Source organism: Ceratotherium simum, chromosome 6, assembly GCF_057802395.1.
Source record: "Ceratotherium simum simum isolate JZ-2026a chromosome 6, ASM5780239v1, whole genome shotgun sequence".
Classification (NCBI taxonomy): Eukaryota; Metazoa; Chordata; class Mammalia; order Perissodactyla; family Rhinocerotidae; genus Ceratotherium; species Ceratotherium simum.
Window position 1 is genome coordinate 30,649,578 of NC_141905.1, and position 142,457 is coordinate 30,792,034.

The 142,457-nt window shown below is 51.6% G+C and overlaps 2 protein-coding genes and 1 pseudogene across 7 annotated transcripts in view; 2 read left to right on the top strand and 1 right to left on the bottom strand.

Annotated features, from left to right (window-relative positions):
- Nucleotides 1–23,946: 23,946 nt before the first annotated feature.
- Nucleotides 23,947–104,070, bottom strand: ADAMTS14 (ADAM metallopeptidase with thrombospondin type 1 motif 14). Of its 4 annotated transcripts, none has more exons than XM_087432065.1 (22): nt 103,789–104,070; nt 101,705–102,147; nt 77,342–77,498; nt 71,702–71,892; nt 55,942–56,025; nt 55,048–55,204; nt 52,788–52,893; nt 50,905–51,048; nt 50,130–50,262; nt 48,569–48,682; nt 46,436–46,584; nt 44,265–44,440; nt 41,662–41,795; nt 41,158–41,281; nt 40,084–40,164; nt 35,994–36,157; nt 34,376–34,544; nt 33,802–33,934; nt 31,795–32,002; nt 28,660–28,789; nt 28,429–28,539; nt 23,947–26,074 (listed from the first exon to the last, which is right to left on the bottom strand). In XM_087432065.1, exons 1-22 carry the CDS (start codon nt 103,868–103,870, stop codon nt 25,581–25,583), a joined length of 3,684 nt encoding a protein of 1,227 aa, XP_087288191.1. In that variant the 5' UTR covers nt 103,871–104,070; the 3' UTR covers nt 23,947–25,580. The 4 variants fall into 4 exon arrangements, with proteins under 4 accessions (XP_087288191.1, XP_004427077.2, XP_087288190.1 ...); XM_004427020.3 differs by having other exon boundaries at nt 55,057–55,204; nt 103,789–103,913; XM_087432064.1 differs by lacking the exon at nt 50,905–51,048 and having other exon boundaries at nt 103,789–103,913.
- Nucleotides 103,869–120,360, top strand: LOC147916821 (perforin-1-like; annotated as a pseudogene).
- Nucleotides 120,361–139,983: 19,623 nt separating this feature from the next.
- Nucleotides 139,984–142,457, top strand: part of LOC101402008 (perforin-1) — a 4,759-nt gene continuing 2,285 nt past the window's right edge. The window contains exons 1-3 of one of the 3 annotated variants that reach the window (XM_087432068.1): nt 139,984–140,113; nt 140,694–140,776; nt 141,601–142,143. In XM_087432068.1, the coding sequence (XP_087288194.1) occupies nt 141,605–142,143 (539 nt within the window). In that variant the 5' untranslated portion in view covers nt 139,984–140,113; nt 140,694–140,776; nt 141,601–141,604. The remainder of the gene's footprint in view (nt 140,114–140,693; nt 140,777–141,600; nt 142,144–142,457) is intronic. The other 2 variants (XM_087432067.1, XM_014784895.2) reach the window with 2 other exon arrangements.

Here is a 142,457-nt window from a genome sequence, read left to right on the forward strand (position 1 = left end):
CACTGCTGAGCATAAGATGACTTTGTTTACATATCAAATATATATATAAACTGAAATATTCACATATTCATAGAGTCATGTCAAGAAATATCCTTCAATTCTTAAATGTTTAATCCATGCTGGAATTTATGAGGTAAATATTGCTATGACAATTTTACAGATAAGGAGCTGCAAAAGAAGTAAATTGCTCAAGGTCATATAAGTAATAAGAAGCAGATTCAGGATTCAAACCTGGCAGCTTGAATGGGCAGAGCCCATCTTCTTGACTCTGTATACCCTACAATAACTCCATGTGGTAGATATTGTTATTAGTACAATTTTATAGATGATAATTCAGAAGAGTTTAAGTGGTTTGTCCAAGGTCAAACAGCTCATAAGTATATCATTCTCTTGGCTTCCTACAGTAATCTTAGAGTTCACCGCTACTGCACACTGAGTTCATTTCTTCTGCATGCTGTGTGATTTTTCTCGAATCTGTCTTCCATTTCACTGCCTTGGTTTTCTGTCATGTCAACTATACCTTTGATGTTACTCTACTATAAGAACTAACTTGCAGTGGTGTTATTTTTGTCATTGGTTTCTTTTCTTAGTCCCCACAACCTCCTTCCCAACTCATTCTATTCCCTCATCTCAACTTTGATCTCTTGTTTCAAAGCGTTCAAGTTGTCTTTAATTTTTTGAGAATGCAAAACATTTCTTATCTAATATTTTCTTCTGTTTCCTGGGGGTGTCTTCTTCCAGAATGTATACTTCGTCTTCCCTTTGCGTGCTAGCCTTCCTCTCTCTCCTTGCTTCCTTCTTTCATTCCTTCCTCCTTTCTTTTTTTCCTATAGAATTTTTGCATGGGTACCAGGTCAGTTTCTCTTGCTTTTGCTTACGTTGCATCTGGAACGCTTCTAGTCAAGCCTCCTATTTGCACAAAGGGTGGCTTCTTGATTCTCCTCTGTTTACCTGGGCCCTGTGTGCGCCCTCCCCGCTGAGTATCGGCTTGAGAACTGATGTGCCACTGGTTTATATTCTCCCTGATTCCCTCTTCAGCTGCCTGGGCCAGAGGGGTTGGGGAAGACTGAGTCCTGGGAAGCCAGTAAATGAATTGAGTCTCTGTTCTCTTCATCTGTAATTTTTTTTTAAATAAATGTTTAATTTTAGAACAATTTTAAGTTTACAGAAAAATTGTGAAACTAGCACAGAGAGTTCCCATATATCCACACCCTGTTTCCCCTATTACTTTTTTTTTTATAACAGCTTTGTTGAGATCTAATTCACACACTATAAAATCCACCCATTTAAATTGTACAATTCAGTGGCTTTTAGTATTTACAGAGTTGTGCAACACAATCAATTCCAGAACATTTTCATCGCTCCAAAAAGAAACTCCTGGACCCATTAGCAGTCACTCTCTATTTCCCTCCAAGCCATCCCACCCCCCACACTATGCAACTACTAAACTATTTTCTGTCTCTGTGAATTTGCCTATTCTGGCCTTTTCGTATAAACGAAATTGTACAATATGTACTTTTGTGACTGGCTTCTTTCACTCAGCATAATGTTTTCAGGGTTCATCCATGTTGTAGCATGTGTCTGAATTTCATTCCTTTTATGGCCAAATAATATTCCATTGTATGGAGATACCACATTTTGTTTATCCATTCATCAGCAGATGGACATTTGGGTTGTCTCCACCTTTTGGCTATTGTGAATAATGCTGCCATGAAGGCTCATGTACAAGTTTTTGCGTGGACAGATTTTCAATTCTTTTGGGGATATACCTAGGAATGGAATTGCTGGATCATATCATAACTCTATGTTTAACTTTGTGAGGGATGGCCAGACTGTTTTCCAAAGCAACTGCACCATTTTACATTCCCACCAGCAGTGTAGGAAGGTTTGAATTTCTCCACATCCTGCCAACATTTGTTATTATCTGTCTTTTTAAAACTGCAGCCACCTCAGCGGGTGTGAAGTGGTATCTCGTTGTGGTTTTAATGTGCCTCTCCCTGATGGCTCATAATGCTGAGCACCTGTTCACGTGCTTATTGGCCATTTGTGTATCTGCTTTGAAAAATGTCTATTCCAATGTAATTTTGTTTTTAAAAACAAAACTCCTGTTTTGTGTATGAGGATTCTCCATCCTTTCTGGACATTTCCTAGTTCTATAGGGGATTCCCCAAAAGGAAAGCCCACCAGCGGTTTTGCTTTGAGAGTCTCATGTTTTTGTTTGGTTAAACAAACCAGTAGTTTGTTAATTCCATCCAGCTAAGCCTTTGTTTGCCATCAGAGATGATGAACGTAGGGTAATTATTGCTTACATACTTTCTTCCCGCCAGCGGGGAGGGGCAAGTGTGTATCAGCAGTTCTTCCATCTCGCTCTGAGATGCTCTTCGTCCCTAATGGGAGACAAGAACCAGGTGTTATGGTGCCCTCTGGGCACTCCCAAACCCACGGTCCCTTGTCCACCAAATTTAGGGGAACCTGTAAGGTGTTTAGACTTCTCCTTGCCCAACTTCTCTCATTGTACCACTTTCAGGGAAGAAGGCACATGTCTATTCCTGGAGCCTTCATTTAGTTTGGCCTAAATTGTTGCATCTCTCGGTGAATCCTCCCAAAGCATGTGGTTTGGGTTGAGACCCTTCCCGAGTTTCTACATTAGTGACCCATTCCTTGCTATTTTTATTTCCTTTGGGCGATTTCAATTTGCAAAAGAAAATTAAAATAGCAACAGAGAATCTGTAATAGTAATTATGTTTTAATTTTTGCTGACTTGGTCATGAAGGAGTAAAAACCTGAAGGGGAATAAAAGCATGAAAATCAACTCAGACTGAAGAGAAACAAAGGCAGCTCTGCCATTCATCAGGCTGGGGGACAGAATCAGACAAAACCAGCTGCAAAGTTAGCAGGAAACACTGTTTTTCCCAAGGTAATTCAGCAGGTGTATAATGCCGTCATACCCCCTCGTTGGTGACTATTGCTTTCTTACCAATGAGACCCCGCAAGCGCCCTGTTGCTATGTTTATTTATTCCTGAGAAAACTCAATTGCTAAGCCGCCCTTGCCTCATGACAGCACCCAGCCCCTAGTTATTCCCCGTTTCTCCTAATCCTGCCTCAGAAACAGTCCCCAATCCAGAACTGACCCTTGCTTTCCTTGGGCCCTTCCAGAACCATTCAGTGGGAACCTAAATCTTAGAAAAGACACTCCCCCCCTCTCTTGTCCAGCAGTGTTCCACAACCCTCGCTGCACCAAGTCAATAAATTTGACAGGCTTGTCCTCTGCGGTCTGTGGCTGCTTAGACTGTAAGAGTCGGTATTAAATTGGTGTCACTCAGCTCTGTTTTTCCATTCAGCTAAACTTTTGTTTGCCATCAGAGATCATTAACCCAGGGTAATGACTGCTTAGGTGCTCTCTTCCTGCCAGCAGGAAGGGAAAAACAATCGTGCCTGTTAGCAGCTCTCCCAGATCCGTTCACCTCTTCTGGGTGGGCCCCAAATATGGCTGCCCACGCGGGAAGGTGGACAACCTCCAGCCCCAACCATGGACAGCGCTCGGGTGAAGGGTCCATGATTAGTTGCCACATCCCAAGGCCACTTCCCAAACTCTGCCGAGGAACAGCCATGTGGACACCTGGCCCTGTCCCCAGTGAGCTGCCTATCCTCGGGTAAGTCCCTCCTCTCTTTGGGCCTCAGTTCATCTCTCAGCTCACTAAGGCCCTTCTTCCTAGTCGGGCAATCTGTGATTCAAATATAGCGTTAAGTGGGGTTCCCAGTAATAAAAATCACTAGCATTTGTTAGAGGCTTTCGATGTCCCGGGCACAATGCTTAGCATTTTATACACATTTCCCATTTAGCTCTCATAACAATGAGATTAAATATTATTATTAGCCCATTTTTTACATGAGGAAACTGAAGCAGAGAGAGGTTAAGTAACTTGGCATAGCTAGTGAGGGGCAACCCATGCATCTAATCAGCATAGCATACTGTTGCCCCAAGTATCTTGGAGAGATCAAAAACAAACTGGGGCAAAGAGAGAGATGTGACTCCCCCCAGTCACACAGCCAGAACCCAGGTCCCTGGCTCGCAGGCCAGTACCCTCTCCCGGCCTCTTTTTCTAGAGCTGCGAGCAGCGCCCCCTCCAAACTGGTCTGGCCAAGGCAAAAGGAGGGCTTTCCATGAAGGGTCCTGACACTTTAAAGTAACCTGACCTGGGGCTGCACACCCTGGACTAGAGAGAAAGGGAAGGAGGAGAGGAGGAGGGGCTCCTAGAAAAGGTGCTGGTGCTGGCAGCTCTGAGAGGGTCCAGCCCAGCCCCCCTCTGCCCAGCTCAGCAGACCAGAGGCAGCATGCGGCCGAGGGACCAAGCCCAGATCTGTGATAGGTTTCATTTGACCTTGGAGTATTTATTTTTTTGCTGACATTTAAAAATCAGGATTTAGGGTTTCTCTTGCAACATCATAAGCTATGGAAACACTGGATCCTTGTTCCGCCTGGCATAAGCTCTCATTCACCACGGTCCCCACCCTCATTTACAAGCTTTGCCTCGAGTCCGAGCGCTGCTCTGGACATACGTGCCGTCCATTTATGGCATGCTCTAGCTTCTCCTCGTCCACTCACTCAGCTCTCCAGATCCTCCATCCCCTAGTGCTCTGCATCCACATAGCAATGGCCTCAAGGTCCTGAGACGATCTGAGGTGCCCCTTGGCTGGAACAATTGCCCAACGAGCGTTTAGTTCAATCACCGAGCCCTAGAGAGGGGAAGGTTTTGCCCACAATCACGGGTCAGGGAAAGTTCTATATGAAGTATGTTTTGTTGTATTCTAAATTACAGAAAATTAGCAGTCAGGAATTCACTCCATTCACTGCAAAAGGTAACGATTGATTCCTCAGTTTTATCGAGTGGCCAGGACTGCTGTGCCCTGACCACGTCTCCCTCACTGTGACCATCTGCAGTTACTTCGTTACTCTGAGCCTCGGCCTCTGCATTCCTCTGAGAACTGTTCCCAGCCAGAGCATTACATTAATCAGCAAGTGGATTATCTGGGCTCTGACTTCAAAACGAGGAGCTTCAAGCCCTTTTCTTTTTGCAAACACCATCACTTACTGGGTAACAGAGGCTGTACTGCATTCAGAACTCCAGGTATGTGTTTTGTCAACTGCGTGGTCTCTCCTCAGCTGCCTATATGAGGATCGTCTCTACCCTTTGCTAGCTATGTGACTTTAGGCAAGTGACTCAACGTCTCTGAGCCTCAGTTTCCTCATCCATGAAATGGGGATAATAATAGCACCAACTTCATAGAGTTTTTGTAAAGATTTAGTGAGATATTAGGTGAAGGGTGTAGCACAGTGCCTGGCACATAGTCTGTGTTCAATAGACCTTAGCAATACATTCCCATACACTCAAGCACTCACTTTCAGAAATTCATCTGGAATGCAAGCCACACTACTATTATCACACCTACTTTCTTGCCAATTCTTTATACCAGGGACAGGCTGACACTTACAAAGGTATCTCATGGTCACTCTCCTGTTCAATGGTCACAACTTCTCCATGAAAGGATCAGGCCAGAGGTGGTTTCCCCATCTGGCAGGTGACAGGTAAAGCAAGGCACTAGTGGTTAGACACGAAGACAGGCAGAGTTGGGCTAGAACCTGGGTCTCCTGCCTCCCAGCCAGGGTTCTGCCTCCTACGTCCTGCTGACCGCCTAGTGAGATGATCCGCTGACATGGATGATTCAGAAGGCCCCTCGAATGTGCTAGGCTCCTGGGGACATCACTATGAATGCCAATTCTTGCCACACACACAGCAAATTTAATAAGTCTGATAACGTCATCTGTTTGGATGTCCAAGACTTCCTCTGTGTTTTGAGAGAAGATGATGAAAACCAACATTTTTAATATTTTAGCTGTAGTACTATTACACCATTGGAGGGACTAAAATCTGAACAACCTTTCTGGAAGGTAATTGGGAAATATATATCAAGTGCCTTTAAAATGTGGTTTGGGTACATTTTTCACTGCAATTCACTTCTGGGAATATCTCCTAAGAAAATCAAGTAAGCATGAAAAGATTTACCTTACATCATTGTTTATGATACGAAAGTTTGGAAACAATCTAAGTTTATAGTACTAGGGGATTAGGTTAAATAAATGATCATCTAGCCATACAACAGGGTACTAAGTGTCATTAAAAATAGAGATGTAGCTTGATATATTTCAGGATGGAAAGAGTTTCTTCTTACAATATTGCAGAGGCAATGGGGGAGGGGAGCAAGTTACCCATGGCAGGATAGCAACATCCTGTGGGGGGGTGTGGGGGGGTGTGTGTATGTGCACGCGTGCGTGCACGCGCACGCACAGATACACTCTCTTACACATGCACATACATGCATATATCTGCATATGTCTGGAAGGCAAACCAAATTGTTAACAGAGGTTACTGCTAAGTAGAAACATGGATTTTTTTCTCATCAGGTTTTTAGATTTTTTTCAATAATGAGCATATATTTCTTGCGTAATTTTTTATGAGAAAAAGATTCGGGGTGTACGCCCTGGGGATTTCCACTCAGTAGAAGCTGGGTCCCTGGTGCTGCCCCAGCCATGATCCCACCCCTTCTCTTTCCTATGCTCTCATCCCCAGCCACACCTCCCTCTTCCCCTAAGCCCTCAGCCACCTGAAGTGAGGCAGGGAGCAGGGTCTCCACAGAATGCTCCCTTCCCCCGAGAGTTCCAGGTCATGTGCCCTTACCTCCTCCCCTGCCTGTGTGGTCATTTCAGATGGAAGGCTTGGAGGTCCACCAGGAGGTAATTTCCAGCAAGATAGGGACGGAAGCCAGGTTGCCCCATGGAGGCCGGCCTGTTTCCTAGGAACACGACCAGGCTCCACTGCCCATCTTTCTCCACTGGGAGATTGGGAAGGTGAGTTTCCTGCTGTCCTTGAGTCGTAGCCACCTCCCTCCACTTCCCCAGGAGCCTACAGGGCTCGCAGCTGAGTCCCAGATGAAGTCAAAGGCTAGAGCCCCAAGGAGGCCATGTGGACATGGAAGACAGTGACGGCAAGGAATTCCCCTGCAACTTGAGCAAGAGAGGGAGGGGGTCAGGAAATGCTGCTCCAAAATACGGCCCCTTGACATATGGAACATTTTAAGCCGAAGGAGTTTGAGAAAACAGCAGAAACAGGAGGGTCACTCTGACCTACCCCCCGCCCTTCTCCCCTGAACCCTGTCGTAGAACCCTCATGTGAGAGGTGCCCTCCCTATACCCAGAGGAAAGGAGCCTCCTCATCTCCGAAGACAAAGCGCTGTGGAGAAGAATCATAACAGCCTTGCTAAGTTCCCCACTTAACTATACTTAACCTCCCACTCCTTAACCCATCATGCTTCTACATGACTGCCCACTCTTCATCAAACCCAGCACCAAAGACTCAGGGTTAACTGTCTCTTCCGGTCTTCCTTTCCCTACAAAGGCTCCCGTGTCACATAAAACTTATATTAAATAAATGCACATTCTTTTCTCCTGTTAATCTGTCTTTGTGAGTTTAATTTTCAGACCCAACCAGGGACCCTAAGCCTATCAAGGAAATCTTTTTTCTTCCCCTACATAGACCTGTCCCTACAGGCTCCAAGGGCAAAGGAGACTCTGGAGCTCCAGGAGGCTTCCTCCAAGGTGACAGCTGTGGTGGCCTCTGGCCATGGCCGGAGGAAGCTTAGCTGACCATGACAAGGGTTCTGGGAGTGGATAGGGGCTGACAGACCCCGGGCATTTGGCTGTCACCACATCAGGGCTGTGCCAAGCACGGGGCAGATGTGGATACAGCCATCAAGTGACAATGGCCGGGAGAATCCCCTCCAGGATAGACACAGGCGGCCTGGCACCTGGACTCCAGCTCTTCATCATTTCTATGCGACCTTTCCTAGTGGGATGCTAAAGGAGGTGAGGGATGTTTCTGAGGTTGCAAGGGAAAGAGGGCCCTTGGTGCTATTCTAAGGCTGCTTGCTGCTGTTAATAATATTCATGATAATGATAATAATGATGAAGCTACCACACATCAAGCACTTGTCATGTGCCAGGCATCGGGCATGGACTCCCTTAATCCTCACCAAACTAGGACACCGGTACGCTTATTGTCTCTGTGAGGTTGGTCACCTGCCCAAGGCCACCTGGCATCCCAGGTCTGTCCTACGTCAGCTCTTAATCATTAAGACTATCACATTCATTTGTTCGTTTTCTCATTCAAAACACAGTGTTTTAGTATCTCCCCTATACCGGGCACCTCCTGTGGCGTTCTGTTCTCAAGGGCCCCTCTGCCCCCCACCCCTGCCAGGGGGACACATTGTATGCAGACAAAGCTGGAGGCTCCCTGAAGCAGGGCCTGGCCATTCTCTCGCAGGTGCAGCTCCAGTCAGGGGCAGCGTTGAGGTGAGAGTCAGGAGTGGCCAGCAGCACCATATGGCCCCCTGCCTGCCTGACAGCCGGGAGAGGTACTGCCGCCCTTGGCGGAGATGGGCGCCCTGGAGGAGGGCGACCTCAGACAAGTCCCTTCCCTCTTGCTGGGCCCCAGAGTCCTCAGATATAAATGGGAGGGCTGGACCAGGTGATTTTGAAGTCCTCTGAGGGCCCCTGACCGAAAGTTCCAGGCTGTTTCACCTCTCCAGGCAAGTTGATGTCTTTCTCCTCCTCCCCTCCAAGGCCAGGTCTGCCCCACCCCACACCCAGAGTCCTCCTGGCACAGCTGGGTCTTGTGAGGTTTGGTTCCAGGAGGACATCTGAGACCTGCCAGGCGTCCTACTCTGTGCAGAAGCACGTAGTGATCGTGACCAAGGATCCTCGCAGCTATGAGGGGCTGAGGAGAGACCTCCACCAGGCAACCAAGTGACCACACAGCAGGGTCCCCTACTCCCTTGGGTTCCAACTGCCAACAACGTGTCATCAGCTGGTCTGAGGGCAAGGGAGGGCTCCAACCCCTTCCCATTTGCTCATCCTCAGTTCTCTCACACCGCCCCTCCACTCCTGCCATCGCTCCAGCCTTCAGACATGAGAAGCCTCAGAAAGGCTGAGAAGGTCACAGGGCCTGGGGACCCATCGCTGAAGCTGGTTTCCGGGAAGGCAGGACAGGGAGACAGCCCAAGCTGCAGTGCGACTGGCTCAGGGAGTAAGGATGGTGACAGTGAGCAGGGGACGAGGAGGCAGGTCAGGTTCCACCTCCTGGACAACTAACGCAGTTCTCAGCCTTCCGAGCCCCCCTGGGAGAGGAGACCTAGGTGACCCGCCCTTCCCCATCCCTCCCAGTCCTGAAGGGCTTCCTGCTTGAAGTCCAGGAATAAGGTATGCCTGAGGTCCTTTCCAAGGCTCTGATTCCAAGAGCCTACATTTCAGGATTCTCAGATTCTAAAGTGTGAGATTTTTATATTTTGGCAACTGATTTTTGTGTGCGTGTGTGTGTGAGAGGAGATCAGCCCTGTGCAAACATCTGCCAATCCTCCTCTTTATTTGCTGAGGAAGACTGGCCCCGGGCTAACATCCATGCCCATCTTCCTCCACTTTATATGGGATGCCGCCCCAGCACGGCTTGCCAAGCAGTGTGTCAGGGCCTGCCGGGATCTGAACCAGCGAACCCCGGGCCACCGCAGCGGAGCACACGCACTTAACCGCTTGCGCCACCAGGCCGGCCACCTTGACAGCTGATTTTAAAATCTTATGTTTCAATGTTATGGCACATGAAAAAGAAAAAAAAAAAAAACTACTGCCCCACCTGAGAGAACATTAGTCTCTACTCAGCTACAGGAGCATACCACAGCACAGGTAATGAGAGGCACAGGGCTATCTTTAAACTTGTTATTTCTCACTATAAAAATAATTCATGCTCATTGTAAATATTTGGAAAAGAGAGAAAATTGGAAAAAGTTAAAAATAGAGTCAAGACTCCAAAGAAAACTACTGGTATTATTTTAAAGTATTTTCTCATTCTCTAAGATACAATGTTAAATAAAGAGCAAGGTATATTAAAATGTGTTTTAAAAAATATTGTGTTTCACTTATTTCTAGTATCCCAATATCAAGTAGTTCTGGGATTCTGTGATTCAAAAATTCTGTAATTTCATTACTCTAAGATTCTATGGCTGTAGGAAGGGATGCAAAAGCCCCCTTTTCATGCCCTTGTGAGCTGCCACTTGGGCAGGAGGGAGAGAAAATGGCCATTCCATCCCCACAGCACCCGAGGGCTGGGGCAGGCCGTGTGAGTCCTCTCACCCATGCCCACACTTGCCTTCCGGGCGCCCTTCACCCTCTGCACACTTCCCTCCAGCTCACTGAGGGAGCCCCAGTGAGGGGTGGGCCCTGGTATTTGCCAGGTGTTGTTGGCACCAGAAGGTGTTGAGTGGGCACTGGCAGCCCTAGAGCCTCAGCCCCTATGGCCTTGGTGGGGCCTGACCCATGAGGTGCTGGCCCAGGAGGACACACCCTCCCACTCTCCCTTCACTCACTTGTCGGGGCCAGAATCACCTCCAGGCGAGTGCTGTCCCTGCCACAGCACTGCCCAAAGGTTCCAGGCCTAGAAGGGGCTGGTGGGAGCAGGGGCTTCTGAGCAGACTTTGAGGATTCACCCAGTAGCCCGGCATTTGGGCTTCCCCCACGGTGGGGCAGAGTGGTGGCAGTGGAGGGGGTTCTGCAGGCTGTGACCCACCTCCCCACGGAAGAACATCAGCCTCTGCTGATGGGCGGGGTGGTAGAGCTGGGGCTGGGGACTGTGCGTGCCCAGTGGGTACCTGCTCTCTGCCCTTGTCCCTCCAGGCAACATCCAGACTGGTCTCCTCCTTCCTGCCCAGCTCCCCAGGCACCTCCAGGCAGAGCCTATGGGAGGCCCTGATCCCACCTCCAGCCAGGCATGGAGAGGCCCTGCCGCCCCACACTCTGTCTCTCCTGCCTCTGCCACTCCAGCCTCTTCTTCACTCTGGGTTTGAGACCCACCTGGACGAAAGGAGCCACCTTGCTCCGCCATAAGCCCGCTGTGTGTCCCTGAGAATGTACCTTCCTTCCTGGGCCTCAGTCTCCCCATCCGTAAAGTTGAGGGTCCAGAAGATGTTCAGGCTCCTTCCAAGTCCACAAATGCTGTAGTTCCATGAGAGAAAAGCGGGGTACCCCTGCAGGTAGGCCCTGCTTCAACTATCCCAATACAAGCACTTGCCATCCCAACAAAGTTGGAGGTGGTTTCTTCACTGAAACCCGGATGGCAGCCGGGGTTTCCCACTCCTTGAGGTCACCAACCGGCTAGAATCCCTGTGCAGAGTTTGATGCCCTCGCCAGTATTTCTGTGACTTCCTGGAATGTGTGGGTGTCAGGGGGCTGGCCTGCTCAGCACCTCGTTCTCTGCCCCCTGCTTTCCCAGGCTGTGCTCACTCCTTTATCCCCAGCCATGCCTCCTTCTATTTTTCTCAATTCCAACCAAAATAAACAAAAATCCTGACTCATGCAAAGTCCTTCATTTTGGGGATGGACATTCCACAGGTTTGAGGAGACAGCAACGCAAAACAAGTTTAACTAAAAATGAGACATATTAGGCAAACTGTATCCTAAAAAGCCCCCTGCCATTTCCACCATCTGTCTAGAAAACCAGTCTCTCCTCCACATTAGGGGACGAGTCAGCTCTCCAAGTTCTCAAAGGCCTTCTCTCCAGCCTCACCTTTTCTCAGTGCCCCCAGGATGAAGGTTTATTTATTCTGTGATACAAATTCTGCCACTTGCTTACAGGGCAAAAGTGGTTGCAATCATTTCGTTTTCAATGGCATTTCTCTAGTCGGTGGTTGCTTTATCAAAGTCTCCTAGATTTCTTTAGTGAGCTCCCCCGTTGCATTTAGGATAGGGTGCAATTTTCATAAACTTGAATCACAAAAGTTTTTTTCTCTCCTGCAGCACCCTGCTGAGATAAAGTCCTGCAGTTTAGGCCTCCTGGAAGCAAGAGATTTGGTAACTGGCAAACTGGTAGAAGCCTTGTGCCAACCTGGCAGTGCCCAGCATGCGTGGGAAGGCCAAGGGACCACGGGAGGGATCATGCTGCCCCGGGACCTGCGTGCCCTGGCACCCTAGCCCTCCTGAAGCTGGGCGTAGGGCTGCCCCCAACATCTCCTTCTCCCCCTTCCTGCTCCAGCGCCACCAGCAGAGGGTGCCCGGCTTCCTGTGGCCCAGGTAGCGCGGTGCTTCAGGCACCTGGTGCAGGCCCTTCCACGGCCGCAGGAGGACATCGTCGGGGAGCTGTGCCTGGTGGCCTTGAGGAGCTGTAGGTGTGGCGAGGGCTCCAGGGCGGGCCTGAGTGGGGTCCTGGGGAGCTGGATGGGCTGCAGGCGGGAGGCACCCCCTCTCCCCTCTGCTTACCTGGCAGTCGCCCCTCGCCTGCCTCCACCTGGCCCAGGAACTTGGCCAAGTCCTTTCAGGCACTGGCCTCCAAGGGGCAGGGCCCAGATGCTCTGGGGCTGAACCCACTCCTGGGTTCACATTCCGACTCTGAATGCCTTACTTTACTTCTCAGTGCATCAGTGTCCACATCTGTAAAGTAGAAGAATAAAACAGAAAACGAATTTATTTAGTGAAAGCAACTTGCAAACTGTCAAGCTGCCGGGGTCAGACCCAGTAGAGCATCAGTACGTGTGGTGGAAAACAGCATCCCAGGCTCCTGGTCCAGGGCTCCTGCCCAGTATTCAGGCCCCTGTGCTCTGTGACCCTCTGTCCTCCCATGGCACTCAGGTGAGATAGCCTTGAACCCTCCCAATTCCAATAGTCTAAAGATTCCTGGGGCTCCTGCAGACATAGGGTCTCGGGGTCCCTCTGCCTCTGATCCCTCTGCCTCTCATGTCAACCCAGATGCAGAATTTGGCTCCTGCACAAATTGCTATGAAGAATCCAATCACGAGCATTTGGGTTTTCCGGAGATTTTGCAGGTGTGCGGGTCCCAGGGAAAGGCTGTGCTGTTAGCCCCTGGCATTCTACTATGGGGGGGCTCCCCTCCTCTCCTCCTCTCTCCCCATTGTCGCCTGCCCCTCAGCAGAAGTCCCCAGATACTACCCCTTGCTCATGAGCTGTAGCTCCCAGCCTTCGGCAGTCAGAGTACCAGGGGACCCTTGCCTTGTATCAGCATCCCCCCAAGGGGCATGACCAAGGTCCCTCCCTAAGAGGCCCCTCCCTCCATCCAACTGCTCAGAGACAGACTAGACAACTCCCTCAGCTCCTTTTTCCCAGAATTTGCTACTGGGCTGGGGGCCACAACACCCCCAGAGGGCAGCCCACCCAGAATTCTTACAGGGCTGAAAACCTCTCTCACCGACCTGTGCCGTCCTTCTGCCCTCTCAGCCCCCACAGTGTGACCTTGCCCACTCCCACCCCTACCCCCAGTCCCTTCTTGGTGGACACGGCTACCTCCACTCAGTCACAGGTCTCCCTGGCCGCACTCGGAGTTCCTGGACTTCAACAGCACGGAGCAGGGCACCCTGCTGGAGATGGTCCTGTGCACAGCCACCCTGGCCCCTCAGCCATCCCCGGACCTGCTGAGTCTGCTGCACAGCGCCCACGCCACCACTGTCCCCTTAGGAGGCTGTGAGAACAGCTGGGGCGAGGGAAGAATGAAGAGGATAACAGCAGTGAACATTTCTGTAGTGCTTACCATGTGCCACACACTGCTCTAAGGGCTTTGTATGTATTGCAAATATATAGGCAAATTCATGCAAAAATATACAATTCAATCCTCACAATAACCCTGTGAAATACATATTGTTGTTATTATCCCAATTTTATAGATGGAAAACTAAGGCTCAGAGAGGCTAAATAACTTACCAAAGATTACCCAGTAAGTGATGGAGTCAGAATTGGAACCCAGGCACTCTGGCTCCAAGGTCCCTGCTATTCACCACATGATGCTCTTGAGGCCACCCCGCCATTATCTCTCTCAACCCACAACCCCCACCCCTCTTCTCCTCGCACGGGTGTGGAGTAAAGCATAATGTATGGAGCTCAGATAGGACAGAGGATGGGAAACCACTGGCCTGAGAGGAAGAGATTTGAGGTCTGTCAGGAACACACTGCATGACCGTAGGCAAATGTCTGTAGGAATCTGGACTTCAGTTTCCCCGTGGGGCTGGGCTGGGTCCTCTCTAATGTCTACTCTAGCTCTGACATTCTGTGGTCTGTGAGAGAGCAGAGGCCAGTGGGGAGGGAAAGAGGCCAAAAATTTACCTTTCCCTGCCCAGGTGCTGGGCTCCCCCCACTGCCCACCCTCATCATTCCCAGGGAGGGAGAAGGAGCACAGACCCCCGCACTGTGGGTGCTGGTGGTGAGTCGTCAGAACTTAGGAGGGGCCCAAGGAGCTCACAGGGTGTGCTGGGGCCACACAGCCCTGTGAGGTTTCCTCTCTCTCCAGGATGTCCTGTCCAGAAGGCCCTTGGAGCTGCCCATTGGTGAGTCTGGGACCATCATGCTGGGGGCTGTCTTTTTCAAGGTGGCCCAGCAGGGGTGATCTGGGATCCTGTCCCTGGGAGCTGGACTTTGAAGGGCAGGGCTGCTTGTGACAGGTGCTGATTGGGAGGAGGCATCCTAGGCCGAGGGCACAGCCCAGGCAAAGGCAAGGAAGCTGGGGCGTATGGGGCCAATTCATGGCAGCCGTAGCTTGGGGTCTACTGGGAGCTGAGACGGGAAGGCTCAGGAGTTTGGGCGATGTCCAGCAGACAGGTGGCTCTAGGGAGTGACTGCAGAGACCCGGGCTCTGCCAGCAGGAGGTGAGCCAGGCTGTGTCCCTGCTCCTGGACGGACTGAGCAAAGTGTCAGGCAACTGAGGAACGCCGGCCCCCCTGGAACCATGCGCCTCCTCCAGCACCACACTCGCTTCCCCCAGCCTTCTCTGCCACCACCTGGTCCAGGTGCCACCGCCTCCTGAGCAATGGCATTGGCCTCACTCCTGTCTTGCTCCAACCCGTTCCCTGCATGGTAGGCTTTAAAATGTAAATCAGATAGTGTCATTCTCTTGCCCACTCCCTGCCCTGGCACAAGGCCCGACCCTTGCTCATCGATCCCATTTTATTGCTGGTTCTCTCCCCAGAGCTGCACCGGTTTTCTGACGGGGCCAGGAAACTGTGGACTGGTACCCCCTGGAAAACACCTGCTCAGGCTGTTCCCACTGCCTGCAGTGCTCTTCCGAGGACTTGCCTGCTGGCACCTTCTTATCCTCAGGTCTCAGCACAATCACCGACCGCTTCTTCAAGAGGCCTCCCTGATCATCTTACCTGAAGATAGCTCGCTCCTCCATTCTGTATCATAACACCCTGTGCATTTCCTTCCCTGCACTTTCACAGTCTCTAAGGATCTTCCTTACTTCATTCTTGCTCATTACCTGCCTCCCCCATCAGACCATAAGCTCCATGAGGGCAAGGACCACGTCTGTCATGTTCACCTCCAAGGCCCCAATGCACACAGTAGGTACTCAATGAATGTTTGCTGATTGAATAACTGAATGGGAAGAATCAGCCCCTGCCTTCAAGGAGCCCCAGCCCAGCAGAGGGGCAGTGAGGGGCGTGAACACGAACGTGTGTGAAGAGAGCTTTGCACGCACAGAGGAGGGCGCCACTGACTCCTCTGGGCTTCAGAGGAGGTGACATCTGGTCCCAGTCTTGAGAGAAGAGTAGGGAAAAGGCAGGGGAACTGCATGAGGCCCGCAGGGGTGACCACCAGATTCCCCGTGGCTCCCGCAGGCCCCCCTCTGCGGTCAGGCTGCAGGTGGTGATGAGTGTGCAAGGCTGGCTCGGCCTGGACATGTCTGCTCCGGTGGACATGAACCTGTGGGAGCAGGAACTAAAACCAACACCCGGGCAAGGGAGGGGATTCCCAGCTGGTGCCTGAGGTTGTGACAGGCATCCGGGGCCCTCAGATGAATGGGTTTCCCTCGAGCCTGTCCCCACATGCTGGCTGGCAGGGTTCCTGGACTCCTGTCAGCCTTCTCTCACCAAGCACTCAGCCAAGGCAGGGTGGGACCCAGATTTTCTGGATAACAGCTCTATGTAAGCATGCAGGAACCTGAAAACAGGGCTGCCCTGGAGGGGCATTCCAGGTCTCTGCGGACAGCCCTTCCCCAGGCTGAGCTGACAGCCCAGCCGGAATGGAGGTCACACACTGCCTTTGAGGAGGCCGCAGCAGTGTCGGCCAGCCCCATGCAATTGTCTGCAGCTACAGGAGGGGAGACACCCACAGGGAAGAGGTGGAACCCCAGGGCCACAGCCCTTTAGTCCAGACCAGGGTCTGATGGGAAATGCTCCCAGAGCCGTCCACGCTCTGCATCCTGCATCCACCCATGATTCATAAGCGTTTATTATGTGCTTGCTGTGTGTGAGCCTGAGCCAGAGAGCCAACCCCCGCTCTCGGGCTTCTCAGGTCAGTGGTGGAGACAGGTAAGTCACACCAAGAAGGATGCACTAGGTGCTGGGAGCACAGAGCAAGGCAGCTGAGGCAGCCTAGGGGCCTCCTGGGGGAGTGACAGGCTGATGCGAATAGTAAACAGTGAGACAAGGCTTTGGGCAAGATTACAATTTCCTCCCTCTCTTTTAGCCAGCAATACCTTCTGCCTCGTTCCCCAAGGAATTCTGGGGTGGAGAGAAATCAATACACTTTAGCAGAACTTGTTCATTGTTCGCAGTGCCAGCCTCATACAGAAAGAGGATTGCAGTCCCTGTCCTCGGCCTGCTCAGGGTCCAGTCGTGGGGAGGGGAGGGGAGGACACGCAGGCTGGTCTTGTCTCCTGGCACTGAGGGTGCACTCTGGGCACTCAGGAGGGGCCACAAAGTCTGTCTTAGGAAGAAAGGTGAGGGCTTCACAGAGGAAAAAGCCGGGGAAATGCACTGACTGAGCCCTAACATCCCAGCCCTGCAATGCATGATGTGTGTTCCCAGGCCTGCAGTGCATGATGACTGTCCCCAGTTCTGCAGTGCATGATGCGTGTCTCCAGGCCCACAGTGCACGATGACTGTCCACAGTTCTGCAATGCACCATGACTGTCCCCAGTCCCGCAGTGCACGAGTGTCCCCAGTCCCGCAGTGCACAATGACTGTCCCCTGTCCTGCAGTGAGTGCATGATGAGTGTCCCCAGTCCTGCAGTGCACGATCTCATTCCAACCCCCCTCAGTTCCACAAGAGAAGACTGAGGCTCAGGGAAGGGTCTCGGGCAAATAGGTGGTGGGTTGGGGTTTGACCCAGGCAGTGTGGCTCAAAGACCACACTCCAACCCCCACAGCACGGTCCCCTCTGAATGGATGTTGCTGCGGACAGGATTGCAACTGGCAGAGACCGGCCGGCTTTTCTGGATTCCTCCCAGCAACAGCCTGAGCAAAGACCTGGAAGCAGGCAGGAAAGGGCCGGCCAAGGCAGAGCGGATTTTGACAGGGAATCAGGTAGGGGTGAAGGTAGAGGTAGAGAGGTGAGGCTGACAAGAAAATCAGGTAGAAGTCATTATGAGAGTGGGGTCCAAGCCTGGAAGGTAGACTTGGGGCCTTGGGCAGGTTGCGCCTTGCCTGGTGGGCCCTGCTTCTCACTGCCCTCTGGCAGGGGAGGGGGCTGCAGCCCTCCCACTGGCTGGACCACCCTCTCCCTCGCGTTCCTTCCTCACAGAGGTCTTCACCGTGTCCACAATGTGCCCCCCGGCAGTGTCCCACTGTGCGTCAAAGGCACAGAGCCGGTCCTCACGGCCGCCAGCTCCTCTCCTGCATCAGGCAAACAAACAGGCTGAGGCCTGCTGTCCACTCATCCCCCTGCTGTGCCCTCCCTCCCCCAGGCCCTGTGATGTGCTGGATCCTCACCAGTGAGCTCCCAGAGTCTTGGAAACTCCAGTACACTCTCACTGGTCCAGCCAGCGACAGGCTCCTCCAAGGAGACGCTTCCTCTCCAAGGTTGAAACCAGCTCCAAGACCCAGTGGGCCCACCCACCCCCATCCCTAGCTTCTAGCTGCTTCTTGGTTTCCAGGGCCCAGCCTCCAGGGATAGTTTAGTGAGAGGATGTGAGCCCTGTGGGACCTTGAAGGGAGGCAGAGAACCCACCATCTCTGTGCATCCCTGTTTATTTATCCTGCAGATACTGTATTTACTGAGAGCAATTTCTGCCCTCATGCGGCTCATGGTCTAGGGGGCAGACAGGCCTTATTCAGTAACCACAGAGATAAACGCACAAGTGCACCGAGTTCTCTGAAACAGAGGTCAGAGAAAGATCCCCTGATGAAGACCAGCAGGGCCTCGGCAGCCACGGGAAGGATTTTGATCTTCTTCCCAAGAGCAATGGAAGCCTCTGAATGGCTTTTGGCAGGGCTCCTATGAGGCAGAACTGAATCAGCCCCCAGCCAGACTCCCCAATCCACCGTAGGTCTCTCTTTTTAAAAATTAATTAATTAATATTGAGGTAACATTGGTTTATAACATTATATAAATTTCAGGTGTACATCATTATATTTCGACCTCTGTGTACACTGCATCATGCTCACCACAGCAAAACTAATTACCATGTCACCTTACACATGTGCCCTTTTAGTCTTTTCGCCCTCCCTTCTCCCCTCTTCTCCTCTAGTAACCACCAATCTAATCTCTGTGTCTATGTGTTTGTTTGTTGTTGTTGTTGCTGCTGTTTTTATCTTCCACTTATGAGTGAAATCATACTGTATTTGACTTTCTGTCTGTCTTGTTTCGCTTAGCATAATACCCTCAAGGTCCATCCATGTTGTCACAAATGGCACGGTTTCATCTTTTTTATGGCTGAGCAGTATTCCATTGTGTATATGGCCTCTTTAATATTATTATTCATCATCATATTTTTAGGAACAACAATAATCCCTCACTTGCTAAGCACTTTCATAGACATTGTTTCCTTTGCTCTAAGTCAATCTTGCGAACAGTTCCATATTCCCAGTTTGCAAATGATGTAGCTGAGGCTGGAAGGGAGGTGGTAACTGGGCAGGCTGCACACCGGGCCAAGAGCCGGGAGTGGAGCTGGACCTCCTGCCTCCCTGAGCTTGTCCCGGGACTCTGAGCATGAGCGGGCACCCTCCTGCCTCCCCATCTCTGGGAAGTTCGAGGCACTGCCAGCCCTGAGTGGTCACCCTCTCCTGGGGGGCCCTGGCAGCAGGAACAGGCCTTTCTCCTAGGAGAGGAAGGTTCGGCCTGGGGGTCTCTGGCTGTCCTTACAAGTTCTTTCCAGCATCAAGGCAGCAATCTGCTGCCTTTTGTGGGGCAAGGGGTGGGGAGAGAAGAATACAAATACAAAAGAATCATGCCTCCCCTCCATCAGCCTACAGCCTAGGTAGGCAGAGACAGGTATGTTAAAATTATAAGGAATAAGGATTACTTATAAGTCACTTCTGGGCCAGACACAGCACTCGCACCTTAAGTAATGATCAGCAATCTCATAGGTAAGAGTTATGCCTATTTCACTGATTAGGGGTCTAAGACTCAGAGAGGTCAAATAACTGTCCCAATTCCACACAGGTGGTCAGTGGTGGTGCTGGGAATCAAACGACTCCCTGTCCTGTTGGGGGAGGGGAGCAGATGTTTCCCCAGGAAAAGGGTGCAGCACACGTGTTCTCAGAGATCTTGGGTGGACAGAGTGTCTCCCATTGCCTTGGTTCTGTGATTAAAAAATTTTTTTACTGAGATATAATTTGCATACAAGAAAATTCACTTTAAAACGTGTGTGACAAATGCACGTAACCACAACCACAATAAAGATATAGAGCATCTCCATCACTCCCCAAAGCTCCCTCGTGGCCATTCCCGGTCCATCCTCTCTCCCACGCTCAGCCCTGGAAACTAGTGATCTCTTTTCTGTCCTTATAGTTTTATCTTTTCCAAAATATCATTTGAACGGAATCACCCGGGGTGTAGTCTTCTGGGCCTGGCTTCTCTCGCTTAGCAGAGTGCTTCAGATCTATGCAAGTTGATGCGTGCATGTACCTAAAAGTGGTTCAATCTTTTTTATTGTGGAGTGGTATTCCATTGCACAGGTATGCCACAATTTATTTATCCACTCACTATTTGATATACATTTGGGTTGTTTCCAGTTGGGGGCTATTTCGAATGAAGTTGCTGTGCACATTTGCATCCAGGTCGTTTTGTGCACAAATGTTTTCATTTCCTTCGTGTTAAGGCACAGGGGAGGCATTGCTGCTTTGTAGGGTCAGTGTATGTTTAACTTCATAAGAAACTGTCAAATGCCTTCCAAAGTCGCTGTACCACTTTGCATTCCCATTCTAATGGATATTTCCAGTTGCCCAACATTCTCCCAGCACTTGATGTGGTCAATCTTTTTAAATTTAGCCATTCTAATACATGTGAAGTAGGATCTCATTGCGCTTTTAATTGCATTTCCCTAATGACCAACGAACGATGTTGAGCATCTTTTCATGTGCCTATTTGTCAGCGTATATTTTCTTTGGTAAGAAAAGAAAATTGGGTTGGTTGTTTGAGAATTCTTTAAATATTCTGCATACAAGTCCAATATCAGATATATGATGTGAAATTATTTTCTCCTAGCTTGTATTTTGTGTTGTCATTTGTATTTGTCTTTTGAAGAGTAGAAGTTTTTAGTTTTGACCAAGTCCAATTTGTCCATCCATTCTTTTATAGCTTGTTCTTTTATAGCTTGTGCTTTTAGTGTCATCTCTGCCCAGCCCAAGGCCACAATTTTTTTTTTTTTTTTTTTTTTTGGTGAGGAAGATTCACCTTGAGCTAACATCTGTTGCCAATCTTCCTCTTTTTTGCTGAGGAAGATTCTCCCTGAGCTAACACCTCTGGCCAATCTTCCTCTATTTTGTGTGTGAGCCACCACCACAGCATGGCCACTGATGAGTGGTGTAGGTCCATGCTCAGGAACCAAACCTGGGCCGCCGAAGCAGAGTGTGCTGAACTTAACCACTAGGCCATGGGGCTGGCCCACAAAGATTGTTTTTAATGTTTTCTTGTAGGAGTTTTATAGTCCTAGCTCTCACCTTTAAGTTGATTATCCATTTTGACTGAGTTAATTTTTGTATACGATATGAGGTGAGAGTTGAGGTTTTTTTCCATATAGATGTTCCATTTTTCCAGCATGATTTATTGAAAAGACTATATTATCCTAATTGAATTACCTTGACATCTTGTTAAAGACTGACCATGGTTGTGTGGGTCTACTTCCGAATTCTCTATTCTGTTCCATTGTTCTCTGTGTCTATACTTATAGCAGTACCATACCGTCTTGACTACCGTAGCTTCACAGTAAGTCTAGAAATCAGGTAGTGTAGGTCCTCCCACTTTGTTCTTTTTGAGAATTGTTTTGGCTATTCTAGATCCTCTTTATTTCCACAAATATTTTATAATCAGTTTGTCAATTTCTTTTTTGAAAAACCACTCTGCTGGAATTTTGATTGGAATACCATTAAACTGATCATTTTGGGGTGAACTGACATCTTAACAACATTGAGCCTTCTGATGTATGAACACAGTCTACCTTTATTTAGGTATTCTTACATTTCTCTCAGCAAGGCTCTATAGTTTTCTGTGTACAGGTATTTTTGCGTCCCTGACATTCTGCCAATGGAATTGCTTTCTTAATTGGCACTCTCAAAGGCAGTCGGAGCCCCGAGGGGTGCCCTCGCGGGTCTCCTGTCCTGCCCCAGATCTTTCTCGTGTGCACCCAGCAGAGGCCTGTGGACAAGAGGCAATGAGTAGGGGTAGACTCCCCTTGTGCAAGGGGCGCCCAGTGATTCCAAATTGTCACGCTAACCTTTAAAAATTCGTTAACAGGGCCGGCCCCATGGCTTAGCGGTTAAGTGCGCGCGCTCCGCTGCTGGCGGCCCGGGTTCGGATCCCGGGCGTGCACGGATGCACCACTTCTCTGGCCATGCTGAGGCCGTGTCCCACATACAGCAACTAGAAGGATGTACAGCTATGACATACAACTGTCTACGGGGGCTTTGGAGGAACAAATAAATAAATTTAAAAAAAAAAACAAAAATATTTAAAAAAAAAAAAAAATTCGTTAACATCTTGGTTGTGTTTTCTTACTGCTTGTATGTCGGCAACTTCCTCCCAAGCTCTGCCAGAGACAGAAGAGCACGTGCATCCTCTCTCTTCTCAGGGCTTGTCCCCTTTGGAATTGAGTTCACCTGCTTGCCTTGCAACTCCAGCCCTCTCATGGGCTCAACAAGCCCAACTTTGTAGAGGATCTGGCTTTTTCTTATTGTTACAGTGGGACTGATGTTCTCCTGTAGCTTTCTACATCCTAAGTGGGGTGCGGGTAACTTTTGGTCAGGGCCGTGGCTTGGGCTTCCGAGACCAACAGTCGCTGCAGAGGTGGGAGGGACATGGGGAGACTGAGAAGGGGCAGGATTCCAGGTGGAGGTCTGGGGGCTTTTGAGGAACCCAGACCCTGACCCTAGCCCACTCTTGTGGCAGAGCCACAGCTCACCTGGCCCCCCAACCAAGCCCACCCCAGGGATAACCCAGGGACCAATGTCACCCTGGGAGGCACCTCATCATCGTCCCTTGCATTTCCTGGTCACAGTTTTCACAGCTAGGCAAGGCAAACACTTTCACTCCCACTTTTCAGATGAGCAGAAGGGCTCTGCGTTCCTCTGAATCTTAGATCCCAAAGGCTCCCTAGAGCTGTCTGGCCCCCACACTGGACTCTGTGGGGCCCCAGGGGTCAGTGGAGGTCCTTCTCCATCGACTCGAGTGCTGCAATCCTGCACCCAGATGTTGAGCTTCTGCCTGAGATGTTGATTGAACAGAGGTTCCCAATGGTATAAGAACCAAAATTACTGATCCACGCCAACCCCGCTGCTCCTTGTCCTGGCAATGGCCCCAGATCAGTGGTCACTCCCAGAGCACTGTGTGGAGGCTTCTCAGGGGGAATCTGGGTCAGTGGGGAAGAGTCAGTGATGGATTGGCAATGTCTGCCACGGGCATGAGCTGGGGAGCGTCGGCATATGCTTCCACGTGTTACCCCTGCTGCACGAAATGTGCCAGGACCACTGTTAGAGCCAGGGTAGCTGGGCTCCTGGAGAGCCCCACTCTGCCTGTACCACCCACCATGGCAAGGACTGTACTGTGCCAAGGGCATGTCCCCCCCGGGACCCAGGATTCCCATCTTTGCAGGCCCAACTCTGGGTAGCTTGGCCCACAGAATTCCCTGCCCCAACAGTCCAGAGTGCAATTCTAGGGCCTGTGCTGGCATCAACCTAGTTGGGTCCCCCTAAGGGGTGACTGGGTCCCCGTGTATGCACCCCCAGGTCCAAGTGGTAGTTGTTTAGAAGGGGTAGTTTCCAAGGGGAGGGATGTTTGCAGAGGGATGTTGGAGCTCAGATTTGAGGGCTAGATTGTCCACACACAGGCATGTGAGGCCCCCAGAGGGGGTCTCTGTGCCCTTATACCAGGCCCCACAGATGTCAGGGAGGGGCCTGTGATGCACTCATTGAAAGAGTGCGGTGATGGATTAGTGATGCCTGACATGGGCAAGTGTGAGGTATGAATGGCTAGTTTTAAATTATACAGCAAGTTTCATGGTGGCCCTCCCTGCCCTATAAGGTGCATCTTATTCCTCCCACCTCCTGTCTGGCATCCACATTCTGCATGGACTTTTCCAGGGAAAGGATACTCACCACCTTCCTTACACATCTGAACAGCTCTGCTAATTAGAATGTTCGTCCCTATGCAGATCCCAAAACTACCTCCCAGGCACTTCCATCCTTTGGACCAAATTCTGGATGGTGACTTGCCCAAGGCCACATAGCTACTTAGTAGTGGAGCTCAAGTGCGACCCCCAGGCCCCCAGCTCTGTTCTTGCCTCTGCACCCTGAGTAGATGCTCAGAGGAGCCCCAGGGTGAGTGGGGCAGAGGCAGGGAGGCCGAGGGTCGAAGCTTCTTGTGGCTCCAGCCCCTCCCTGTCCACCCCCCACCCAGTCATCTTGCCCAGTCTGGTACGTTAGAGCTCTGGCTTCCTTGTCCCTTTCCTCTAAAACAGAAAAACACAACACAACGTTTTGGGGGCCAAAACAAAACACCAAGGACAATGTTAATAAATACATAAAAGTTTAAAGATCTGGATCTCAAAGGCACAAGAGTTTACACCCCTTAACACAGGCAGGCTGGGTCTCACAGGAATGATTGTCTGCACCCCAGCATCCCGGGGAAGGGGCGGCCAGCAGGTAGAGAGGGAACCCCCTCGAGGGCCTCTATTCTCCAGGGAGTTGTGGGCCAGGGCCCACTGCTCCTGTTCCTCTAGCCTGGCTCAGAACAGACCCTTTGACCTGGCGAAGAAAGAACTGGCAAGCACCTCTATCACCTGCTGATGAGTCCGGGAGACCCTCTGCACAACTCGGAGGACCCCTGGGAGGGATCCTGGGAACCTGGGTGGCTTCCTGAGAGCCAGAAGGTCTAGGGAAGTTACCTGCCCCTGGAGGTAACACGGAGGGTGGCTGAGGCCCCAAGCGCTGTGGGTCAGCGTCTCCTCCGCACACCAGTATGGGGCAGAGGTTCACATCCTGCCCTGGGGCACTTGGCCTGGGTGGCCCTTGTCATTCCCAGGACCCGGCTATGAGTAGACGCTGGTTCTCAGCTCTGTGGCCTGACCACCAGCACCACAAACCTCTGGCCCAGCTTGAGCCAGGTGGGAGAAGACCCCTGACTCCAGCAGGAGTGGTCTTTGGCAGAAGGCAATGATTGACAGGGCAGAGCCTGAGAACACACATCTCTTTTGTGTCCCACCAAGTCCCCTTTGCAGCCCAGAGTGATGACCAAAGTTACCATTCCTGGTCCAGCCAGGGGTCTAGCACCAGTTGGGAAATCCCTGGATGATGAGGACACACCTTCCAGAGAGTCCAGAGCCCCCTTCTTAGGCGGGCTGGGGTGAGGTGAGGAGGCTCGCCTGTAACCTGGAGGCCCCAGAAGGAACAGGAAGTGCCATCTCCAGGAGCAGAGGTGGCCACCAACACTGCCCTCCAGCCAGCAAAGGCAAGCTGGACTCTACCCCTTGGTCTCGGCCAGAGGAGCTGTGTGCTGTCCTTATGAAGAGCTGGGCCTGAGAGGAACTTGCCTCCCACCCGCCCCAGCCCTGCAGCCAGAGCCTCATGACCACATTCCCCCCCAGACCCTTCCTCTCAGGCTGCCCTGTGAGTGCCCCCTTACCTTCCCCAGCCCCGCGTTGCCTCTCTGGGCAGAGAGGCCAGATAGACAGGGCCGCCACAGGGGTCCCCGCAAGTTCTGACAAAGGCAGGCAGCCAGACGGATCCAGTGTGAGGCCCAGTGGCTGTGAGGAGGGGGCGCTGGCTGGCCCTCCGTCCGGGCAGAGAGACAGATAGCAGCCCCTGAGAGGTTCGATCCAGTCACCTGGGCTCCTCGCTGAGGTATCTCTGGTTAGGACTTTCCCTGATCTTTTTCTTCCTCGCACACCCGCTTCACGGGGTGAAAGTGTCACAGCCCCAGACTAGAACAAAAAAGCAAATAATTTAAAAGGAAGTCTGTGCTTGCCCTACCTGCGTGTGTCCTGTGAGCAGGGGTCTCCAGGCAGCACACGGAGCGTAAACCTGACTGGTGCGGTGGGGGAGGCGGGGCTCACGTCACCGGGGAGGTGGCGGGAAGGCTGGTGCCTGGGGGCTTCGGCTCTTCCCTGAGCTGCCCTTTATTTTCGGAGGCTGGCAGAGGTGCCCCAGTCCAGCCCCAAGACAGTCCCCAGGGGGTGCTTGGGGAAGTGCCCCAGAATGCTCTAGGGCTCAGTTTCTGGGGAGCAAAGGGGCGCTGGGTCACCAGGGAGCTTGTGCCCAGAGGTCCTGGGAGCTGTGTGGGTCGGTCACGCTGACGGTCGTCTGATCCCGCTGGTCCCACAGTGGGCTCCACAGCATCTGGAGGGGCCTTGGATCCTGGTAAGGGGCTCCCAGAAGTGGAGACAGGTGATGGCAAGGCCAGGCTGGGGTCCGGGCTCACGTCAGGGCCCGAGGCCTTCTTGGTACAGGACTCACAGCACAGCCGGTGGTAGCCAGGGATGGAGCAGTAGCGACGGAGCGCTTCCGTCTGGCAGAAGATGGACCTGTCCCCCACGCAGGGCTCCGCTGCACACACAGCACAAGGACCGATGCCGGGAGGACACCCATCAGCAGGGGGACATGGGGACACAGGCCCCACCTCCCACTCAGCCCACCAACTGCTGGCCCTCCATCTCCTGCCCTGGCTGACTTGCTATAAAGCTTTTTCTCAGAGGGGGCCACAGGGCTGCACAAGAGGAGAGACTGTCCTGAGTGAAAGCCCTTACCATACAGACAAGGAACTAAAATCCCCTAGAGCAGTGGTTCTCAAAGTGGGGTCCCCACACATGCAGCAGCAGCATCAGCTGGAAGCTTGTTGGAAATGCCAGTTCTCGGGCCCCATCCAGACCTACTGAATCAGAAACTCTCGGGTGGGGCCCAGCTCTGCGTTTTAACAAAAGCTTCAAGGTGATCGCAACACACGAGAACCACGGCCCTACAGCATTAGTCGTCAGACCTGGCTGCAAAGTGGAATCACCTGGGAGCTTTGCAAATAGCTGCAGCCTCCCTCCCATACCCGGGGAGACCGGACAGTCTGGGTGTGGGCTGGGCACTGGGTGATCCTAACCTACAGCAAAGCCTAGGAACCCTCAGTCCTCCCAATCAACCCAAAGGAGTCAGATCCACTGCGGCCAGGGCCAGGCAAGTGCCCGGGGAACTCACACCTGTGACAAGTAGATTACACAGCCTGCCACCAGTCAGCACACATTTGGAACATTAAGCCCTCCACCAATAAATCTGGAATCAAGCAGATCTAGGTTCCAATCAAGGCTCTACCACTTAAAAGCTATAAGACTTGGGCACGTTGCTTAACCTCTCCAACCCTCAGTTTCTTCTCCTGTAAAATAGGGATAATGCTGACGTTTACCAATGAATAATAACGTTATAATTATAAATAACATTTATAAAGTTCCTGGCATAGAGGGTGCTCACTATACTAGTGTCAGTTGCTTTGGTTCAAATATCATCTAAAAATGTTTTTGTGTTTCTGTGGTAACTCCAGGTACATCTCTCCAGACAATGTGAAGGCAGGAGCTTTGCTTTTCTACTAATTTTTGCCAGAGAGAGGGAGAGAGTAAAAGGGGAGGCTGGCGGTGGGGAGATAGAGGGTGGAGCATGCATGCCCTCAGGTGGGTGGGTGGGGCTAGTTTAGGGGAACAGGAGAGATTAGACAAAAATAGAAAGCCAGTGGCCTCTAGATGGCGCCAGAATTCTAGGACCAGAATCAGAGCCCCATCCTTTACTCCCAGGAGGAAAAGGGAAGGAAAACCAGGCCCTTGCACAGCCTGAGCCTCAGCACAGGAGCAGAACAGCAAGGCTGGAGCCAGAATATCCTCTGAGGACATCTAATCAGACTCCTTGAGGTCGCTGCACTCAGAGAGGTTCAGGGATTTGCACAAGGTCATACAGCCAATTGGTCCTCTAACTAGGAGTTAGTCTGTGATCTTTCTGCTACTCATCTTGTCAGACCCTGGTCCTTGGGAAGGTGAGGAAGGGAAAGACAGAAGGAACCTACGAAAGGAGCATAGAACACAGAGCTGGTACATAACAGGTGTTCAGTCAATATTTAATAATGGATGGATGGATAGATGGGTGGGTGGGTAGATGGATGGATGGGTGGATAGGTGGATGGATAGGTGGGTGGATAGGTGGATGGATAAGTGGATGGAGGATGGACAGATGGATAGATGGATCAGATGGGTTGATGGGTGGATGGATGGACAGATGGATAGACAGATGGGTAGATGGATGGATGGACAGATGGATGGGTGGATGAATGGATGGAAAGGTGGGAGGATGAACTGCTGGGCTCCTGATCATGAGGCAGAGAGAAATTACTACTACTATTTTTGCTGTTGTGAGCCGACAGCTAGGCAGGAGTGCATGTATTATCTCACTGAATTCTCTCACCAGCCCTACGAAGACAGCTCAGATATACAATTGTTTATCCAAAAATCTTGGAACCAGATATGATTCATAATTCAGAAATTTGAGGTTAGAAAAGCAATATTAGGTGTATTCGTATTATATAACATCCTCAGTGGAAGCTGGGATGTCACCTTGTAACCAAATATGGCAATGTTTCTGTAGCAAAAGAATAACCGATCTCTTGTTGGTTCAGGTCAGATTTTGCTGCCAAATGAGTCTGCACCCAATTTAGGGAAACACTTGCAGCTTTCAACATTTTGGAACTGCAGATAAGGGACTGTGGACCAATACCAGTATCATCCACACCTCACAGCCGAGGAGCCTGAGGCTCCAGGGGGCTAAGGTCACAGGGACAGGCTGGAAGCTGGGTCTGCTCCACTGCCTGGCCCGTGTTTGTGACACAGAGACCACTGCAAGTTTGGGGAGGGGGTGGGGTTCAGAGATAGACTCACTTGATGATATCTTGTTAACGGGAGGTAGAGACCCAGATTGTGGCACCCATTGCCCCTCTGGGGTCACAAGGTCCCGGACGTCAGCCCTCACTGTGGAGTTCTGCAGATTTCCTGTGATGGGGAGAAGCAGCGCTAGCATTTGGGATTTCCAGGCGGCCAGGATGCAAGTCGGGCTGGGTCTCGGGTCCAGTCCAGAGGAGCTGGGCCCGCCCCCCACCCTGTCTGGCTCACCTCCACAGGCGGGCAGGCTGCAGATCTGGATGGTGTCCGGCTTGTCCCCCTCGCACTGCCTGAGACTGTTGGCGTTGGTCCGGCACACCACCTGCCGCTGCTGGATGCCCTCTCCACACGTGGCGGAGCACTGCCGCGGGAGGGCCAGGCCAGGCCACGGCGGCCAGGGAGGGGAGGTGGAGAGACAGAGGATGGGGGCAGTGAGCTGCAAAGTCCAGCCAGTGTCCAGGACAGAAAGGGTACAGAGGAGGATGCCAAGTCTCTACTTGCCCAGAGAGACATGCAAGGACTGCTCTGCTCTAAATGGCCTCACCAGGACAGCACACCAACTGTCAAGCAGTCCTGTGCCAGGTGGTGAATAGCCGCTGCCCTGAGCTTAGAACCGCATGGACCTTTCCACCATCTGAACAGTTCACCCTGGCTCAGGAGGGGACCTCCAGGACCCCACTCCAGCACTGCGGCCTGTGTCCCCTGTGTCTGGTCTGTGCCTGGGTCCTTAAACATTTTGTGTATCACCCTGGCACACTCCCCTGTTGCGTCCACCACCCTGAGGGACCTGGGGCAGGTCCATTCACGTGATGATATCTTGTTAGTGAGATGTAGGGACCCGGATTGTGACTCCTGCTAAACTGAGAGAGCTGGGTGACAGGTCACCATGGACCCTCCTAGCTCTGACTTTCAATGATTTTGTGACTCAATTTACCAAAACTCAGCTTGCAGAGGTATGCCTTCTTCCTTGAGAGGGAAAGGCGTGAGTGCAAGGAGCAGAAGGCAAACAGTCTGCAAGGGCTGCCACACACATCGTCCCCTGGACCTCACATACTCTGATAAATGGGTGGCGGGGGCGGGGGGATCCCGGGAGAGCAAGGCTGCCCAATGGGACCAGGTCGCCGGGTTTTGTAGGCACTGACCACAGCCTCTCCTGCGGGACAGGGAAGAACTTGCAGAGGTCCACTTCTCAGACTGGGGCGTGTGACGACCCGAGGGAGACACAAGGGTCACGGGCCACACAGAACCACAGGACAAAGATGGCTCACTGTCCCAGGACGAATAATTACAAACAGCAATAGCTGCTGAGTGCTTTGTCAGTCTTAGAGGGGCCACCAGCTTCCACCATCTGTCACCTCTGTTAGTTTTATCCAAGGGGTCCTTTGTGGACCAGCAATCTTTCTGTTTTATATTAAAACAAATAAATCTATATATTATGGAGAAGAATATAAAATCTGTATGAGTTGTGTGGGGATTTTTGATTATTTAAAAATACTCTTTATTATGCAATATTTCAAGCACACAGAAAAGTATCGAGGAAGTTGATCACAGTCATTACGCTCCAACACCAACACCAGCATTAATAAATCAGCATTCTGGCATATTTTCAAATATTGTGTTGTGCTTTTGAAAGGTTAAGTAAATGGTATCCCATAGGAAGAGCTTCTTTCTTCATACTTTAATTTTTTCTCACCTATTTTTCTAAGGTTTATCTATATTGATAAGTACAGTTCAAGCTTATTCATTTTTCTTGCTGTATAGTATTTTATTGTATGGACCACGATTTTTTGGCCCGATCTCCTATAGATGGAGATTTAGGATATTTCTTGATATTTTGCTGTTACAATAAACAGCATTGTGCTTATCTCCGTGATCAAATGAGGTTTTTAAAATTGTAGTAAAATATACATACCATAAAATTTTAACCGTTTCTTTTTTTTAACGTATTTTGCCTTTGTTTTTGTTTGTTTGTTTTTAATTTTATTTATTTATTTTTTCCCCCAAAGCCCCAGTAGATAGTTGAATGTCACAGTTGCACATCCTTCTAGTTGCTGTATGTGGGCCGCCAGCAGCGGAGCGCGCGCACTTAACCGCTATGCCACCGGGCCGGCCCTAACCGTTTCTAAGTGTACAGTTCAGCGGCATTCAGTACATTCACACTGCTGTGCCGCCGTCACCACCGCCCACCTCCAGCACTTTTTCTTCTTCCCAAACTGACACTCTGTCCCCATTAAACACTAACTCCTCATTCCCCCTCCCCCAGACCCAGGCACCCAGCCTTCTACTTTCTGTCTCTGAATCTGACTGTTCTGGGCACCTCATATAAGTGGAATCATGCAGCATGTGTCATTTTGTGTCTGGCTTATTTCACTTAGCATAACGTCTTCAAGGTTCATATTAAATGAAATTTTAAGAGAGAACCCAAGACATCAAAAAACTGCCCTGTGGCCACTTCCAGGGCCATGAGCACCTGGACTACTCCACAGTTGCCTCACTGTTTCTCTTGCTCTACCCTGGCCTCCCAACAACGAACTTTCCACAGAGCTGCCAGAGGGACCTTTACACCAGAAATCAGAGCTTGCCACACCCACGTTAAAACCCTTCAACAGTTTCCCATTCACATTCCTCCTCCTCACAAAGCCCTGGGGCACTTGACCCCTGCTCGCCTCTCCAAGGTCATCCTGTAGCCCCTGCCCCTCCCATTAAGCTCCAGTCCCATTGTCTTTTTAGTTTCTGGAACAAGGCAAAGTTGTTCCTGCCTCAGGGTCTTCCTGCGGCCCATCCCTCAGGTCTCAGCTCAAATGTCACCTCCCCAGAGAGGCCCTCCCTGATACACTACCCCGTTTACTCCGCACAGCTCCAGCCGCAATCTGTAAAGGCTTTCATTATCGGTTACTTGTCTCGTATGACTCCCGCCCTGGACTGTAGGTTCCACAAGGACAAGAATCACAAGATCTGTCTGGTTGATGCTGGATTCCAGGCATTCCTGGTACAGAGCGCCTGGCCCGTAGTTGGGAATCAGGAAATATTTCCTGAATGCAAGAATGTGCTTCAATTTGCTCATCCATACACAGGGAGATCAGCCCATGCCTCCTAGCTCTGAGTGAAGGTCAAAGCAGATAGATAGCAGATAGAACGAATATAAAGGCCTAGCCCAGAACCACGGCCAGCATACGTGGGCGCTGTTGGACTTAGTTTTGAGAAAAATCAGATCAGATGTGGGGAGAGAAATTCAAGCAGAAACGCTCTGCCTGCAGGGAGCACCAGATCTCTCCACAGCTCCTCCATCCAGACCGACCTCTCCCCTGACTCCCCAGAGACGGTACCTGTAGGCCCAGCCCCTCCCACCCTCTAAGGACAACTCACCTGGGACCAGGCTCCCATCCGCCACTGGGCTGGACAGGGCACGCGGAAGCAGGGCCGCCGGGCCTCGGGCCGGTCCCTGGAGCAGGCCTTGGCTGGCACGGCCTTGTGGGTACCGTTGGAGAGGGGCAGCAGGCACTGCACCCCCCGGGTCTGTACCCCCAGCTTCCCACAGCTCCGGCTGCAGGCGCCCCACTCCTCTGTCACCCACCTGAAGACAGACGGGGGAAGGTGGAGGGAGGTGGGGCCATGGGGACAACGCCTCCCAGGGTTGCTCCCACCCCTGAACCTCCGCAGGAGCCAGAGAGTGGGTTTGGGCTTCAGAATGCTTGGGGGCCAAGACAACCATCCACCTGGCTCTGCCTGGCTGTGTGGCCTTAGGGAAGTCACTTATTCTCTCCTCGGTTTTCTCATCTGAAGAATGGGTATAATGCACATTTAAATCCTGGCACCTTGCGTGTCCTTGGGCAAGCTATTAACCCCTCTAAGCCTCAGTGGCCCCACCTTTACATCAGGACTCCTTCAACACCTCATAAATATTTGAGGGTCTACTGTGTGCAGGCCCTGTCCCAGGTGCTGAGAGGCAGCAGTGCACAAAACAGATGAAAGTCACAGCCCTTATAGCAGAACCCCCTCCCCTGGGGCTCTTGGGAAAATTAAAAGACTTGTATACGTAAAGCACATGGCAGAGTGCATGGCATGCGGTAGGCATGTAACAAATGCAGCCACTATTACTATCACCATCAGCACCTGCAGAGCATCGGCACTGGTCAGCTAAGCTGGTGGTCTCCAAGTGTCTTTTAGCCACAGAGGAACCTCCAACAGCATCTTAAGCAGACGCCCCTGGGTGAGTTAGACAAAAGCAAAACTGCTCTGGTGGGGTGCAGGGCGGGGCAGCCCCCAACTCCTACTCCCCTCTCAGTCTCCTGAGGCATCTTTTTAGTAACCCAGGGCTCCTTCAGCCAACCCCTTCCTTTAAAAAACAAAAACAAAAAACCCCTAAACTTCACCTGGCATTTTACAGAGGAGGAGACAAGCCAGGGTGAGGGGACCCCCCCGGATCACAGCAGAGGGAGTCCCGCATGTTCTGTGATCGCAGACGATTGTGGAGAAAGTGGCCTGGATCACAGTGTAGAGTAAGACGTGAAGGAGAACCACGGAGGGCTGAGGGGCTGGGCACAGGGACGCCACGGCGGGCTAGCGCTGGTCACCAGCTCCCACCCCGGCCCTGAGGTTCCCCCGGCCTGAGGGAGCAGAGCTGCTGTGGGTCAGTGAGAACCAGTCCAAACCCCCCAGATCCCAAGAGGACTCCTGGGGAGGCAGGGGGATGGACTTGGCTCTCTGAGGTTTCCTACTGGCCCGCTACCTGTGGCCCTGCCGGGGAGCCACCAGAGAAGCCTGGGGGCTGAGGAGGTGCTGGAGGTGCTGCCACGGGCTCAGAGGCCGGACATTGAATCCTCCACAAGTCACAGCTCTTCCCTCTCCCCAAAGCCCCCTCCAAATAACCCCAAGAACACGCCCTTGTGCTCCAAAGAACTTGCATCCTCAGGCCAGGGAATCCCAATCAGTGGCTTGCAGGCCAGGCCCCATCCCTGGGCCCCACATGACTTGGCTGAGAGGAGCTAGCGGACAGTGTCCTGGCCTGGGGCCTGGAGCCTGGAAGCACTGAAATCCACTTCACCTCCATGAACCCCCCGGATCACTGAGGGAAAGCTGTGTCCCCAAACTGGGCCTCAGTTTCTGCATCTGTAAAAGAATGCCTGGAGAGGCAGAACAAAGGAAGCTTCCAGGAGTGGAAGTTGATCCAGAAACCCCAGAGGGGATGGGTGGGCAAGGAGGGCAGCGCTGGCCATGGCAGAGTCTGGCGGTGGCTGCTCTGTGCTCAGGGAGTCCTAGCTGCAGGGGGAGGAAGAAGGCTGCGAGTCCCTCCTCCTGGGGCCGGGGCTGAGACAGGGTCTGCAACACCCCAGGCATGGGCTCAGGCCCCTCGTCCCTCCCCCCAGCACTCACGCAGGCGGGGCACACGGGTGCGGGTTGCAGCGCCGGCGGATGGGCTTGGGCCTCTTCCTGTGGTCGCACAGGTGCCGCTGTACCATGTGGTGGTCTCGGCGGCGCCGGCAGCCATATTTGGTAAACTGGATACCTGTAGGGAGGGCAGGCTGCTGTGGCCTGGTCTCGGAAGGCCTCTACTGCCCTGTCTGGGGCCTCAGGGATGGTGAGTTCTGGAGAGCCCAGAGGGCCAGTCCCACCTCCCTCTGAGCTTTTGCACCCCCTGCTGCCCAAGTCACTTTCTGAAGAAGCTTTCCTCAACCAGCCCACCTCAGGCGTCCCTGGTGTAGTGTGGGCGGGACATGGCTCGGGATGGCTGCCTCTCTGCACAGCTGGTGAGCCCTTACAGGGCACAGGTCCTGCCCCAGATCTGCTCTAGTACCCCCAGCCCCATCCCAAAGGCCCTGCCCAGAAAGGCACAAGGTGGGGACACACCAAGTGGGGACAATCTCAGCCCCCCGGCCACTCCCGCTCCTCTCTGGAGAGGCCCTGGGCTGCCCCTACATGGCAGCTGGCTGGTCGGGCAGGCCAGTACCTCCTCCGCAGGCCTTGGTACAGGGGGCCCAGCTCTTAAGCGCCCACTCGTAGGTGTCCGTCTCCTCCAGGAGCACGTTGTTGCTCCCGATAAGGGGCAGCAGGTCCTCATGGATGATATACTTGTAGGCCAGGCTGCTGCGGGGGCCACCCTCAGCCAGGGGGAGCACCTGAGGGGAGACAGAGGGGTGGCACAGGACTGGAGAGCAGAGAAGCAAGGCCAGCACGGGGGCCGGTGAGGAGGGGGCAAAAGGAAGCATGTGGGCTCAGAAGCAGAACCTGTGAAAGCCAGGAGGGGACAGCAAAGAGTGGCCTGGAGAGGCCACTCAGACCAGCAGCCACGCGGCAGACTCCGGCTAAGCATCTACTGTGTCCCAGGCCTGAGGACAACTCGCGTTCCCATCGATGATTTTCCCTCCCACAGACCTAAGTTCTAACAAGGGCAGGAAACCACGTCTGTTGGTCTGTCCTGCTCATCAGAGCACCCACACTGCCTGACTCTAGAAGATGGTCTATAATAGAGACTCTTATCAGATATTTCCTCCCAGTCTGTTCAGGTTGTCTTCTCACTTTCTTGATAATATCTTTTGATGTACAAAAGTTTTCAGTTTCCATGAAGACCAATTTATCTATTTTTTCTTTTGTTACTCATACTCTTGGTGTCATATCTAAGAATCCAAGGTCATGAGGTTTATCCCTCTATTTTCTCTAAGAGTTCTATGGTTTAGGTCCTATATTTAGGTTGTTGATCTACTTTGTGTTAATTTTTGCATATGATGTGAGGTAGGGATTCAACCTCATTCTTTTGCATGTGGCTATCCAGTTGTCCCCGCACCATTAGTTGAAGAGATTCTTCCTTCCCCAGTGAATGGTCTTGGCACCCTCATTGAAAATCAATTGGCCATAGGTGTGTGGGTGGTTAATAAACATAGAGTGAATAGAGAATACATGTTGGATTGAATTAATATGCCTACACCAACAGGTTTCAGACCCCTGTGCTCCAGGACCTCCCTGAGTAGTGAAGGTAGCACCAGGAACAAAGCCTGTGCAGGGTCTCCCTGCCACCAGCCAGTGCCGAGGGCACTATGGACAGAGCCCCTCCTGCTCTGGTCTCCTGTTCATAAGCCCTGGCCTATGGTCTAGGAGAGGGGTTACGGGCAGAGGTGGGCCCCAACCAGGACAGCGGTCCCATCCCCCTCTCAGGAGGCTGGCAGTGCCAGATGGCACCCCTGGGTCAGTTGCCCTGTCGGCCGCAGGAAGCCACTCCCGGACTCATTTGTCAGCAATGCCATAATGCATGCAGACACCGGATGATGCCGAGATGACAAGGGAACTAACCCAGGTCCTTCGAGGCCCTATTTCTGACCCTGCATTAGGGAGAACAGACTCCTGTGTGTGGTGTCTCTTGTCTGACAATCATCTCTTTCTCCCCCCGTCACTTGCCATTCTGCCAGCCTTTAAGCACAGAGGGCACTGTGACCTTGCCAGGCTCCTGAAGATACTGGAGCAGGAGGATTTCCACCAGGCCTGTGCTGGCACAGCAGTGGAGAGACTGAGTAAGGGAACTGGGCTGGGACAGCGAGGGGGGTAGGCAGGGTCCACCGTGCAGGTGGGCTCACCAGGATGGCGATGGCTTCGGGCAGGGGCCCGCTGGTCTTGAGGCTCTCCTTGGCGTCCTCCACCGCATACTCCCACTCCAGGCCCATTGCCGTGAAGGTCTGGCTCGTGGCTTCCTTGCCCTTGGGGTTGAGGATGAAGCTGCCTGTGACGTGGTTCTTCACCGCTGGCCATGGGGAGAGGGTCACACAGATTCATGCCTCACAGGAGCACAAGCCAGACCTCCTCGCAGGCTTCAAGGCCTTCCCAGTGGGCCCCTCGGGGCTCCCTGTCTATCTTTCACTCTTTCCCACCCAGCCCTTCCCCAGTCAGACGGGTCACCACACTGCCCCGTACTCAGTGTCCTTGCCTCTGGACCCTGGTGCACACCATTCCTCCCACTCTCATTGTCTTCTCTTCTTTCTGCCTGACTAATCCCCACCCATATTTAAGGCTCAGCACAATTCTCTCCTCCTCCAGGAAGCCTTCTTTGATTGCCCAGTCCTCAGGGATTTGCCCTACCTAAAACTTCTACAGCAGAGTACAGAGGATAAGAGAACAGGCTCTGGATTCAGATTGATCTGGGGAAGTTACTTAGCCTCCCTGTGCTGCCTCAGTTTCACCATCTGTAAAATGGGAATGATAATCATACTGAGCTTATAGGTGCTGCGCCATGAGGATCATCGCAGTACCCTGCCTCCGCCTGCCCTGCCGTGGGGCTCCTGGGACAGGTAAAGGAGTTTATAAACATACAGAACTAGGCAGGGTGCAGGGCATGCAGTTGGCACTTAATCAACGGTAGGCACTATCACTGTCCTCGGAACAGTGCCTGACTTGAGCACTGTTGTGATACAGATGTCCTGTCTCTCTCACAGCCTGTCAGCATGTCTCCTCCACCTCGGCGTCCTTGGCCCAGCACAGAGCCTGGCAGGGAGTGGGAATTCTTAAAATGTCTACAAACGTCTACCCCTTAAAGTCCCAGCCAGCAAGTAACTCACAACCTGTAACTGAAAGGCCCCAAGCGGGAGGCGTGTAGGTGCAGACACCCCGGCAAAGGCCCCGCGTGGCGGCCTCGGCCGCCCTGGAAGCAGCAGGGGCTGGGGAAGGGCTGCAGCCTGCTACGCGAGCCGCTTACCCAGGTGGGGAGGGCAAAGGCTCCCCTGGGCCTGGGAGCTGAGCCCTGGGTGTCCCTCCACCCTTGGGTGCAGATTAAAACGATCAAGTGCCATTGTCACAGAACAGCTGATGACCCAGAGTACGAACCACGTGCTGGTCACTCTGCTAACCGCCTCGGTGGGGTCCTCACACACCCTGAGCTTGGTTCTGTTATCCAGGAAGGGAATCAGAGGCTCCGAGAGGGGCAGCGATTTGTCCTGGACACACAGTGGACTGGGGATGGACCGGCCTCCCTGATGAGCAGGAGGAGGAGGGGAGCCTCGCCCTGCACAGGAGAGGTGCCCCCTCATCTCTGACCTCTCTCAGCCCCTAGAGTCTCCACAACTTCTAGGCTAGAGCTGGGCAGCTCCTCGGCTGGCCTGGCCTCAAACCTTCCCAACTGCCCTTGTCTGCTCCCCTACCTCACAGCAGCCGCCATCCCCGGCCCCTGGCCGTACACCCCTCATTCCAGGGCGTGGTGGGCTGGACTCAGCATGGACTCTACCATCCAGGCCTCGCTCTGAGTCCTGGCCCTCCCACTGACATGCTCTGTACCTTGAGCAACTATCTTAACTTTTTGGAGCCTCAGTTTTCTCAACTGCAAACTGGGATAACAAGAGCCTTCATGGATTGTCATGAGGCTTAGATAAGATAATGTATGAAAAGTGCCAGCTCAAGGCCCAGCACATGGTAGATATGAACAGCATAACTTCTCCTCCTTTTAAAAAGCCGGTGTCCCCAAATTCCAGGAGAGTCTAACGAGTTAGGACAGGGCCTTGGCCTTCACTGCAGGCTGCCACCTGTCCTGGGCTTCTCCAGAGAGTGCATACCCGTCAGGCACACACACCCCTACACGTGCACACACGCATAAAGGCATACCCACACACGTGCACACACAGTCACATACACACTCACACACAGCTGCACATTTTTACTGAGGGCCCAGCATGTACCTCACACACGTGTAATCGCACACCCTGTGCCAGGTTCCAATCTCCTCCCCGTCCAGGCTCCTGCGGAGCTCTAATCCTTCAAGGAACTCACCCACACACACAGCTGAATGTGCCCGCACTGAGCCTGTCCCCGGGGCTAGGGCCTCTGCCCTGAGCCCCGTGGACGCCGATTCTCAGCCCGGGGGAGCATTCCCTCCCTCCGCAGGACCCCCTCTACTTGTGGAGACAGGGCTGGAAGAGGCTGCTGATCTTGTGGAATCTCCGTAGGGGTGCAGTAGGAAGAGTGTCTATAAGCTCCACCCTCGTCTTGGAGTAAGTGACCCTTCTCTCCTGTTCCGGGGGCACAATTCCTCAGAGCCAGCCAGGCAAGCAGGCAGGGAGGTGGCCAAGCCAAAGCCCTTTAAACTCATGCTCCCCGTGAAGAGTGGTGTGGCTGGCGAGGGCACGGGGCAGGAGGCAGGAGACCGGGGCCCAGATGGGCTCACCCCATGGGTGAATCAGGGCACACGAGGGCCCATCATCCACTTGGGGCCTCAGTCTCCCCTTGTGCCTACTGCCTATTTGGACTACACCGTCTCAGGTGCCTCTTCCAGAGCAGAAGGTTAGGAACCCATTACAGCTGTGCTAATGTAGATATCCTCTCCAGCGGGGTGGTTCTGCAGGAGACTTTAAAAAAACGTTTGTATTATTTTAATGATAATCAAGAATATGAGGATTAGCATTTTTGTTATATCTGAGATTGCCCAGAGATGCTATGTTATGTGTTTCTGTTTATGATGAGTGGGTACCAAGCAATGTGACTTGGGGGCATAATAGGTAAGAGGGGCCTCTGTGACACGCCAAGGCTGGTGCCACTGTAGCCCATGCGCCCTCCATAAGGGGTCTGAACACAGACAAGTGTGGCAGAACCCAGCCACTGCCCAAAGTGCAGGCAGCAGCCTGCTGCCCACCCGCCTGCCAGGACCCTGCTCCAAACCATGTTTATGTGTTTTAAATTCAGATATAATTCACATACCATACAATTCAGGCTTTTAAAGTGTGCAATTCAGTGATTTTTAGCATATTCACAAGGTTGTGCAATCATCAGTACTATCTAATTCCAGAACATTTTCATCACCCCAAAAAGAAAGCTGACACCCATTAGCAGTCACTCCCCATTCCTCCTCCCCCCAGCCTCTGACAACCACTGACCTACTGTCTGTCTCCATGGATTTGCCTATTCCGGACATGTTCATTTTATGACTGCCAATTTAGTTTCAGCAAAAACAGAACAAAGCAAACAAACAAAAAATCTCTCCCATTATATTAACGCTCTTAATTTGAACTTCACTGATTTATTTTGGGGCTCTAATTTTCAATCTGTCTCAGCTGTATAGTTGGGTAACTGTTTTAAGCATAATGAGCAGGCATCGAGTTTAGCGACAATGTGCTTAAGTCTGGTTATAATGAGATTAACTGAAGGGTCCGTGTGGTCGACTTTTTCCTCGTATTCCTGTACACAGGCCCCTCTGCACTGTGACTCTGTTCTCCATCAAGAGAGTCTGTTTCTACCCCCGGAGTCTGGCCTTGGCCATGAGACTTGCCTGAGCCATTATGGGACATTAGAAAGCATGACACAAGCAGAGACTTGAAAATGCTTGCACACTGGGGCTGCCTGCTCTTGCCACTCCTGGGACCATGTGACAGACACCACATGAATAATCCTGGGCTAGCCTGCTGGCCCTGTCACCCCCATGACCCCAGCTGACAGCGGTACCAACCAGCTCCCAAGGGACCCACCAGCTGACCGCACATGCATGAGCGAGTCCAGGCAATTGAGCAGAAGCAGCACCCTGCAGAGCCCAGCCCACACTGTCCACCCACAGAAAAATAAAATGAGAGGTTCCCTGCCATTATTCAAGTTTGTGAAATCTCCCCTCATTAGAACCTCTCCTCTGCCCTCCCAGCTCCCCCAAACCTGAGGGCAGGTCCCAGGGTACCCCTCGCCTGGCACCCCAGCACTCACCAATGCGGGGCAGGGCCTTCTCCAGCTCCTCGATCTGGATGTGCCTGGCACCCGCTGGGATCTGGACCAGTTTGAGAGTTCCTGCCACAGAGGAGGACCCAGAAACGCAGTGAGCATCCTGAGCTGGTGGCCCCAATGCCCATCATCCCCCAGGACACCCCCCCACAGGTACCCAGGAACCTCAGTTTCCTCATCTGTAAAATAGGGATGGGCCCTTCTCCAAAAGGTGCTGCGAAGATCAAATGAGATACTATAGCTCAAAATGCTCTGTAAACTCTACGGGGCTCTGTGTGTGTTAGTTGCTATTGTTGCCCACTTTCTTGACCCTCCTCTTCTCTCCTGATTTTTCCTCCCCTCTTTCTTCTCACACCTTAAGCCACTGTAGGATTTGGATGAAACAGGCCAGGAAGATCCAGCATGGCTGCCCTGGGCCCCCCGGCCCCCTCAATCCAAGGAAACAAATCTTCCTCAGAGCCACCAACCTTCCCCACAAGGAGAAGTGAGGCAAAGCTGTAACATTCCCAAAGGGGAAATGGATCTAGTCCATAGTAAAGTGTAAAGGACTAACATCTGGCCCTTTTCAACAGCAAGTGTGGCCAAACTGGAGGTAGAGAGGGAAGTCAAGGAACTCAAAGTTACCAGGAGTTCAAAGTAGAAGGCACCATAGGTTTTAACACAGGTGAGAAAGGAGAGAGGGAAAGAAAACCAGCAGTCCAGTCTGGGCCACATCTTCAGACCTATCTGACCCCTCACTTCCATCGACAGCCCCAGGGCCAAAGAGACAGCCAAGCTCCTATCACAACACATCGCCTAGCAGAAAAATGCTTCTGAGCTCCTGGGCCCCAGTGTAGGCAGCAGCGTGCCTGGCAGGTGAGGTGGCCAGCTGTAGCTCCCGGCTCACCAGCCTGGGAAGGTCTGGAGACAGGCTCCAGGGCCCCTCCTCCCCGCCCTGAACCATGGCCCGGCCCAAGGAGGGAGGGCCCGCCTGAGGGACGGCTCAGGCTCTAGGGACCCTGGCTGGGGAACCCCAGAACCCCAGCCCCTCGGGTTGAGCCCCAGCCCCAGCCTGCTCACCTGCCTGCTTGGAGGCCTTGCCCAGCGTCCCCTTCACAGTCCTGCAGTGAGAGTTGTCGCCGCCACAGACCCCGCACTTGTCATCTGCCTTCATGGACCCCACCTCCTTGTCACAGCCGACGGGCTGAGGCCAGGGGTGGGGTCAGCGGGAGAAGGCTCCCACATCCCCACCACCACCCCCAGGCGGCAGCCCCTGGCTCCCCCCTGGGTCCCCAGGCTCCAGACATGAGAGTACTCTGGACCGAGAGGCATTCCTAGACGGGGCTCTGCTACAAATTTGCCATGTGGCATGGGCAAGGTCTTAAACCTGGCCCACTCCTCTCCCCTCGAATGGGGCTGGCCATAACTCTCTTCCAGCATCCCAGGGTTATGTTGAGGACCAAGGGGTGACATGGGGAAGGTGAGGCAATGCTTGTCCCCAGGGAGCAGAAGGAAGCACAGGTGGTGCAGCCCTCCAGGCTCCAGGTGCCGGCAGAAGGTAGGCGGCCTGGAGTGGTCACCTACCACACACTCGCCACGGGCACAGATGCTGTATGGGTCCCGGTAGCTGCAGCGTGTCCCGTCGTGGACCACCTGGTTCATGAAGACCACGTCCCCTGTGTCCTCCGACTGGCAGATTAGCTCACACTTCTGGACGTCTGTGGGGAGAGGGACGACACTGAGCTCCCAGCTGGGCTTGGAGAAAGTGGGCTGGCCCAGGACAACAGCGCATGGCCCACAGAATGACGTCAGCTCATGGCCCACAGACTGAAGTCAGCGCATGGTCCACAGAATGACATCAGCACATGGCCCACAAAATGACATCAGCACACGGCCCACAGAATGACGTCAGCACATGGCCCACAAAATGACATCAGCGCGAGGTCCACAGAATGACGTCAGTGCATGGCCCAAGCAGGAAGCTCCAAGGGCCAGCTCTGGGCAGCGGGGGAGCACTGCGTATGGAGCTGAGGCTTAAGATCCCTGTTATGTCACTTACTTATTAGCCATGTAACCTTGGGCAAATTATCCGACCTCTCCAAGCCTCAGGTCCTTCTTTATTATCCCTGATCAGTAAAATGCCACATCAGGTTGTTGAGAAAAATCAAATGATAAAATAATAAGCCAACACTTAGTGAATGCTTACTATGTGCCAGCTACTTCCAAAACCTTTACACACTCATGCTGTACAACTTTAAATGCTTTTTGTGAATTAACTCATTTAAACCTCCCAATACCCCAAGGAAGTAGGTTCTAGCACTACAGCGGAGGAAACTGAGGACCAGAGACGTTAAAGAATTTGCTCAAGGCTACACAGCCACACAGTAAGCGGAAGAGTGGGGATTCTACCCAGGCTGTCTCGCCTGAGTCCTGCTCTGACCTCTATATACACTTCACCAGTCACACGTACGATGGGGTATGTTATCATGTTTGTAAACATCAGAAGGCTGAGTGAAAGGCAGGCAGAACAGCGGTCTGTGTTTGGGTGTGTAAAGAGGAGCAGCAGTGAGGGAGGGTGGGGGTCTTTTCTAGTTCTAACAGTTGAAGGTTCTCTTCTCTGTCTGGGCTATCGATGTCCTGAAAAGGAGGCTCCAGAGAACATACAAACACTTGCTGTGTTTTTTAGAAAAGAGGAGGCTGGGGCTCAGCTAACTTCCTGGAATTTGTCTACAAGTCCTGGGAGAACCCAGAGTCCAGCCGCCCCGTCGGCCTCCCGCCCTCCCCACCCCGGGCTGCGGTGGCTGGCTGGGTTCTGAAGGGATCAGCAGAGCTTTCGGAGCAAGCCGCTCCCTCAGCCACATTTCTCAAGAACCGTCTGGCTCCCTGCTCCTGGTCCCTGGGCTCCCGGGACACCTAGTGACATTCTGCCCCAGCACTCAGGACTCAAGTCCGGAGCCACAACATCTAATAGCACTTTGGATGGCACGCACAGGAGCCAGATTCCTGGTGGGACCTGGGCCAGGGGCCGAGGGATGGGGGGCTCCAACCCTCCCAAAGACAGGCAGGACCCTGACCAGTCTGCCCCAGGCAAGAGGGTCTCTGGGCAGCCGTGGAAGCCAGCCAACAGTGGCAAGGGGTGAGCTCCCCAGAGGGTGAGGAATCCAAGCAGAGGGAAGACACTCCCGGCCAGCATGTTCTGGAGGGGTCTGTGCACTGGCGGGCAATGGCCAGGCCTCCGTGGTCCTTTCCAGCTTGAAGATTGTCATTCTAAATGTGAGCCAAAGAACTGAGAGGTCCTGCCATTGATACTTGGAACCAGGGCTACAAAGAGGCAGCCCTGGGCTGAGGGGAGGGAAGGCCGTTCTAATCGACACTGTCTGAGGCCGAGGGCTGCGTGGTAGGGGGGTGAGCATCCACCCGTGGAGGGACCATGGAGAGGCTGGCAGGGGAGGTGGAGCCAGAGGATGGTTAAGGGTCTTTCCATCCTGAAGGCTCTACGATGCCATGAATCCCAGCCCTTCACTGGCTTCTCTCTGCCCCTACGAGAGCCATCACTGGAAATGCTCCAAAACAGAAAGACACTAGCACTGGCTTGATCCCAAAATTCATACCCTCTGTGTGAGTCCCGAGGCTGTGTCCATCCCAGGGCAGCCTGGAGGGGGTCAATATGAGGATCCCACAGACTCCCAACTGCCTGCCTTTCAAATCATTTTCATTAACTGCTGAAACAGTAACACAATCAGTAAAACCTCCAACCATGGCAGGTAAGAGGACTGGGCTTCTCAGGACAGTGGTCATGCAAAGCAAGGGGGCTGCACCCGTGCGATACCTTCCCTCAGGGAAGGCCAGGTCGAAAGGCACCAGCCCCAACAGCCAGCACTGCAGCTGGCGACAACGGCACCTCCGAGCGAAGTGCCCCTTGCTCAAGACATTTTCCTTGCGTCTGCCAGAAAACAGTCATCATGAGTATCAAATCAGGGATGGCTTTGATGAGGAAGGTGGCCCCCTGAGGTACACAACACAAAGGCCTGCACAAAAGTATGTGGCAAGCCTGCTGACAGCAATGTCCCTTTTGGTGCCCACACTGTCCCTACACCTTCACAGGCATGGGAGGCCCTGCCTGGGAAGACGCGGACCCAGCAGATGCCCAAAGATGTGGGGGTGGGAGGGGAGCAGGGCCCGCTCACCGTCGTCAGGCTCGTAGGGGACCCAGCTGTGCTTGGCGTTCTGGTGGATGTAGTAGGAGTTGCGCTTGGCACACTGCTGGGCCCGGAAGTCCTCGTAGGGCCCCGGACACTCCTCGCTGTTGCAGACCTGGTACTGGAACGTGGGCCCTGAGCACTGGCGGCCTCCGTAGGCTGGGCTGGGCAGACACAGAGACCCCGTGACCCTGCTGGCTGGGATGGCTGGGGAGGGCCGGGCTCCCCACACTGCCACCAGGGGCAGCTCGGCCTTCTACAGTAGCATGAAAAGGGGCTCCACTAACTTATAAACTGGAGAGGGCCCCCCACTGTGGGGCTGCTCAGCTCAGAGCCTTCTGGATCCCTCTTGCTCCTTCAGGCATATGCCACCTATTCCACTGGGGGGGGGGGGGTGTGCGCACGCGTGCGCACGCACATGTATGTATGTGGTGGGGGAGAGGAGGGGAGAGATGGAGGAAGAAAGGGGGGAAGATGGGAATGACTAACCCTCTCCAACTGGGCTGGAAGGGAAATCAGCCTTATTCATCTTTGTATGTTCTTTCAGCCATTACACAGGGCCTGACATAGAGCAGGCACTCAATAAATGACTCAACTATTCCTATTTGCATTGGCTTCCATTTAATACCATCATAAACTAAGGAGTGGGAAAGAGACTTGGACCTGGAATCAGAAAGACCTGGCTGAATCTAACCCCAAGTCCCAACTGTGCGATGTGGGGCAAGTCACTTAGTCTTGCTGTGCCTTAATTTCCCCTTTAAAGTAGGGACCATAATACCTCTTATTTTACCTAACTTCCTGGTGCCTCTGTGAAGAATAAACAAGAAAAGCTATTTTAAAGAAATCTGTACTCTCTCCTCCATGAAATTAGAGGATTGGGTAAGATTATTGATACAAAGTATCCAAGTGCACGAGGTTACCTGTGCTCTGCTGAGAGGTGTGGCGAGGATGACAGGGTTTATGCACCACAGTGCTTAGCGTCCCACCCCGCCCAGAGGAAGTGCTCGATACACTGGAACAATTATAACAGCACTGTCCGTGATCAGCGCTTAATCTGTGCCGGGCATTGTGCTGAGTGTACACACATCATTTCATTTAAGCCTCATAAAATAGAAAGTAACTATCACAGAGGACTTCAACAGGTGGTAGCTTTGATCAAGGGAATAACTGTCCGTCATGACTGGAAGGTGGTTTACTCAGGGGGCACTGCTGGGCCCTCCTCTAACCCGGGCTTTCATCCCCTCAGCAGGTGGCAGAACAAGGCAGTTCATTTTGGCTCACATTTGTAAAAGGTCAGGATAGCCTTTCACAGGCTGCTCCAGGAGGTAGTGAGCTCCCCATCGCTGGAGGTAAACAGCAGATCATGAAGGACCACTCCTGAAGATGCCAGAGGGAGGATGACCACTACCGAGCCACTGCGCTCCTAGGGCCCTGCCGTTCTGCAGTCCTTGTCAGATCACTCAGCACCACGAGGGGTGGGGCCCGGCCCTGCCCCACAGAGGGTCGGAATCCCTGGTCCCCGGAGCCAGCCCCACGTGGTCAGCCCCAGCCGGCCCCCATCTCTCATGAAGCTGTTTAAGCAGGTGCTTCAGCGTGGGAGACGGAGGCCATAGACAGCTGGTGCTCACAAGTTTCAAAACTGTGGGAGGGGATCCCCATAGAAGGGATAAAAAGGGAGAAACAGACTGCTCCCCCAGAATGCTGAAATTTGGGTAGGAGGGCTGTGAGAGGGGGGATTTGATGATAGAAAGAGGTAAGTTAAGAAAAATTAAAGGAATTTTTGCTTCATGTAGTAGAAAACAAAATTCGGGGAATTTATTCTCCCAAGTCAGAGCCACAGAGCACTTAGCTCAGTGTTTTCTCAAATTTAGCTGGAGAATCAGCATCATGGGAGGCTGGTTAAACTGGCAGAGTCTTTGGCCCACTCAGACTCTTCTGCACACGCGAGTTTGGAAATCACGGGTTCAGATCCATTCTCAGATGGCAGACCCAGGTGGAAGTGACCTGACCCCCCAGCAATTTTGGGTCTTCATCCATTAGAATACACGACCCCTGAAGGGGTCCCCTTGTGCCCTGTCTCCCACTGTCTTCCCCTCCAAGCCCCTTGGGCCTGGGGAGGAAGGTTCCCTGCCCTGCCCACCCCAGCCAAGCCCACTCACGGGGGATTGTCACAGCTCCGGCTGCGGGATCGCACCCCGCCCCCGCACGACCGCGAACATGACCCAAACGTGGTCCAGGAGCTCCAGCCTCCATCCTGGCCGTAAGTCTGCTCCAGCGACTTCCAGATGCAGTGACCTTTGAAGCACCACTGGGATGAAGCAGAGGGCATGAGGTCACCCTGGGGCCACTGCCCCCTCACCTGCCATGGAGGGTGCCCAACCAGGCACGTGGCACAGCTGGTGGGCACCACGGGTGAGAGAAAGGGATGGTAAGAGCACGAGCCTCAGGGTGACACAGAATCCCCCCTACCATGTGCTGAGTGACCTTCAGCAAAGGGCTCTCCTTTCTGAACCTGTTCAACTGTACAACATGATAATAGCACCTGCCCACAGGGCTGCCGTGAGCATTCAATGAGATAAGGCCGGGCACACACAGCCCTCCAAAAATGGCACAGTATTATTAACGATGATGATAAATGCGCAATTATTTGGTTGACAACTCCAGGAGAAATACAGAGCTGATGGGGAGAGAAGACACAGTCTTCCCACACTATCTAGAGTTGATCTTGGCTGCATCTCGAGACCACCACCCAGGGGCCACACAGGCAGCCCCACCCATGCGATGGAGGGAGTGTACACATCAAGTCTGAGAGGCCTGGGTTTGAATCCCAGCTTGGCCTTTACTAGCTGTGCATGGCTTTGGCACAACTTCACCTTGCTGTGCCTCAGTTTACTCACCTGTTAAATCGGCCTGTTCTAAGAACTGAAGGCAATAACACCTACAAAGGCCTGCGCACAGGGCCAGGCAAAAAGGAGGCCTCAAGCAAAGTTAACTCTCTTCCCTTTCTCTGTAGGGCAACAGGGAAGAAAAACAGCAAAGCTCTCTGGGTCTTTTTCAAGAGATAACTCAGTGGTTCTCGGACTGGGAGTCACCTGGAGAACTCTCAACTCAGATGCCTCAGCTTTACCCCAGGCCAACTGAGTCAGAATCCCTAGGGGTAGGGATTTTTAATGAAGAGGTAGTTTTTAAAAGAAACAGTATACTTTGCAGACCATAAAATTCACTTACTTCAAGTGTACAATTGAATGATTTTTCAAAAATTTACAGCATTGTGCAACCACCACCACCATCCAATTTTAGAACATTTCAACCACCCCAAAGACATTATCTCGTGCCTATTTGCAGTCACTCCCCACCCTGGGGTGGGGACTTTTAAAGCCCCCCAGAGGGTTCCAACATGCGGCCACAATTGAGAGCTGCTGATTAACTCTTATGTGAAATTGTGACGAGAGGGCCTGGAACTTTGAAAACACCTGGAGCAGGTATACCCAGTCTCTAGGATAACAGCCCATCAGGGTTGGACCCACTGGGCCTGCACAAGGGAAGCCCCATCCACGTGTGAGGGGACAGACCCTTCACAGCTATGAGACAGAGATGCCTGGTGAGGGCGGAGGGCGGAGGGCAGAGGACAGGCTAGTGGAGGCAGGTCCCCCGTGGCTGGGGAACCACAGCTGATGCTGAGTAGTCATCACACCTCTCCTAACGCCCTGCTTCTTCCGAGCTCTCTCATTTGCTTTGACATGACTCAGAAACTTCAGAAAAACCCCGAGGGGTCAGAAGTTCAGGGCGCAGGAGTCTGTAGAAGTTCAATGAATGGCCCAAGGTGACCACACAGCGATCAGGGCAGGGCCAGCAATAGAGCAGAGGTGGGTTCAGACACCAGCGCAGGGCTCTCAGATCTGGCTACAAGGTCCCCTGACAAATGAAGCCCTGCAGCCACACGTGTAGCAGGGAGCAAAGACACCAGGAAACGGGTAAAAGGGCAGGCTTGGGGGAGGAGGCCTCATTCTCCTCATCTGTAAGATGGGCGTGAGCATTCCTGACGGATGGACTAGGAGATCAGGCCAAACTCTGCAAACTGCAGAAGCAGAGGAGCGTGATACGGGAGAGAAGAAGGGGGTGTGTGCGAGTTCACATGCGGCCTCCATGCACATCGACCTCACACGAGGCTCACACCCGTCCTTCAGCACCCCCACACACATGTTCATATACACACTTGGGGAGGCAGGGGTTCCCCTGGGACCTGCACCCCAGGAAGCCACTCCTGCTGCAGACCCTGGTCCCGCAGGTACCTTGCCTGGTTCACACTCGGTCCCGTCCAGTGGGGGCCCCTTCTTGGTCTTGCAGAAGTACGGGTTGTCAGGGTGGCTGCACCACAGCTGCTTGCAGGGCTCAAAGGTCCTGAACTGCGTGGAAGGGGCACGGGTCACTGGGCTGGACTGGCTCTCCAGCTCTGACAAGTTGTCCAGGGGGTAAAGGGCAGTGAGAGAGAGAGGAGGGAGTGGTGGACGCTGGGGCCAGAACACGGCGAGGACAGCAGGAGGGGCCCGTCCAGCCAGAGTCGCGCACACCCTCAAGCTCCACCCTACCCAAGTGCCAGTGGCCTCCAGCGACCCCTGCTCTCTCCAACAGGGCACAGAGAAGAAGGGGCCAGCCAGAACCCACACCTCCCTTGTCTCCCTCCCCAGGCTGCCCTCCCTCCCTGCCTTTGCGGAAGCCACTTGGTCACTGAGTGGAAACTAGGGTTTGAGGCTCTGGGGAGGCTCGGCCTGCGATGCCATCTGAGCCCTGTGCACGTGCGGGGCATTGAGGGGGTTGCCGGTCTAACTCAGACCCGCCACACCCAGACCAGGTCAGGACTCCCATCTCCCTCGAATCTCGCCAGCCACACCAGAGGCTGGTAACCTTATGTTTCAGATTGTCCAGGAAAGCCCCAATTTCCTTTTCTCTCCTGTCATCCCCTGCCAGCCAAACAAGCATCCTACAAATACAGCATTTGGGCATTGAAATCTCATATCCCAGGCTGTTCCTCCACCTGCAAAGCAGAGACCATGTGTCCCAGTGTGGCCTGGGCAGTGGGGGAGGTGACCACGCACAGGGCCTCCTGGTTCTGTAGAACTAGGAGGGGGGTGCGTTCCTGCATGGAGGCTTTGAGGCACTTGGGTCACCAAGGCCTGCCTGTCAGAAAGCCCCCTGTCCTGGGATGTCCTCTTCTCTGAGCTTCTGCCTGGGCCCCGGTTAGCAGCTGTTCAGTTCTCTCCTGGGGGGCTCTTGCTGGTCCCCAGGCCCCAGGCTCTCCTGCAGGACAGGGTAGGGACAGGACTATGCTCTCCATATCCGTGTCCTCAGGCATGGGAGAAAGGGAACATGGAACTGACCCCCTGGAGAGAGGAATGTGGGGGCACGGGAGAATTTCAGTGGGGTGGGAAGTCAGCCCCAAACCCCTGAAGAGCAGATGGTGGCAACTATTCCTCTGCCAGGCCAGACTCCAGCGCCTGATCTGACATGCAGATTGCCTCGCATTTAAGCTCCCCAGGTTACCAGCCCAGCCAAGATCCCAACGGTTGTCCACTCTCTGTTCTACTGTTCCCCTCTTTTCCAGGGCTGAAGCATTCTCCGCCACTGCACACACCTGCCCCCACAGGTGGGACTGGGCAGGGTGGGTGTGTGCAGAAGGCGGCAGGGTCTGGGCCCTGCTCACCCTCCATCCCCCCATGGTGGCTGGCACTGAGCCCTCAGGCCCAACACCAGGCCACCTGGCTGGTTGGGTGGAAGGTGCTCTGAGACCGACCGCCCTGGGTCACGGGGGACACGGCCTGGTGCGCCAGCTGGCAGAGGCCGGTGGGAACTCACCACCGAGCAGGTGTGGTATCCAGTGCCAAAGTCGAAGCGGCACTGTTCGTCCATTGAGTAGTCGACGCCGGGCAGCTCCGGGGGCCGGGGCCAGGCGGGCGCAAAGGGCTCGTCGAGGAGGCAGTCGTAGGAGCTGCCGGCAGAGACACGGAGGTGAGCCAGCCTGAGGCAGGAATCGCCGCGCTCTCCCAGAGGCTGGGAGTTTAACAAGCTAGGACGCCCGGCGGGAATCGCCCCCACTGCCCTGTGCTGGGAGCTGTGTCTTCAGGGAGGACGGCTGCCCTGATCCTCCCTCTCACACAGGACCCCACTTCCACCAATGGCTGTGCCTGGGGTTAGGAGCTCAGCCTGTAGCTGTCTTATGGGGCCAGTTTTGCCCATGTTAGACGGACACGCTATGGCCAAGATGAAGTGTTGGTTCATGGACAGTTTGAGGGCTCACTGCACTGAAGGAAGAAGAAAAGTCAGCCCACCACACAGGATGTGCACCCGGCCAGCTGCTGCGTGAGGTTAGTGACAGCATCTCTGCCTGCACCTGCCCCAACCAAATGCACTCTGCACCCATCCCCGGCCTTGAGCTCCCGAGTCTAACACTTGTCCTGGGCTTCCACGTCCCTGGAGCCCCAGGAACTGACCAGCAAAGCTGGGAATTGTGTCAGGGGCAGGATGCCGTTGGGAGGGGAGACGACCTGGGGGAGACAGGCAGCTGCGTGACCTCTGCTGGGAGTGGCAGGCATGCTCCCCATCCCGGGCCCTGAGGGCAGAGGTGACCTACGGGAGGTAGCGGCTTAGCTCCAGCTTGCTGCAGCGGGACCAGTGGAAGCGGTGGAAGGCAGCCTGCACCAGGGGCGCCATGACGCTGCCCAGGCTGGTCTCGTCTGCGCAGCCGTTCCCCTGCCCGTCATGCTCCATGCCGAGCCTGGAGGGTGGGGGGAGGACAGAGGGGATCCCTGAGTCATGCCCAGGGAGCCCGTCCCTGGGAAGACAGGCAGGCCGGCCAGCAGTGGGAGACCCTGCCCTGACCAGGCTTCAGACTGTGCCTCCTGGCCTCAGTTTCCCCACCATGCAGTGGGAAGACCACCCCTCTGGATGGAAGTGAGGCCCCACCCTGTCCCCCAATGGGGCTGTACTCATTCTGCCCTCCTGTCCCTTCCTCAAACTCCACTCATGTCCTCACAGTTCCCAAGGCCAGCTCAAGCCCCACTCCTGCCCCAGGACACCCTCCCTGGCCTCCCTGCCTGGGGGCTGACCTCCCACGGCAGGGGCCACCTGTGCCACCATTAACAACTCGCATGCCATGCACTGTCTTCTCACCAGACCCGAGGCCTTTGGGTGCAAGGACCAGGTCTCAGTCACTCCAGTTCAGCCTCATTTACTGAGCCCCTATGGGCCAGCCTCTTAAGCTTCTCCAAGACCCCATGGTACTTAGCACAGAGCTGTGCACGTGGTGGGCACCCACCATGATGATAGTTGAAATTTTACAGTATGGCTTTATAGTTAGTACTCAGTGCCAAAGCCCAAAGGGTCTAAATTCTTAAATACTCCCAGGCAGCTACATCTGGCCTTGACCACTAGACACGTGGGCCTCTAAGCCTGACCTTGTCGCTCCACAGGGAGGGGCCCCTGCTCAGTGAAGAGTTGACACCCCCTGTCCCCCCACACACAGGAAGACAAACTCTCGGCTCCAGAATATGTGGAACCTTCAGCTTCCGGGGCAGGAAGGGACCTCGGAGGCTCCCCAGTGCCAGCCTCTCTGTGCAGATGAGGGAACCCAGAGAGGAGGCGCCACCTGCCCAGGGAGGGGCCGCGCGGGGATGAGATCCACACGGGCCTCCCGTGCTGACAGGGCTGATGCGGAGACAGGCACGGCAGACCGTGGGTGGCAGACTTGCCCTCCAGGGCTGGCCCACTCCTCTGCTTCTCACGTCCTTCCCACTGCAGAAAACAGCCCTCACTCTGTGTATGGGCTGGGGGGTGTCCCTTAGCTCTGCCCCTGTGGACAGACAGGCGTGACTGGGGCATGTGCGCATCGCCACCTGAACATCTGATAGAGGCTTATTTGCTTTCTCCCAGCTTCTAGAGCTCTTCGTGGTCCTGTTCTCCTCTGGAGCCCCATTCCTAGAATAGGGCCTGGCGCACAGTAGGTACTCAAGAAGTATTGGTTGAAGGAACGAATGGATATGCTCTAGACAAAATCCAGGCCCAAGAATCAAGCCAGCCAGCCTCCAGCCTGGCCTGAGGCCTGGGTCTGAGTGCGCCTGCTTACGGTGGGCTCAGGCCAGGGCTCCAGCGTGTAATAGCACCAGTGTGGGCTGGAACAGGTCTCAGAGGGGCCTTGAGGAAGGGATGCGATGGAGGGGTAGAGACCACCCAGAGAGCACACTGCCTCTGATGGGACACTGCCATTGACATGCCCAAAGGCAGGGCCACATCTGGTCCCCAGGGCTCTGGGATTTGGGGGCTGGGCCCAAGGCGGGCCCAGAATTGCTGTCCAGGCCCCTGGGCTCCATCCCCATCAGAGCAGGGCCTCCCTGCACGGGCAGCTCCTCTGGCATCTCCCTGGACACTGGGACAGGAGCCTGATCTGGGGCAAAGCCTCCCACACCCACAGACCTCCCGGGAGCTCACAGCACAGCCCTCCCTCTTGGTGCCACTTACACGTGGCCGGTCTCGTGGGCCACCACGAAGGCTGAGGAGAAGCCGTCCTCGTGGTTGAGGGCACAGCTTCTGAGGGGGTGGCACATGCCAGTGACAGGTGCATACCCTGCCGGGGAGAGGAAGAGAGGTCAGAGACAGAGGTCACATGCAGGTGAGGTAGGACACGATGAGGTCTGTGCCCACCCAGCCACTGCAAGGACATCCTGACCTGTCACTGCTGGAGGGTCCCTGGAGGAAGAAGGATCCTTGCAAAGTCCCACCTTCAGTAGAGCAACCTGGGCCAAGCCTCCCCCGACCCTAAGGCTTTCCGGCTTCCCTCCTGGCCTGCAGCTTCCCTGCACCTGTCGGCCCCTCCTCTAAACAAGGCAGTGGAGTCTGCAGACAGGCCCCGAGCCTGCGCAACCTAATTTCCATGCTGCGTCCTTCCGCCAGCCAGTCAGTTGGTCAGTCAACAAACAAGCTCCACACGCTTTCTATGTGGGGGATAGGGGTGGCATTGTGTTAGATACTATGGGGAAAACAGAGGAATCAGGTCAGAGCCTCCTACCCGCATCCTACAACACACACACACTTAGGGAGCAGACGGCTTAGAGGGAGACTAGGAGGTTAGTTAGGTGTGGGCCTACAGGGCCAGAGTTCAACGGGCACAGTGGGGAGTGCAGGGGTGATCTGGAAGAAGGGAAGGGTTTCAACTGAAGGGGTTGAGGGGACCAGGGAATGACTTATGGGGGGCACAGAGCTGGGCCTGGAGGACAGGTGAGACAACCCTCTGGAGGTGGGGAGAAGGCACGTCAGTGGGGAGGAGACATGCAAAGGTGCAGACACAGTCATGCAGGCCCTGGGGAGCCGTGGGCAGGGCAGTAGGGCTGGCGTGGCAGCAACAGCCAAGGCCAACATTTACTAGGCAGCTATTGTGCGCGAGGCCTATGTTCTAGGGGCCTGCTGTGTTCTAAGGGGTCGGCTTTCAAGACTGACCCTGGGGCCCAGGTATGGGCTGGGAGGGCAGACTGGGCTGGGGATACCTCCGAGCAGGGGTGATGGTAGCTCGCTCCCAGCTTGGGCTTCCTGCTGGGCCTGTCGCTGACCAGACAGCTAGTCCTGTCGTGAGAACTGCTGAAGTGCTCTTTCGTTTGAGAAGGTTTAGGGGGTATAACAAAAGGCTGTGGAGGAGAGGAGGTTTCTGGGGCTCTTCTGTCTTGGAGGTCTAAGATTTGCTCTACACAGGATGCAAGTGCACACACGGATGCATGTTTGTACGTGCCTATGCATGTGCACATGTGTCTGTAGGTGTGGTGTATGTCTGTGTGTGTATACATGTGTGTCTGCACACATGTTGCTGTGTGCATATGTTTGTGCATGTACATGTGTATCTATGCATATATATCCGTGTGTGTGTGTGCGTCTGCATGTGTGCATGCAAGCCCACGTTGGGGGATTTAGGGATTCAGCAAGGAGCCCTTTGTGTAGAGGCATGGCTGGCTGACTCACTTCCTGCATCAAACCAGAAAAAACTAGAAAGCCCTCAACTTGGAGCCTGGAGAGCTGGTCTGAGTTTCAGATCTGTCTCCTCTCTGCTGTGGGACATGGGCGAGCCTCTTCATCTCTCTGTGCCTCAGTTTCCCCACATGGAAGACTGGGAGTGACCAAAGCCTCATGTGTTTGGAAAGCGCTTACAGTCATACTCTGTCACAGACATTTCACGCATTCCTTGGCCCTCTAGCAGCCTTGGAATGGAGGGAGGCCAATATTTTATTTTCCTCATTCGACAGTTGGGAGAACCCAGGCAGATGAAGTGAGCATGGATCACTGGGCTCGAGAGGCATGGAGCTGGGCGCAGAGCACGGACTTCCTTTCCAAAGTCCACAGAGCCCTGCCCTGGCTGTCCCCCAGCCTGCAGTGAGGACCCATGGATTCGGTGTGGGCAGAAGCATCTTGAAGATCACTGAGGGGTCTCAAGTAGCCAGCCCCTGGGATGGTAAGCACAGTGCCTGGGGCCTGACCCCTCACAGCCACCTGCAGGCTCAACCCAGACAGCAGGGACCAAGGTGGGGACCCCTTCAATTCCCTTGGCCCCCAAGAAACCACTCCAAAGCTCGCTCACCTGTCTGGCCAGGTCCTGTCTCCAAAGTCCCGTGGATCATTTTGCTGACAGGGGACCTAGCCCCTCAAACCTCCCTGGGGTGGCCTGAGAGCAAGCCTAGCCCTGAGCCTCGGCCTCTGCCCTGCAGCGGCACACACTTGGCCTCTGCAAATACAGTACCTTGCATACCTGAGGGCCCAAAGTCCTGCCGGGTGAGGAAGATGACGTGGTCGTGGTGCTCTGCATGGCCGGGGTCCTTGCGCTGCTGAGAGTGTGCCCAGCGACACACCTGCTCCAGGCTGCGAGAGGGGTTCCCACGCTCGATCAGGCTCAGAGACTGCGAGGGCCGGAGAGCATCAACAGCGGAGCGGTCGGTCGGAGCCCCCAGACCTCAGCGGGCACCCGGCGCTCTCTTCCCACTGGCAGAGAACACCGAGGCCCACGGACTGTAGTGCTGGTCCCAGGGCCGCGGGCCGTCCCGACTCCAGCTGCTGCTGGCACACAGCCCTCCCACTTCAGGGAATGTTCACGTGCCACGCCCGGAGCTGGGACCCCTGTCTGCTGAGAACTCAACACACATGCTCTCTAATCCCTCAACTAACCTCGCAGGTGTCGTCCAGAGCACTTCCTCTACACTCACATTCATTGTCTTATTTAACCTTCACGATAGCCCCTAGAGGAAAGCTCCGTCGTTACCCCCATTTTGGGGAGAATAAGCAACTGGTCTAAGATTGCAGAGCCCAGGGCCCCAGGGCCCAACCCTAGCAGGACTGTCTCAGTCGCTGCCCCTCTCTAAGCCCCACTTTCCCCATCGATTCCTCAAGGAGCGGGGCCTCCAGCTATGAGGGTATAGGATTGTCCACTTATCAGACTGGAGGGAGCCCTTAAGGCCCCGCTTACCAACCCCAAATGCCTCCGCCACTGAGGCATCAACTCTGATGGTCTCAGGGCTCTGATTCCGGAAACAAAATGTTTCCTAGATGCTGCCCCTCTCCCTCACACCATAGCTGCTCCGAGGCACTGGCCCCACACCCCTTCTCCCTCCAAACCCCGCCTGCTGACAAGGCGGTTTACCTGCCGGTAGCCAACCATGATCAAGCGGACGAGGGCAATGTTTATGTGGGTCCCCAGGGACTCGTCATGGTAAATTTCATCCACCTGCAAGCAGAGAGGTGCGTGCAGTTTTAGGGGAAGCAAACGTTCATTAAGGGCTTACTGTGTGTCAGGTACGGGGCCAGGTACTGGAAGAGGTGAAGTGACCTGCCCAAGGACATGCAGCTAACGAGCCACAGAGCTGGAATTCAAATCCTGGCCTGCCTAACTCCACCCCTGAGCTCTCTCCATGAGGCCCAAGTGTGAGGGGGCCTGGTCTCAAACTCAGCAGCTCTGATTAACTTCCACCATTCCACATCTCTGAAGAGCCCTTACAGAAATGTCACCTGGCTCAGGTCACTCGCCCTCACAACCCTGCGTACCTTTCCAATTGCCACTGGAATCATCTGTCTGCCCTGTAGCGCCCGGGCAGTGCAGAGGCAGCAGCAGGTGCTCCTCCAGGGCAAATCCAGAGGAAAGTGCTCTAGGTCTCTGGAGCACGAGCATCAGCATCACCTGGGAGCTCGTTGGAAATGCAGAGTCTTGGCCCAGGAGGTGGGTCAGAGTCTGCATGTGAGCAAGATCCCTGGTGATTCTCAGGCACAGTCAAGTTTGAGAGCACTGTAGTGGATAACTCCCTCTCCCACTGGCCCAGGGACCTGTGGGGCACTACCTTGCACAGTTCATCAAAGCATGCACTCCTATCCAGTCCCCCGCTCAGGAAGCCCCGGAACAGCGTCCATGACAGATGGACACATCATCTGCCTGTCCACCCCCAAGGACAGGGAGCTCACTGCTCCGGAGGATGCCCATCTCCTGAGTCGTCCCATTGGACAACTCCAGCTTCTTTGTTTTAAATAACTTTTTTTTTCTGAATATAAAACATTCACTCTAAAAACTTTGAAAAGTACAAAAAAAGTAAAAGAAGAAAATTAAATCGCCTATTAGCCAGATATATAATAACCACAGTTAACATGCTTCCTGCCATGTGTGCATGTGTGTGTGTGAACCATTTTACAAAACTGGAATCATACTGAATGTACTGTTTGCATTTTGCTTGTTTCATGAAACGTTACTCTGTGTATTTAAAAGCATCATCTCTAATGTCTCATGTGATGGGCCATCACTTACATAACTAATCCCCCGATTGGACATAATCCCTGAGAGAAACGATTTGTCCAAGAAATGACTTGCTCAGGGAGCCAGTGCTGGTACACAGCAACAGTGAAGCAATGCAGCTCCTGGGAGCCAGAGTTCTGGGTTCAAATCCCAGCTCTGCCCCTTATGAGCTGGGCGCCTTGGGGCAGACCAGGTAATCCCTTACAACCTCTCTTTCTGCTTCTTAGAATGGGGATCATAATGGCTGTCATGTAGATGTCTCCTGCCAACTCAACATCTGGGAGTGATGAGTGAGCCACACAGGCAGAGAGGCCCACAGGCACCATCAGTGATGGAGGCAGAAGTAGAACCCAGCCTCTGGCTCCAGCCCACACAGCCTCCCAGGAGCTGGGATGACGTTTCACGCATGGCCCTGTTCTCACCACTTTCGTCTCTCCATGCCCTTCAGCTCATGAGCAAAGTAACCACCTACAACCCACAAAGTGACAGCTATTCCCCAAATGGAGAGGAACAGTGAGGCCAGCCCTACATGTGAGAGTCCCACCGGGAGGCGAGAGCTGGGAGGGCAACCGGAGGCCTGCTCCTGTGCAGCCAAGGACAGAGCCAGGCTGTGGGCGCCGGGCTGCGGCAGGAGAAGCTGCATGCTACCGTGGAGCCCTAGCCCACTCTCCCAGCGCCCAGACCTGGCAGCTGCCCCAGCTCATGAGCACACAGACTTCAGAGCAGCCAGCATCAGGCTTCCACCAGGGTCTGCCTGGCACCCATGTCTGGACCCAACTGAGACCAAAGACCAGCGACCACTGTGGGAGTGCAGGCGCCCATAATACCCCACCACACGGAATGACAGGAGGTCCAACAGGCAGCCGCACTTCCTTCCACCTGCCCCCTCTCCCCAGCAGGAGCAAAGACATTTGGGGAGCAAAGTGCTCAAATGCATAAAAAGATGTCCTTCTCAACCCGACGCCCCTGACTTATCCTAGGAGAACTGAGGCATCAATCCCAGTGGGCTGACTGGGGTCCAATCAGCCACATAACACATTTTCTCCCCAACAAATTCCAACCTAAGGATTCTTTGCTCATCTGCTGAAATGATCACCCGTCTGCAATAGAATGACTCTTAAATAACTCCGACATCTTAGCCCCTCTAACACCAGAACATGGACTTCCTTCTACACAGGGGAGGGGTCGGTGTCTCAGACCTCCCTGATGCGCCCTGTAGGCATGTAGATCGAGGATGGGGTCACAGGCAAAGCACATTCTACACAGCCACACCTGTGCCCCACATATACACGTGTAAACCCAGGGGCCGCCCCGGGGCAGGGGAAGAGCGCAGTCAGTGGGAAACTTGGGTGGGACATCTCCAGGGCATCTGAGCATAGGGAGTGCCCAGGGCCACTGCTTTATGCCGTCTCTCTCCAAAGTGGACCCGGCAGACTGCCGCCAGAATCCTGCCATATTACTCATTTCTGTCCCCGCACTCAGCAAGCCAAACCCACCCATCAAGGCCTCCAGCGACCCCTGCTCCCATGGCTGCCATCTCCAGCCCAGGACACCAGGAGGTCCTCATGGTGGGACCGGGGAGGGGGCTGCTGCACTCTGAGCAGGAGACAGAATCAGAGCCCGAGTGTCCACACTGGCAGGGTTGAGTGGGGCCTCCTGATGCCACCTCCCACTCCCAGGTAACTGGCCTCAATGCAAACACTGAGCAAGCATAAAGGACACGCCATCCAGAGACACACTCAGCACTCTGAAATGATCTGGAGACCAAAGGCTTCCGGTGACCGGTGTACTGAGCTCTACAGTGCAGACTCCTCATACCACAGCCCAGGAGCTGAGGGAACAGAAGGTGGTATGTGTGTGGGCAGGAGGAGTCAGGGAGGTCTTGCTGGAGGACCAAGAATGATCCCTGGACTGAGAAGGTCGTGGACCCTTCGGAGGAGATGGGCAGATGCTTGGTGCAACGCCCCCAGCTCCCTGCCCAGAAGGAAGTACTACCCCTTCTTTTCTTTCTGATTAACACACTTTTAAGTTGAGAATAACTTTAGATTTACAGAAAAGCTGCAAGGATAGTAGAGGGGGTTTGCACGTGCACCGCACCGTTTCCCCCATTATTCACATCCGCCATCACTGTGGTACATTCTGTCACAACTAATGAACCAATACTGACATGTCATTATTAACTACAGCCCATATTTTATTCAGATTTCCCTAGTTTTCCGCTAATGTCCTCTTTTATGCTCTGGGATCCCATCCAGGACACCACATTACATTTAGTCATCATTTCTACTTAGGCTGCTCCAGACTGTTCCTCCTCCCTGACGTTTCTCAGACTTTCCTGGTTTTTGGTGACCTAAAAGGTTTCGAGGAATACTGGTTAGATATTTTGTAGACTGTCTTTCAATTTGGGTATGTCTGATGTTTTTCTCACGGTTAGACAGGGTTATGGGATTCGGGGAGGAGGACCACAGAGGTAAAGCACATCCCCACAACACCATGTCAAGGGCGCATGTTACCAACAGGGCTCATCACTGATGACACCAACCTTGATCACCTGTTGAGAGCGTCGGCCAGGTTCCTCCACCGTAAAGTGACTCTTTTCCCCTTTTTCCATGCCGTGCTCTTTAGATGAAAGTCACTATGCACAGCCCACACTTTAGGAGTGGGGCATTAAAATCCACTTCCTTGAGAGCAGAGTATCTACTTCAATTATTTGGAATTCTTCTGCACAGGAGATCTGTTCCTTCTCTTCCATTTATTTATTTATTCAATCACTTATTATCAGTATGGACTCATGGATATTTATTTTATACTCTGGGTTATAATTCAACGCTGCATTTTTAATCTTGTTGCTTAAGTTTTTGCTCCCAGCTTTGGCCGTTTGGGAGCACCTTCGCTTGGCTCCTGTGTCCCTTTAACATACTGATTGCTTTTCCTTCTGGGGTTTTTTTGGTTTTTTGAGTGCTACCTTACTTTCTGGAACTACAAGATGCTCATCTTGTACATTCCCTACCCCAGCCCTAGAGTCAGCCACCCTTCAAGGAGCTCTGAGGAGCACGGTGTATTATCCCTGTTCTCATGGTGAGAAAGGCAGGCCCAAAGTGGTGGAGGCGCGTGCCTACGGACAGCGACCACAGTCGGAGTTCAAGCCCCGCTCTGCTCGTGTGCCTTCCCTGGGCACTCTCTGCCTCTGAACCTGGTCAGAATGGGGGCAGCCCTGCTCGAAGGCAGGGGAATGGCCACAACGACCTCTCCTGCTCTTTCTCAGTCCCAGGCCCTGAGACCAGCCCTTCTGTCTCCCCAACCACGACCCTTCTAACAACAGGGCACATGGTGACTCTGCAGACCAGGCACTCCAACGCCCAGGTAGCTGAGACACACACTGCATGTTCTGAGCCTGAGATGCTCTTCTTTTTCCCCGTCTACCATCGCAGTAGGCCAGGGGGCAGTCATGCTGTGTTGTCACTGCCTGTACAAGCAAGAACCTCTTGTTATTCCTGGTGGCTTCACAAGACAACCGCAATCCCCCAACATTTCGGGCAATGAACTGTTTAGGGACCGAGGAAGGAATGTGGATCCTGGTTGTCTGAAAACGTCCATTGCCCCCTTCCGGTAAGATCAAGAAGGCACCTGCATCAAAGCTGCAGAAGGGGTGTCCGCAGCTTGGACAAAATCCCAGGGAGAAGAGGGGAGCCCTCCTGTAGCATCACCCATGCTCTTGATGGCACAGGGGAAAACACTGTGCAGAAAAGCACAGATTTTGACGGCTCTACGCTGCAAGTGACTTGGATGAGTGATGTTCTGAAGGTGAAGAAGTTATGGGAATACCTTAGTTCCTCATGTTGCCTTATCTATGTATGTACAGGAGTAACATACGGTAGAAATATAAGTCTAAATACAGCTAAAAGAGCTCTTCCAATAAGCACAAGTAAAAATGCTAAATGATAAGAAAACATCATATCAGAGTTTAATTGGTAGCATTTTTTCTCTTTCTTAAGTACATAAAATAATGGATCATCAGGGGTCTTAGACAATGAAATACGGTAAGGACGTGTTCACACATATGTGTGAACTCATCTGTGTGTGCACATCTGATTTGGCATGGTACACACAGGTGCATGCATCTATGCACACATATCTGTGTTACTCATATGTGTGTACATGTATATGCATGTGTATGAACACATGTACAGTGTATGTTCATGCATGCACACATGTGTGGATGTGTATCAGCAATATACTGCTGCCTGCAGCCTGGGATCCCTGCTCTCCCCAGGCCTCAGGGGCTGACCCATGCAGTAGCCAGAGCTGGGCCCTGGTTTCCCCGGGGTTAGGACACTGAGACCCCACCAGGATGCCACACTCACTCATATGCCACATTGGCAGGCCCTGCCTTTGACGTCACCAGTGAGATCCTAGAGGCTGAGGCTGCTCTCTGGGTGGTGGGAGGAGGGTGCTGAATCTCCTGATTCCTTGCTCAGTTGCCACAGGCTGAGCTGCTCCATCCCCTCCCTCAAGGTCATGATCATGGCCCAGTATTTCTTTTTTTTTTTTTTTAGATTTTATTTATTCATTTTTTTCCCCCCAAAGCCCCAGCAGATAGTTGTATGTCATAGGTTCACATCCTTCTAGTTGCTGTACGTGGGACTCGGCCTCACGCTGGACGGAGAAGTGGTGCCTTGGGGCGCGCCCGGGATCCGAACCCAGGCCGCCAGCATCAGAGCGCGCGCACTTAACCGCTAAGCCACAGAGCCGGCCCATGGCCCAGTATTTCAAAGGGCTGGTGTGGGCTACAGTCGGGCCCTTCACGCTGCCTCCTAACCAGGACACTTCTTCAAGGTGTGGCTGTCTCTGGGGCTCCCAGAGCCTGTCGGCTGGCCTGAGCAGTTCTCCTGGGACCCAGCCACTCGGCGCACCTCACGCCCAAGCTGTTTGTGCAGGGTGGTTCCAGACTGCACGGGGATGGACCTCCCAGTCCAACAAAGTCCCTTTCAGAGTCCCCTACAACACTCAGCATTTATCCCCAACGACCTATTTCCAAAATGCAGCAGCCTTTATGTCCCAGGCAGGCCTGCCTGTGTGAAGAGAGGCAGTGCGGAGGCCTGGAAAGACACGAGCTCTGCTGGGGGATCTCACCCCCGAGCCCGACTCGCAGCCTCTGAGTGTGGGGGCCTGAGGACGGAAGGCCAGGCAAACGTCAAGCATTTGGAACCGGGCCTGGTACATAGTACGTGCTCAATCAACGGCATCTGTTAATTAGTTTAAAACTTCTACTTCCCACTTTGGGAGCTGAGGAGCGGCCAGATAGATCATCCCAGAAACAGGATTTCAGGAGTCTGACCTCCAATCTGTCCAATATGTCGAGTGTGATGCTGGATACGAACGCACTTTGTGAACCGTAAAGCTGTCTTCACACATGAGGGTGCTCATTATTATTATGTCTCTCCTGCCAGGAGTCCCAGCTTGGTCCTTTTGTGTTGAGTGCTGCTCTCTGCCTGGTGGGCTTGCCTTCAAATGTAAACATCTGCATGTGGCAGCAGGGGTTCTCAGCCTGGCCACGAGGGGCACTTTGACGTTGATGATTCTCTGTTGTGGGGCATCCTGTGCATTGTAGGATGCTTAGCAGCATCTCTGGTCTCCTCCCACTATACACCAGTAGCACCCTACCCGCTCCAGCTGTGATAACCAAAAAATATCTCCAAACCTTCCCAATGTCCCCGGGGAGGGGGGTGAGGGATGACAAAATTGCCCCCCATTAAGAACCACTGCCTTAAAGTGAATCTTCACTTTTAGTTTTGGGGGTCTCACTTTAGGAGTGCCCTAAAAGCAGCGGAAAGTTTTTTGAGGAGAGACAAGAGAAGAGAAAGGACCAGAAAGAGAGGGAGGAGGAGGGTTTGTATCCTTGCAATGAACAGGAGGATGAGCTGCTTTGGAGGCTCACACAATCCCGAAAAGAAAAGGTCTGGCCAAGCAGCACCCTCTGTCCACATGAAAGCAGTTTCTGTGCTGTCCCGAACCAGTCTTGAGGATGAATATAAGGCCCCCCTCCCAGGCTGCAGCCGCCAAGGCCCTGGTCTGACAGTCACCCGCACCCAAACCTCCTGGGTCCAGAAGGGGAACTAAGCTTTTCCAAGCAGGCCATCTGAGGGACCTCAGTGCTCTGAAAGGGGCTCCGAGGCGGGTCAGAGCTGGCAGGACCCTTGCAGAGGCACCAGCCAGTGTCCCCCCAGCAACCATGCCCAACACCTTTGTAATGTCAGCCGGGCAGGGCAGGGTGAGGAGTGGTGTGGGCAGAGAGCCTACCACCCAGGTGAGTGGGCTGCCAAGAGGGGTCCGGCTGAAGACCAGCTGGGTGAGGACCAATGAAAGGGCCTCTTTGTCTCTTCTCACCCTCCCTCTGCTCTGGCTCTAGGCCCGAGCAGGATCCCACGTCCCCACATCCAAGGGCGTCCTCGCCCCAGAGATTCAGTGCATCACCCCCAGGCAAGGAGAGGGCCCCTGGCTGGCAGGCCCGGCCATAGCCAGGAGCCAAGGGCAAGAAACACACCCACGGTGAAGCTTCAGGATCCTGACTCTGCTAGGGAGACTCGTCTCAGGAGAGGTTCCTTCTGTAAAGGTGCAGCCTTCTTCCCACCTCCCAGGCCGGGAGCCTGGGGCCTTCCTTCTCCCTCCTCCCCAAGCTGCTTACCCCAAGTTCTGCTGCAGCAGCAGTGGGGGGAAAGTGCAGACTTTGAAATCAGACAGCTATGGGTTCGAATCTCAGCTCTGCCACTTATCACTGCAGATTCTGAGCGAGTCTCTTAGCTTCTCCGAGCCAAAGGAACGTGGCCTCATAAAGCGCAGTGAGGATTCCAGGAGCCCGTCTGTAAAGTGCTCAGCTCTGCGCCTGACATGTGGCAAGTACTGGAATGATACTGGGGTATCTGAGAGATTCCAGGTAGCTCGGAGGGTCCTGTTTCCTGGGTCTTCCCGCTGCCCCACCACAGCCTCGGCTGGCCTCTGGTGTCCATCCTCTCCTCCTCAAATCTGAATTATTATGGGACTGAGGCTTGTTTTTTGAAGCCAGACCAAGGCTTCTAGAACAGGAGGCTGTCTGTCGTACTAGGCATACACCAGGCACTCACTAAATGCTGAAAACTGCCCTGTGTGTTTCAAAGCCCTCAGATGGTTCTCTGGTCCTGAGATTTGAAGAAGCCTTAAGGAAAGTGACCAGGTACAGATGAGTAAACTGAGGCACAGAGAGGGACAAGTCCATCCAGGACCCACCAGCCTGTGAGGGAAGGGTGAGGAGGGAGGGAATCCCTGCCCACCATCTGGAGCTGCATGAATATTTATAGCACGTCCCCAAGTTAACAAAAAAGAACAAGGAAAGGCAGGATGCCCCTGACTCATTCTCCCAGCTACCCCTGGGAGCTGCAGTGACGAGGGCCTGATCAGATCATTTTGAGTGCTCCACTAACGGCTCTGCCCCCTCCTCCCTGGGTTAGCACAATGGGACCAACCAGATCTCCTCTCTCCGATCTCGCTAGGCCAGCCCCGGCCCCGGAAATCAGGATCAGAAATGGTCACAGGCAGGCAGGCACTCCGAGGGAAGAGCAAAGGGACACCTTTTTTACTGGCTTCATGAAACCCCTACGGGAATTAGCGCTTTCAAGCATCCTAGCCAAATAAAAGTTCCGACACAATAGACAGGATGAGCTGCTGGTCCCCTGGGAGGGAGAGCTGTCGGCCGCCCATCCGCTCACCTCCACGGGCCAGAACTCTGGCTGGCTATCCTCTGCACCCTGGGAAGTCAGAACCCCTCAGCGCCCAGCTTCCTTCTGTGGCAGTGGCAGGTTTGCAAGGCAACAGCTCCTCAGCGCAGCCCATCTCAGCCCCGTGAGCCTCTCTCCCCCAGAGGAGCAGGCCCCCATGGGAGGCTCTGCCTCAACGGCACCCCTCATGCATCCCCAGGCCCTTTCTGTTCACACATCCACAAGGGCAAGCCAGCCATGAGCAGAAGATCCAGCCTCAAACAGCCTTGTGGAACCTCTGAGAAGACATTTACTCTCCTCCTCACCTACTTTCTGGTAGGTTGTGAGGGGAAGGAAGGTGGAACCAAGACTATGGCACAGCAGGCCCCAAGGCAGCCCCTCATGGCACAGTCTTCGGTGAAGATGCTGAGGAGCTCCCTGGCCAAGGCTGAGTTATGGGTCAGAGGTCAAAAGAGCGGGAACAGGTCATCGGCTTACCTTCCTTCGACAGTAAAGTTCCAAGAACGTGGGGAGGGACATCAGGGACTGGGAGGAAACTGGGCACCACAATGTGAACCTCAAGAACTTAGCAGAACTTCCCACCCACTCCTCACCACCATCCACACGGTCTTGTACAGCTCCAGATCTGACGGATTTAACGAGACCCTTCTGAACTAATCACATCTCAGTCTGGACAAGCCTTTGGAGTACCCAGCTTCAAAAGTACACTCTGCTCTACGGAAAAAAATATCTCCTTGTATGATCCATCGAAAGACCTCTTCCAGTCTCCAAGGGAAGCCCCCAAATTCTGCTTGGGGAATAAGTTCCTGTCACCCCTCCCTATCCCCTTCCTAACTTCGCTGCCTTCAACCCTACACCTCGGAGGTGGGTTTCATCTTTTCCATGGCCCCAAAGAGCTGCCCTCCACCCCCCCAGGTCACTTGAGCTGGTCCTCTCAGAAGCTCTCTAGAGGGGCCCGGACTAGACCAGTTACTGGCTCTAGTGGGGGCCTTGCCAAGGGCACACAGTGGTCCACCCCAAGCTGGGACCTGAGGGACTGGCACAGGGTCGTGGACCCTCCAGGACACACACACACATGATCACTCATTTCCTCACTCCTGAGGTCCCACTCCTGGCCTGTGCAGGGATCCAGTCAGAACTGCAGAATTGGTATAAAGATTATTTTAAGCTGAAGACATTTGAGATTCAACAGATGCAGAAAGAAGCTTTCTCAGAAATTCCCTTATCTGATAAAGCAGCAATTTCTGGGAAGCGAGCTACCATAAATCCTCTCCCCAGGGAACTTTCATGGCCATAAAAAAAAGGCGGAAAGACCACTTGCACCTACATAAACAAATATCATCATAAATTTTCTTATTTCCCGTTTGATCTCCTAAAAAAGCCATTTGTCTTTCCTAAAGAAATCTATTTGTCCTTCTCATAAAGGCTTTCTCCCTCCTTTCTTTCTTTCCCCTATCAAACTAGGTATATAAGCCCCAAATTCTAACCACCTCTTTGAGTTATCCATCATTGAGCCTTTCCATGGATATGCACATTGAACACGTAAATAACCTCTGTTTTTTCTCTTGTTTATTTGTCTTTAGTTAGTTTAAATCACAGGTCCTCAGGAACAGAGCCTAAGAGGGTAGAGGAAAAGTTGTTTTTCTTCCCTGACACCTGGGTCACCAACCATGGATAGCACCACCTGGCATGAGGCTACAGAACTCTGTGCAGAGGCCATGGGAAGAAAGGAAGCTCTGAAGTCAACAGAGCAGAGCTCAGATCCCAGCCCCACGGCTGACCAGACGGGAGACCAGCAAGTTACAGACAGCTCTCTGCACCCCAGTTTCTGCGTAAGAACATCAGGATTATTGGGAGACTTGAGTAAATGAGGTCACGTTTATAAGGAGTCTGGCTCCCAGTGGTTGCTCAAAAACAATTCTGATTTCTACAGTGATGTCATTTGCAACTGTCTGTGGACACACAGCAGTGTACGTGCTCTGAGGGCAGGGACCACATTTTCCACTCCTTCTGAGCCCTCCTCTGTGGAAGTTATTCTTTTGTCTGTGTGCTTCACTGCCTGTTTTCCAGGAACAGATCCTGCTCCACCTCACCACACACGCAGCAGTGAGCTCCACCTGGGGGGCCTGAGCCAACCCTCCAGTCACAGCAATTAGTCCAGGAGGGCCACATGACCCAACCCAGGCCAATCCTCCCTAGGAGGGCAGGAAAGACCCTGTGCCTTTGGGTCCTAAGAGCAGGAAGTGTGGGAATCTGGGGTTGCCAGTGGCCCTGTTTCCCATCATGGGGAGAAAGCTTGACTCCTGTTGGTTTACATCTCACAGCACAGATAAGTAGTGGGGAGAGAGGGAAAGAGGGTCCTAATGGACCTGAGGCCCTAGTCCCTGTGGTCCCTGGAGCTGCCCTGTCCTGCAGCTTCCTTCCAATGGATCCCTTCTTTGGCTTAAGCTAGTGTGAGCTGGGTCTCTGTCATTGCAACCACAGAGCCCTGACTAACACCCACCCCCACCCTGCCCAATGCCTAGCAGCGAGGAGGGCCCGCTGAGGCAGCACAGCACCCGGCTCTGAACAAATGAATGAATGACAGCCGAGACTGGGGGTGAGGCCAGCTGGGGAGCGGGGCTCCAGGCAGTCTGCTCCACCCACCAGAACCTGCTCACCTGCTCACACTCAGTCCAACCAAGAGACATTTCAGGAGAAGCTGAGCAACGGAATCTCAGTGGAGACACCCAGACAGCAGAGTTTCTCTGCAAGACGCAAGAAGGAATGGAGCATATGGCTCAGGAAAGAGAGCTCTGTGGTCTTCCTCAGACTACCCACCCTCAACCACGCCCGACCGTAGGCCTTCTCTCCACACCCCACTCCCCAGCCAGAATCCAGACAGGGAGAGGCAGCGGCGAGGGCAGCTCTTGGGGAGTCGGGGGTCGGGGGGAGGTCCCACCACTTAGTTGCTTAGGAAGGTCACACAGCCAGAATCCAGGGTGTGTCCTGAGCAGGGCTGCCCCCCTCTAGGTCCAGGAGGGAGGATACAGCCGGTAAGTCAGATGTGCCACAGACTCCCTGTCATCCATGGAAAGCGCTCTCTACCTGGGACCCAGCCCAGGCCTCAAACTCAGAGAATAAAAACTTGTACTTCAATGGAAACTACCCATTGTCCACAGCAGGCCTTTCAGTGTTACCCGAATCTGATGCTACAGAAGCTCCTTTACAACCCAGAGCGAGAAAGATTACTGATAGCAATGCAAAACTCCTGCCTATAGACATGCAAATTCTGGTTTCCCTTCTACCCTGCGGAAAAAGCCAGTTTTGTCTCTACCTGCACGTTCATTTCAAAATTCCTGATCTATACATATTTCTGTTCTTTGGGCTCTCTTTTGAACAGGTTGTGACATCTGCCTGGTTCCCTCGTTGATTAGTGAGTAGGGCAAAATCTTTAAACACACACCCGTTTTCATTTCTGAACAAGTCATGATTTTACCTTTTTCTGAAAATTATCTTTTAGCAAACTGAAGGACTCTGGGGCTGTGAATAGGGCCTGGCTCACACTCCCGGGCTCTTCAGCCTCTGCTTTGGACCCAGGACCCAGTTCCCGGCTCGCAAGGGCTTCCTAAGGTCTCCCCCTTCCCCTTCCCCTCTCCATCTCCTCCTCCTGGTCTCCACCTGCTGGCTCCAGGGGCCAACCTAGCTCTCCCACTAATGGGATTAGTCCTCAGCTGTGTGGTCTTGGGTTGTCCAGTGATTTATAGAGTCTGGCTGGGTGGTCAAGTGCAAAGTGGTGTGTTCATATTCATAGTCATCCTCCCTTCCTCCCTCTCTCTTTCTCACACAGCCCCACATGGTAGCCTTTGCTCTGAGTTCCAAACCACAGACTACTTAAGGGATAGAAGAATTAGTATCCAAACAAAGAGGTGGCAAGGGGCAGACTTTCTGGCAGCCCCTTCCCTCCCTGGAGCTCCTGTAACTGGAGCTGACTTCTGCCCCTGCTCTTTTCTTAAGGCTGGATCTGCCGCCTTCCCCTTTTCCCACCTCAGCAGATACTGGCTCCCTGCTCCTCCCACAGACACCATCACTTCCATATTTATGGATCACCTACCAGGTGTCGGGCACTGTGCTGCGTGCTGTTGGGGTTCAAAAAAAGTAGAAGACAAAGTCCTCACCCTCGAGGACCTCACCTTCAGAGACTTAGACAAAGAAGCTCTTATCTGCACATACAAAGACAAACAATATGGCTATAAGAAGGACAGGACACAATACTTGACTACTCACTATGTGCCAGGCGTGCGCTAAATACTTTACACATATTTAACCTTCACAACAAACCCAAGAACAGATACTATTATGAAAATACGGAGGCTCTCAGGGGTTAAATATTGTAGCAAACACAACTGGGGTGTCTATCCAGCTCAGAACAATTTCTCCAGTGGCCATGTCTGTGTCCAGTCCCTCTCCTCCTTTACAAAAAATCTATCTCCTTCTCCATCACACAGTGATTGGTCCAAATGGTGGTCATGTGACCCAAAGTTAGACCAGTCAGAGTCCTGTTCCAGGAATTTTTGCCTGGGAACTGCAGGGGAATCTTCTTTTGCCTCTGGCCATGGAGCTATGGCGATAGGAGCCAGCTCCATGGTGCTAATGGCCAAGAATCTGTCCTGTAGAGAAGGTGGTCAGAGAGAATTAAGATGTCATAGAGAAAGAGAGGAACCTAAAAACAGAGTCCATGTAAGCCTCTAGTACCAATCACATTTACAACAAGATCCATCCTGTCCCTACCACAAGTTGGTTCATAAGCCAATAAGTTATCCTGTTTTTCTTAACCTAATTTGAGTTGGTTTTCCATCATTTGCAACCTACAGAGTCCTAAGCAATGCAAGTCCCTTGCTCAAGGTCACACAACTAATAAGGGCTGGCTACATGCCCTCTTAGCAGCCACCTCAGCTACTGTGTGGCCGCGATTTTGGACCCCAGACAGCACACGCAGCATCGTGCTATTTCATTATCTTACAAATGTTTCCAGGGGGATTGGCATGACTGTGGGGTTGACATTTCTGCTCATCAACTGTTCGGTTCCCAGAAAAGTGTTACCACTCACCTCATGGAAGTCATATCGTTATCATCACCAACCACTTACTGAGAGCTATGCTATGTTTGTGAGGTACCAGGCTCTGCACTGTACGCCCCATTTAACCCTCCCCAAAACCGTGCACGGTAAGTATGGTTAATGCTGTTTCAAAAGTGGAGAAAGGGACACTCGAGAAGGTCAGTAACTTGCCCCCAAGGTCAAAAGACAGGAAGGGGCAGAGCCAGACTGTGTGATTTCGAAGCCCGCGCTCCTAGCCAGGAAGTGCAGTATTGTGATCGGCTGCAGGTCCATCATAGCCTTCAAGAACCATCCATGTTACACTGAGTGCAACGTGATTCTATCCCAGCCCTGCCCACCTGCAGTCATCTTCTGGTCTTCAGGAGAATGCAGCTAGCCAGTTTCCTTACAGGTCAGGGGACCCTAATCCTAAGGCCAGTGGAGGCCCATGCAGGGGCGGGAACCTTGGCCTTCTAAAGAGGCCCCACTTGAATTCTTCGGGACCCACCATGTGTATATACCTTCCTTCTCAGCTCTTGTGTTCCGGAACAACGTTTATGATGAGCCGCCAAGCTAGGTCACCCGCAGGGACTCAGTGGTGAGGGCCCTGCCCTGTCATCTCCTGCTGACATGGCATTTGCCCATCCACTCCACTGCTTGCCTCCTCCTACTGGACTCCTCAGCGCCCCGGCATGCTGAGCTGGGCCTGGCCCCAACATGCCACTCCTCTACCCAGCTTCCTAGGCGAGGTCCTGGGGTTCTTCCCATCCTCCCCAGCATCTGGGGGCCTGCACGATTGCCACCGCAGGTCCCACTTGCAGCTAGACTTGTCCCCATCCTCCTGGAGCCACAGCTGCAGGCCCCTCTGACAAAGGCCTCTTGCCAGAAGAGCAACAGTGCAGGGCACACCGCCAACACTTTCCCCTCCTTCCTTTCTGGCCTCCCTCATCTCTGTCTCCTTAGCTCAGAGTGCCCACTTGTAGCCCACAGGCCAAATGTGTGTAGATATGTTTTGTTCAGCATTCACAGTGGTTTTTTATTTCAACATTTAAAAATTGGGAGTTTCACTTAGACACCTGGATTTAAATCTTCCATAATAAAAAGTTTTTTAAAAAAAACACTTAAAACATCAGCATTTCTGACTTTTGTAGAAGAACTGGCCTTTCTGTGAGAAGAGCCCTGCATCTCTGCATGAGAACCACCAGCAGTAGCTGGGTAGCAGCCACCCACTTGGGACAGGACATGGGCTCTCTGCTTCACCAGTCTCAAAGTTTGCCCATGACCCTCATTGTCCCTGCCTGTCTGGTCTCCTTGAACACACAAGGCGCACACTGGGCGCCTAGGATCACCCCTAGCAGACGGACAGCTCATTGGCCAGTCTCCCCAGCCTGGGATCAGACATTTTCTCCAGATGATGAGCCTCAGGGAAGTCCCTTCAACTCCAAGGCAAGCGAGGCCCCGGCCATGCCTGACCCAGGCTCTGACTGTGTCCAAGCCCAAAATCTACCATCCGCAGGCTCCAGCGTGCCAGGGGCCGGCGCTGATGGCCTGTGAGCACCTCAGCACAAGAACGTACAGCTGAGACCAGGCTGCCACCTGGGGTGGATATCAGGCCAGTTCAGGCCTGTTTCACCACAAAACCCGCTGTCCAGCTGGGCTAAGGAGCCAGCAGTGACTTCCTTGAGGCCACCCAGAAAACACCAGGCCCAACAGAAACCATCCATTCAGACCAATATCGGTGGCTCCCACCCAGCTTCCTGCCTAGGCCCCAGCCCCAGGACTCGGGGACACTCACAATGTTCATGAGGGTGAGGACGTAGTTCTGCACATGCTCCTTGCCGTGGAAGCGTACCACCGAGTCGTCCACTGCCAGCAGCACCTCAATGCTGTAGCTGCCCAGCTTGGCATGTCGCCGCTTCCGATCCCCGTCGCCCAGCTGGTCCCCCACCAGGCCCAGCAGGTTGGGAAGGTCGCCGACGCCAAAGGCTGGAACGAGGATGGGAAAAGATCGAGGTCAGACTCACGTGAGGGGCCGTCACCCTGATGCTGCCCACCAATAAGCCCCTACCCCTGTCGCGTGTGCCCCCCTTCCTGCCTCTGTAAGCGAATGCAGCAAGAGGGTTTGCTCCATACTGGATAATTTGTGGGCACAAACCCTTTTCCTGGCACAAGGGCATGGCTAAGTCTTTGAGGCAATAAGAGGAAAGTGATAACCGGCCTGGGTTCCAGTTCCCACTTGGTCCTGTCTCACTGTGTGTCCTAGCCCAAGCCCCTTCGCTTCTCTAGGCCTCCATCTCCCCTCCTGTGACATGGGGATAATAATCCTTGATCTCTTGCCCCGCAAGCTTGCTGTAAAAATCAAAGGTGGCAGTGGGTGGAAATGTAACCATGGGCCCTCTAGGACCAGTTCAACTGACCCCATCTTATCAACAGAGTAATTAAAAGTAGCTTTTCATAAACTGAGAAATGACCCCTTGTTTGGTTCAGGCCAGTTGAGACCACCAATCCCTCAACCTGGCCTGTGCAAATACCCAATAAATGACCCTTTTGACATCAAGGGGCTGAAAACTCCACCCTCAGATCATGGTGACACAGCCATTTTGTGAACATGTGTCCTATGAAGAGCCATGAAGCTCGACTATGCTTGTGCAGATCATCAATGACCTCACTTCTCCCACCTCCAGTCATCCATCTCCACACTTCAGACCGCCCTGCCCTTCATCCCATGAATTATGCCCCAAGCCCTGGATCGGGGAGACAGATCTGAGAGCATATGCCCCCGTCTCCTTGCAGATTGATTTCGCAAAATAAAGCTACATTTCTTGTCCCAAAAGCTGATGCCATGATAATTGGCTTTTTTTATGCAAATTGGGCAAAAGAACCCCAATTTTGTGTGGTAACAAATCTATGAGCACATTTGCAGAGATCCATGTTCTGCCTCTAAGCCTCTGTCGACACGGGTACTGCAGGAACTGAAATCCGAGGGCAGGGCAACAGAACCACGGGACTCAGTGCTACTGTTCCGTTTTATTTCCCTTTAGTTAGTGGCCCTATACTGCAAAAGGAAGGGAAGCACTAGACTGGAGGGTTGGAAACCTTTAAGTGTGTGGCCACTGGCCCATTGGAGAAACCAGAAGAGGGCGGCCAGCCCTCTGAGTGATGCATGGCCTGGCGAGCAGGGCGCAGCCGGTGTCCCCATCACTTGCCCTGAGGCCAGTGCCTCGCTCTGCAGGTCACACTGCACAAGAACCCAACAGTGAGTGCAGCTGCCCAGAGACAAATTCCTGGGAGGGAGGAGAGAAAAGCCCCAGGAGGGGAGGAGAAGGGGCAAGGGCTCTCCCCATGGAGTGGGGAGAAGAAATAACAGTCACTCCCAACAGGGGAGCAGGGCCCAAAGGTTCACACACTGCAAGTGAAATGTGAAACTTGACCCCTCACAGCTCCCCCTGCCAAGTCGAGGCTCAGAGCGGTTACCTGACTCATCCCAGGTCACACAGCAATATAAAGGCAAAAGCCCAGAATGTAAACCCGGGTCTCCCACTCTCCCATTACCACACCCTATCAGAGCCCACCCAGACTTCTCTCTCCACAAAAACAATGAGGGGAATTGGGGAGGGCCTGCTGACATCAGCCATAGACTCCTGGAGATGTTCCAACCACACCCTCCTCTATGTGTTTCTCATCCTTCAGGCCACAAATAGGTAACCCTCAATGTGGGGTGGGGTCGGGGGCAGCAGGCTTCTGGGAGGCTTTCAGTGAGCCCACCCAAGAAGCCCCAAGAGAATGTAAACTGGTGTAGCTGCTTTGAAAAACACTTTGGCAGTTCCCCTAAATATTAAACATAGTGTTACCATAGGACCCAGCAATTCCACTCCTAGTTATATACCCAAAAGAATTGAAAACATATGTTCACACAAAAACTTGTACATGAATGTTCACAGCAGCGTTATTCATAATAGCCAAAAAATGGAAACAACCCAAATATCCATCACAGATGAACAGATAAACAAAGTGTGTATCTCCATACACTGGAATATTACCCTGCCATGAAAAGGAGTGAAGTACTGACACATGCTGCAACGCGGATGAACCTTACACGCCAAGTAAAAGAAGCCAGTCACAAAAGGCCACATATTGATGATTATCTATATGAGATGTCTAGGACAGGCAAATCTATAGAGATAGAAGGTAGACTGGTGGTTGCCAGGGGGTTGGGCAGGGGAAAATGGGAGTGACTGCTAATTAATGGGTACAGGGCTTTTTATGGGAGTGATGGAAATGTTATGGAATTCAATAGTGGTGATGGTTGCACAACACTGTGAATATAGTAAAACAAAACAAAAAAACCCACTGAATTGTATACCCTAAAATGGTTCAAATGGTGGATTTTATCTCAAATTTTTTTTTAAAAAAAGAAGCAGCAGCCATAAGTCCCAGCCAGCAGGCTGCCCCTGAAGGGATGAGCTGCCCTGGTGACTGGCAACCCGAGCCCTCAGCTGAGGAGCCGGAACTCTGGCCACAGATGCACATGGCCCGTTGGCATCCAGTTCCCTTCTCAGGAGGGACTTGGAGGGTGGGAAGGGGGTTATGGGGAGTAAGACCACAGGCTGAGGGAGGAAAGGGCAGCGTTAGGAGCATGGGAGCGTCTAGGGCACAGCCTCCAAGGCCAAGGCAGGGTCCCTAGGGGAGTCCCTGAGGGGTTGGGGCAAGGGCCAGCTCATACCTGGAGATCCAGCCAGGGGAATTTCCACCTCCGGACTCTGAACAGTTTAGATTTCTCACAGAGGCCTTGAGGAAAGAATTGCTTAACTCTTTTTGGGGGACCATCAAGGGTGTGTGTAAGTATGAGCGTGTGTTTGTATGAGTGTGAGGGGATGTGAGTGAGTGGATACTGGGTGTATGTGACCAGGCAAGTGTAAGTGTATGAGGTGTATGACTGTATGTGGGTGTGTAAGTGGGTATTAGTGTGTAGATAAGTGTGAGTGTGTGTGAGGTATGTGATTGTGGGGGATGTGAGTGGTTGTTAGTGTATGTGAATGAGTGTGAGTGTGTGAGGTGTGTGATGACTGTGGGGGGTGTGGGTGGATGTCAGCATACGTGAATGAGTGAGTGTGAGGTGTGTGACTGTGTGGATGAGGTATGTGACTGTGGGGGTGTGAGTTAGCATATGTGAATGAGTGTGAGTGCGGGTTTGTGAGGTGTGTGTGTCAGTGGGTATTTGTGTAAATGAGTGTAAGTGTGTGAGATGTGTGACTGTGTGGGTATGTGAGTATATGTGAGCAGGCAAGTGTATGTAGGTGAGTGTGGGTGTAGGTATGTGAGATATGTGGCTGTGTGAGTGGGTATTAGTATGTGTGAATGAGTGTGAGTGTGTGACTGTGTGTGATTGAGGTGTTTGTGTGAGTGTGTGGGGATGTGTTGTATGTGAGTGGGTGAGTGTGTGTAGGTGAGTGTGCGTGGGTGCACGCATGCTCTCTTCAGGAAGCAGCAGCCTAGACCATACCCTGAGCGCCAAGGGGGAGAGTCCCCTCCACCCCTAACCTCATTGGTGCACGTCCGACCCCTCCACAGTGGAGCCGAGGTGGCAGGGAGCCCCTGCACAGGCCACAGCTCAGCTAGAAAATCCCTCTGAAGGGTCCTCTGATGCCGCCTCTCCTTCCTCGAGGAAAGCTAGACACATCCCAGTGGGCAGCAGAGCTCACGTGAGGGACAGGAAGATCATTAAGACTTGGAATCTGTCCTCCAGGACCCCCAGCCTGTTTGGGAGAAGGAGACAGTCCCCGGAGAAATCCAGGGGGCTGAGGGGTCCAGGAGAGGGGACATCTGAGCTGGGCTGACAGCCGGGCAGGACAGGGATGGACAGAGAGCGGGGAAGGTGCTCAGGCTGAGGGAGACCTCGCAGAAGCCGGCTTACTGGCAGCTGGGCAGGCTCTGACCGGCTGGCCAGGCTCTGAGGCCCTTCTGTGTGGGGAGAAGCACACCCAAAGATGTGAGGTGAAACCCTTCGTCCCAATGAAGAATGCTACGTGGAGACAGGCACACCCAGAAACGCTTCTCCACACCCTGGGCTCAGACCCGCTGCTGGCCTTAAAATAACAGAGTGAGTGAGAGTCATAGGTTTCTTTCTAAGGAGGGACACAGATGGCCAGGGCGCGGCATCACCCACAGGCCCACAGGAGCTCCAGCGGACAGCCTGACAGCAGGGAGTCACGCAGCCTTCCTGGCCTCAAGTCCAGCTCCACCAGCTCCGCGTTTGAGGTCAGCTACCCCTCAGGTGGGTGCTGGTTCCCACTGCAGTCACCACTGTGCTGCTGAAATCCAGCCCAGCCCTCGAGGCCCGCCCGGCCCAGCCCCCACCCCACCCCAGGCCTGCAGAGCCACCCAGCACTCAGCTGGCTCCTGGTGCCACGGCTTCTCTTACAGCAACACCGGGAGAGCAGCTGGGGCTTCAAAAGAGGCATTGTGTGGAGGACAACTGGCTTCCAGGCATTCCTTCACGCAATGCCCAGCCCCACCAGGGCCCTGATGGGAGGGTGTGGTCCGCTCAGGGCCAGATTCCACCCAGGCCTTCTCCTGTCCTCTTGGCCAAAGGGGCTTCGTGACAAAGCTAAGTTGAACTATGAAGTTGGCCCCGGGCCCAGGACCAGCACACGTCACAGCCACTGCCTCACTGGCTCAGCCACAGGTCCTGAGTACCGCTGGTGTGCAGGCACCTGTGCTGGTCACCGCGGTGCAGGACGCCCTGCTCTCAGGGGCTGTCACCCTAACCTGGCAATAGTCACCCTAGTAACAAGACTGCAGCAAGAACAATCACTCGGCAAGTACCTACTACGTGCCCAGCTCCACGCTGGGATTTTTATGTACACCACAACTAATGCACACAACCTTAGAGGTGGACAATGATCGCCTCCACTTTACAGATTAGAAAACGAGGCTCAGAGATGTTAAGTAACTTGCTTAGGGTCACACAGTAGACAGTGTTGGAGGCAGGATTTAAAAATCGCCTGTTGGACACAAAACTGACCCTGACGCCCTGACACTAGGCAGTCCCCTACAAGTGCCCTAAGAACTTCCTTCCCGTGGCTCCCAGGGGTTGAGCTGATTTTTATGGGGAAGAGCTAACTGCAGCCATTCCACCTTCTGCCTTGGCAGAGAAACAGCCTTGCAAAGCAATGCTGAGCCCCGCAGAGACCTCTGGAGTCCTAAGGACCACAGTTCAGGGGGCTCAAGTAGCTCCTGTGGTCCCCAACTCTGGCCAGCTATAGTAGCCCCTAAACCCACTGGGGCTTCTCTACTGGTGCAGTAGGTAGACCTGGTCCCATTTTACAGAAGGGAAGACTGAGGCCGGGAGATGAGAGGGTGAGGTCAGAAGTGACCTAAAAACACCCCAGAGGTGTGGACACAAGTAAAGCTTGGGGACCTGCCCAGTGCCTACCTTCATTGTGAAGGTCCCCGCCAGGCTCTGCCCACTCCCGCTGGATGACTTCCCGGCGGTACACCACGTGCGTCCTCCCGCGGGCCTCCTTCTCCTGCTGCCCCCACTCCAGGGGCTCTATGAAGTAGTCGGTGCTGTCAGTGCGGATGAGGCCCGCCTGACCAGGGGCGCAGCGGGCAGGAGAAAGAGGAGAGAGAAGAGGCGTGAATACACAGCACAGAACAGGTGAGCATCTGTGAATGCAAACGTGTGACCACAGGGCTGCAGCCTCTTCCCCGTGGACCTGGGGAGCCCTGGGACCCCAGCAGGGAGGTGGGAGGGGTGGCAGGAAACTGAGCAAGGGGCCCATGCTCATTTCCAGCAAAGCAGCCCCACTTGACTGTGTTGTACACTCATGGGGTTCCACATAACATTTCATTTAAACAAAGGGTCCCAGTGCTTAAAAGCGGGGAGGGGGAGGCAGGACAGCCACTGCCGTAAAGGATACGCGCGCGCATTCACACACACCAGGACACCGCATTCCACCCTGAAGCGCTATCACTCAGATTTGCCTTTACCTACCCGCAGACAGGAGGGGAAATCCTATGGGCAAAGGTGAATCATCCCTCAGGCGGGTGCCGGTTCCCTACTCCAGGACAAAGTGTTATTATTCCAGATTTCAAGCATGCGTGCACGCACGCCAGGGAGGGCAGCTGATGTGCGCTGACGATAAACGAGCCAGGAGAGCGCACAGGAGCGCACAGGCGCGCACACTCTGTTTTTAATCTAATTTTTTGCCTGCATCAAAATATTCCCTTAAAAAAATCAGGTGTTCGGGTCGGCCCTGTGGCTTGGTGGTTAAGTGCGCGCGCTGCGATGCTGGCGGCCCGGGTTCGGATCCCGGGTGCGCATCGAGGCGCCACTTCTCTGTCCATCCTGAGGCCGAGTCCCACATACAGCAACTAGAAGGGTGTGCAGCTATGACATACAACTATCTACTGTGGCTTTGGGGGCAAAAAAAAAAAAAAGTCGAAAAAAAAAAAAAAAAATCAGGTGTTGGCCTTGGAAATAAAAACATAAAAATATAACCTTGGCCAAACCCAGCAAATGCGTTATTAGCCCCCAGTGAAGGCAATAATCACAGGGGCCAAGGAAACATAGAACCAGATGTGTGTGAATACACCAGCGGCTGCTCAGGCCCCCAGCCCCCAACACACATCAGCTCTGTAAAGTCAGACCAGCCCACCCACCACAGTGCCTGGAAAATAGTAGGCAATCCTTAATAAATATGTATTTATGAATTCCTTCACTCATTCAACAAATATCTATTGAATCCTTCCTGCACACCAGCACTGCTCTAGAGACGGGAATGCAGCTGCAGACACAAGGCAGAGACTGAAGAAAGCGTTTTTATAAATCTAGTGGTACTTCTCCGTTTGAACAGGAGCCGCCTCTTTTTAAAGCAGCCACTACTTTATACAACTAAATGCCACCAATTTTCCCACCTCAGCCTATGTGGAGGTGGCTTCTTCACGAATCCCCTTCCAACACCGACTGAGCACACACCATTGGAACCTCCCAGCAGCAGCCAATCTCTTTCTCATCCCTTCCATTTAAATCTGTTGATCAAACTGCAAACACCATTTGGGATCAAAGTCAAGGTGGCTGCCTTCTGCGCCTCATAAACAGACTCAATCAGGAGGCCAAAAAATGCTCTAGGGAAAAACAGCAGCATTACTGGAATAAGTATGGGGCTTCCCAAGGTAACCATTTTATCAGGGGATACTCAACTATCTGCAAAAGTTCTGGTCTGCTTATTAAAATGTCAATGTCACATCTTGTATTGAGCGCACATCCTTTCATTCAAAGCACTTCCCCCTTTTTACTTTTGCACCTACTATGTGTCCAGGGCAGGGAGAACCAGACAAATAAGGCCCAGCCTTTGGCTGTGAGCTGCTCATCACCTGGAGGAAGGGCCCACAGAGGAGGAGAGGGAGGCCAAATGTTGTGCTAGGTGCTATGGCAGATATGCCTGAAGGATAGGTACCCACCAGGCTCCCGGTTGCAAGGGGCAGAAATTCAACTTGAACCCTCTCAGCCCAAAGGGGAGCGTATTGGCCCCATGAGAAACGATGGCAGGGGCAGGCACGGGAAGTGAGGGACTCCATGCCCTCAGCTCCCTCTCCACCCGTCCTCTCCACACCCTCTGTCAGCTGCATTCTCCCAGCACGGCTATGCAGCCCGTTCTTGCAGGCACATCTCCGCTCTGCCACCAGAGACAAGGAGAAGGTTCTTTCATAGTCCCATCTGCAACAGCCCAAGGGAGGACTGTGTTGGTCCAGCCTGAGTCACATGGTCACCCTGGGACTGGCAGTCCCTGCTAGACCCCCAGGCCAGCAGAGGGTGATGACTGCACTGGAAGGAAGAAACTGTTAAGGTGGCAAAAGAAACCCACCTGGGCTGGAAAGGACACACCAGGCAGGGGGCCCGAGCAAGGGCACGGAAGCATGGAGGGCAGGGTGGGGACTGGGAGGCATTCAGGCTCATGCGCAGAGGCTGAGCCCAAACCTGACAACCAGTGAGGGCCAAATCGAAGGGCCTCTGCCACTGCCCCCAAAGGAAACCTGTCTTCCAGGGTACACAAGGGCTGTAGGACAGGAGGGCCCAGGGCACACCCCCAAAGCTACTGCAGCTCGGCTGCCACGAGAGCTTGTGAGAACCAAGCCCCACACGCACCCCAACCCATTCCATCCCTCTTTCCATACCCCCGTCTGATACCCAGGGGGACTGTTCCCACCCCAACTCGCCCTATTCAAGCCCCTCTGGATCAAGCAAAGCAAGACACCCTTACAGCACAACTCAGAAGGGCTGTGCTTCATCCAGGCTAAAGTTGTACAAACCCAGGCTCACGGAGGGCTGTAGCCATGCTGGCCCTGCCCATCACACCTCTGGAAGCAACCCGGCAGAGGAGAATTCTCCAGACCAGGGGGCAGAAGACTCAGCCACCCCACACACTGAACCATGGCCCTCCTCTGTTCTGAGACTTGGTTAACCAACTGTACAAGGAGGATTCTTCAAAAGCTGGCATTCCCTACCTCATTGTGGCCGCCAGATCTCAGTGCTTCATATAAGGAATGCAGGTTCTGGAATGATCCACATGGCCCAGGGCTGGGCTGCAAGGCACTGCCTTCCAGCCCACCCCTCCCTGTCCACAATCATGGACCACACAGACCTTTCAGGATCACCGTGCCTGCCCCAGTCTGAGGCTTCAGTACCTGGACAACATCCCCAGTTAGGGGACCTCTAACTTTTACTTGGATGCCTCTAGGGACAGAGAGCTCCCTCCCTCAAGATGTAACCTATCCTGCATAGGGACATTCAGAATGTTTTACTGAGCTGAAACACACTTCCCTACCTCCCACCCTTTATAAACAGTCTTATTATCACTGATTTTAATAACAGTATCTACCACATGTATTTATATGTCTTATTTCATCCTTACAATGACCCTATGAGGTAGGCACAAATATTAGACCCATTTCACGGATGAGGGAACAGAGGCTCAGAATGGTTAAGTAACTTGCCCAAAGGCACCTAGCAAGTAAGTGACAGCACTAGAACAAGAGCCCAGCTCTGTGTGGCTCCTAACCACTAGGCTATATTACCACAGGTCACCCCTAGGCCCTGCTTCTGCCCTTGGGGGGTCACTTGAATGAGGAAACTTTCCTTTCATAGTCCCATCTGCAAATCCCTGGGCCTCTGGTCTTACAGAGCAAGCAGGATGTTCACTTCTCACCTCTGGGCACAACACCCCCATGGAAGCCAGTCCACCTCCCACCATGCACGTGAGAACAGAGGAGACACTTCAGCACACAGCCCTAAAAGGAGTAGACTCCCCAGGTGACCCTCCACCCGGCCTGGAAGGCTCCCACACACCACCCTCATCACACCATCCTCATCACACCCCAGCTCCTCTCTACCAGAAGCGGAAGCTCCAGGATTCCTGGGTCTGGTCCAGTGCCCCCGCTCACAGGCCTCTCCCCAGGGAAGAGTTCAAAAATCCCCATTTCCCCAGCCCAGTTAAATTTAGGGCAAAGACCCACGCCCTGTAATATGCAACCTGCAACGTAAGTTTCAAACCTCTTTGTGACAGTGGACTCCACCAGCCCCCTCAGAGAACAAACGCAGAACTTCCCCAGGGATTTTCCTCATCCATTTTGTGCGTACATCCAGCCTTGATAGGCAGTTCTTGTCCAGGCCCGGGTGCCCCCTCGGCCCGAGACCCTCCTCCTAGAGAAGAAATGGGAAGGCAGGCCGGGCCACTCCCTCCCCCACGGCCCTCAGTTTCCCCATCCACACCAGAAGACATCTGGCTGACGATCCCCTCCAGCTCTGCCCTGGCCAGGAAACCAGGCACCAGGCAGGGCAGACAGACTGGCAACGGGAACCCTCTGGCTCTGCCTCCTCGCCAAATTACTCCCATCTCTCAGTTGAGGAGATGTTTACGGAAAGTGGTGGCTAATTTTAAAGCACTATAATCAAATCAAATTTCTGTATAAGAAAGCAAGAAAAGGGGGCGAAATAAGTGGTAGCCTGGAAAAGACATGTCAGCCATGTCTTTTTTCACCCTCACCTTATTCTTTTGGAAACAATAAATAAGCAGGAAATATATACTAGAAAGGTTCTTCATGCAAGAAAAACAATAACAATAGCTGATCACATCCAGTTGAGCCACACACTATACAGGCCCCTAGGCGATTTCTCCAAGTGGAAACTCGCCCATCCAGCCTGGCCGCCCTCAGCAGAGTCTGGATTCTGTTCTACGGCTGCTTCCGAGGGGCCTTTCCCGAGAGCTGAGTGGCTGATGGGGAGGAGCTGTTTGACTTTTCCAATATGGCTGTGACACTGTTTTGGTTGCAAAGGCGACACTTCTGCTGCATCTTCATCCGGAGGCCTCCAGGCCACACTGACTGAGGTTTTCCAGTCCTGCTTCCCCTCAGGGGAAGCCCCCAAGTCCAGAGTGTAACTTCAGGGCACCTGAAGGAGACAGGGTTGCACGGCAACAGGGGAGGTGGGTGCTGGCTTAGAAATCAGCTTGTGTCCTGCCATGGGTCATAACTGAGCAAGTTCAGTTGGTCACCGGCAGCTGTCTATCATCAGCCTGAGGTCCCAAATATTGCAGCAGATAACTGAAGCCATATTATTTTAGTATTTTAATGTGTGCATGTATATGTATAAATGTGTTTTTTCTAAAATTGCATGTATTTGCATGTAAATTGGCAGGTGAGGGTACAATGAGCCAACAAACAGATCCCCAGGGAGGCCATACGAAGAGATCTCCAAGTACTAGAACACGTGTCCTTGGACGGCGCTGAAGTTTAGGCTTGGACCAGGGCAGGGCTCCATCTGTGCTGAGGCAGGTGCTGAGACAAGCAGCAAGGACCCAGCCCACGGCCCAGGCAGGGGCAAGTGGCTTAGCTCTGAGAAGACAGCTGCAGGCCCTCTGGGAAAGCGGGATCCTGAGCCCCCTTGCTACGTCGTCAGATTCACCAACCTTCGTCGAATGCCCAGAAGGAGGGCCCATTTCAAGAGGGCAGCTCCCACTGAGCCAGCTCAGGGGTAGGCCAAGTCTCCTCTTCCTCTCCTTCCAAGGCCAGCCTTTGTGGGGCACCCCCAGAGGAAAAAAAAGCAGAGAAGGCCCCCTCCAACCCAACCATCGTGCCACCTCCCAAGGAGAGTGCAATCTCGGGCCCGACCTGTCCTGGAAATTCCATTTGGAGGGTTTTACTGCCAGCTGTGGTGTCTCAGGTTCTTGGGCTTCCAGCAAATTCAGCTTGAAACTGTTCCACTGTAGGAAACGAAAGAAAACCCAGCAAGTGGAGGCTGGGGCGATGCGCACAACAGGGAGTGGCATGAGAGTCAGAAATGGCTTCCACCAGGTCCACCCTCAGCCCAGCAACCCACTTCTATCCTCAGCCACGGCCAGCCACACCCCCTCTGTAGACCACATCGCCTGCTACAACCTCAGAAGACTCGGCCGTGGGCTTCTCCTTCCCTTCCCCTACCGTCCTGCTCACCTAACTTGCACACTGGCTCCGGCCATTACCAAATGTCAAGACCTCCAACACGTGACCCCACTGCTTTATCATTGTCAGTCCCCTCACCAAGTCCTCACTTCCCTTCTCACCACCTGGGACTCCTTGGTCTAGACACATAGTAATTCTCCTGCAAACACCCATAATTCTCTCCCCCGCTTTCCCTCTATCCTACTCTCCCAGAGAAGCCTCTGCCCTGGTTCAACCCAACCAGCCACCCACTCCACGTCTGCACACTGATGGAGAAAATGCACATGGTACCCACTGCTCTCACTTGAAATCAGTGGCCAGCACTCTCACATGAGCAGGATGCTGGCTGGGGACTCTGCGGCACCTCCCTGTTGCGTCTGCATGCCAGTTCTCCCAGGGGCTTCCACTTCCAGCACTGCCCCCAACCTCACTCTCTTCTGTTTTTCGGGAGAAAACAGACACCATGAGGCAGGCTCTCCCCTATGCTCCCATCACTTTGAACTCCCACACCTGTGCCCTTCCTTTCCTCCCGCTGCAGCCTGCGCTCAGGATCACCTCCCCCTCCCCTCCTCAAAGACTTAGCTCTTAGTCTCCCTCTTTCCAGCATCAGCACACTCTCCCTCTCTGGGATCACTCTCCTTGTCACACACGTGCACTCAAGGACCTCCCATCTGTGAAACGCCCTCCCTCCCAGCCCTGTCCAGCTATTCCAGGTCTCTGCTTCCCTCCACAGTAGAAAGTTATCTACACTCAGCCTCCACCTCCATGCCTCATGCCTCTCCTCTACCCTCCCAAAGGGGCTTCTAGAGCCACCACCACTCCCCAGAAACTCGTCAGGGTCACCCAAGACCTCATGTGGCCAGAGCCAGCAATCACTCCTTTGTCCTGGTCTCACTCAGCTCCTCCAGCCAAACACATGCTCCTTGGGGATTTCCCCTGGTCTCACGGCTTTCAATACCATGTATTTGCAGATAACTCCCAACTACATCCCCAGCCCTGACCTCTCCCAGAATTCCCTGCAGGACTGTCCAACAGCCTCCTTGAGAGAGACCCTGGGCCTCTGCTGGGCACCTCAAACTCTAGAGCAGACTGACCCCTCCCCTTGCCTACCCCATCTCAGCAAATGGCACCATCTTCTTCCCAGTTGCTCAAGCCAATAATCAAGGGAGGGTGGGCCCAGGGATTGGGTTTTTTTCAAATCCTTCCCCCTGTCCCTGCCCACCGTGTTTCTGGTGAAGTCAGTTCAACTGGAAGCCACACCCACATAACCTGAGGGGACAAGACCCTCTAATGGGTCATCTTGGGCCATTGTCTCTGATTCATGACAAGTGTGAGGGGGCCAGCCCCACCCCACACATCCCCCATCCTGGGACCACCACTCCTGCCAGGACTCTTCAAGGTGGCCCAGATTCCTTGCTCCCTCAATTATGTCTTTGATGTCAATCATGTCTTCCTCCCTCCCTTATGTCTTTATGAAGCATCTACTGCGCGCTAGGCTCGATGGGGGTGGGGGTGTGCAAAAAGACATGCGAGACCAGCCTCTGCTCTCCTGATAAGGGACTAGTATCTAGAATATATAAAGACCTCTTACAACTCAATAATAAAAAGACAAACAAGCCAATTTAAGAATTGGAAAAGGATCTGAGTAAACATTTCTCCAAGGAAGATGTACACGTGGCCAATAAGCACATGAAAAGATGCTCAACATCACTCATCATTAAGGAAATGCAAACCAAAACCACAGTGAGATACCCCTTCACACCCACTAGGATGGCTAGAATCAAAAAGTCCGATAATAACAAGGATGACAAGGATGTGGAGAAATTGGAACCCTCATACACTGCTGGTGTGGATATAAAATGGTGTAGGTACTTGGGAAAACAGTCTGGCAGTTCCTCAAAATATTAAACAGAGTTACCATATGACCCTGCAATTCTACTCTTTGGTATATATTCAAGAGAAATGAAAACATATGTCCACACGAGAATTTTTACATAAATGTTCACTGCAGCACTACTCACAACAGCCAAAAAGTAGAAACAATCCAAATGCCCATCAACAGATGAATGGATAAACAAAATGTGGTATAACCATACAATGGAATATGATTCAGCCATAAAAAGGAATGAAGTACTGACACATGCTACAACATGGATGAATCTTGAAAACATTATGCTAAGTGAAAGTAGTCAGTCACAAAAGACCACATATTCTATGATCCATTTATAAGCAAGTCCAGAATAGGGAAATCTATAGACTACAGACAGAAACTAGATTAGTGGTAGCCAGGGGCTGGGGTGATGGATTAGGAGGGTGATAGCTAAAGGATACAGGGCTTCTTTTCGAGATAGTGAAAATGTTCTAAGACTGAACGTGGTGATAATTACACCACTCTGTGTAAATGATAAAAATTCATTGAATTGTACACTTTAAATGGACCAATTGCATGGTATGTGAATTATATCTCAACAAAGCTGTTAAAAAAAAAGATGATGCACATGCAGGGAGATGAGAGGCATGTATGGAGATGACACACGCATGGAAACCAGAGACACAGGTGCACCGAGATGACACGCACACAGGGATGACACACACACACGGAGATGATACACACACATACAGAGACAACACAGGTGCAGGCAGGCAACAAACACACACACACACAGAGACGACACACACGCAGGAGGCACACAGGCTGCCCACTACCACGGAAGCGTGAGTCAGCATGGCCGGTATGAAAGCCTGCAGACACTGAGATTCCATCTAATTCAAACCTAATGTGGAAGCCCCGAGCCATAGGAGCTCTGCTGGAGGCTGGGCTGCCAAGACCTGGGCCCAAGCCAAGGAAAGTCTGAAAGCTAATTCCTCCCGAGCTGCAGCCTTGGGGACAGACAGGAGGAAGGAGCCCTTGGAGGATGGAGCCCAGAACTGCCAGGCTTGTCCTCAGCAGGCACACCCGCCATGCAAGCCCCAGATGGGCAGCATGAGAACTCCCCAAACAGGCCAAAGACCCAGGAGTAGCACCAGCAGTGGAGAGCCTCCACCAGCTGGAGAGATTATCTGGGATGACCACTGGGCCCCATGTCCCAGGGTCACAACCTCTGCAGGCCCCACACCCTGGGAGGTACTGAGTGAAAAGTTCCTGAGGTCTTGCTAGGCCCAGTCCATTTGTAGCAGGAATCCTTCTCAGAGGAGAAGCAGTGTGGTGTGTGTGGTGGGTAAATGCAGAGACCCCTGAGCCAGCATCCCTGGGTCCTGCCACTCTCAAACCACGTAAGCTTGGCAAGTTACTGAACATCCCCGTGCTTCAGGATTGTAGTAGCACTATCTTGTGGAGTTGCTCTGAGAAATATACAGAGAACCTAGGATGGTCCAAGCTTGCAGCAAGGACTATGTAAGCGTTCACGTTTGCTGCCATGATTATCATGACCGTCATTCAAAGTGTGCCTGGGAGTCTCAGGGGCTCACGAAGGGAGCCTGTGAGTTCAGTGCTGGGAGCAGCATTCTGGAACCACAGGACAGTTTGTCTCTAACTCCTGGCTCTGCTGTGATCCCTGCTCTGATCCCCTGCCTGTAAACAGGAAGAAATCCCTAAGAAAAAAATACCAGTGGCTGAGCATCCTTAAGGAGAAAAGTCCCTACCAAGAGAACAACTGGTTCAGGGTAATTTTAAAGGTGAGAAAGAATATGTGCTCACAAAACATTGGTGGCAATGCACCCAGCTGTTAGAGAGTTGTTTGTGGGTGGTGAAATTGTAGGCAATTCCTTCTTGTTAAACTTTTAGATATTTTCTAACTTTCCTGATTTCCCTATCTGAAAAAGAAAGCTAATTCTGCACAGAATGTCTGCCTACTACAATGAGCAAGTAATAATCACATAACAATTATTTTTAAACAAAGTTTAAAAAAAGGAAACAAACCCAATGTAACCCTACTTTTCTGTCACCCAGCTTCCCTGCAAAGTGGCGTAGAGGCCACCTTTGGCAGTGAAACACCTGGGGCCCCAGTTCAGCCCAGGCCCTTCCCAGCTGGGTGACAGAGGCCCTCCAAGCCTCAGTTTCTGCATCTGAAGCCAAAGGGCTGCTGGGAGGATGGGACGAGGTAATGAAGGGGAAAATCCCCTCCTGAGCCCAGCCCACAGCAGGGGTGGCCTTTTCTTCTCCCACCTTCTTTGGCCTGGCTCTTCTGGTCCCCCCAACTTGACCTCAACTTTTCCACCAAACACACAGTAGACTTTTCCAGGAAGCTACAGCAGTGGGTCTCACCCCCAGATGCCCGATAGAATCATCTGGGGGAATTGGCAGAACTACTGACGCCCAGGCCACACCCCAGACCAATGAATCAAATCTCAGTGGGTGGAGCCCGGGCAGCAGGATTTCCTTAAAGATGCCCAGGTGAGTCTAATGTGCAGCCAGGGCTGGGAACCACGGATCTAAGCTCTGGAAGCTTCCAGACTATGGAATGGTACTCAATGGAACGTTCAAGTGATCACCCACGTTTCACAAACAGAGTGGTAGCAGTGTGGGGAGTGTGACCAGCATTAGTTTGTCATAATGCAGGAAATGGGCAAGAAGGACAGAGAGGGAACAGGAGGACAATGACTAGCTGCCCTGACTAAGGTGGGCAAGGGATGGGGCCTGGAGAGGCCAGCTACTGCACGCCTCTTATGTCACGAGCATCTCCCTGGGCTGAGCATGACCAGGGATCACCTGGACCACATGTGGTTTGTGCCACAGGTGCTGTCTCAGAACCTAACCACCTCCTCCCCTCAAGGTGCAACTCCACTGTGAGTGAGGAAGAATTTGCCAAAATTGCCCTGAGCTGGCAGGTCTGGGAGGTAGTGGGTGAGGGGGGCTGTGATCTGCTGGGCGGACAGTGGCAAGTCAGTGATGTCACGGCCACCCCAGCTGGGGAGCCCACAGCACAGACAGTGAGGACAATTAGTAGCAGTACCTTTGTGATGATGATGAAGATGAAGGTGATGAATGATTCTGGCCTCTGGCCTCCGGGTCCTGGCCCAGGGGCAGGGCAGGGCCTCACACCGGCAGGTGCTCAGAGACACCCCTTCTGCTGCAAACCCTGACCCTGGAGCCCAGCCAGAGACAAGGGCAGACCTTGCCAGGCTGGCAGCCACCCCAGTTTCCATTCCCTGTGCGCAGGAGCCACGTGGCTCCAAGGCCTCCTCCTCTGTCACCACCACGGCCCACCAAGCTTGGGCCAGGAGCTCCGCCTGGCCCCCTGCTTGGCGCTGAGTCCTGGCAGCAGTGGTGGCTTTGGGACAAGGAGACAGGAAGCAGCCCTCAAATGCCAAGAGGCAGTGTGGCTGCCAGGCCCTGAGCTGAGGAGCAGCTCCCCGCATCAAGGCCCCGTAGTCCGAAGGCTACGGCTCAGAAGCAAGCCAGCTGACAGTGGCGCAGCTCCAGGGAAAAGATGTGGCCAGCCCCTCCCGCAGCTGAGGGCCAGCCCCCAGCAGGTCACCTGCCCCAGCCAGGCCTCCCCTCTGATCCATCCCTACATCTGGCCCAGAGAGGTGCTGACTTGGTTTTAAATGAGATCATGCGTGTAAAATGTTTACCATGGAGTCTGACACACAGCAGATCTGCAATAAATGAGGGACGTGGTGGTGGCAGGAGAAAGGCTCCCTGCAGAGGGCAGGTAAGCACGTGAGAATGGAAAGGAGTGGGCCTGGCCGCCTGAGTTCCCATGCCAGGCCCGGCTCTAACCCCACAAGCGACCCCTGACAACACATACCCCTCCCGGCGTCACTGCCCCTCTCTGCACAGTGGGGAGGAGTGGACAGAGCCATACTAGCTGGAAAGCACCATCAAATGAGGCATGTTACCGTCCTCAATCCTGACCAGGGCCGGGCACCACTAGCATGTTTTCCAGATTTCTCAGAACTCGGACACTTCACCAAAGCTTGTCCGTGTGAAGCCCCCTCAGTTACTAGCAACACGAATGCCCACATCCCAGCCCCTCAGGCCGCTCACCAGGTTCTCGACTCACTTCACATGTTCATGTACCTCTCCGCAATTTCACGCCTCCTGAACCTCTGTCTGCAGTACTATTCATCCAGTCATGCATCAGATAATTGCTGAGCAGGCCCTGGTCTAGGTGCTGAAGACACAGCCACAAGTTCCTTCTCACCTGGAACTAACATTCTACCAAGGGGTGAGACAGGCAGTCAGTAGGTTAAAATACGGCATACCAAATGGAAACAGCTACGGAGAAAAATTAAGCAGAGGAGAGAATTGGGGGTTGAAATTGTAAATAAGGGAGTCAGGGAAGATGTCATTAAGAAGGTGACAATTGAGCAAAAACCTGAAGGAAATGAGGGGCAGGCGCTGGCGGTACCTGGGGAGGGGTGTCCCCCCAAGGAGCACAGAGGGACCACCACGGAGGGAGGGGCGGAGGAGGTCACAGGCACACGGGAGGAGGGACCGGAGGGCCTGCTTGGCTTCTCCTGGAGGCGGATCATGGGAAGGCTTAGATCTAACCAAGTGCTCTGGCTGTTGTTGGTGAGCAGACATCAGGGAGCATGGATGGAAGTGGAGATCAGCTAGGGAGGCCATTACTACCACCCAGGAGAGAGGACGGTGGCTCCGACCACCCCACCACGTGTTATGCTTCTCAAGCCCTGTCTGTTTCCCTTTTGGAATTATTAGCAACAAAAATCCCCCCATGGCAGCCACACGGGGCCTGTTCCGTACCTGGCACCACACGTGTTCACGTGGGCCTTCATGCCTCTGTCCCTGCTGTGAGCTCTGCCATCAACGCCCTGCCAGCCCAGCTCAGATGCCACCCCACCATCACTCTCTCCTCCAGGCCCCCAGTGGCTCCCGGTGCTGCTCTATCCCCATCCAGATCTGTCTGTCTGCCCCTCTTCTAGACGTGAGCTTAGGGAGGACAAGTAGTGACCCAGGCCACAGGACCAACTTCGGAACAAAACCACCTTAAATAAACAGTTTTGGGGCCAAGCCCACAAAACGAGCTCCCCTGGGCATATCACCCTTAATGAGAGAGCTGCTCTCCCACAAAATGTGGCTGTGGCTTAGGGGACCGTGAATGATGAGGTGATGAAGTATCAAGCACTCAAGGCACCCAGGCCAGCAGCCTGCCAGGCTATGAACACAAGGCCTCTGTGGGCGGGAGGGGCTGATGCCGATTGTGGGCTCTGCCAGCCTCAAGGGGCAGAAATGAACCTCTGCTCTGGGGCGGGGCTGGCCTGGGGGGCATGGGCGTTTTCTGGACAGATCAAAGGTATAAATATTTGGTCTGCTTAAAAGCAAAGGCTGGGGCCGGCCCGGTGGTGCAAGCGGTTAAGTGCATGCGCTCTGCTGCGGCGGCCCGGGGTTCACCAGTTCAGATCCCGGGCACGTACCAACGCACCACTTGGAAAGCCATGCTGTGGCGGCGTCCCATATAAAGTGGAGGAAGATGGGCACAGATGTTAGCCCAGGGCCAATCTTCCTCAGCAAAAAGAGGATTGGCGGATGTTAGCTCAGGGCTAATCTTCCTCACACACAAAAAATAATAATAAAAAAGATAAAAGCAAAGGCTGACAAAGGGCTTCAAGTAACCCCTAGGGAACGGAGTTTGCATTCAGACCGACCATGTCCTGACAAATGCTCTCACCTTCAGACGTTTCTCTAAAGGGGCCTGTTCCTCTGCCCCCTCAACCATTATGGAAAGCAGAAGAAAAGAAGACTGCAGGGTTTTTGATGTTCCATAACACGTAATGTGTGCATAACCACAGCCCCCTGCCTTCCAATATTTTCAAAATGGATAAAACAGCAGCAATGGTGACTTGGGGCCGAGAAACACCAGAAGGTTCTGTTTGAGCTTCAAATCCCACTAACTGGGTGGTTGATATTTGTTCTTTCTTAGTTGGCCTCCCAGCTTTCGGGAGGACACTGACATGCAGAGGTTGAGCAGCCACCCTCGCAATGGGAGCCTCGTCAACACCTCCACTCAGGACCCAGGCCCAAGGACTCCCAGGACGCCCCCAGAGGGCAACTGCTGGACCAATCGCTTCTGCATTCACGCTCTGAAGCCGTTGCCACGCCACCGCCTCACTGGCCAGCATGGGGTTCATGACCTCGAGTCACTGCTGACATTTACTCAGTCCTTTCCACTGACTCAGGAGAGGTCGGGGGGGATCCCAGGGGGAGCACTGGACTCAGAGTCAGGCGCCCAGACCCCACGGCCCTGAGAGTCGCCGCATGACCCTGGGTGAGTCTCTTCCCTCCCTCAAGCCTCGGCTTCCTCGTCTGGAAGGTGAAGAGGGGACCAAGAGGCCCCCAAAGCCCCTTCCAGCCACAGCTGACCACACTCAGGCCAAAGTCAGGATGAACTGCGGAAGTGACGCTGAGCGGAGATGCACCACCAGAGGCTGCCGTAACACGGGGACCATCTGTGCTAACAGGGAACTCCTTGGTGCTTACCGAGGACGAGGCGGCCTGCAGAAATTACTATTATTGTTGTTGTTGTTGTTTCTAAGGCTTTGAAGGCAGGGCAAGGCCCACATGCTGAAAATGGAAGGCCAGGCCTGGCGGATGGTTTGGGAACCTCCCCCTGCAGGGTCCAGGGAATGCGGAAATTCCCGGGTCCTCACCGAGGGCCCGCCCCTGGGCCTCTAGCACACTGAGGCTGGGGGGAGGGCAAGCGCAGCCCCCAGCACACTCACCAGCCTGCAGGGCGGCCCACAGGCCGCCATCCCTCCCGCTGGCCTGAAGATGCGGGGAAGAATAATTGCAGCCTCCCTTGCTGGAAGGGGGGCCGGCTCTGCTCGGGAGGAGGGCCACTGAGGTGACGTCTGGCTTTCATTCCATATCATAAATACGTTATTAATCCAGAGCAGACAGCGAGGCACAGCCGTGGGGAGATGAGGGAGGCGAAGCTCTGCAAGATCAACCGCCTTGAGGACCGGAAAACCCCAGGGCCCAGACCCCGGGCGTCCACTCAGACAGAGGCCCCGACGGGATGGGGCCCTCCGGGAAACAAGAAGAGCTCCGAAATGGGCGACCAGCAGTCTGGGGACGAACCTACTGCGGATCCTGCCTCACTTTCTGTGTTTATTGTGATCAACAATAATCATAAAAGCCACCATTTATTACTCTAGGCCCTGCAGCAGCACTTAAGTGCTTGATTTCTAACCAATAAAACTACGAGGTAGTGATACCCACTTTAGAGATGTGGAAACTGAGGCTCAGAGAGGGCAAGCAACTCGACCAGGGTCAGTACAGAAAAACAATGCAAAGATGGCGGCAACAATCCCTCCTGTCCGCTCGCCTCTGTGCGATGAGACTTCACTGCCCCTCCCCTCAGGAGGTGAAGTCCATCTCCCCAGTCCTGGAAAATCCAGTCTGGCCTTGGGTTCGCTTGGACCAACAGCACAGAAGCTATATTACACAATTCCAAAGCTAGGCCTTAAGAGGTCTTACAGCCTCTGCCTTCGCCCTCCTGGAGTGCAACCCTGAGACTTCCTTGAAAGAAGCTGGTCTTGCCTCCTGGAGGATGAGAGGCCACAGAGAGGAGAACTGAGGCTGCCCAGCCAACAGCCAGGACCAACGCCAGACGTGTGAAGGAAGCCAGCTTGGCCCTTCCAGCCCAGCCCACCTCCAGCCGCAGGCAGCGGCATGAGGGCCCAGGAGCCACCAGCGGAGGAACCGCCCAGCCACCCTACGGAAATGTGAGGAAGAATCCTTTGTTGTTGTTTTGAGTTCCCCAGTTTTAGCTGGTTTGTTACGCAGCAGTGGATAACTGCTCCAGTCCCTCCGTTTCCCCACTGCCTGCCTCCCCAGGAAGACCTGTGCTGCCCGCCTCCTGGGACTCGGCTGAGAGCAAGGCCCCCACGCTGACCACTGCCCTCGCCTTCGGCCCCCAGGACCTCACCCCCCCACAAGCAGGAAGTGGCCACAGGTGACGCACTCTGCAAAGAATAAGAAGAGCTGCAGGCCACTGTCCACCTGAGGACCCACCGTCACCCTGTGGGCTGGGTCATGAGATGTTCCCTCTCTCTCTAAGGAGACAGCTTCTGGTTTTCATTTTACAGACACAAATTCTACAAGGCGGGCCCAGGGTTTCTCAGGGAACTCGGTTATGTCAACAGCAAACGTGATGAACCAAGTCGCACCCTCAGGGAGGATGCGAGCTCTAGAGACACAAACTCACTGGTGAGGGGATGCCCAGGGCAGGGAGGCAAACAGGTTTCACCTCGCACACCCACTCAGGCCTCCGGGGCATAGCTGCATGGAGCACACACTGGGGGACACTCAGGGACAGTGTGCCCAGCTGACCTGCAACATCTGCCAGGGTGCTGCAGGGCCAATGGTGGTATGTGTGCCACACGTGTCATCGCTGGCCTGGGGCAGGTGACAGTCAGCCACAGGGAGAGCGACAGGCATGCTGCCCCTCCTCGTCTAACTGGGGTCAGAAGACGCAAACGTGAGCTCCAGGCCACCTCTGAGAGCCAGCCCCACCCCCGCTCTCTCCCTCGGTCAGCTCACCCAGCATCCAGGAGAGCCTGCCCTGTGCAGGGGTCATGGGACACACAGGTGACCAAACTCAGACCTGCCCTTTGGGAACCCGGTGGGAATGTTCCAGGCGAGAATGCAAACTGGAATGAGGAGCAAGTTGCAGCCTGAGAAAAACAGGCCTGGGTGAGGTGGTGACGGAGATGAGCTCTGCCTGCCTGGCTGAAGGCCCAGAGCCCCCTCTGGGGGGGTCAAGCAGGCAAATGGGGTGCTCTTGGCCTCCTCTTCTTCTCCACCACCACCTCCTCAGACCCACCAGACACAACCTACAAATCCACACCGTTTAATAGCAACGGCTGAGGCGTATCGAGGACTATGCTAATAAGCCCTGGTGCACAAGACAGCTCAATGAAGTGACTATACTACAATCCCCACCTTATGGATGAGGAAATGGAGGCACAGAGAGGTTCGGTAATTGCCCAAGGCCACATAGTATGTAAAAGGCAGAGCTGGGATTTCAGCCCAGGCGGTCTTGTTCCCTGGGTCATGCTCTCATCCCCTGCACACACTGCCTCACCGGCAATCCGCGGCCTCCAGCTAACAACCCTGCTATGTTTGGTCCATACATGTCTTAAAAAATAGAACACTTTGCTTAAAAATCCATATTTCTGATTTCTCCTTAAAATACTCAAAGATCTTGATACACCAGATGGGCTGCCTTTAGACAGGGCATGACCTCTCCAGAAAGCCACAATGGCATCTCCCCCAACTAGACCCTGGCCCTCTTCTCTGTCTCGTGTTACTCCCTGCTCCTGGAGGCAGCTGAAATCGCGGCCTCCTGGGTACCAAGAGCCCAGTACTGTGCTCAGCACTCAGACAAATGCAAATATTTAAGACACAGTCTCTGATTTCTGGGAACGGTGGCTGAGATAGGGGATGCACCAAGCAGAGGGAAGGGGAAGGCACCGTGGGAGGTGTGAACAGCACGAGCAAAAGCAAGGAGGCTGCAAAGTGATGCGAGAACACATCAGTCTGGCTGGGGCAAGGGCTGGAGTCTGCAGAGAGGAGCTGCCATGGAAGCCAGAGAGCAGGCAGAGCAAGGAGGGGAGGCCTGCAGCAGCGTGGGGCCAGACACCCCTGCCCCTCCCAGGGCTGTCGGCACAGATGGGTGAGGCAGGCGGCCCGCAGGCAAGGGTGTATGGGGACCGGCCAGCTGGGTGGTGGGGTGAGGGCACCGCTGGAACTCCAGGCCTCAGGCTCCACATCCCTAGGGCAGGGGTGGGCAGCGGGGCAGGGCCGGGGCTTCCCAAGGAGCTGCCAGGACAGGCCACTCACTCCCCAGCCAGCAAGGAGCAGCCCCCAAGGTGAGGACAGGTGTTGGTACAAGGACACCAATGAGCCACAGGCACACCTGCTGAACCGGCCCTATACCAGCATGCCGCTGTGAAGATTAGTATCTTCCCCAAACACTAATGTGGCTCCTGCTTACAAACCTCCCATGGCTCCCGATGGCCACAGGGGCAAGTCTAAGCTCCGTGGTGAGGCAGAGATTTTCCAGACTACATTTTCACCACCCCCCTTCTCCCATGGAGAGCTGGGATCACTTGCCATTTCTTGAATCCCACGAAGACACAGGATTTCCTTCCCTGCAGAATGCCTACAATCCCTACCTCTTGGCTTTAAAAACTCCTATTGATGCTTTAAAACCCAGCCCAAATGGCCCCTTCCCTGAGCACCTCTCCCTCTCAGTCTCACCTCCAGGCCACCCACTGAGTGCATTATGCTTCCCTGCATTCCCACAAAACACTGAAGTTTAGTCTTCTGGAGGACGGGGAGAGATGGGTGAGTTTCATCCCTGCATTCCTAGGACCTGGTCAAGGGCCTGGCCCTGGGCAGGGGCCCACAGATGATTAATGGGATCCTCCACTTGGCACCTCTCGGGATCCCCCTGTCCTGGAAGGCATCCGGGGTTATTACAGCCCACTCGTAATATACTCCCAAGCACTGAGCGAGCACCATCCAGCTCATTCTGCAGAGAAAGCTGTCGCAGCAGAAGGGAGACAGGTTCCCCAACCCGGGAGCCAGAGGTGGCCTCACACTCGCATCAGAGAACACTGATAATCTACGTACTGTTGCAATACCAGGGACTCTAACGCTATTTACGGTATTTTTCACTATTAACAATAATTACTGCAGTAATTACTGTAAAAAAGTAATAAATATTACTATTAAAAATCACTAAAATAATCTCCATTTTTTAAGGCCCCACTATTTCCTAGACTCTTCACCTTTTTACATTATCTTATTTAAACCTCTGAACAACCCTATAGATGGTCACTCTTCTTCCTTTCTTACAGATGAGGAATCTAAGCACAGAGAGATGCAAAAACTTATTCAAGGTCACACAGCTGGTCTGTCTCAGAGCAGAGACCCCATACTTTCTGCCACCCTAGACTGTCTCCTCATAATTACTACTAACAACGTCTGTCGTGGGCCTTTCTATGGGCCAGGCACTTTTTGTAACAATTTTATCAAGATATAATTCACCTACCATACAATTCATTCATTTAAAGTGTAGGATTTAATGGGTTTTAGTATATGCACAGAGTTGTACAGCCACCACCACAATCAATTTTAGAACATTTAATCACCCCACAAAGAAACCCTGGTCCTTGTTACCATCCACCACGACCCCCACCCCCACCCTCTCTTTGTAATCCCATTTTAAAGCTAAAAGGACGGAGGCTCAGAGAGCTTCCGTGACGTGCACAGCATTAGGGGGAAGCAGCAGGCCCGGGCCTCAGCCTCCCCGCCCTCTCCCCACGCCGCCTGCCAGAGGTCTACTCTGTAACCCATTAAAAATTCACAATCTACAGAAGGTGGAAAACGGAACCAGATGTGACGAATCTTACACGTGCAGCTGTTTCTGCGCCAGGCCTGTGACTCACAGAGGCACTGAAGGCAAAGCGGGGGTGCACAGCGCAGCCAAGTCCCCATCACCCCAGTGTAGGGGAGCGAGGCCCAGGACCCGGGAACGCAGAGAAGGCAGCCAGGGAAGCAGCCTTTTAGGAGGCTGCCAGTCCAGGTTCTAGATGGTACATGGGGTCCCCACTCTGCTGACCCCATTCTGGCACCCCACAACGCCTCCAGGACCCACAAAGAACTGGCCCCCAACCCAGGCCTTCATGTTCCTCCCAGGAATTCAGAGCCACCATTGCTAGCGGAGGGTCTGTTCTGCACCTGGCCCCCAACCAGGGGTCCTGAGAAGACCCAGGCCCTCCCTGCCCGCAGGCCCTCAGAGGATGAGGATCCCAGGAACGTGGGGAGGACCACTGCATGGATCGGCCAGTCTCTCTAAGGGGGGCTCTGAAGAGTGGTCTATCAAGTTGCTGCGGCTGCCCAGGCATATTCCCAGTCTGAGACCCTAGGGTCTGAGAGCTGCCCCCAACCCCAGAGGACACTCTGCAGGTAAGACTGGGCCTCCCCACACCCCTTATCTTTTTCCCCTAGACACCCTCAAGCCTGCCTGGGTCAATCGCTCTCTGCTAGCCAGGGGCCCAGCACTTTCTTTCACGTTTATAATGTTTGAACAGTCTTGAGCCAGTGCCACCTCCTCCAGGGAGCCTTCCTAGGTGCCCTAACCAAAATAAATTGGGCCTTCCACTACTGTCTCACACAGAATTGTAATTTTCCTGCTTTTATGTCTGGGTCCCCATTACCCTACAAACTCATCCAGGGCAGGGGTCCTGGCTTCCTCATTCCTGGGTCCCTCCTGAGCCCCTCCTCTGGCTAGCACACACCACACCCTCCAGAAGAGCAAGTGGGAAGTGAGACAACGTGTCCATTCCTCAGTTTTAGTCATGACTTAACCTCAGTGCCCAGACCCTCCCCATGTCTGTCCCAGGTGCCCATGGGTGAGTGACTCCATGGGATAGCAGGAGAAGTGGAAGGGGGTGATGGCCATGACTCCCACTGCAGGTTCCAGTTGGAAGTGAGGATCGACCCACCAGTCTAGACACGGTGCTTCTCACCACAGCAGCTAAGATCCAAACGGCTGCGAGTCTGTCTGCACAGAGGGGGTTTGTTCAGACTGTCTTACGACTGGAAGGTTTGCTCAGCCACAAGGGCCGAGCTCAGAACTGGTGTCTTTCCTCTCTGCACCTGCAGCCCAGCCCAGGCTTGGCATGGAGCAGGCCCAGGACCAGCCAGGGATGGAGGAGTCAACTACAGGTTTACAGGACCTGGCTTCAAACTCCTCCAGCAAAGCCCGTCACAAAGCACCAATGCCAGAGCTGGGAGGGGCTTGGAGCTCATCCACTCCAGCCTCCAAGATGCACCCAGGAGGAAAGTAAGGCCCAGAGAAGGAGGGCAGCTGGCCCAGGGTCACAGAGCCATGTCTCCCAACTCCCAGCCCAGACTCTTTCCAGATAACAGGCTGCTGCACCCCTACCCTGGGCCCCCTCTCCTATCCTGCCCTTCCTTCAAGGTCAGACCAAGGCCTGCCTGCCCAGTGCATCTTCTGGGATCCCCTCCCGGCCCCATCCAGCATGGTGCTCCCTCATTTGCTTGCTCAAGCTCTTCCGTCTGCCCAGAACGCCCTCCCTAGCCTCTGGCCCCAGCAAACTTCTACTCATCCTTCAAGGCCCACTTCAAATATCGCCTTCTCTAACACCAAAGATAATAATCACTCCCATTTACTGAGTACCCATCCCCAAAGTGTTCTGGAAAACAGACAAGTTAATGTTGAAACTACTTGTGGGGCCCTCCCTGCTTGGCATCCAAGTTCCTCAAGGGCAGGGACCTCTCTGCAAAGCAGGGTAATAACATTCATTATCTGTGTACATACCTCTTATGACTGAAGGGCTCGCAAACTGTAAAGTTCTGTGCCAATAGAAGCTATCTGTGTTATCTTCATATCTCCCCCCAGGACTCAGTTTCCTCATCTACACAATGAGTGGAGTTAATGAATACACGCAACAGTACACATGCTGTGCCTGGGCCTTGGGCAGGACTCGTTACTGCTACTGTTATTATTTGCGTCACTTTCATTTTCTTACATCTCCCTATGGACCCTGTCCATGGCCAGTGCTCTGTACACATCTTTTGGGAATGAATGACTTCCGCACTTGAGATGCTGAAGAAGACGGGGTTGAATCCGGAAACCACACAAAGATGCAGAGTTAAATCTTATCATCAGAAATGCTGCACTGTGGCCTTTGAGCCCCAAGGTGGCTCAGCCAGGTCACTGTGAACAGCCCCTACTCGCTCTCATGGGACACAGGGCAGTTTTCTGGAGTGGCTGGAAACGAAGAAATCCCTGCCCTGGGAAGGCCTCTGTGCTAGGCTGTGACCCCCGTCAGGGACCTGGATGGCGAGACCTCTGGGAGCTGGACTTAGGGACTGGCCTCTGGACACAGAGCAGCGGCCTGGTGGTAAGCAAGGGCCCAACCCAAGGCTCAGCCCTGAGGTGAGGGCGGGGTCGGGGGGACCCGTGTGAGCCATGCCCGGAGCCTCAGTTCCACTGCAGAACCGGCTGCCAGCAGTCCATCCGTGGACGGCCTCTAAGACCTGATCTAGCTTCTGCAAACATCACACAGAATTGATTTCCGTCTGCCAGGGAGCATCAAGTGCAGCCCCTCTTTGGACAAAGGAGAAGGATAAAGCCCAGAGATGGGGACTGAGTTGCACAGGTCACACAGCTTATGAGAACATTCACTCAGAGGCCACCAAAAGTCGGCAACACCGGCTGAGCCAGGCCTGCCCAGGCCACCGAGCAGCCTCCCACCCCAGCAACCAGAGTGCAGCTCGTCATCATGTACACTGCACCGTGTGGTCACGTGACCTTGCTGCAGGGGGTGCTGGGCCAGGGTCCTTCATGACCCTGGTCCCTGCAGCATCTAGCAGTTCAGTGACCACTTGTCAACAGGCTGCTGAGCTGGTTCAATGACAAGGAGGTTCTCAGGGTGCAAAGTGAGCAGACAGTCACCTATTAATGGTGATGCTCATCCACTTGCACCTTCATTTGGGCCCCCAGCGTCCATTTACGGAGGTAGTGAAAGAAGTGGGACCCAGCTCTGTCACTGAACAGCTCACAGTCTACGTGGCTGATGACTTTAGGAGGTCACCGTGTAATCAGCCAAGCCACCGGTTTGCACCAGCACTGTGCACAGACGCTGCATCCCTGGGTGATTCCTTACGTCACTTTGGATTTTCAAACCAAAACTTGTGGCCACAGCAGAGCGCGAGTCAGCAGGCTGAGAGAGGCTCCCGCTACACGGAACCGCTGAGTCAGGGCGGGCTGGCAGCCCAGGCTCGCCAGCATCAGAACACAGTCTCAGCCTTCTCCAGTGGTCCTTACGACCTGGGTTTCTCAAAGTGGGCTCCACAGAACCCTTGCATTCCAGGTGATTCCAGCGCATGCTCAACTCTGAGAACCAACCACTGCCTAGAGCACGCCTCTCAAGGGGGGCCCTATCGCCTCCAATGGGGCAAAAATTGGTTCTTTGGAAGGCAAAAAATGTCCTCTTTTTATATATAAAGCACAGATATACATAGAGTTTATAAAAAGATATTCAGTATATCTGTGGTACGAAAATTTCATGAGAGGGCAATTAGGAAAAAATGTCTAAAAAGGCTTCTCAAGAAGGTGATAATGAAAGAAAGATTGAGAAACACCAGCCTAGAGAAAGGCAGCCATGACATTCAGAAGGAAGACACCTCCTAAGGAGAGGAAGACAGTGAGAAGTGCTCCCAGCCCTGCCAGGGAGGAAAGACCCCTCCTCTACCATCCCCCTCTGACTCACCTCTCTCTTAAATCTGAAGGGCAGAGGGGCAGGCGGGTCCTTTCCTGGGACACATCAGCTCATACCTGGCGGGTAAAGTAGAGACCACGGACAAGCGCCCACTGGGGCCCTGGGGGCTGCCACGCAGGCTCACGGGGGCCTAACACACGGAGGACGGAGCAGTGAGAGGAAGGAGATACAGCACGAGTGGAGCACGAGAAAGAGGGAAGCCACTCATGGCTTTCTGGTTTGTGACATGGAGCCAACTAGCAGGGGCGTTCCCTCACCTGGGAGGAGGCGGCAGGTCCTAAGAAAGAGAACTCACAGAGCAGAGCACTGGGAAAGAGCAGGCTGGCTTCAGACCGGAGACAGTGGGGGACGAGGAAGGACAGAGCAGTGAGAATAATGACAGCAGCTAACACAACAGAGCCTTGATCACCTGCTAGGCAGGTGCCGACCACCAACCACGCTGCCCAGGGAGGCAGGCCATATTTTCATCACCAGCACGTCAGCTCCATGAGGGCAGGGACCGTGTCTCTCTCGGGCACTGCCATGTCCAGGGCCTGAACAGTGCTGGGGACACGGGACAGGCACAGTAAATGTGTGCAGCATGACTAAATCCTCACTTCACGCATGAGGCAAAGAACCACAAGCAGGGCAGGTACCGTACCCCACGCCTCACAGCTGGTGAGTGGCACAGCCAGGATTCAACCCAGCAGAGCCCACCCTCCTCACCCCTGCATGTGTCTGGGCTCACAGGTCCCTGACAGGTAAGTTGTGGTCCTGGTGCATCAGCAGACGGTGAGGAGCTGAACAGGATGAGGTACCATCCTAACTCCGCCGCTTCACACCTGGCAGAGTGGGAACTTGGGAGCCAGCAGGGCACACGGGGTTCTCTCTGGAAGGCAGGGCAGCCCCCAACTTGGCCCAGACTGCACACGGTGCCACAGGAACCCCAAACACAGGGGAGCCAAGAAGAAAACGTCAGCCTCACTCAGATGGCCGGGGACTGGGGCGGGGGACGGGGGGAGGGATGTAGCTCGATGAAAGGCGTGTCCCTTACCAATCCGTCGCAGTTGCTGATGGCGACAGCTGCCCCCGGCATGCCCGTGACACCCCCGGTATAGACACATCCCCGCCGCAAGGGCTGCCGGAACAGCTCCTGGTAATCCTCCTGCCACTCCACCGAGGCTCCGGGCACCACCAGCCGCTGGTTGGGTCGCAGGCGCAAATGCAGTTTCTCCCCAAAAATAGTGACGTTGAAATAGAGGGAGTGGCGCCCCGCCCAGCCAGGATGCAGGGTCGCTCCTCTGGGGCGCAGGGGGCTTCGGGCCACCCGGAAGTGGCTGGTGTGTGACAGTGGTGCGAGTGGCCTGTCCACTACCGCACTCCCTGCGGCGGCTGCTGCTGGCCCAGACACCACGTGGGAGAGGAAGCGTCCCCGAAAATCTGTGCTGCAGGGCACTGTCACATCATAGTCACGGAGCTTTCCAGAGAGGCGCAGCTCTGTTGGAGGTGAACCAAGAGTTACTTCAGTGCAGTCTGCAGGGGGAAGGGGAGGCCAGAAATCCCAAGAGAGCAGGGAGGGATCTGCAACCTGAGCAGCACCTTGGAGGAACCCCTTAGCCCAAGCTCATCCATTTCCCACCCAGCACTTCCTGAGCCCCTGGATCTCTGCACTTGGATAAACGGTGTTCAAGTACTTTGTGGACATAAATCGCTCCCTGTAGTCCCCAGGTCCTTGTTAAACTTAGCAGAGGAAAACAAATGATGCCAACAGTCCTGTCACTCTAGCAACAAGCCTTCCAACCTTGGGCGCAGTGGAGGAAAGGACCGAAATTCTCCGAAAGCCCCCAGGGCAAAGAGAAGGAAGACCAGATCTGCCCAGACTCCCCCAGTGCGCTGAAGTCACCAGCCCAGCCTGGGGCAGGGCCCTGCTCGCCAAGTTCTGGGAACACAGCTGGCAAAACAAACACACCTAGAAACCCAGGGGATCCTGGGCAAGTGTCACGGAGAAAGGAGGAGCTGGAGAGAGAAGGGAGGGGATACAGCTTCTATGGTTTTCAAAGTTTAGAAAAAAACTTTTTTAAGCAGCAAAGTGGCTGTGGAGATTTCTACATGGCCCGGCCCCAAGCCGAGTAAATATAGATCTTCAAAAATAAAAGGAGGCACACAGGGTGACCTGCCCACTCGGACAGAATTAAGCGTGAGGTCGCGGCCCCAGGCTCCAGGCTGCATGCCAGTGGCCCCGTCCTCACACAGCTCTCCCTGAGCCCAGCCAGGCCAGCAGGAATGACAGCTCCCTGGCTTCCAGGCCTGGGGATTCACGGCTACACTTTGGGAGGAATTTTCATTTCCACATGGCTCTATCTCTTGTCTCCCCAACCCCCTTCGCAGCCCTGATAAAATCTGGAAAATGTGTCCTGAAAATCCCCCACACCCAAGGCAGTTATGGGTGGGAGAGGACTAACTCTCCTCTGGTTTTACCCATTACAGCAGAAGACCCCCAAGACTTCAGCTGGAGGGATCCTGCTTTGGTACATGAACAGAGCTCACAGACTAGCATTTCCATATGCCTGGAAATGACCAGAGCCCCCTCCCCACGCTCAGAGCCACCAGGAAGGCACCCCACACTGCAAGGTGAGGGTGGAGTGTCTCTGGTCTGCACGTGAGGGTGTCTGCACAGAGCGCGAGAATGCTGGGGGAGAGAGACGTAAGTGTGTTTCTGGGTAGAAGTGTGAGTGAGTGCCTGGTGTTCGCTGGGGTGTGCGGCAACCACCTGCCAGCCTGATTCTGTGCCTGTGACAGTCAGAAATACACATGTACAAATACATACGTGCACACACGCGTACAAGTTGGAGACAGACAAGATGCTGAAAAAGACAAAGAAGAGAGAGAGACAGAGAGAGAGAGAGAAACAGAGACAGAGACAGACACACAACCCCTAAGAAGAGGCTCCGTACCCCCAAAGCCTCTCCTGGGATCTCTCTACATCTCGTGGCAGAGAGAGAAATCGCGGGACAGCGTCGGTGGCACAAGGGAAAGAAAAGAGCGCTCAGCCCCAGGGCGCGCACTGCCTCCCACCCGCTCGAAAGCTGCTGGGTTCCTCGGGCACCCTCGGGCCCCACGCGCCCGACCTGCACGCACCTGGGGTCCGGCTGCCCGCGGCGGCACAGAGCGCACAGTGCAGGGACAGCAGGCAGGACAGCAGCGCGCGTAGCGGAGCCATGTGGCCGCGCGGGGACGCGGGCCAGGCAGGCGCCCGAGCCCCGAGCTCCGGGCTGCGGGCTAAGCTGGGGCGCGCTCGGGGCTGCCCGAGGGCCGGCCTCCGCCTTCTCCGCCGACGCCTCCTCCCGCCTCGCGGCCTCCTGCCCGCCCGCTCCCGGCCCCCCGGGAGGCCGGGGCTCGGAGCGCCCGAGGCTGCTGGCGGGAGAGCGGAGCGGCCAACGCGCCAGCGCCGCCGGTGCCAACTGCCGGCCACTCAGTCCGCGCGCGCCGTGACGCTCCGGGACGCGGCGGGAACCCGGCGAGGGGGCGGCGGGGCGGGCCGGGGGTGGGCACTCTGGCGGGGCGGGGCGGGGTCGGGGCGGGGGGCGCCGCGCGCCCGGGGGCGGGGCGCGGGGCTGGGGAGCGCAGCGCGTGCGGCCGGGTCGGGTAGGAAGTGCCACGCGGAGCTAGAGCTGGGGCTCTAGGCGCCCTGGGCGCGTGTGCCCTCAGCCGCATCGGCTCCTTTGGAGTGATGGCCCGTAGCCGCCTTCTTTGGGTGCCTCCGCTCCCCTTGCTCAACCGTAGGGCTGGCTCTCCAGAGCCTCTGGGCGGAAGAGATGTCCGACTGCATTTGGGTGGGGAAGCTAGGAGCACCGTCCCCCACCCCCCAAGAGAGAGTGTCTCCTTCCTTCTCTCGTAATGGTCTTGATGCCCCCACTAACCTTCGACCCCTTGGATGTACCCATTTTGCAGACTGCAGCTCCCTGGGCCCCCAAGTGCAGTGACTGGCCTAGTCAAGAGTGGGGCTGAGCGAGCGAGGGGACAGCCCTGATTGAAATCCTAGCTGTGAGCCTCGGTTTCCTCATCTGTGAAATGGGTGCTAACGGTAGTACTTAGTAGGTGTTGGATAAATGATAACTGTCCTCTACTTCCAGTCCTGGCACCAACAGCACCTGCTACACAGCCCACAGTGGGAAAACCCAGTCTGAGAGGTGAGAGTGGATGCTGGTTCTGCAGTGTTGCTGAGACAGGTTCAGGAGTCCGGGCAAGCAGCCCAGCTCCTGCTTTACTCTATAAATGTGCTCCTAACAATTTGCAAGTGAACCGCATTTCAAGCAATCCAGAGGTGAGAACTGAAGAAAGGAGATTTTTTTTTTCTCCACTGTGAAATAAAGAATCTTTGTGTCAAGTGTATAAAGACCCTTAATCTTTCTGCTTTTGAGTTCAAACATTTTGTTGTGGGGCTTTCTTACAAGGAGGCCAAGTTGTGGATGGAAATTCTCTGACCAGACTTCTCTGGGGAATCCCTGGGTCCCCTGAGAGAGGACTTGGGATCCTGCCCTGTTCTCCCCATGTGAGGTCTCCCATTCTGCACCCTTGCTGGGCTCTGCATGTGTTTCTACCCTGTGGGCGGAGAGCTGGAATCTTCATCCTCATGGCCCCAGGACCTGGCTCAGGGCCTCCTGAGAGGCAGTGCTGGTGGAATGAACGAAATGACATCGAGGTTCTGAAGGGCCAGTGCATTTATGAAGCAGGTTCAGAGAGCTGACGTGATACGTCCCAGGCCACACAGCTCATTCGCAGCAGAGCCAGGATCAGAACCCAGAGCTGGTGCTGAGTGGGAGAGAGAGACAAGGTTAGGAGTCAGGAGACAGTTCTAGGCTGGACTTTGCCAAGCACAGGCCATGTGACAAGGGCAAGTCACTTCCCCCTTTGGGCTGTCGTACCTCATCTGTCAAAGGGGACTCATGAGGACCACAGGAGTCACGGACATAAACCCTAGATTCTTGCGGAGATGCATAGTGTATTCCATTCCAAGCAACATCAGAGCATCCAGTTATTTGGAAACGACACCACCAAACTGATCTGTGTTAAGTTCAAGAAGAATAGAGTTGTCTTTCTCCTCTTTCTGGTCCTTTAAGATCTGTGAAGTCAAGAGCCAGACTGTGGTTTTGCGTGTGAGGGCTGATGGAGCAGGAATGTGAGGGGTATGTGTGTGTCCATGGCAACTTGGAGGAGAGGCTGTGAGATGGCCAGGCCGGAACTGTCTCCATTCCGGCCCTCCACAAACCCGCTGAATTAGCTCAGGATAAAATGATTCTCAGGGTCTCAGTTTTCCCAGTTGCAGAGTGGGGGCCCTGCGGGGACAGAAGGGACAAGTCATGGCATGTGATTGCTAATTTTCTCCCTGCTGCAGGGCTCTGGCAAAGAAGCTTGCCTAGAAAACACAGGGGCCCTGGACTCCACCCCATCCTTCCTGCCTTAGACTTGGTAAGTCAAGAGGGACCCATGCTGGGACCCCGCAGCCTGACTCATGAGCAGTGGGCTGAGGCCTTCCCTGGAGCCAGTCTTGGCCAGCAGAGAGCAGAGCCTCACCCTGGTTCTCTAACCCCCGCCTTTCCCTGGGGCTACAATGGTTGCTTTTGTTGGCAAGTATTGTGCGTCCAAGCTCTTTTCTACTGAGGAAGCCTTTGTTAGGAAGAGCGGACATGGGAGCATAGCTAAGAGTCTGGGCCAGAAGGTGGGGGAAATGGCTGGGTGGCTGGCCCTGTTTCTGGGGATGAACAGGGCCAAAGCAAAGAAACCTACAGGCATCAGCTGGGACCCTCCTAGGAAGGCACGTTCTGGGTTCCCAGTCTCTCGCCTTGGGATTCTGCACAGGGGAGAACAGCTTGGGTGTTTCTCTTGCTGACAGTCCTCCAGCACTTATCTAGCACTCTCTCGGTCCAAGGCCCTGGCAGGGCAGGGGGAGATGCAAACAGCTTGCACTGCACACCATCAGCAACCAGTTGGGAGACATGACAGGTGCACAAGGAAGCCTGAAAACTAGGTAAGACAGGGATAGAGACACGTGCTCTGGATGAAGGATCAGGGCCCCCAGTGAGGGCTATGGGGATTCAGAGGCAGAGGAGCTCAGGGGAATGTTCCACGGAAGACATAGGTCCGAGCTGAGCCTTCCACAGGAGAGGTGGAGAGGAGCAAGTGCTCCTGGTGGGGGCTGGCTTGAGCACAGGTATGGAGGGGGCCCAGCCTGCCTTGAGTGAGCGCCCCCTGGGAAGGAAGGTAGTCCCAGCCTCCGCCCTTCTCCTTGGAGCATAGACAAAACCAGAGTTGGAGCTAGAGGTGCTCTGAGACAGTCTTCAGTCTAGTACCCCACGCCATTTTACAAGTTAGGTAAACTGAGGTCTAGAGAGGGAAAGAACTTGCCTCTGGTCTCACAGCTAGCTTAGAATAGGGCCAGACCCCCTGGTTTCAAAACCCACTCGCTCAGCGGCAGAAGCGCAGCCTCCCCCCACACCAGCTCTTCCCCTCCCTTGCTCCACCTTCCAAGACAAACAGGAGGTGGTTTGAGGTTGAGACAACAAAATCTCCCCACCTCAGGGGAAGCCACAGATGTCCCCAAGAAAGTAGGAGGGTCAGCCTGAGACAGGTCCCTGCAGCAGGAGGCCAGGAGCCCCCCGGGGGGGGGGTGACGCGGTAGGAGACACAGTGTTGTCACAGCTCAGGGGGCCCGGTAGGGGCTGTCATTTGTGGAGTACCAGCTGCTGTGCTAAACACTTTCCATGTTACCCTGAAACACACACAGAGGGTCCCTTTCTTATAACCCCTGGTGTGACCACTGACCAGTTGGGTTCTGACACACTCAGGAGGGGAGAAAGGGAATTCCACCCCAGCTCAGCGAAAGCTACTACCATCCACCCAGTCAGGAAGCCAGACAGCCAGAGCCACCCTAGTCACCTCACACCCGCCACATCGATCACCTCCAAGCCCCATGGAGTCTACTCCAAAGGACCCCCCAAGTATAGCTACTTCCTTCTGTCTCAGACGGACTCCCCTTTCCCATCCAGGCCACGAGCATCCCTGGACACTGCCCTAAGTTTGTCCTAACATCTCCTCGCTCCTCTCTGGCCCCTGAAACCTCTTCTCTAACTACATCCAGAGGAGGTATTTGAAGCACACCTCAGATCAAGCACGCCTCCCCTATAAAACCTCCAGTAAAGACCAGACTCCCTAACTCAGCCTATGAAGCTCTGCATGGGGTGGTCATACCAACTCTCCTGCCTCCATATCCCCCACACACAGCCCTCCAGCCTAGCTCCTTGTACGCCATGCTCATCTGGCCTCAGGGCCTTTGCACAGGCTGTTCCCTCTGCTCTGAATGCTCTGTCCTCCTTCTTCACCCAGTCAATCCCTGCTCACCTCTTAGACATCCTTGCAGTCATCCCTTCCTGAAGCCTGTCCCAGACCCCCAACTAGGTCAAATCCACCTGTTGTTGCACTGTCTCTGACCCTTCACAGCGCTTCTCACTGTTGAGTTTCACCTGATTCTGTGAGATTTGCAAATTAACATCTGCTTCCCCGCTACACCATGAGTTCCACAGGGAGCAGGGACCTTGTCTGGACCTTTTTTCCTCATTGTATCCCCAGTGCCTGTCTTGTGTTTGGCATCCAGTGGGCCCTCAATAAATATTAAATTAATAATCAAATGAATGGGATTTGGAGAAGGACCAGTTCATGGAAAATTTGGGGAGTTAAGCATTTCCCAGAATAATCATTCCAGGGGAAAATTTGAGACACACACTTGCAAGTTCTGATTCCACCATCAACATGAAGGTCACCAGCCTCCACAGTCGGCCAGGGATGGAGGAGAAGAGTTGCCTTTCTGTTCCCCCAAGCCTTGGAAAGATATCAGAAATAACAAAAGTGATCATCATAACTGTAACTTGTTGCCCAGGCACTCTCCATACTTGCCTCAGTTCCCACACCATCTTGCAAGTCGGTACCCTTCTCCCCGCTTACAGGCCCTGCAAGTGTAGGCGATTTGCCCCAGCACTCGAAGCTGGTAAACATCAGAGTCATATTCACACCCATTCAGATTCCAACCCACAAGCTTCTGAGTATACCAGGGTGTCTGCACCAGATCTTCCCACCCTCATCCTCTTAGAGGTCACCTAATTCATTTTGTTTTCCTTTTTTATTTTTAAAACTTTTTTGTTGTGAAAACTATAACATACAGAAAAGTGCCATCTGCTCATTTTCCAGAGGAGTAAACTGAGGCCCAGAGAGCAGAGGTGACTTCCCTGAGGCCACACAGTGAAATTGTTCAGGGGCAGGATCACACCCCAAGTCTCCTGGTTCCTGTCAGGTGATCTTAGCGCATCACTACCCTTGGTTCCTCCCGCCCAGGACCACGGCCCTTGGGCCATTCATCATTGGTTCCCACCTCAGCCCAAAGGGAAGAAGAAGAGTTTAGGTCTCTTCCTCCTGTGACCTGAGAGCCACAGTCCTGCTAAAAAGTGGTAGGCCAGTAGTTCTCGAATCGGGGTCCCCCAGACCAGCAGAATCAGTATCACTTGGGTGTTTGTTATAAATGCACATTCTCAGGCCCCACCCCAGACCTTCTCAATCAGAAACTCAGGGTTGGGGCCCAGCAATCTGTGTTTTAACAAGCTCTCCAGGGCATTCTAATGCATGCTCAAATTTTAGAATCACTGTTCTAAGCAAAGCTTTGAAAGTTGGGGCCAAATTAGGACTGAGAACAAACTCACAAAGGATCTGTGACCTGCTCCGAATTAAAGGCTGCCACCCTCACCCCCTGTCCCAGGCTCCAAAGCCTGGGCTCCTGCCTATCTGAACTCTGAGTCTGGGCAGAGCTCCAGGAGTGTCTGGATGAACCAGAGGCCATGCCTTGTGGCCCTTCTCCACACCACCCTTCTCCTTTTTCCCCAGCATTCCCTCTGCACATTTTTTGGCAAGTGTCTAATGATGGTATCTAGGAGACCCAGACGGGTTAAGTTAACCACAGCGATTTGTCATGCATTACGGAACAGCTGATACCCCCGAGGCCGGCTGAGCCATGAGATCAGTTAGAAACAACGCTATTTGTGCCCTGTGTGTAGACGTTGTATGGCTGTGGTTACTGCATGTTGAGGGGTTCAGGGAGAGGAGGCCTCCTTGTCCTTGTAAGGAGGGATGCCAGAAGGGCCAGCTGTCCTTCCGGAACTCTGTTTCTGCCATTTCCTTTCCCAAAACTGTAGGTGTATGATCACAACACTGCCATCCTTCTTACCCAGTCCACTGCAGCCCCTGGCATCAGCCCTTGGCAGCTCAAGAGAGGTAAGGCAGAAAACAGAGACTTCTCCCCTTCCCTGGAGCCCCTCGGGTGTGAAAAAACTCAGAGAGATTTAGCAAGGACCCATTTCTCACAAGCCTTTCTTCTAATCTTGGTGTGCTCTTAGATGCCCTGGGTGGCATCCTGCAGCAAAGACGGGCCAGGCCTCCATTCTGTTCCTTTCTCTAGATCAGTTGGGTTACATGTAACCAAAAAAAAACAAAAAATTTAGGTATGGTTTAATTTATTACCCCACATAATATGGAATACTGAAGCCGGCCTGTTCCAGTCTGGTTAATTTGGCAGCCCAACAGAATCATCCAGCACTCCCAGTTCCTTCCTCGTTCCACTCTGCCATGCTTGGTAGTTAGTCTTGTCCTCAGGCTTGTCCCCTCTTAGTCACAAAATGGCTGCATTAGCTCCAGGTAACATATGTTCACCAGATGCAATGGTGACCAGAGGCAATGGAAGAGGGAATTCTTTCTTGTCCCCTCTTTTTAAAGATTTTATTATGCAAATTTTCGAACATACACAAAAGAAGACAAAATAGTAGAAAGATTCCACCTCATTTACCCATAACCCAACTTCAGTCATTATCAGCACATGGGCAGTCTCGTTTCGTTTTGAGCCCCTCCCCCCAACATCCTAGGTTATTTTAAAGCAAATCTCACACATCATCTCCCATTCAGTATCAGTAGCTAATAGATAAAGACTCTCTCTTCTTTAAAAACAAAAACAAAACATCGACAACAAAAACCATAATGTCTTTGGCCCCCCTCCCCAGCAAAATTAACCATAATTCCTTAAAATCATCCTATATCCCATCATTGTTTAAATTTCTCCGTCACAAAAATTTTTGTTTGGTTTAGTTTTGCTTCTAAGACTTAGTTTGTTCAAATCAGGATCCAAACAAAGTCCACACATCACGTGTGGCTGATGTGCCTCAGAAGTCCCTTTTAATCTAAACCTCGGGTGGGCAAATTACACCTGGGACCAAATCCAGCCCGCTGCCTGTTTCCGTCAATGCGCCCAGCATCCTCCACTTGTTTACATAGTCTTCGGTTCATTTCATGCTGCAAAGGCAAGTGGAGTAGTTTCTACAGAGACAGTACGGCCCACAAAGCCTAAAATATTTATTACTTGGCTTTTACAGAAAAAGTTTGCCGACCCCTGATCTAAACAGTTTCCCTTCTTGTTTTTCCTCTGTTTTTTGGTTGACGAAACCGGATCATTTGTCGTACAGAACTCTGCACATTCTTGTGCCCCTTTGGAAGAACAAGGGAGAGGCTTCCAGAGGCCCCCTTGCAGCAATTTTCCTCAAGTCTCAGTGTCCAGAATTACCCTCAGCCTGTTGGTTCTTAGCCGGTCCCTGATGAGGACTGAGTCCTTCCCCGGAAGCACGTGGCTGCTCATGAGAAGATGAACAAAATTGGTTTTCTATCAGAAAAGGGAGAGGGCAGTGAATGGTTGCTAGGTGGAAAACCAAGGATGATTCCAACCTTCCAAAGTGGGCCAACACAGCAAAATGCTGGCTCTAACTGGTCGGGGCGCCCCCCTCATCCCCCAGGACACAGATTCTCCCTGCTCCATCTTCCAGCTCCTGGTCAACACCTAACAAACCCTTGGGCACATCCCCTCTCCCAGCTCTGTGCTGGACACCAGGGGTCCAGAGGTGACCATGGCAGACTAGTCCATGTGTTCTGAACTCACCATCTATCGAGGGTCACAGACAAGGGGTGAGGCATTCCAGGGCGGGGGTGACCTGCAGCATGGGGGTGGGCACACACAGAGGGTGTCAAACTCGTGTTTGAGCAGTCGGCAAATGCTTCCTGGAGGAAGTGCCCAGGGGCTGGTGGGGAAAAGTGGGCAGGGATCCAACATCGTAGGGAATGAAAGGCCATGTTAAGGGGTCTGGCCCATCCAGAGGGCTCTCGGCAGCCACTGGAAGCTTCTATGAGGGGGCAGGAGCAGCATTAGGATTTAGAAAGCTAGTGAGATATAAAATGTGCTCTCAAATTCCTCACTCACACTGAGGCACTAGAGTCAACCACGGTTGTGTACTTGGGTATTTAGAGCCCAAAGGGGTGAAAGCATTAGTAATAATATAGTGGGAGAGGTGCTTATAATAGTATTCTCTGTCTTTTTGAAATACATCAAATATATATATATCAAGATATATCTTTATATTATATTTTATATGATATAATCTACATTTTAATACATAATTTATATATTATATTCAATAAATATAAAATATTATGTTATATACTATGATATATAAAATGTATAATTATAGATTTAATATCTAATTTAATAACTATACAATATATTTATAATTATATATAAATAAAAATTATATATCAGTATAAAATATAAGATAAAGATGCATATCTTAATAGATATATTTGACGTATTTCAGAAGGACAGAGAATACTGTTCTATTTCTATACATTTTCAACATAATGGGGTAGCAGTCTGGTGGTAGAACAGAGTCTCTGAAATGACCCCATAGCGGTGGCAACTTTCCTCTCATCACCCAAGGCCAACTTTGCTCCGCTAGGTTACCCTGGGCTACGGCCCCTCTTTGAGCCTCAGATTTCTAAATCTGGAAAATGAGAATGGAAATATCAATCTCCCATCAAGAATGGACACACACAACATTGACCATATATCTGGAAGCTCCTTAAGAGCCAGGGCCAGAAAAGGCATATTATTGGCATTTCTGCTTCCTTCTTAGCCCCGTGAAATGGAACACTCTAAGTGACTGGGAGGGCCTCGCTCTCCGCGCCCACTCAGAGGGCAGACTGTTTGGAGGTGAATCTCCATTTGCTCATTTCCAGATGACCTGCCCCTTTGCAAAGTGGGGGTGACACAGACACACACGCTTTGCCTGTGACATTTTTGCCTTCCATCCACGCAGAGCTTTCACAAGCCCCAGCTTTGAACTGCCATGTGTCGAAAACTGTCATCCGCGTGTCCTCCAAAAGAGAGAGAGGCCTTTACCCACCCTCCAGCATGGAGAAGGTTACAAACACTTATTGAGCACCAACTCTGTACCTGACACTGCGGAAAGCACTGCACAGACCCCAGTCAACATCCTCCCCTCCAGCTCTGCTCTCCATCTGCAAGCTTTAAACTACATTCAGATGCCCTGAACGTGCACCTGCTTGAGATTCAAGGGGTGAAGACGACGTTTTGCATGATGTCTAGCATTTGCCCAGCCAGAGGAAAACCTCCACTGGGAAGTTAGGAGGCCACCAGGGTGCTGGTCAAAAGTCTGCTGCTCCCTGGCTGGGCAGCTGCAGGCAGTCCCTTCCCCCTCTGCACCAGGAGCGGATGGATGAGATCACCCCTGCAGTGCCTCTGAGCCCGACTGCCCATGACTCAGCCCCCAGGCCTTTACACAGGCTATTTCCCAGCCTGGGGTGCCTTCTCCCCACGCCTCCACCCGGAGAGCTATGACTCTTCCTTCAAAGCCTTTTTGTGGTCACCTCCTCCATAAAACAGACACAGAAGTACCCCTACTCTCCCTCTAGCAAATCATTCCATCTCTCCCACTTCTGCTCCACATCTGTACTTTGGACCAAAGTCTGAGGGACTCCCCAGGATGAAATTATTCATTGGCTTAATAACTGTGAGCTAAATGTTCCCCTTTACCTTACTGTCTAACATTCAGCCTGGAATGTAGTAGATGCTTTATAAATGTTTGATGAATCAATGAATGAATGCATGAATTAATCATTTGTGATTTCTTTTTTTTTTTCCTGAGGAAGATTTTCCCTGAGCTAACATCTGTGCCAGTCTTCCTCTATTTTGTATGTGGGTCACCACCACAACATGGCTGCTGATGAGCAGTGTATGTCTGCACCTGGGATCCAAACCCGGGCCACAGAAATGGAGTGCGCCGAACTTAACCGCTAGCCACCAGGGCTGGATCCATTCGTGGTTTCTTAAGCCTGCTGCAGCGTTAGGAGATTTCTATTATGGTCTGGAGAAAGATACATACTTCTCGATGAAGCATTTCTTATAAGTTTCTTGAGGGCAGGGGCCATTCTTTGCCCAGGTTTTGTCTCACCAGGGCTTGGCACACAGTAGATGCTCAATGAATGTGTGTTGCACTGAACAGCATTGAGGTCCCCTCCCCTCAGCCCTCCACACATGGTGAGCAGCTCTCTCCAGGGCACTAAACAATTCCTCCAAGAATGTGAACCCATTGCCATGAAGGGTGTGTGGATTAGGGGTTAGATTTGGATAGAAAATATCTACATGGCACCAGTGTGGGAGCTGTAGGCCAGGCTCCATTTGGCAAGGTGGTGCATGCAAAGAAAACCCCACTAGCTCCAATAGCGTGCCCAAGAGGACCATCGCCACCGTGGTTGATGGACCCAGGCTTGAGTCAATAGGTCCCCAAGGAGAGAACCTCTCTTATCAACATAATAATAATAATGATATGTTTGCGGAGCAAAGTGTGGGTAGTGCAGGCCACTGTTAAGGGCTGGCTCGGTCAGCTCAGCCTTCAGCCGGGGGGCTGGATATTCTGAGCACGACAGAGCCAGGGATAACTTCTCCTTCCCTTAGGACCCAATGTCAGGTTAAATCTGATTTTACTATCTTTATTCACGCAACCCCTGTGGGGTAGATATTGGCCCCATTTACAGATGAGACAAACTGAGGTCTAGAGAAGTTAATAATCAGCCCAAGGTCACATGGCTAGTAAGGGGCAGAGTTGGGACTTGAAGTCAGCTCTTCAGACTCCAAAATCCACACGCTCTGTGCTACCGTAGGGTCTGAACGTGCATTATTTCTCACCAAGTTGTTAGCTTCATAATGGTTCCTCATAGCACGTGGCTCCCCCCAGTGCATAGAACTGGGCTAGACCCACAGCCAGCTCTCAGGAGACTGTGGGCCACTGATTAAGTCCTGTGCCCTGTACTCTCAGTAGAAATGGTTCCTCCAGCCCTGACCAGAAGGTGAGAAATGATATCAGCCTCCAGGGATACTCAGACCTTGGGAACTGAGTGAGGCTAGAAATACATCATCTCACCCAACAGCTGATGGTGACACCCCCAGTGGTCAACATTAGTCACCCACCCACTACAGGCACTTCTGTTCTTTTTATAACTCCAAGCAGCTGAGGTCAGCCAGGCCCTACAGCCACCCCACATTCGTGCTCCACGGCCTCCAGGATATGTTTTATGGCAAGGCCCCCAGACCAATTAGCCAAGTCAGCGCTGGGAAGCTGGTTTGTGGGGTGGGAACGGGGTTAGAAATCCTTCCCAGTCATCGAATGGCTACTTAGGGCCAGTGGAGCTAAGCCTTGGGCAGAAGGGTAGAGAGCTGCGGGAAGACGAGGTCACGGAGAGAACAAAGTGCACAGAGAATTAAAGTACAGTGTGAAGACCCAAATCCGGCAGAACCTAAAAAAAGACTCTAGATTGCATGTTACAAGCTGCAAACCAGGGGTCCCGAGCTGTGTGCTTCCCTGAGTCCACTCCAGCTGGCCAAGGGGAAGCTTCCTGCCACTTGGGAGTGACTGACCTCCATGAAAGTTCAAAATAGGTCCACATACCTCTCCAGCCCCGTGGCCCAGAGAGCAGCTGAGAGGGGATGAGCCCTCTCTGGAGGTGGCCACATCCAATGACCTCACTGCCTTACTGAGGTGTGAGCGCCACGGGGAGGAGGGAGGTAGAGCCCTCCATCAGTCCCCGGGGTTGGCTTGTGGAAGGTGCACCCTTGTCAAAGCACAAATGGCCCAGAAAGCCAAACACAAGACACAGACTAGCTTTGAGGGCCAGATGGGTTTATCAGTCACCTGCAGAATTGTCAATAGCTGCAGTCCATCCGGTGCTTGGGTTTCCAGCAGCCCTGTAGCAGCCTGGGCTCCAACTGGATCCAACCCAAGCTGTCCATCAGCTCTGGGGACTCCTTGGCCCTGCCTCCTCCTGGCTGCAGGAGTGTCAACAGCAGACAAGGTGACATTCGGCAGCTTGTTTCCTTCCTACCTCCCACCCCACAGCTTCATTAACAGGAAGGACAGTGAGGGACCCTTACTCCCCAGCCCTCCCCCACCACTTGAGTGAGAGCATTTGTTACCACATCCCCTCTTGTAGCCCCCACCGTGGCATCCATGGAGCACTTGTCCTTTCCTCTTTCGGAAAGCCGTGTCTCCATCAGCCCCCATCCTTGTCACTGAGACTGTAAAGAGCTGTGAGGGATCTGAGACGTTACCCTGCCTGTGGGCTAATCCACAGCTTCCTGGCTGAAGACATTAAATTCCTAAGTCAGGGACCAAGGACTTTACTGCTCATGGCATGAGGCATGAGCCTCATGTTCCCTTGCCCCCAAATCCTATAGGGCCAAGTTGGAGGCGGCCCAGGTGGATGCTGTGCCCATAGTGGGTCTGTGTCGCAGCTAAAGAACTCTGGGCTGCTAGCAAACCCACCCAATCATTGCCCTGAGGGGACAGCAAACAACTCTGCCCTCTGCCCTGGAGAGAGACAAGATCTTTATCTTCCAGGGCCATTTGCTGTGCAAAAGTCCTCAAAAAGATAGTCCAGAACAAAAGCTGTAAGGAGACATACAGAGACCCATAGGAATTGTCTCCCAATAGATACTGCGGAGGCGATAGGAGCCTGCAGCTGAGCTGAGAGAAGCCAAGTAGTACAAGGGCAAGCTGTGAGCCACATCCTTCTCTTCCCTTGGCTGAGCCTCGCCTTGGACTAGAGCATCTGGAAGCAGGATCCGAAACAATCCAGGTGAGGCCTGGCGGGGGAGCCACGTACCTGGGGTCCAGGAGAGGGAAGGAAGCCCTTCTAGGAAAGCCAAACATCAAACTGATAAGGGGGGCCTCTTGGGGTGCAGCCTATGACTTAGGTGATGCTGTTCATGAGCACCCACAGAGAACCCCTACTCTTGGGACTTCCTTTCCCACTTGATCCATGTTACTTCCCCGACTCTAGCAAGAGAGAGGGCCCCAGGGGAACCCAGATCTCATCCAGCTGGTAGGAAACTGAGGGCTCCACAAATTCAGCCCAGAGGTTAAGGCCTTGGGCTCTGGAACCAGACTGGCCCAGGTTCAAGCCCGGTGCCACCACTAACCACCCACCCAGGTGACTGGTACCAGTCACTCACCTCTCAAGGGTCTCATTTTCCTTCCCTGTAAAATTAAAAGAAGGGTACCTACCCACGAGGGATCTTGTGAAGATTAATCCCATAATCCATGGCAAGTGCTGAGCTATTGTGGAGCAGAAGGAACATGAACGATGACCACGAGCATCCCAACAATTTTTCTGGTGGGAAAACTGAAGGCAGAGAGTGGAGGTGAACTGGCTGAGGCCACACTGCAGGAGAACATAAGCTCCGATATTCCAACCCGGTTCCCCACATCCTGTCCAGGGCACCCACACCAACTGGGGGTGCCCAGTCCACCCACTCCACCTCCTTCTTTCCATCTCCTCTCCAACCTCAGAAGCCTGATACCCCCCACTCGGGCATTAGATACCTTGGCAGGGGGAGTCCACACGCTGCCCCTGGTTTGTCCCTGTCAGATGCAGGTCCAGAAGGGCTTAAGGCAAGTAAGCAATTCTGGCCTGCCACTTACCAGCTCTGTGCCTTAGGGAATGTTTCTTAACCCCCCCTGAGCCTCAGTTTCCCCATCTGTAAAGTAGGAAAATCACAGAGCTGGTTTATCAGGCTGTGGTGAGGGTTACTGTATGCAAAGTCCTTAGCAGAGTGCCTGGCACATCATAAGGACCCAGCAAATGTCCGCTGTTATTCTGACGGCATTTAGTATTATTGCTCTAAATGAGGATTAAAAAATACTCCGGCATCAGGTCTGGGGGCTTTGGTAGGTTCCATGCTCTGTAAATGAAAAGTTGAGAAGTTACCAAAGGGGATCGTGGGTGGTATGAAAGCCCTCTGTAAACCGTACAAAGCCATGCAGGTGAGAGACGCGACGCTGGCCATGGTTAAATGGCCCACAAATGTGCTCCCCTAAGAAAGTCCAGGAAGAAGAGTGCATAAATAGAGCTGCAGCAGGGTGAGGACCCTGGTGATCTCAGGCTGGGCTCAGCTTTCTAAGCTCCCTCTGGAATGAGAGCAGAGGGTGAAGATGACCATAACACCAGAAGCCACCTTTCAAAGGTCCCCACTAGGTCCTTCCACATTCACAGTGACCCTGTGTGATTTTCTGGGCAGGTGGGTATTAATTCTGCTGTTTATAGATGTGGAAATGGAGTCTGTGGCCTATGGTCACAGAGCCAGAACTGAACCCATTTAGCAGAGCACCCAAGATCCCAGAGATGTAGGGGCCACAGCGGGGACAGAGCCAGGGGGTCTGCAGGATCTAGAGGGCCTCTGTCCTATTTTTCAGATCAGATTAAGCATTGGCTGGAAGCATTGAGTAGGGTGACCAACTCATCCTGGTTTGTCCAGGACTTTTCCAGTTTTAGCATTAAAAGTCCGTCTCCTGGGCCAACTGGGATTGTTGGTCATGTATTGTGACCAAGACCCATTGGCTTCAGAATGGGGCCTAGTTCCTTCCAGAGGGCTCCTGGAGGAGCAATTCTCAGCTCCTGCTCTGCACCTCACACTAGCTCCACGGTTGCCAGGGAGACCTGCCTGTGCCGGAGGTGGAGGTGCTAGAACTGGGGCTGGGTGTGGCTGAGTCAGCAGAGGTGTGTGGAGAGATTGAGAGGAGGGAAGGAGCTGAGATGCTGCAGACACCTGTCTCTTACGCCCCCTTCTCGGGCTCAGCTCTACAGAGCTAGAGCCCTGTCTTCCCAGCTCCAGCTCTGCAGCTGCCCACATGCTCTTCCCAGGCACCCTCCACCTGCTGCTGCTGATGCCCGCAGCCGTCTCCTGACACACAGCCGTGCTCCAAGTGCCAGCACATCCCCTGGTCTGTGCCCGGCTTGTGGCTGGCAGGGGAGTGTGTGGATATGACCAGCCTCCTGCACTTGGACTCCTTCCTGGTAGACACACAGCGCTTCCTGCACCCTCTGCCACAACGTCCTGCAGCGGGGCACTCTCCAGCTCCTGCCCCTGGCGCTCACCGACTGGCACGCCCCAGGGCTCTGGCTGCCAGCATTATGTAGCCAGGGCCAAATCCAGCTCTCCCAAGGAAGGAACCCAGGATCTGGTCGATAGCATCCACAATGATTGGTGGGTTGGGCTGGACACAGCCCCCGTGCTGGGGATCAACATGACCATGGCCGTGGCAGGCTCCCACCCCAAAGCAGTCAATTTCGTGGCCCAGAAGATGTTCCAGGACCAGTACAGCTTCAGCACAAACTTGGTGGAATGTCGCTTCCACAGGTGAGTGGGCACAGAGGGGAGGCCTGCTGGGTTGGGAAAGGTCCAGAGGAGGTAACGTTGGTAAGGGGGAAGGAGTAGCAATGTTCTGTTTGCAATGAGAAGCATAGAAATGGAAACATTGGCATGAGCAGAAACCACTGGGAATGCCACGCGAAGCCCCGCCTGGGGCAGGATGGATGGAGCATTGCTAGTTTGCCAAGAGGAAGGTCGGTGATGTGGTTGGTGAGAACGATGGAGAATTCTACTGAAAGTGCATTTAATACGTTGTCAAAATAACTCTTCCAAACTCTCAATATGAATATTGCTTTGATAATCAGAGGGGAAAATTAAACAAAATCAAAGCCACAGGCTCGTCAATACCCATCTTAAATGTCGCCTCTTCCAAGAAGACTTTTCTGGCTGCTGGAGGGACTGCCACCGGCTCTGTCCTCCAGGGCAGCAGAAGAGCCCCCACGATCCCTGCCAGTGTGTGTGCCATGGCTCAGTGGTCACCAACCAGGACCGCTGTCCCCAGCAGAAGGGCCTGGCCCAGCTGGAGGTTATGAACTTCTGGGTGACAGATCTGTAGGGAGACCTAACCACTGCCATGGAGGCCTATGTGAAGGTTTTCTTTGGTGGCTGAGGCGGGGCACAGTGTGGAACAATAACAATCCCAGGTGGATGACACGGCTGGACTTCAAGGACGTGCTCCTGGCCATGGGGGTTGGAGACTGAGGGTGCAGTTCTGGGACCTGGACTCCGGCTGGGATGACAACCAACTCAGCTCTTGTGACCGAAAACTTACGGCGCAGAAGTTAGAGGTCAAAGATACCTGCTACCTCAAAGAAGAGACTCTGGCGTTTATATTACAAGGTGACTTGTGCCCCACACCTGAGAGCCAGGTGCCTGTACTACAGCCCTCGGCGAGTCTTGGAGGAGCTCCCAGGGAACCACAGCGGGGCTGTGTGGTGAGGGCTGGTGGGTCATCCCACCCAGTCCAGAGGCCAGCCCTACTGGCTTCTCCAAGAGCAACCGGGGATGCCTGGGTTCCTGGGAAGCTGAAACGCAAGGAGCGTATCTTCTCTCAGGACCTGGGTTCTGGGAAAGAGAGGGATAGGATGTGGCTGCCGTTCAAGGAGGGCTCACAGGGCAGCAGATCTAGGGCTACTGGGAGGAGATGGGGTGGGAATGGACCTCCACTTTTTATTGTACCAGATGCTTTCTTGCAAATCTGCTTTCCTCAGATGCCCTGGTTGCGCAACGAATTCATGAATTGTTATAAAACTCTTAACTGGGCTCTCCACTGCTGGGCGCTGAGATCTGAGGGGCCTGTTCTCATTGCTGCTCTGAGAATGGCCGGAGGGCTCTGAGAATGAGGACAGCCTGCTGCAAATTGTGCAGATTCTGTACTGTGGGTTTGGGGTGGCTCTCAGCCTGGCCGTCCTGCTCAGAGCCCCCTGCTGCCCAGAAAGTGGACGGGCTTCAGTGAACTTGGCTTTGCTCCAATCCCAGATGTCCTCAGACCACTTATGGGCCTTCTTGCCATCTTCCTTATCCTGGATTGGGAACCAAATGGGGTTGTTCCAGCCTCCCCACCTCTGTCTCCCATCTCCCCTCAGTCCTAACAACTGTCTCCAGATGGGTGTATTTATGGAAAAATTATGAGTCCCTCTAAAATTAGGAGAAGCTGCTCTGGGGTTGCAAGTGACAATAAACATGCCTGCATGAGTGTATTTCTCTTGGTGTTTTTCCTGGAAAATTCTTTTCCAGGAAATGAAAGGGATGTACAAGTCTTTCTGCAATATGGGCAGTTCTGAAGTCCCCCTTGTTAGAGTCAGAATCTCTGTGTCCTCCAGATGTTCCTCACTCCTCCAAGCCAGACACGTCACACTCCCCCTAAGAACCAATTAGCATTCATCCCAGCCCTCACCGAATCCACCAAAGGAAACCTCGCCTTCACCCAGGCTTCCCCACCCAGACAAATTCTGCCAGCCCCTGAGGAAAGGTGACAAGCTCCATGAATCCGTCCCAGGGGCAGCTGGTCCCCCAGCTGACCCTCCACTGCAGTCAGTTCTCCACGCCTGCTCCCGCTCTGGCCCTGAAGGAAGGCTCGCGGGGCTCGGCAGCTGCACTGTAATGCCCCACAGAGCCTTCCTGGCCCCTGGGGGGTTACAGGGGGGCCTTACAGCACAGCAAAAGACACTTTCATCCGGACACTGGACGTGATACACATGGAGTCTCCCAGCTTACCACCTCTAAGGAGGCTCCCAACTCACCATGCCCAGCTGTCCCTGCTTGCTGCCACGCCGTGTGTTACCTGCCCTGGGTGGCACAGGAGATGATCAACTCCTACACCCCACCCCCGGAGGCCAGGTCCGAAGCCTCCTGTTGGACCCAGTCACAGGGAAGACACCTTTGTCCCTCATTGCCCATCTCAGACCCGTCTCCAACAAGGAGTCCTGTCCCCAACGCCGCTTGGGACCTGGCCTGGTCTGCTTTTCCAAAAGCCCACTGTAAAGTGTGTTTTGTTTTTAACAAAAGCTCAATCTTTAACCCAGAGATAAATTCTATCTTCTAGCTCTACTCCAAACCAAACGAAAAAATAAACAAACAAACAAGAGCTGCTGCTGAACTTAAAACAGCATTTTCCCCCTTTCCTGACAATCAACTTTCAAACACATCAGGGTCTAGTCTCAGAGCTCCGTGTATATTTAGAAGCGGAGCCTCTTGGAAAGATAGACTCTCAACGAGAGCTGGTCTCAGAGCTGAGATGGCGCAGCCCGTGCCCCCCCCCCAGAGTACAGCTCCCAACAGCTGCTTGCTCCCCCCCCAGTGGTTGGACGCTCACTGCCTCCGAAGGATGCTCATTTCATGACAGGACGATTCTAACTTGTTAAGACAGTTGTTCCTTACCCTGAGCTCAAGCCTGCCTCTCCTTCTACTGGTCTAGTCTTTTCTATGGGCACCCAGAACACCCTCCTCCCTCGGCACCGCTGTGCTGACTGCTGTGAGGACCCATGATGGTTGCTCACACACAGCGCCCTTCCTAGTCCCTAGAGCACTCTGACACTGTAGCTCCTTGACCCTCGAGACAGCCCAGGCAGTGGACAGGGCTAGTTTGGGCAGAGACGGAGAGGTGGACACTCAGGAAGCTTTCCCAATGCCTCTGGTTCATGCATAAGTGAGTGCACCCGGCCTGGAAGCCGGGCCTCCCCATTCCTTGGTCATTGCCACGTTCACCTTGTGGGATCCCCACTTCCAGGAAGCTCTGGAGTCAGACTGTCTGTGTCGGTCCCAGCCCTGCTTCCTGCTGGCTGTGGGCCCCTCAGACTCATTTTCCTCATCTGCAAATGAGAAGCAGGACCGGAAAATGTGGGGTAGGAGGGCCAGACACTGTTGAAGCAAGAATTGCTCTGCTTGGCACTTCACCCCAACCACTCTAGCTCAGGACTGGCTGCTGCAACATTGCCAGGAGGCCACCTGGTGGTTAAGAGCAGTTCTGCACTGAGCTGACCTGGGTTCAAATCCCAGCTCTGCCACTTACCATGTGACCTTATGTATAGTGCTTGTAAGGATTAAATGAGACAACGTATAAGTGCTTAACACAGTCTGCCTCCAGCAGATGCTCAAAACCGTATTTTTTAATTTGATCTTTAATCCCGCAATCTCTACAGTATGCAGCCTCCCCTCCCTGCCAGCTCTCTTGCCTCCAGGGTTCTGCACCCTCTAGATGCCTAGCTCCTACTTGGTGCCCCTCCCAAAGTATACAATTATCTCCTAGGTAAGAGGGAGTCATGCAAGGTGACTGGACAAGGGAGGAATCTCTTCAACAGGAGAGGATCTGAGCACATGAGGGCTGTGCAACAGGCCGTGGGAGAGATAGGGTGGCCTGACCCAGGACACTGGCTGCAGGTCTAGAAAAGGGAACACAGAATGAGAAGAAGTTGGGTGAATATACTAGATAGCACACAGCGGTTGATGTAGTCGGGAACAGGGCTAGAAGAAGGAGGAGTAAATGAAGATGACCCCACTGGGGTTGCTTTGGTGATTGGGAGCCGGTGGGAATCATCGCCTGAAATGGGAAGGAGAAGTTCAGAAGGGAAAGGGAAGAGTTCGTTTGGGACAAGGTGAGTTTGAGGTTCTGGGACTTCACCAAGGGAAACCGCCCCACCCCTCCCCAGCATGCAGGGAGCATGCAGGCCTGGGAGCTCCCTGGGCTGGAGAGAGACCTGAGAATCTCCAGTCTCCGGGTGACAATGGAAGCCACAGCAGTGTGTGAGATGACCCCGAGGCGAGAGCATGCAGTCAGAAGAGGAGCTTGACGGTGGAATTAAAACAAGACTCACTTCTAGTAGCTGAAGGTCTTGCCCTTTGAGAGAGTTTTCTGAGTCAGGCGATTCTCTGACTGCCTTCCCAGGACAGGACTCTATTTTCAACCCTCTTTGTAGGTAACTCTCCAGTCTCTGGGCCCCAGGGGCTTAATACCCCTCCTCGAACACATTCTCCCAGTAGGATTAGAGGTCCTTCCCCAAATGCCACTTCCAGTGATCTTCCCTGCTCTCCAGGGTGGATGGGTATGCAAATTACATCTCCACCATGTTAAACCCTGGTGCTTGGAGCTCTTTACTTTTATCTTTTAACTTTTTATGATGAAAAATTTCAAATATATACAAAAGCAAAGAGTATAATAAACCTTCACGTACCCATAAGCCAGCTGTAATAATTAACTTGTAGCTAACCTTCTTCATTTATACACTCCCCACTCCCCTACACACACACACACACAGACACACACACACTCCATCCTCACTGGATTATTTTGAGGCAAATCATAAATAGTTCAGTATGTATCTCTAAAATATAATATCTGTTTATAGAAAGTAAACTTCTTTATTGAAGAGTAACATACACACTGAAAAGTATACAAATAGTAAGTATATGCTCAAAGAATATAAGAATATAAGTAACTCATGCAACTACTTCCCAGGTCAAGAAATAAAGCACTGGGAGCTCCCCAGAAGCCCCTCCATGTAGCTTGCCCATCCCTAATTCTTCTTCACAAATAACCACTGTTCTCACCATGGATTAGTTTTCCCTATTTTGAACTTCATATACACGGAATCATACAGTTTGTGTTCTGTTGTGTCTGGTTCCCTTCACTCAACGTTTTATGTGTGAGATTCATCCATAGTTGTCTCTTATATCAGTTGATTACTATTTTTTGGTTCCTGTATAGAACTCCATTGCTCAAATATACAACCATCTATTCACCTATCCTACTGTTAATGGACATTTGGGTTGTTGCCATGGGTTATTATGAATAGCACTGCTATGACCATTCTGGGACATATTTTTCGTTGGACACAGCAATCATTCCTGGGGGGTATATACCCAGGAGCAAGATTGCCTGATCATAGGATATATGTATGTTTATATTCAAAAGATACTATTAAATAGTTATCTAAACGGTTTGACCTTGGATTATATGCCTTTTTCTTATGGATTTGTGGAAGTTTATTTATATTCTGGATTTTAATCTTTTGCTGGATGTATCTATTAAAAATGATTTCTCTCAGTCTGTGGCTTATCCTCTTTACTCTCTTAATATCTTTTCATGAACAGAAGTTCTTCATTTTCATAAACTCTAATTTATCAATTTTTTCTTTTATAGTAAGCACTTTTTTAATCCTACTTAATAAATCTCTACCTCACCAAGGTCTTAAAGATCATCTCTTATGTTATCTTTTAGAAGCTTTATTGTCTTTTCACATTTCGTCCTACATCCAACTAGAGTTTATTTTTACGAGGTGCAGTGAGGTTCAAGATCCATGATTTTTCTATATGGATATCCAAATGTCATATGCCATTTATTGAAAAGATATTCTTTCATTGCATTTCAGTGGCACATTTGTCATAAACCTGATGACCATATATGTGTATTTGTTTCTGGATTCTATTCTGTCCATTGGTCTGTTTTTCTATACTTATGCTAATACCATACTGACGTAATTGCTGTAGCTTTATATTAAGTCTTTATATTTGGTGGCATAAGTTCTCCATTCCAGTTTTGTTCTTATATATATTTTCTTGACTATCTTTGGCCCTTTGCATTTCCATATAAATTTTAGAATCAGCTTGTAAATTTACATAATAAAACATTAGGATTTCCACTGGGATTGCATTACATCTATAGATCAAATTGGGAAGCAATGACTTCCCTACAATCTTGAATCTTCTAATTCGTGAACATGCTATATCCCTCCATTACATTATTTATCTCAGTACTGTTTTATAGATTTCTGTATAGAAGTCTTCCTTCATTAAACTTATTTCTGGAAATTTGATGTATTATGATGCTACTATAAATTGAATCATTGTTTAAATTTTATTTTATGATTGTTGCTGGTATATTGACTTCAGATCCAGTGACCTTGCTAATTTATTATTAATTCAATAGTTTATTATTAGATTCTTTTCAATTTTCTATGTACTCAATATGTCTTCATAAAATGGGAGTTTTATTTCTTTGTTTCCAATCATATGCCTTTATTTCTTTTTCTTGCTTTATTGTACTGGTTACAACCTCCAATATGATGCTGAATAAAATTAGCTAAAGCAAGCACCCTTGTCTTGTTCACATTTTCCAAGGAAAAGCTTTTAATATTTCACCATTAAGTATGATGTTAGTTGTAGTTTTTATCTATTCTTAGATTATTAAGAGTTTTTACCATGAATGGGTGTTGAATTTTATCAAATGCTTTTTCTATATCTACTGAGATTATCATATGATTTTAATCCTTTTTTCTGTTAATGTGATAAATTATGCTGATTGAGTTTCAAATTGTAAACCATCCTGGCATCTGTTCCTGGAATAAACACAGCTCTCTCGTGTTTGTTATCCTTTTAATATATTGCTGGATTCAATTTGCTAAAATATTTATGGAATATTTACATCTGTGATCATGGGAGAGATTAACCTGCAGTTTTCATTTTGTGTCATATCCTTTGGAAGTTTGGATATTAAGGTGATTCTGATCTCATAAAATGAATTGGGAATGTTTCTGCTTCTATTTATTCACTGGAAGGTTTTGGGTAAAATTGGTGTTACATTGCCCCTAAATAGTTGGAAGAAGTCTACAGTCAAGCCATTTGGGCCTGGAGTTATCTTTTTGGGAAGGTTTTTGTTTTTGTTTTTACAGATTAAATTTATTTTCTGCCACAGTAATTAGGATACTGTGGTACTAAGGTACTTATGTGTGGCATAAGGATAGACATATATCAATGGAATAGAACTGTGAATCCAAAAATAAACTCATACTATTGCGGTCAACTGATTTTCAACAAGAGTGCCAAGATCATTTAATGGGGAAAAATTAGTCTTTTCAACAAATGCTTCTGGGACAACTAGATATACATATGGAGAAAAATGAAGTTGGACCCTTACCTCACATTGTATATAAAAATTAATTCAAAATGAATCAAAGACCTAGAGATCAAAGATCTAATCAAAGACCTAATCCTACAAAACTCTTAGAAGAAAACATAGGCATAAATCTTCATGACCTTGGATTAGGCAATTGTTTCTTAGATATGACAACAAAAGCACAAGCAACAAAAGAAAAAAATAGATAAATTTAACTTTATCAAAATTAAAAACTTTTGTGCTTCAAAGGACACCATCATCAAGAAAGTGAAAAGACAACCCACAGAGTGGGAGAAAATTTTTGAAATCATGTGTCTAAAAGGGTCTAGTATCCAAAATATATAAAGAACTTGTACAACTCAACAATAAAAAGACAAATAACTCAATTTAAAAATGAGCAAAGTATTTGAATAGCTATTTCTCCAAACAAGATATACAAAATGACCAATAAGCACGTGAAAAGATGTTTAACATCATGGTCATCAGGGAAATGCAAATCAAAATCACAATGAGATGCCATTTCACACACATTAGGATGGCTATAAACAAAAAGACATAATAACAAGTGTTGACTAGGTTGAAGAGAAATTTGAACCCTCCTACACTGTTGGTGGGAGTGTAAAGTGGTGCAGCTGCTTTGGAATACAGTCTGGCAGTTCTTCAAAAAGCTAAACTTAGAGTTACCATGTAACCCAGGAATTCGACTCCTAGGTATATATCCAAGAGAAATGAAAATGTTATGTCCACACAAAAACTTGTACATGAATGTTCATAGCCTCAGTGTTCAAAATAGTCAAAAAGTGGAAATAGTCCATCAACTGATAATTGGATAAACAAAATGTGGTATTATCAAACAATGGAAAACTATTCAGACATAAAAAGAATAAAGTACTGATAAATACCACAACATGGATGAACTTTGAAAGCCTTATGCTAAGTGAAAGCAGCCAGGCGCACAAGGCCACATATATGTATGATTCCATTTATATGAAATGTCCAGAATAGGCAAATCCATAGAGAGAGAAAGTAGATTAGTTGTTGCAAGCGACTGGGAGGGGGAGAGGAGGAGACAACGGGGAGTGACTGCTAATGGATGCAAGGTTTCTTTTTGGGGTAATGAAAATGCTCTGGAACAAGTGGTGACAGTTGCACAACATTGTGCATGTACTTAATGCCACTAAATTTTATATTTTAAAGGGATGACTTTTATAGTACGCAAATCTTTTTTTTTTTTTTTTTTGAGGAAGTTTGGCCCTGTGCTAACGTCTGTTGCCAATCTTCCTCTTTTTTTTTTTTTCTCCCCAAAGCCCCAGTACATAGTTGTGTATCATAGTTGTAGAGTTGTAGCTTTTCTATGTGGGACGCCGCCTCAGCATGGCTTGATGAGCGGTGAATAGGTCCACGCCCAGGATCCAAACTGGCAAACCCCAGGCTACCAAAGCGGAACACGCAAACTTAACCGCTACGCAACCGGGCTGGCCTTGTATAGTATGCAAATCTTAATTTAAAAAAGGAAAAACATATTTTCTAGCTATAGAATTATTTAGATTTTTTTATTTCTTTCCACATTAGTTTTGGTAAACTATTGCTTTAAGGAAATGTATTGATTTTATCTAAATTGTCAAATTTATTGGCATAAAATTATTTATAATATCTTCTTATGATCTTTTTAATGTTTGTAGGCTCTGTAGTGATAACGGTTTCTTCATTCCTGATTTTGCCAATTTATGCTATCTCTCTCTTTCTTTTTGTGTATCAGTCTTGCTAAAGGTTAATAAATTTTATTTGTTATTTTAAAAAAACCAATATGGCTTTATTGATTTTCTTTATCATATATTTGCTTTCTGTTTCATTAACTTCTGCTTTACCCTTTATTATTTCCTTCCTACACTGTTGAAATTTAATCTGTTGTCTGTTTTTAACATCTTGAGGTGGATACTTCAATTACTGATATTAAATCTCCTTTTCTGATATACACGTTCATGACTATAAATTTCCCTCTAAACATGACTTTCATTGCATCTCACATATTTGGTATGTCATATTTTTATTATCATTCAGTTTAAAGTATTTTCTAATTTATTCTTTGACTCTGGGTTATTTTGAAGGATATGGATTGATTTCCAAACATCTTGGGATTTTCTTTTGGTTTTTGTTGTTGTTATTGATTTCTAGCTTAATCCACTGAGTAATAGAACATTCTCTGTAAAATTTCAGTCTATTGAAATTGAATCCATTTTCTATACTTATGTTATGGCCCAGTATATGGCCAATATAGAGAAATGTTCGATGTGCACTTGAAAAGAAGGTGTATTTCTTTAGTACATGGGTGCAAAGTCCTATATATGGCAACAGGGTCAAGCTTTTCAATTGTGTTGTTCAAATCTTTTATATCTTTACTGATTTTATTGCTCTCTGCTTGTTTTATCAGTTACAGAGAGAAGCAAGTTAAAGTCTTTCACTATGATTGTGTATTTATTCTGTTCCATTGCTTAAGTTTCTTCCTTAGGTCTTCTTTTATACACAGATTGGATCTTCTCTATCTTCCGTGTCTCTCACTTTCTCTCATTTCTTCTTTTTTCCATTCTCCAGTTTATTTTGATTTCTTTTAAATTTTGCTCCTTTTCATCTTTGATTTCTCTTATGATATTATTTGTGTTATTTATGCACTCTAGTTTTCACTCCAGTTTAATTTTTCATTTCTGAAATACTTTTTCTTTACTGAATTCTATGCAAACTCTTTTCAACTCTTCATTGTGTCTAATCATCTCATTTATAAATTTTTATAATCCTCAGTTATGCTTTAATTTCATAGCTCCAGTCATTTTTTAAAAATTCTTTTAGGTCATTTTGAACTATTAGATTAAAATTTTCATTTGTTTAGTTGCTGTGTCTTTCTAGAGACTTTCATTATCTGATGACCTGTTATTATGCTCATTAGTCTCCTTTACTTATGAAAACCCTGAGTGGGGCTGGGTTCCTTCTCTGTAATCCTTTTCTGCTGCCTATGTTTAAGTGAGATAGGTTTCCCTGTACTCCTTTTTTTTTTTTTTTTTGTGAGGAAGATCAGCCCTGAGCTAACATCTGCCAATCCTTCTCTTTTTGCTGAGGAAGACTGGCCCTGGGCTAATATCTGTGTCCATCTTCCTCCGCTTTATATGGGACACCACCACAGCATGGCTTGACAAGCTGGTACATCGGTGCACGCCTGGGATCCGAACCCAGGCCGCCAGCAGCGGAGCGAATGCACTTAACTGCTATGCCACGGGGCCGGCCCCTTCCCTGTACTCCTTGATGGGGAGAATGGGCAAGGCTTTCTTGGCCAAGATTCATGACTCTAGGACTCCCTCTTCTGTTGTACTAAAAGATGTTTGAAATGTGGCTTCAGAGAAGTTGGAGAGCTGCTTCCTCTGATACCCTCTCCTACTTTTATCTGGGTCTTCTCTTTACTTGGCTCCTCACTGTTCAGTATAGAGTCTACTCCCAGCCACTTCTCCTCCCTTTGTCCTAGAAGGGATATTTGGCTGATGAGTTTCAGAGTTCACTTGCTAATTGGGAGGATTAATTGACATCATAATTGTAGAGCACTTCCCAAGATGCCTGGCAGATAGTGAATGTTAAATATGGGATATTTATACTAATTATAATATTAACACCTATCCATTTGTACCCTACATACTGGTCCTATGCATTAACCAAGCTATTTCCTGGATGCGAGTCTCTCTTTCTGGCCTCCGTGCCTTTGCTCCTGCTCGTCCTCTCCCTGAAAACGTCTGCACACACTCTTCCACCCGCCAATCCTTCAAGCGTACCCTATTCTAGTGACATCAGTGGGTTAACGGAACCCAAAGTCACTGCTCTGGACCACCGTAACTCCTCATTTCTAAGCCACACATCCCAAACCTCCTGTAAGATGTTATGCCGATGACCTAAACTTCATCCAGATCTTTTACTCTGTGCCACGCCATTTACATACATTACCTCATTTAATCTCCACAGCAATACCCTGAGTTATAGGCATAGTTGTGTAGACACAATTATTGGCCTTATTTTACAGATGAGGATACTGAGGCTTAAAGACACTAGATGCTTATCCAAGGTTGATTGTTAGTTGCGACGGAGCAGGGATTTGGACCAGGCAGTCTGGCTCCCAAGACTGTAAGGTTAATCACGGTGCTAAAGCTTCTCTGGATTGTAGTCCCTTTAAGGATGGAATCCAGTCTTGTGTGCCTTTGTAACTCTCTCTCTAATCATCAGTACCTAGCGGCACTTGACACATAGTAGGTGTTCAGAAAAGAAGTCACCGATGAGTTACACAATAGATGAATGTGCACAGTACATTGTGCTGGTCAAATTCATGAGGCTGTGGGGTCATAGGAAAAAACTTTTCTAGCTGAAAGGCAGATGGAAAAGTCTCAGACACTGCTCAATTTCTTCCAAAGAGCCATTAGTCAGATTCTTACTCAGAACTTTTTTTTTTCCATTCAGGTTTGAGCTCAGTGAGATGTTCATGTTTTCACAAGCCCTTGGCCACTAGCAACCCATCACAAACTCCCAGACATGGCCAAGCACGGCCCTCAGAACATTCACAAAACCCACACCAATTTTTTAAACTCTATAATCTGAGGCTACCACTGTCACAGAGAAATCCCAGACCTACTGTTCTTTAATAGAAATGTTGGAAAATTGGGAGCTCGCTGATGAGTTAGAAATCCAATTTTTCCAGACGTTGGAATTTCACTTGGATGTGGATTTACTCGGCAGCTGTATCTGAGCCGGGCTCCTGAGAAACCGCTGGTCTCAAGCCAGAAAACCTGGCTTTGGTCCCTGCTCTGCCACTTGTTGCCTGTGTAATGTTGGGCAAGTACTTCTTCTTGCTGGGTCTCAGTTTTTCAGTAAGAAAATAATTAGGGATAACAACATTCTGCTTATGTCACAACATTATTAGGTGTAGATGAAATAATGTATGTGAAGGTCTTTGTAAACTGTAAAATCTATGCTATACAAAATCAAGAGAGTGAGCCATGGGAGCCAATTGGGAAAGCTGGGCTGCCATTTTTAAAAAGCCATGATGGAACCATTGAAGCAGATGAGGGAGCCGAGAAGGTAGTCTAGTGAAAGTGAAAAATGGAGCATAGAAAGAAGAAGATATGGAAGACTATGATTTCTGAAAGAGAAATACAGCAAGGACAGGAGAGAGTGAGGAGCCCGATGTCTTTCTAGTTCCTATAATTACTAGCATTCTGGGAGATTCTCACAGTAGGATAGCCTCATAGCAACCCTCATTATTTTCATTGATTAAAAAAACAAAGGCAGGAAATTCTACTTCTACTATTCATTTCCATGATATGCACATTAGCAGTCTAGATATCTGTTTTATTGATCAGCAGAAATTAATGTGGTGAGGTAAACCTCAAATCAAGTGTGTTACAAATGCCCTCTTAGTGCTATCTAAGTTGAGTTAATCTCACATGAAAATATTGTCATCTACCATAGGCTTCGATCTCTTTGTTCAAGCAGGAAAAAATTTCCCCTTCATCTAATGGTGTGTGAATTAACTGGTGGTTGCTACACTTATCAGAGTCTTTTGAATCTTTTGGAATAAAATAGAAAGAATAGACTAGATTAGCAGAAAGTAGGCAATCAATAACATTTATTTCATTCAATACTTATTGAATGAAATAATTTATCAAATAAATATTTATTGAATGAATAATATTTGAAAGGTCAAATATTATGGAACAATTATCCTTAAAAGTTCTGCTGCTACAAAACCCCTAGAAAGGTTGGATTAAATATAATAACCTGTATCAGAAAGCATAGATGAAATGGAAAATAAGTAAGAGAAATCCTAAGGAGCCAAAAAGAACTGGAGAGAAAAGCAGGCAGACCAGCAAGGGATGCCCTGAGGGCATGTGTCTATCCAGGAGAACCAGAGCCCAGTTATAATGACCACAGGAGTAACAGGCAATAAGGTCTTGGGGAGGGGCTGGGGGACATGAAATGAAGCTGAAATCATCCCACATAAAACCTAAATAAATTCTCAAAGGGCTAATAATGTCCATGAAAGGGTAGACTAGAAAAAGGATCTATTTACTGGGAAAGGGAGTCAAGAAGGACGCTTGTTTGTCTCAGTCTCAAATCTAAGTGGAAGGACAGAGTCTCTCCTAAAACATCATAACCACAGAACTACCTTCCCTACATTTGAGGTTCAAATTTACACTGCTTGTATGGGTCAGAATCTGTCAAGCCAAAAAATAAATAGAAATAGGTAGGTGGGTAAAACTGGGAGGTGACTCACAAAAGCACACGCAAACCTGCTTTGAGAAATATTCTCAACCCAGGCTTTGGGAGATTCCCACAGAGACAGGGCAGCCAAGCGTGAGCTCACAATCTAAACTTACCAGCCAAACACTCAAGGATACAAGCCACCAAGAGAGGAGACTCAGCTGACGTAACGTCAAAAAGACTCAGATGCACCAAATCCTTCAGATGTTGGCACGACTAGATGTAAAATTTTAAATGAGTATGTTTGAATGTTTTAAAATTTTTTTAAGTAATAAAAAACGTAATCATAAAATTTGAAACAGAATGAGACAGAGAGTTAATAAATAAAAAATAAATCATTGAAAGTAAAAATAAACTGAACAAAAATCTGGAAGTTTGACCACACACTCTGTAGGTAAGACTGAGGGAAAACAGGCCCACTCAGGCATTGCTGGTAAGAATTAAAACTAGTGCCAGCCCTCTGGAGGGTGTATAAATATGTATGTATATGTATGCTTAGATATGTATGTGTATATATATATACACTATATATGTATATGTGTAATGTATATGTGTGTGTGTGTATGTAATAATTATAACAAAATTGAACATGCATAAGGTTCTGATCCAGCAATTCAACTTCTGGGAATTTATTCTACAGATACCCCCACACATTTCCAAAATAATCCAAGGTAATTCAATTGCAACATTGTTTGTAAGAGCAGAAGATTATAAAGAAACCAAATGTCCATCAATAGGAGGCTGGTCAAATAAATTATGTTTCATCTATATAATGAAATATCATACAACAGTTTTAAAAAAATAAAAGAATAGGAAAACTTTCTGTGTGCTGATAAGGAAAGATCCCTAAACTATATCACTTAATAGCAAAATCAAAGTACAAAGGTGCATAATATGCTTTCTTTTGTGTAAGAAAGAGAGAAAACAAAAAAACATTTCTACTAGTATTTGCTTATACTTGTGTGAAAAAACTGAAAGGACACCAAAGAAACTAAAAAAGAAAAAAAGTTGTACCTGTAGAGGTAAGCTAGAATACAGCAGTTGGAATCTCGCAGAAGTGAGATTATTCACTATACATCTTTTTATACTGTTTTGATTTTTCTATCTTGGTAAATGTATTATCTAATTTTGAAACTCAATGGATGGATTAAATAGCAGATTAGAAACAGCTAAAGCAAGAATTTGTGAATTGGAACAAAGAACTGCAGAAAAATAATAAGAACACAGTACAGAGAGGACAAAAAGTGGAAAATAAGAAAAAGAGTATAATAGACGTGGGGGAGAGAGTGAAAAGGCCTATTACATTTCTAATTGGCATTCCAAAAGACAAAACTAGGGAGAATGAGGGAGACAGAATATGTGAAGGGACAATGGCCAAGATATTTTCCAGAATGATGAAAGATATGAGTCTTCAGATTCAGAAAGAACAAATCCCAAACAGGACAAATTAAAAGAAATTACGATCTAGATACAGAGTTTGTAGTAAAATTTCAGAAAAATCAAAACTGAAAAGATCTTAAAAACAGTCCTTCCTCTCCCAAAAACACCAAATTCTCTTTAAAGGAACAGCAATTAAACAACAGCACAATGGAAGCCAGAAACAGCAAAATAACTTCAAAGTGCTGAGAGGTGTCAACCAGCAATAATTTCAAGGTGTCAACTAGATAAAACTATGATTCAAAAACAAGAGTGAAGTAAAGATGTTCCAGGCAAACAGAAACCGAGAGCGTGTGCTGCCAGAGACACCCATTGAAAGCACTTCTAACGGGCGTACTTTAAGAAAAGGAACATTATCTCCAAAGGAAGCTTGGAGACGAAAGAATAATGAGCAAAGAAATTGGTAAACATGTGGGTAAATATAAACATACATTGACTATATCAAATAATAGTACCAATGACTAATTTAGCAGAGGAAAAGTAAGATAGAACTAAAACGTTCAACAAAAATCACCCTCAGAAGGAGAAAAGTGATTTTAGTTAACAGCATTCTAAGATCTTTGTGCCCCTGGAAAGGAGAACAATAGTAAACAACTTTAGACCTTGCTAAGAACACGTTAGCCTTTTTATGGGTAACCACTAAAGAATCAGAAAGATTCTAAGATCTAAACTAGGACAGAGAAAAGAATGTAATTTTTTAAAACTTCAGTCACTCTAAAAGAAGGCAGGAAAGGAGGGAGAGGAAGCTCAGAAAAAGCAGGGCAGTGAAAAAACACAGCACATGACAGTAGAAATAAACTCCAACAGAACAGTAATCACAATAAACGTAAATGGACTTAATGCCCAGTGACATGGAGAGTTACTCAGATTGGATGACAACATAAAATCCAACTAATTATGTTTAACAGAGATCCACCTAAAACATATGAACAAATGGAATTTGAAAGTAAGATAAAACATCTCCATGGTGAGTACCAATCAAAAGAAAATTGGTACACTTAAAAATGATTAAGATGGTAAATTTTATGTTATGTGTATTTTACCACAATTAAAAATAATAATAAAAAAAGAAAGTTGAGATAGCTCTATTAATATCAGACAAAATTGACATTTTTGGCATAAAGCATCATTTGGGATTAAAAGGGTTACTACGTAAAGAGTTCTATCCACCAGGAAGACAAAGCAATACCAAACTTGTTTAATAAAACAGCTTCATAACATATAAAGCAAAAGTTGACAGAATTCTACCTGTGGGAAGAACTCTACAGATCTTGAACAATCTATCTTCACAGTGGGAGATTTTAACATGATTCTCTCAGTAATTAATATATCAAGAGACCACAGATTTGAACATAGAACCCTGCATCCAAAAATTAGCAAATGGATATTCTACTCAAGTACACAGGAACATTTACAAAAACTAAACATTTAGTAGACTGTAGAGAAAATTTCAACAAACATCAAAGAATGGGTATCATATAGACAACATGTTCTGACTACAATGCAACTATATTAGAAAACAATAACCAAGAGATAGTATTTAAAACTCCATTTTCTTGAAAATGTAAAAAGCATACTTTTAAATAATTCACAGGTCAAAGAAAAATCATAAGGAAATTTAGAAAATATTAAGAAACTCGGCAAGAATGAAAAACCTCATACTAAAACTTGAGAGATGCAGTTAAAAAGATTCTTAGAGAAATGTAGAGCCTTAAATGCTTACATTAAAAAAGAAGAAAGACTGAAAATTAATGAGGGTAAAAATTCAACTCAAGAAATTAGAAAAAGAACAATAGAAGAAGCCCAAAGAATACAAGAAAAAAGAAGGAAATGAAAAGCTAGGAACAAAATTAATAAAATGGAAAATGATACAATAGGATCAATAAAGCCATGAGCAGGTTCTTTGAAAAATCAATAAACTATATTAAAATCTTTAGAAAGACTGATATAGAAAAAAGAAAAAAACAAGAATTTTATAAATCTGTGATCAAAAAGAGGGCATCACTACCAATTCAGAAAGATTTTTTTAAAAAAGAGAAAGCGAGAGAGAGACTAATGTAAATAACTTTGTGGCCACAAGTGTGAAATTTTAGACAGACTGGAATATTTCCTAGAAAAATGAAACTTGCCAAAACTGATACCAGAAAAAAGCCAGAAAAGCTGACTAGAGCTATAACTATTAAAGATGTGGATTCGGTATTTAAAAATCTATCCAACTACAAAAACTGGGTGCCAATCTTCTACAAACTTCCACAGAATGGAAAAAGAGGAAAGACCCTTCAATTCATTTTATGAGACTAAATGAAAACTCAAGCATAACTGAGTGATACATTTGAGGGGTGAGGGAGACGAACCCCAAAGTTCGTCTGAAGACAGGGAACAAAGAATGATCACAGGATGAAGGGGATGGCCCCCATGACAGCATTTTGGATATTTAAAATATGCACAAGAATTACAATCTAAACACTTGTTTTGTTAAAGGCCCTCTTTGATTACAGTTCGTGTCTGTAGTGTAGGTAGTAGGTACAGTTGATGTAAGTAGATGCAGTCAGGATCAATATCTTCCTCCTGCATTCTCTGTAGAGTATCCATGGAGTTTTTCCGTCAAGAGTAAATATTTTGTAACCTTAAATATATATGTATACATCAAAACCATATCCACATGCAAAAGAATGAAGTTGGACCCCTTCCATACACAAAAATAAACTCCAAGTGGATAATAGACTTAAATGTAAGAACTAAAACCTTAGAACTCTTAGAAGAAAATATAGGCGCAATCTTCATGACGTTGGGTTAAGCAAAGACTTCTTAGACACGACATTAGAAGTATAAGCAACAAAAGAAAAAATAGATAAGTAGGACTTCATCAAAATTAAAAACTTTCATGCTTCAAAGGATACCATCAAGAGAGTGAAAAGACAACTCACAGAATAGGAGAAAATATTTGCCAAGCATATATCTGATAAGGGTCCAGAACCCAAAATATGTAAAGAACTATTATAAATCAACAATAAAAAGACAACCCAATTCAAAAATGGGCAAAGGACTAGAATAGACATTTCCCCAGAGAAGACGTGCAAATAAGCAATAAGCAAATGAAAAGACGCTCCACATCATTAGCCACTGGGGAAATCCAAATTAAAACCACAATGAGACACCCCTTCACACAAACAGGAAAGGCTATAATCAAAAAGTCAGGTAATAACAAGGATGTGGAGAAATTCAAACCCTCATACATTGCTGGTGGGAATGTAAAATCGTGCAGCCACGTAGAAAAACAGTTCCTGAAAAGCTAAATGTAGAGTTACCATATGACCCCGCAATTCCACTCCCAGGTATATACCCAAGAGAAATGAAAACATATGTCCACACAAAAACTTGTACACAAACGTTCATAGCAGGATTATTCATAATAGCCAAATGTGGAAACAACCCAAATGTCCATCAGCTGATGAATAGATAAACAAAATTTGGTACGTTCATACAATTGAATATTATTCAGCCGTGAAAAGGAATGAAGTATTGATACATGCTACAACTTGGACAAACCTTGCAAATATTATATTACGTGAAATAAGCCAGATACAAAGGTCACATTTTGTATGACTCCATTAATATGAAATGTCCAAACTAGGAAAATCCATAGAGACAGAAAGTAGATTAGTGTTGAGAGGAAATGAGCAATAACTGCTAATGGGTACATGGTTTGTTTTTGGGAGTGATGAAAATGTTCTAAAATTAATTGTGGTGGTGGTTTCACAACTCTGTGAATATATTAAAAACCAATGAATTGTACACTTTAAATGAGTGAATTGTATGGTACGTGAATTATGTCTCAGTAAAGTCTCACCATATACAGGTGGCGTCTGGCAATTGAACAAATTGTGCTCTTGTTGAAACATGTCTCTGAGGGAAAACTGTTTAAAAGTACATTTCAAGCGCTGAGCTTTAACTGGAGAGGACAGCCTGTCATCAGTTATACAGGCCAAAACCGGTAGTTATAAACCTCCGTGTCATCACTGCTCCTTAATGCTCGCCCCCCCACACACACAGCATCTCTTGGACAGGAGCCACGTCACACTCCACACAAAACCAGCTAAATGCACGTTCCATAGTTAAGAATCTAAGGATTCTTAGAAATCCCAAAATCCTCCCTTTGGTTTTATAGATAAGGAAACTGACTTAGAAAAGGGTTAAGACTCTGCTGTTGAGAGTCACACAGCAAGTTTCCAGTGGAGCCAGGATTAGAACCTGCTGCCTCTACCTCACCTTTCTCTTCCCACAAATTTTTTGCAGGGTTTCCATGCCCCTCAGACTGGTCTTCTGAGCACAGTCAGAACTGAACTCCTCACAGCCTCAGCATCTGAGTCAGGCCAGGGCAGGAGCTAGAAGGGGGTCAGGAGGCCACAATTTCTGGGAGAGGGAGGGGGACACTGAGGGGAGAAGATGGGGCCAGGTTCCGAGAAGACAGCTTAAGCCCCTGTTCTCATAAGAGCAGGGGACACAAGGGGGGACATAAACTCAAAGGATGAGCCATCTCATAGTGTCACACGTGGTCTGGGGCCTGTGGCTATTTGTTCCTGTCACATACACAGCTAGAGGGTGAGCTATGAGAACGGTTCCCCACATACCCAGCTGTCTCCACCTCAGACCAGTGTGCCTTTGCCCCCCATAAATTGCCCTGTGAGTCACTCGACCCACGAAACCTCACCCCACCCTGACGTCAGGTATGACAAAGGATGAAGAAGACCCTGGGCCTCTGGCCCCACCTACATCTCTCTCCTCAGCAGGGTCCCGCAGCTGCCCACCCACTCGCACGGTGGCTGCCACCTCAGGCCAGGGCTGGGGAGGGGACTGGGGACCAGCGCGGCCACTGAGTCTCCTCCCAGAGCAGGAGACCCTGCCTGGGGTACGTGTTTGGGGCTCACAGCCTGGGCTGGGCAGGGACCAAGGTGTGGGCAGGAAGTCAGCAAGGAGGTTTGAACAAGGTTTATTTCTCCCCACTGCTAGGGGAGGAGGGAATGGTCACGTGTATTAACCCTTGCTGAGGGCCAGGCTCTGGTCTAAGTACTTCACACGTTGTAACTACCCTTCTCTTCACAACCTATGGGGTTTACACTATTGCCATCCCCATTTTTATTTGAGGAAACTGAGGCACAGAGAGACTAAAGAAGCTTGCCAGGCCACACAGCTCGTGCACGTCCGAGCTGGCCCAAGCCCAGGCAACCTGGCTCCCGAGCCCACGCTCTGAGCCGCTTCTCCATGCTGCCTCTTACCCTCACACATGCAGTGCTGCGGGTCGGAAGCAGGGAGATTGCCCCTGCTGGCCCGTTCACCAACACCGAGGTTGAATCTCAAAGTCCGCAGGCCCCTGTGCTCGCTCCCCCCAAGCCTCGCCTGTTTGCCCCCGGTCGCCACGCCCCGGGCAGCTCTGCTTGGAGGATGCGCCGCTGGCCCTCACAGCTGGCTTCCTGAGGGCTGACAGCAGGGCCGGATGAAGAGGTGAGGACAGGGTGGGTGCCGGTGGGAGGGGGAGAGCGAAGGGGACCCGTGACCACAGTTGAGGGGCGGGGCAGGAAGCAGACATGATGCAAACGTGGCCTGGGTGATGAGCCGTGCGGTGAGCCTGTCTCGGGGGCTGACACCATTTCAAGAGCCTCTCATGGGGAGAGAGGGTGTCTGTGCAGGAGCGTCTCACCACCGGACTCCAGGTATGGAGGAAGCAGGGGGTCGGGGAGGGTGGGAGTCCCCAGGTGGGGTTGGAGGGGCACGGGAGTGGAGCTGCTCCTTTGGGTGAAGAGCCTGATGGAGCAGGAAGTGCTGTGATCTGTAAGACAAGAGACTTGGGCTCCAGACCGTGCTCCGTCACTAACTTGCTGGGCAGCCTTGTGTCCCCTCTGGGCCTCAGTTTCCTCATTTATAAAAGGAAGAGGTTGGCGTCTTGATAGAGTCTCTAAGTCTTCGCATAGTCCCTAAGGCCTCTTCAAATGCTGACAGCTGAAGCTGCTAAGAAAGCTGGAGACAGGCTCCCTGAGAGAGAACATGAGAGGGCCAGGATGGGGACTGAATTCTTTAGACTAAGGTTATGAACTGTGCTGGCCTCCTACGTGGGATGATCCGAGGGCCTCTGAAAGACTCCCCTTCCCTCTCTACCTCCCTGGGGCTGCCATGTTGCCTAGAAATCCACCATTCAAGTTCCCCTTTGGGTAAGGCAGGAGGGCTCCCGTTGGAGAGCAGGGGAGTTCCTGCTCTGCGTAATCCCCTGTGTCTCAGAGAATCTGCTGTCCCCAGCAGGTGCCGAGGGGAAGGGCCTCCAAGGAGCTCAGTTCGGACAGAGGTAGAGAGAGAAGATTCCAGATCATAAATAGACCCAGGTAAGGCTCCAGAGCCACCTCAAAATGAAGAAGAACCTTCTGGCTATTGAATGGTTGTCCTACAGCAGGCACTAGGCAGCTAGCTCTTAGTCACTGCCAGAATCCCGCAGAGCATGGCAGGGGATGCCAAGAGGAGACTTGAGCGTTGGGAGATCTGGACAGCAAACGTAAGGGGCCTCCCCACACAGAATCTAAGGGAGCATGGCAGCTTTTATTCTAGAATTCAGGCTGATGTTCTTCCACGAGGCTCAGAGAGAGGGCCCCAAAGGGAAAACAGGGAGAATAAGGGCAATGCACAACCTCATTTCTTTTCCAATTCTGTTAAGGGCTTAGTGGGACAGAGAGAGAGAATGAGAGAGGTGGGGTGGGGAAAGCATGGCTTGTTCTAGGGCCCAAAGTGACACTTCTCCAGAATCCAGACTTCTCTGGGGTCCCCAGGTTCCTCCTCAAATCTGCTACGGCTACTCTCTGTCCCCTCCCCTGTGCACAGAGCCTCCTCCCCACCAGCAGTGGCTGTGGTCCTGGCCTCAAAGCCATCAATCTGGATCCCCATGAGGCCTTAAATAGTGAAATCCTAGCAAGAGGCTCCTCCTGGCTGTGTGACCTTGGGCAAGTCACTTCCCCTCTCTGGGCCCATCTGTACAATGTGGTGGGTGGACAGGTTTGTAATGGCCATTCCAGCTCTGACATTCAGTGACTCAAGAGATGTCGCATTCCTCCCCTTTCCATTTGCCCTGATAATCCACAGTTCGGGAGAGGGGTCAGTGGTCCTCCATGCCTCTGCCCATAGCCTCCCAAAGCCCAAATGCCCTCTGTCTCCACAGCTTCATGGCCACCCGCGTGCTCCTCCCGGGCATCCTCCTCCTGCTGCTGCCCACGCCTGCCCCTGCCCCCTGCCACACAGCTGCACGATCCGAGTGCCGGAGAGCCCGCCTGTTCGTGCCCGGCGCGTGGCTGGCAGGGGAGGGCGTGGACGTGACCAGCCTCCGGCGCTCAGGCTCCTTCCCAGTGGATACACAGCACTTCCTGCGGCCAGACGGCACCTGCACCCTCTGCCGCAATGCCCTGCAGCGGGGCGCCCTCCAGCGCCTGCCCTTGGCACTCACCGACTGGCGCACCCAGGGCTCAGGCTGCCAGCGCCACGTGGTCAGGGCCAAGAGCAGCTCCACTGAGGCCATAGCCCGGGAGGCGGCTGGCAGCATCCGCAATGACTGGCGGGTGGGGCTAGAGGTGACCCCCAAACCCAGCATCAATGCACGAGTGGCCGTGGCCGGCTCGCACTCCAAGGCGGCTGACTTTGCGGCCCAGAAAACCCACCAGGACCAGTACAGCTTCAGCAGCGACTCCGTGCAGTGTCGCTTCTACAGGTGAGCACCAGGGGTAGGGGTGCTGGGGGCTTGAAAAAGGTGTGGGAAATGCTGGGTAGTCTGGGAGCCCTGGAAGGCAGGGTGGGGCCTGGGAGGCTGCTTCCACCAGGAGGACACAGCAGTCTTGGTTCTCACATGCCAGGTGATTCAGTGCCCTGTGACCCTGATCTGGAAGAGCCCAGGGCGAGGACAGGTGGAGAGGAAAAGCAAGGCTGCGCTTCAGAGCCCCAACATGGTGCATTCGGGTCTACTGAGGGCCCGACCCTCTTTCCTGGGCATTGCCAGCCTTCTGTGGGGCCCTTGCCGGATGGGGC

Bases quoted from the DNA above. Each gene is read 5' to 3' on its own strand.
- ADAMTS14 (XM_087432065.1), bottom strand. From the start codon at position 103,870: ATGGCTCCGCTACGCGCGCTGCTGTCCTGCCTGCTGTCCCTGCACTGT. The intron at 41,282-41,661 runs GTAGGTGACCAC...CCCTGGCCTCAG, and splicing joins GTGCCCGTGGCGAGTGTGTG to CCCGTCGGCTGTGACAAGGA. The intron at 32,003-33,801 runs GTGAGTGCTGGG...GTCTGTCTTCAG, and splicing joins CACCCGTGTGCCCCGCCTGC to GTGGGTGACAGAGGAGTGGG.